At 46.1% G+C, this 132,667-nt stretch overlaps 4 protein-coding genes across 6 annotated transcripts in view; 2 read left to right on the top strand and 2 right to left on the bottom strand.

Annotated features, from left to right (window-relative positions):
- Nucleotides 1-11,060, bottom strand: part of LOC131186096 (collagen alpha-1(XXVII) chain-like) — a 238,539-nt gene extending 227,479 nt beyond the window's left edge. The window contains exons 1-2 of the mRNA XM_058159356.1: nucleotides 10,180-11,060; nucleotides 1,775-1,845 (exon numbers count right to left, since the gene is read on the bottom strand). Coding sequence (XP_058015339.1) covers nucleotides 1,775-1,845; nucleotides 10,180-10,235 — 127 coding nt within the window. The 5' untranslated portion in view covers nucleotides 10,236-11,060. The remainder of the gene's footprint in view (nucleotides 1-1,774; nucleotides 1,846-10,179) is intronic.
- A 47,078-nt stretch (nucleotides 11,061-58,138) lies between these two features.
- SLC25A25 (solute carrier family 25 member 25) lies at nucleotides 58,139-111,565 on the bottom strand. 2 transcript variants are annotated; one of them, XM_058159357.1, is made up of 10 exons: nucleotides 111,248-111,565; nucleotides 66,548-66,674; nucleotides 66,357-66,444; nucleotides 64,265-64,376; nucleotides 62,734-62,892; nucleotides 61,256-61,408; nucleotides 60,473-60,580; nucleotides 59,773-59,940; nucleotides 59,421-59,571; nucleotides 58,139-58,474 (listed from the first exon to the last, which is right to left on the bottom strand). In XM_058159357.1, the coding sequence occupies exons 1-10, from the start codon at nucleotides 111,515-111,517 to the stop codon at nucleotides 58,290-58,292; spliced, it is 1,521 nt and encodes a 506-aa protein (XP_058015340.1). In that variant the 5' UTR covers nucleotides 111,518-111,565; the 3' UTR covers nucleotides 58,139-58,289. The 2 variants fall into 2 exon arrangements, with proteins under 2 accessions (XP_058015340.1, XP_058015341.1); XM_058159358.1 differs by lacking the exon at nucleotides 111,248-111,565 and adding an exon at nucleotides 74,296-74,572.
- Nucleotides 111,566-112,108: 543 nt separating this feature from the next.
- Nucleotides 112,109-121,477, top strand: NAIF1 (nuclear apoptosis inducing factor 1). Of its 2 annotated transcripts, none has more exons than XM_058159362.1 (3): nucleotides 112,109-112,200; nucleotides 113,957-114,535; nucleotides 120,733-121,477. In XM_058159362.1, the coding sequence occupies exons 2-3, from the start codon at nucleotides 114,022-114,024 to the stop codon at nucleotides 121,203-121,205; spliced, it is 987 nt and encodes a 328-aa protein (XP_058015345.1). In that variant the 5' UTR covers nucleotides 112,109-112,200; nucleotides 113,957-114,021; the 3' UTR covers nucleotides 121,206-121,477. The 2 variants fall into 2 exon arrangements, with proteins under 2 accessions (XP_058015345.1, XP_058015344.1); XM_058159361.1 differs by lacking the exon at nucleotides 112,109-112,200 and adding an exon at nucleotides 112,365-113,468.
- Nucleotides 121,478-126,956: 5,479 nt separating this feature from the next.
- EEIG1 (estrogen-induced osteoclastogenesis regulator 1) overlaps nucleotides 126,957-132,667 on the top strand; it is a 69,441-nt gene continuing 63,730 nt past the window's right edge. Inside the window, exons 1-2 of the mRNA XM_058159360.1 lie at nucleotides 126,957-127,019; nucleotides 132,255-132,667. The exon at nucleotides 132,255-132,667 is cut by the window's right edge and continues 351 nt beyond it. The gene's annotated coding sequence lies outside the window, so the exon portion shown is untranslated. The remainder of the gene's footprint in view (nucleotides 127,020-132,254) is intronic.

Genomic DNA, 132,667 nt, shown 5'->3' on the forward strand with positions numbered 1-132,667 from the left:
AATTCCATGGACCACTAATATGATCTGCCTAATGCTGGGTGGGCGTGGCAAGATGGTCATGTGACTGGGTGGGCGTGGCCAACACTAACGTTGAGGGGTGCCTTGCCAGCCTCTACTCGCTGTTCCTCGCCTGCCCGCCCAGGCTCTTTAGGGCCCCAACGGGAAGCAGTTGCTGGAGCTAAGCAGCCACCATGAGAAAGAGTTGGCAGAACAGCTGGCTCAGTTCCAATTGGATCTGACTGAGAAGCAGGCTCAGCAGAAGCGCCTCACTGAGGACTAGGAGCATAGGCTTTCCAAGCAGAGGGAAGACCTGCGGGAGTGCAAGGCCAGGTACCGGCGCCTGGAGGCTCAGCAGGCTGAGATGGTCAGCCAGTTCCAAGCCATGATGCAGTCCCACTGGAACAAGGTCTTCCAGCTCTTCACCACCACCGGCGCTTCCCTCCAGCCTTTGCCCAAAGCCCCACACCAGGAGGCCGAAGCAGACCCCGAGTCGGAATTTCTGCCCCCCTCCAACCCACACAAAAAGTCCTCAAAGAGGGAGACCCTCTGCAGCAACAGAAACATTAATTGCATGTATCTGTCCCAGGGGCTGTAGTTTCAGGACCCCTAATTTACGTCAATATAAAAAATGCAAATAATTTTTCTGGGGACCACCAAAATTTTCTCACGGACCACCAGTGGTCCACGGACCACCAGTTGGTGACTGCTGCACTAAGAGATTAAGGTCTAGGATCCCAAAAGAGGATTTTGAAGGTTTTTCTTTATGTGCAGAAATATTAATACTGCTTGTGATTTCAAGGGCCTCTGGTGGCTCAGCAGACTGTCTGTTATTAACACAGCTGCTTGCAATTACTGCAAGTTCAAGTCCCACCAGGCCCAAGGTTGACTCAGCCTTCCATCCTTTATAAGGTAGGTAAAATGAGGACCCAGATTGTTGGGGGCAATAAGTTGACTTTGTATATAATATATAAATGAATGAAGACTATTGCTTAACAGTGTAAGCTGCCCTGAGTCTTCGGAGAAGGGCGGGATATAAATAATAATAAAAAAATCCACAGTGTTCTTTTGTCTTCATGGTCATGGCTTCTCTGAGTGTTTGGTCTACCCTTCCTTTTCCACTGATTTCTCTCCCATCTGTTTACCTAAATGGACTTCCATGGAGACCTTTCTCCATGATATTCACAACAAGAGAAAGACCCTCCAGGGACTTCCCAAGCTAAGGGTCAACCTGAAGTTGGGTCTCTCCAGTCCATCTGAACCAATATTGTCTCTACTTTATAAGGTAAAGGTAAAGGTTCCCCTCGCAGATACGTGCTGGTCGTTCCCGACTCTAGGTAGCGGTGCTCATCTCCGTTTCAAAGCCGAAGAGCCAGCACTGTCCGAAGATGTCTCCATGGTCATGTGGCTGGCATGACTCAACGCCAAAGATGCATGGAACACTGTTCCCTTCCCACCAAAGGTGGTCCCTATTTTTCTACTTACATTTTTTTTACGTGCTTTTGAACTGCTAGGTTGGCAGAAGCTTGGACAAGTCACGGGAGGTCACCCCCGTTACGCAGCACTAGGGATTCAAACCGCTGAAACTGCCGACCTTTTGATCAACAAGCTCATCGTCTTAGCCACCGAGCCACTGTGCCCCTTTATACCCAACTGCAATTCTTCATCCAACATTTTTTCTCAAGTCTCCAATTCTGGGATTTGGCAGCATGGAGGCCAACCAGACACCCTGGAGATGCGTGGAGATGAAGCCCTGCCAAAGAGGGTGAAAAATTACCTTCAGGATTTCCACGCGTGAATCCAAGCAAGCAAGTCAAACAGAAAACCGTCCAGAGAAAAGGAAACCCCCTAAAGGGAGGGGAAAAAAACCACAATTTCTTTAAAAAGGAGAAACATATCAATCATTATTATTTCTTTCTTTCTTATTCTTTCTTTTATTTCTGATTTCTTTTCCAACAGAATCAGGGGGACATAAACCGAGAACAACGAAGTCGGTTCGGACCGGTTCGCTGGAACTGCTAGCGGAAATGGCGAGTGGGCCACCCACCCACCCTGCCTCTATGCCATCCTATTGAGGCATGTTTTTGACACGGAAGGCGTGTGCACAAGCAAGGTGCATGTGCGGAAGGCCGGGCACATTCGTGGACGCTCGTGCACTCATATTTGCAAACCGGTAGGGAAAGTAAGTGGATACCACCTCTGGATGTGACAGCCGCAACATTGTGTTACGGCAGGAAATGGTGTGTGGATCAGTGGTGGGTTCTAACCGGTGTTACCACCGGTTCGCTTCGTGCAAGCGCTTTGTGTGCGATTGGCGCGCACGTGCTTGCTTCGCTCGCGCACACAGCAAACTTGCACTTTGTGCAAGCGCATTGACTAGCTGAACAGCTGAGGCATTGCAATCGGCTCTGCCGCGCCTTTCAGCTGGGCTAAAAATGGAGGAATAAAGGTAGGTGTAGCGTAGGGGCGGGCGGGAGAGCTCATATGACGGTTGGAGTGAACCGGTTCACTGTCACTGCAACATCTCCACTACCGGCTCTCCCGAACCGGGAAGAACCGGTAGCAACCCACCACTGGTGTGGATGGTTTCAACCACCCCGTTCGGCCTTTTTGAAGGATGTTTTATGGCAGCGGTTCTCAACCTGTGGGTCGCGACCCCATTGGGGGTCGAATGACGATTTGCCAGGGGTCGCCTTCCCATTGGAAATATGGGAAGTATACTTGCGAATTGACTCTACAAGCCAGCTGCAAGCTCTTCAAATCGCTAGCCGAATTCGGCTTCAGGCACGATGAATTAAAAAAGAGAGAAATCTTTGCTCTGCTGTCTCCCTCTCAAGCCAGCTGCAATCACTCCCAATCGCTAGCCTAATCTGGCTTCAGGCGCAATAAACTTAATAGGGGAGGAGTCTCTGCTTTAATGCCTCCGTCCTCAAGGCAATCGCAAGCAGTTCAGATCGCTAGCCAATACGGCTTCAGGCGCGATAAATTCAAAACGAAAATAATTTTATGGTTGGGGTCGCCACATTGTGGGGAATTGTATTAAAGGGGTCGCAGCACTATAAAGGTTGAGAACCACTGCTTTATGGGATCCCTTTTCTTCTACCACTTCCCACCCTCCCCCTCTCTCTCTCAAAAAAAATAAAAAAATCCGTGCCCAATTCGAACACAGAGGCTTCCATCAGCCACTCTGTAATCCTCACCGCCCTTTGAGAGACAACTTCGACACACTTTGAGGGGTGTTCCTCACCTCCTGTCTCAATCGCCAATAGTTGTTTATCTCACCTTGCTGTGAGTGTCCAATCGTGGCCACTTGATAAGATTTGTGGCGTTCAACTCCCAGAATTCCCTAGGTCAGTCACTCTGGCTGGGGAGTTCTGGGAGTTGAAGTCCATAAATCTTACCAAGTGGCCAAGGTTGGACACGTCTGTCTCCATACTTGAAGGCACCACCTTGGAGAGATACTTCTCACTTTTCCTTCACAGCTCCCAAAAAGAGCAGGGTTCACAGGGGTTCGGGAGAACCTCTAGCTAAGATTCTGTGCAGTTTGGAGAATCCCCAAATCCCACTCCTGGCTGGCCCCGCCCACCCTTCCCCGCCCCTCCCAGGAGTCCTAGCATGGCTCATTTTGGATGCAGGTAAGTGCAGGGTGCACGCGGAGGCTCGGGGAGGGCGAAAAACAGGCCTACTGGAAGTTCAGGAAGGTCCAGATGGCCTCCAGAGCCTGGGGAGGGCCATTTTCGCCCTCCTGGAGGCTCAAGGAAAGCCTCCACAGCTCGGCAAAAATGCACACACACGCACACACCCCCGTCATGGTGCAGGAGGCCGACTAGGCTATGCCCACCATGGCCACGCCCACCCAGCAACCGGGCAGAAAACCCCTTGCTAAAATTTTTGAAGCCCACCCCTTTCTTTCTCTCTCTCTCTCTCTCTCTCTCTCTCTCTCTCTCTCTCTCACTCCTCTCTCTCTCCTCTCTCTCATTCCCTCTCTCTCTTTATCTCTCTCTTTCTCTTTCTCTCTTCTCTCTCTCACTCTCTCTCTCTTTCTCTCTCCTGTCTTTCTTTTTCTCTCTCTCTCATTCCCTCCCTCACTCCCTCTCTCATTCACTTTCTCCTCTCTTTCACTCTCTCTCTCCTCTCTCTCATTCCCTCTCTCTCACTCTTTCTCTCTCTTTCACTCTCTCTCTCTTTCTCTCTCTCCTCTCTCTCATTCCCTCTCTCTCTCTCTCTTTACTCTCTCTCTTCCCTCTCTCCTCTCTCTCTTTCTCTTTCTCTCTCTCTCTTTCTCTCTCTCTCTCATTCCCTCCCTCCCTCTCTCTCTCTCTCTCTCTTCAAATGATTCGAATGTAAATCACTGGGTTGCAAACACAACACAGAGAAATGTGTAAGCTAAACAGCAATTAGAACAGAAGAGATGCCGGGATCCGACACCCCCCCCACCCCCTCCCTTTCCTGTTTTTGGCTTTGCAAAACTGGAAACACAAGGAGGACTGATTGCAACACACACACACACACACACTCACACACAAACATATTAATGCAGAGAGTTTAGAGGATAAATCCCATATGGGCACCTTTCCTATGAAACCAGGTGGAGCTTCTCATTCGGGGACGGTGAGGTGAAAATTGGGTGGAGGTTTACAAAGGAGAAGTTGGAAGTTGGAGGCCATCTGGTTTTACAGAGGCGCTGAAGAGGAGAGCGAGGGAGGGAGGGGAGGGAGGGGACGGTGAGGAGGGAGGAAGGGAGGATAGAAGAAAGGAAGGGGAGGAGGAAGGAAGGGGAGGGAGGGAGGGGAGTGGGAGAGGGAGGAAGGAAGGAAGGAAGGGAGGAGGGAGAGGAGGAGGAGGAAGGTGAGAGAAGGAAGGGAGGGAGGAGGAGGAAGGAAGGAAGGAAGGGAGGAGGAAGGAAGGGAGGGAGATGGAGGGAGGGAGGGTGGGGAGGAGGAGGAAGGAAGGAAGGAAGGAAGGAGGAGGAGGAAGGAAGGGAGGGAGATGGAGGGAGGGAGGGTGGGGAGGGAGGAGGAAGGAAGGAAGGAGGAGGAAGGAGGGGAGGGAGGAGGAGGGAGGAGGAGGGAGGAGGAGGAGGAAGGGAGGAGGAAGGAGGAAGGGAGGGAGGAGGGAGGAAGGAAGGGAGGAGGAAGGAAGGGGATGGGAGGGAGATGGAGGGAGGAGGGAGGAGGAGGGAGGGAGGAGGAGGGAGGAGGAAGGAAGGAGAGAAGGGAGGGAGGGAGGCAGGGGAAGCGGAGAGGGAGGGAGGAAGGAAGGAGAAAGGAAGGGGAGGAGGAAGGAAGGGAAGGGAGGAAGGAAGAAGACAGAAAGAGGGAGGGAGGGGAAATAGATGAATGGGTGGATGAATGGATGGATGGAAGGACGGAGGGGAAAGAGGAAGGAAGGAAGGAAGGAAGGAAGGAAGGAAGGAAGGAAGGAAGGAAGGAAGGAAGGAAGGAAGGAAGGAAGGAAGGAAGGAATCTCTCTGCCGCTGTCCCATATTGATTTAGGCCCAGTATTCAAACTTTTGACTTGTTCAGAAATATCAGGGAGAAAAGAGGACAGGGTTCAGCATCCCTTCTAATTTTGCAGAGATCCATTTATGGAAAAATGAAACAGACAGAAAGTCACCGATCAACAGAGAGAGAGAGAGAGAGAGAGAGAGAGAGAGAGAGAGAAGAGAGAGATGTCTGCAGAATAATCTACCTGCAGATAATAAGTGATGTTGGGTTTCCTGCCTAAGCAGGGGGTTGGACTAGAAGACCTCCAAGGTCCCTTCCAACTCTGTTACTCTATTCTAATTCAAAGGGAGATGGTGCCTGCACAGAACACACACCTGGGTTCCTGCTGCAGGTGAGATCAGATCCTTCCATCCATCCATCCATCCATCCATCTCTTCATCTCCAGGCTGCAAGGATGAGAGCTAGCAGGCCTTGCCTGAGTAATCCTTGCTGTCCGAGATCTCCTAGGCCAGTGATGGCGAACCTATGGCACACACCTATGGGCCGCGGTGTGGCTCAGGCTGTAAGAAGCCTGTTATTAAACACAGCTGCCTGCAATTACTGCAGGTTTGAGTCCCACCAGGCCCAAGGTTGACTCAGCCTTCCATCCTTTATAAGGTAGATAAAATGAGGACCCAGATTGTTGGGGGGGCAATAAGTTGACTTTGTATATAAATATACAAATAGGATGAAGACTATTGCCTTACACACTGTAAGCCGCCCTGAGTCTTCGGAGAAGGGCGGGATATAAATGTAAATAAAAAATAAAAAATAAAATAAAAATAAAAATAAATAAATAAAAAAAACACGTCCCAGAAGTGACACGCAGAGCCAACTCTCCAGGCACACGAACCGTTGCCCGTTGTTCTTCCAGGCTCCGGTGCGCTGCCCAGCTGGTCTTCACGCACAGCAGTGCCGGAAACTGAAAGAGCAGCTGCCCAGTGTGCGCATGCATGTGCCAGGAAGTTGATCATCAGGTTTCCAGTGCGCATGCGCGCCAGCCAACTAGTCTCTGTGCATGCACACGCACCAGAAACCAGAAAACCAAGTGGGTGGTGCACATGCATGCGCTGGAAACCAGAAGATCATTTTCCCGCGTGTGCACCAGGTGGCTGGTCTTCCGGTTCCCTGCACGCATGCGCCGTTTTGACATGCAGCACCAAAAAGATTCACCAACACTGTCCTAGGCTAAGGACCAACCGCAGTGGTAGATCTGGCCAGCGAGCCAAGGCCAAGGAGCCATCCACCCAGTGGTCAAATATAAAATTTGTTAACTACCAGTTCTGTGGGCGTGGCTTGGTGGGGAGGGAGGGGTTAATGTGACTGGGTGGGTGTGGCCCACTTTTTTTTTTTTACTTTTAAAAGCATATTTAAAAGGTTGTTAAAAAATGCTTTTAAAAGCCTCTGACGATCAGGCAACTCAGCTGGGATCGTCAGAGGAGCCTTTTAAAAGCATTTTTTTAAAAACCTCTTCGGCCGAAGAAGTTGTAGGAAAAAAACGCTTTTAAAAGCTTCTGACGATCCCAGCTGAGCCGCGCAATCATCAGAGGCTTTTTTTTTTTTACTTTTAAAAGCATTTTTTCAGCCGAAGAAAAAATGCTTGTAAAAATTTTTAAAAAATAAACCTCTGATGATCGCACAGCTCAGCTGGGCATGGGGGGGAGGGCAGGGATTTTTGCTACCGGTTCTCCGAATCACCTGCCACCATCGCTACCGGATCGGGTGATCCGGTCAGAACCGGGAGCATTTCACCCCTGCATCCATCCCATATAAAGCCCTTCCAGATCCATCACGCTCTTGATGCCAAGCAAATGTCTCCTCAGATGTGGCAACCGAACAGCTGTTTTTCGCTCCCCTTCTCCTCTATCTTTAGCAAGCAGGACTTCCCACGTCCATCTCTCTGTGAAACCCTGTCCAGGCTCAAATCAAAGTCTTGCAAAAGGAGGCAGGCTATGGAAGTTGGGGAGTGGCCAGGCCACCAAAGGGAGGTCCAAGGGAGGTCCCCAATGTTATGCTCTTCTTCTTCTTCTTCTTCTTCTTCTTCTTCTTCTTCTTCTTCTTCTTCTTCTTCTTCTTCTTCTTCTTCTTCTTCTTCTTCTTCTTCTTCAAGTCTTGGAGGATCATCATACTCCCTGGTCATCTTTCAGCCAGGAGGAGACAGGGGTGGGCTTCTTGCCAAGAGAGAGCTAGGTGGGCAGTTGGGAGGGTGGGCTTCCACCTCAACACACCCGAAGACCTTCCCCCTTTCCCATAGAGATGCTCACCCTTCTGGCTATCTTCGCAGGTCCACCCCATCCAACAAAATGCATGACTGGGGGTGTGGGTGGAAGGCCAGCAGCCTCCTCTTCCTCCTCTACTTTCTCCTCCTCCTTCTCTTCTTCTATCTTCTTTTCATCTATATTCTTCCCCTTCTTTCTCCTCATCCTCCTTATTTTCATCTATCTTCTTCTTCTCCTCTTTCTCCTCCTCCTCCTCTATCTACTTTTCATCTATCTTCTTTTTTTCTTCCTCCTCCTCCTTCTCCTCCTCTTCTTCTTCTTCACCTCTTTCTCCTCCTCCTCCTCCTCCTCCTCCTCTATCTTGTTTTCATCTTTCTTCTTCTTTACCTCCTCCTCCTCCTCTATCTTGTTTTCATCTTTCTTCTTCTTCACCTCCTCCTCCTCCTCTATCTTGTTTTTATCTATCTACTACTACTACTCCACTTTCTCCTCCTTCTCGCCTCCTCTTTCTCCTCCTCCACCTCCACCTCCTTTTCCTTTATCTTCCTTTCATCTATCCTCTTTTCACCTCCTCTTCTTTTCATCTATCTTCTTCTTCTCCTCTTTCTCCTCCTCTATGTTCTCATTTTTCTTCTTCACCACCTCCTCTTCCTCTATCTTCTCTTCCTCCTCCTCTCTTTTATCTATCTTTTCTCCTTCCTACTCTATCTTTTTTTTATCTATCTTCTCCTCCTCCTCCATTTTCTCCTCCTTCTCTCTCCTCCTTCTCTCCTTTCTCCTCCTCCACCTCCACCTCTTCCTCCTTTATCTTCCTTTCATCTATCTTCTTCTTCTTCTTCACCTCCTCCTCTTTTCAACTATCTTCTTCTCGTCCTCTATCTTTTCTCATCTTCTTCAACTCCTCCCCTCTATCTCCTCTTCTTCTTCCTCCTCCTCTATCTTTTATCTATCTTTTCTCCTTCCTCCTACTCTATCTTCTCTTCTTCCTCCTCCTCCTCCTCTTTTATCTATCTTCTTCTTCCTCCTCCTCTTCCTCTATCTTCTTTTCATCTTTCTTCTTCACCTCCTCTTCTTCACCTCTTTCTCCTCCTTCCTCCTCTTCTTCTCCTCCTCTATCTTCTCCTCCTTCTTCTTCTTCACCTCCTCCTCTCTTTATCTATCTTCTCCTCCTCCTCCTCTCTTTATCTATCTTCTTCCTCCTCCTCTATCTTTTATCTATCTTTCTCCTCCTCCTCCTCCATTTTCTCCTCCTCTTCTTCTTCTCCTCTTTCTCCTCCTCCACCTCCACCTCTTCCTCCTTTATCTTCCTTTCATCTATCTTCTTCTTCTTCTTCACCTCCTCCTCTTTTCAACTATCTTCTTCCCGTCCTCTATCTTTTTCTCATCTTCTTCAACTCCTCCCCCTCTATCTCCTCTTCTTCTTCCTCCTCCTCTATCTTTTATCTATCTTTTCTCCTTCCTCCTACTCTATCTTCTCTTCTTCCTCCTCCTCCTCTATCTTCTTTTCATCTTTCCTCTTCTTCTTCACCTCCTCCTCCTTCCCCCCCCCCCACCAGCCAGCATTCCACCAAGGGAGCATCTGCAAAGCGTGGCCGTCTCTGACAGCCGCTGGGCAGGCCAACTCTCTTAACCCCTTGGGCTCCGGTGGAGGAATGGGGGCAGAGCCAGAGGGAAAGAGAGGGAGAGAGAGGGAGGGAGGGAGGGAGGGCGCCCGTGTCTTTCCTCTCCTGTTGCTCCCGAAAACCTCGCCCTTCTTCCTCCTCTTCCTCCTCCTCCTCCTCTTCCTCCTCCGTACACACAGTTCTTCCACCTCCCAACAGGGGCCAGCAATGAATGAGCGAGAGCGCCAATGAATGAGCTTTTCCAGGGTTTGATGCTTTCCACGCATCGTGAGCTCCTCGGAGTCCCCTCGGGAAGATTGGGGGGGCGTGGGGGGGCGTGGACCTCGACTGTATGAATAAATCAGCTCTCCCAGGCGGGGGGGGGAGGCGCAGTGCCCCAGCTTCACCCCGCCCTCCCCTCCTTCCTCCCGGCTGCCTTGTTCTTCCCAGCCTTCCCAGCAAAGGTGAGACTTCTGCCCCCTGTAGCCGGACCCACCTTTTAAGGCATCTTCAGGACTGGGGGTGGGGGACGTGGGGAAGGGGGGAGGGGAGGAAAAACCCCTTTCTGTTTTGTTTTTACATTGTTTTTTTTAAAAAAAACTCACTTTCTTCCATCTCAAAACTTTCTCTTTCTCCTTCATCTCCTCCCCGCTTGCCTTCAATACATGCCTTCCCTTTTTCGTGGCTTGGATTCCCCCACCGGAGCTAGAGCTGGGCTCCTTCCAGGCCTGCTCCCAACATCTGGACGGTTCCTCTCCCGCCCCCCCCGCCCCCCCCCAACGACCCCTGCCACCCTGCTCTCCCTCCCTTCCTCCCCCTCCCGCCAGCTCCCGGACCCCGCCAGCTTGCGTCTCCCCCTTTGGCTTGCTCGCTCACCCCCTTAGCGCGGCGGCTTTGAGTCTGAAGGCAAGCGGCCTCAATACCGACGTCATCCCGGTCTCAGTGCATGGCTGTTCCGCGGCAAAGCCTCCGAAAGCTGGCTCGGGGGTGCATCTTCCGCTCCAGCCGCCCCCCGAGGGGTTCAGCGCCGCAGCCCGGCTCGGAGAGTCTCTTCTGGGCTCAGCCCCGCGCTGCGCTCTCGCCTCCGGTGGAATCCTCAGCTTGAAGTGCTGGCCGCAAAGTTTGCGCTTCCCATTTAAGTCGCCGCTCTCCGCGGGTGCCTTGGGGGGCAGCAGAAAGAGGGGGAGAGGAGGCTAGTTGGGCAGCCGGGGGGCTCCATGCTTGCTCGCCCACCGACCCAGCCCGCCCACCCCCGGCGCGACCACCGCCGCCGCCGCCGCCTTCTCTATCCTCCTCCCGCCCGGGGGAGCTGAGCCAAAGTCCAGCAGCGTGGCTCGCTCTCCTGCTGCAAAAAGTTCTTTTGGGAAAGGAAAGAAAGAGAGAGAGAGAGAGAGAAAGAGAAAGAGAAAGAAAGAAAGAAAGAAAGAAAGAAAGAAAGAAAGAAAGAAAGAAAGAAAGAAAGAAAGAAAGAAAGAAAGAAAGAAAGAAAGAAAGAAAGAAAGAAAGAAAGAAAGAAAGAAAGAAAACGAGTCTCGTTTCGGGAAGACTCAACCCGGCACCTCGGTTTTGCAAATTTAGCCCAGGTTTTTTTTGGGGGGGGGCGGGTGTCTCTGCAAGAGGAACCCAGAAAGGGATTTCCAGCGGCTCTTAAGAAGCGATGCGGCTCTTTCCGCCCCGTGGAAATCCGCGTCTGGGTTTTTGTGCGGGAAGAGGGAAGGAGGAGAGGAAAGGGAAAGAGGGGAGAGGAGGAAAAGAAACGGAGAAAAGGGAATTAAAAAAAAGAAAGGAGAAAGGAGAAGGTGGGGGGTGAACAGCGCTTTTCGCAGCGCCCCGCAGCCAGCCGGTCGATGCTGCCCTCCGGTGGGCTGGTTGGGAAGCTGGAAGCGACGGGTTTTTTTTCCCCTTTGGCAAGCTTGTGGGGGGGGGGGCGGTTTGTGAAGGATGGGGAAAAGGGGGGGGGGCAGGAAATTAAGTTAAACCCTTGGCAAAAATCCGAAACTGCCCTGCCGGCTTGAACCCAATCTGGCTTGCAAAAGATTAATTGTGCCTGCTTAGTTAAAGTGGGTTTTTTTTTTCCAGGATCCCAGAAAAAGAGTAGAGTAGTATAGAGTAGAGTAGAGTAGAGTAGAGTAGAATAGAATAGAATAGAATAGAATAGAATAGAATAGAATAGAATAGAAAATAATGTGGCTCAGGCTGCTAATGCAGTCTGTTATTAACAGAAGCTGCCTGCAATTACTGCAGGTTCTAGTCCCACCAGGCCCAAGGTTGACTCAGCCTTCCATCCTTTATAAGGTAGGTAAAATGAGGACCCAGATTGTTGGGGGCAATAAGTTGACTTTGTATATAAATATACAAATAGAATGAAAACTATTGCTAACATAGTGTTAGCCGCCCTGAGTCTCCGGAGAAGGGCGGGATATAAATGCAAAAAAAAATAAAAAATGAATAGACTGGAGTGGAATAGAATAGAGTAGAATGGAACGGAATGGAATAGAAAATGAAATAATGAATAGAGTGGAGTGGAATAGAATAGAATAGAATAGAATAGAATAGAATAGAATAGAATAGAATAGAATAGAATAGAATAGAATAGAATAGAATAGAATAGAATAGGAAATAATGAATAGAGTGGAGTGGAATAGAATAGAGTAGAATAGAATGGAATGGAATGGAATGGAATGGAATAGAATAGAGTAAAATAGAATATGAAATAATGAATAGAGTGGAATGGAATGGAATGGAATGGAATGGAATAGAAAATGAAATAATGAATAGAGTGGAGTGGAATGGAATGGAATGGAATGGAATAGAATTTATTGGCCAAGTGTGATTGGACACACAAGGAATTTGTCTTTGGTGCATATGCTCTCAGTGTACATAAAGAAAAAAAATAAAATATATTGTTCAAGAATCATAAGCGTGATAGTCATAGGATACTAATAAGCAATCAAATCATACTAGGAAACAAATAAAACAATATAAATTGTAAAGATACAAGCAACATGGTTATAGCCATAAGAGATAGGTACTAATAAGGGTGAGAAGAATAATAGTAATACAGTCTTAGTAAATAATTTGACAGCGTTGTGGGAATTAGTTGTTTCAATGTCTGGGAGAGATTCTCCATCCATCCTCCAGGATCAGGGTTGTCCCAAATGTGCTTTATTATTTTTTTTCCTTTCAAAAGGCAACTGTACTTCCTTTGTTTTTTCTACTTTAGAACTGAAGAAGCTCCTGGGATAAGAAGCGAAACGTCTTCAAGGGAAACCAATCGCCTTTTGGAGGGGGAAAAAACCCAGCACTTTTGGGACAATCAATCAATCAATTTGTAGGAGACAACATATGTTGCTTGTAGCCTTCACTTGGAGCTGAACCAAAACCTGTTGGAACCCAGCCAGATTTCTATTTCATTTCTAGGTCTTTATTTTATTTTATTTTGGCCTTGGTTGCTGTCTTTCTTCTGATCTTGGAAGTATCCGAAATAGGGTGGATAGTGTGGGAATCCCTCATTCCCAGTTAAGCTTCAGGGAAATGGGGAGCTTCAGAAGCTGAAGAACCGAAGAAGCTCCTTGGATGAGAAGCGAAACGTCTTCAGGGAAAAAACAAAGAAAGTCCAATTGCCTTTTTTTTTTTGAGGGGGGAGGAGAAATAAGCACCTTTGGGACATCGGGGTTTAACTGGCTGTGAGTCTTCGGAGTCACCCGACACTATCAACCCAATCTGGGGTTAAGTTAATAATAATAATAACAATAACAACAACAACAACAACAACAGAGTTGGAAGGGACCTTGGAGGCCTTCTAGTCCAACCCCCTGCCCAAGCAGGAAACCCTACACCATCTCAGACAGATGGTTATTTCATCAAAGTTGGCTTTGATGAAAGTTATTCATTGTCCTTTGAGTAGACAGACGAGCGGCGTATAAATTGAATAAAATAACTTGTCTTCATTCAGCCCAGTTGTGGCTGCATTGCTGCAACAGACTAACACAACTCTTTTTTTAAAAAAAAAATTGGACCAAGGTTCCAGTCCTTAATATTTCCCCAGAGGGTTAATCTCACGGGACGATCAGAAGCACTAATGGTTAAGGAATTGAGATGACGTTCATTGAAAAGTTATTCTCTGCTTAATTTACACTCCTAACTGAAAAAGAAAAGGTTTGGGTGCTTTTTTTTTTAAAGGAATTCTTAAATGTTGCCCAAATAGATGATCGATAATGCATTGGATGGGAAAGCTGCTAGTCCCTAGGACAATTTACAGCATAAATCCTAGGGAATGCTTAGACCAGTTTAATTCCAATATAAACACTCCGTTTCCCTCTTTCTACCATACCTGAATTTATTTATTTTTTTCCCTTCCCTCTGCCGGACTGGAAGTCGCTAAACGATCAAACAGAGTGCCAGGTTTCCTTTTTTTTAAAAAAAGCAGTTTTCTTCTCAAATTGCTGGCGAAAAGAATGGAGAAGGGTCGTATTCTCCCTACCGCACGAAACTTGGGAAGGAATTCTGCCCCTTTTCCCCCAGCTGTCGGAAATAAAAAGAGATCCGTAGATGACTTTGTTTGCTCGAATTCAATTTATAAGTAAAAAGAGGGGAGTTAAAAACACCGCCACGCAGATGGCTAGCCCTGCTAGATATTTTAAGCCTTGCGATGCCAATCTCCAAAGTAATTTACTCATTCAAACAGACGTGGATTCTACACTCCCACCCCATAATAGAATAGAATAGAATAGAATAGAATAGAATAGAATAGAATAGAATAGAATAGAATAGAATAGAATAGAATTTATTGGCCAAGTGTGATTGGACACACAAGGAATTTGTTTTGGTGCAGATGCTCTCAGCGTACATAAAAGAAAAAGAAAAAAATACCTTCATCAAAGGTACAACATTTACAACACAAATGATGGGCATAGGTTGCAATTTAACCCTTAATGATAGCAACAAAAAGTTACAGTCATACAGTCATAAGTGGAAAGAAATTGGTGATGAAAAATGACCCCTTCCTCCCCACATTCCTGGCCAAATAGCTACTAAAAATTAGCATTTGCCTATGGAAGGGACCACAGGCTCCAGATTTTTTAAAAGAAAAGCTAACCCCAGAATCAGAATGTCAAAAAGAGCAGAAATTCACTCGTATAATGAACATCATTCGCAGTTTGAGTTTAAAACATCACCCTAGCAAAAAGAAAGAAAGAAAGAAAGAAGGAAGGAAGGAAGGAAGGAAGGAAGGAAGGAAGGAAGGAAGGAAGGAAGGAAGGAAAGAAAAAGAAAGAAAGAAAGAAAGAAAGAAAGAATAAATCAGAATGGATTTGAAATAATTGGCCAACAAGATTTCTTTCCTATACTCAGCTTCTCTCTTAAGCCTTTAAGCATCGGTTTAAATTTAGATTTTAAATTTAAAGCCACACAGAAGGAGGGATTTTGGAGCGCGGATATACTTACGCTACATCCAGGTAAGGTGTAGACGGTCTCTCTCTCTCTCTCTCTCTCTCTTTCTGCAAACAGACTTTAAAACAAAGCAAAAAAGAAAAGGTAAAACAAAAAATATTACAGTTTTCTTCCAGGTTTTGTTTTTTTTCTTTTCAATTCCTGAGCTAAAAAGCCTTTGAGGATTGCAAAAAAAAAACCCCCGCCAAGGGTCACTGAGTGGGTCAGACAGCCCAGGCTGAGGTGCTGAGGCGCTGAGTCCACTGCTTGGGTGGGTGCAGGTCACCCATCGCCCCACGATCCAGAGATGCTGCGGGAGGCAAAAAAAATAAAAATAAAAATAAATTCAGAGGCAGAGAACGGATGAAGGGAGAGGATGGATCTGCAGCCGAGCACCAAAAAAAAATAATAATTGCAGTTCTCTGCTGCCTCCTGTTGCTTTTAAATAGCTGCAGGGACTTTTAAAAAAAAAACAAAAAAACCTTCAGGGGGAGGGGGGGAACCAGGTGTCTGGTTTCTGTGCGCTTTCCAAGCTAATGAATATCAAACTTACTCCAGGCCAGGGCTGAGGAAGTGCCAAATCCTTCTTCTCTTTGGCTCTCGGTTCACCTTTTTGGGAAGGTGCAGTTGATGCCCCACCGTGTAAAAGAAGGGAGGGGCGGAAGGGGGTAGGGGAAGGGGAGGAGAAGAAGGGGTAAGAAAGATCCTGGGAACTCTACCATCAGGCAGCCGGGCTATGATGGATTAGAGATAGAATAGAATAGAATAGAGTAGAGTAGAGTAGAGTAGAGTAGAGTAGAGTAGAGTAGAGTAGAGTAGAATAGAATAGAATAGAATAGAATAGAATAGAATAGAATAGAATAGAATAGAATAGAATAGAATAGAATAGGGGCCTCTGGTGGCTCAGCAGACTAAGTCTGTCTGTTATTAACACAGCTGCTTGCAATTACTGCAAGTTCAAGTCCCACCAGGCCCAAGGTTGACTCAGCCTTCCATCCTTTATAAGGCAGGTAAAATGAGGACCCAGATTGTTGGGAGCAATAAAAGTTTGACTTTGTATATAATATACAAATGGATGAAGACTATTGCTTAACACAATTTAAGCCGCCCTGAGTCTTCGGAGAAGGGCGGGATATAAATTCAAATAAAATAAAAAAAATAAAAAATAGAATAGAATAGAACAGAATTTTTTATTGGCCAAGTGTGATTGGACACACAAGGAATTTGTCTTTGGTGCATATGCTCTCAGTGTACATAAAAGAAAAGATACGTTCATCAAGGTTCAACATTTACAACACAAATGATGGTCATAGGGTACAATTTAACCCTTAATGATAGCAACAAAAAGTTACAGTCATAAGTGGAAAGAGATTGGTGATGGGAACGATGAGAAGATTAATAGTAGTGCAGATTCAGTAAATAGTCTGACAGTGTTGAGGGAATTATTTGTTTAGCAGAGTGATGGCCTTCGGGGGAAAAAACTGTTCTTGTGTCTAGTTGTTCTGTTGTGCAGTGCTCTATAGCGTCATTTTGAGGGCAGGAGTTGAAACAGTTTATGTCCAGGATGTGAGGGATCTGTAAATATTTTCACGGCCCTCTTCTTGATTTGTGCAGTATACAGGTCCTCAATGGATAATTGGAGATAATAAATGGAGATTGGATAAATTTAGACAATAAAAGGGTTTTTAACGATTGGAGGGCATGATCTACAGCAGTGATGGGTAACCTTTTTTGCCGTCGTGTGCCAAAAGCGGGGGGAGGGGAGCACAGGAAGGTGCGCGCGTTTTATAGGTGGCATTTAACACTGGCAAGATAGGCTAAAATGTATACAAATATGAAACGGAGTGCTGGAAGTGCAAGCACAAGGATGGAACGTTTTATCACATGTGGTGGCAATGGCCCAAAGCAAATAAATAAATAAATATTGGGGAGAGATCAGGAGATGGCTGCAAGAGATAACAGGAGAACAAATTGAATTCAAAGCTGAATGATTTAATAAAGGCTGGCTGGCATCAGAAAAGGGATGAAGAAGGGACTTCGGAGGACGGGACTCAACCCAGCTCGATGGAGGATGTCTATCTCGACCGGATGAGCCACCAAACTTCTGCAGTTCTCAAGGGAAAGGGGGAGAAGCCATTCTGCAGTGCTGTTGGAGTCTTTCCCTCTCTCCCTCCCTCCTTTCTCTTTCTTTCTTTCTTTCTCCCCCTCCTCCTTTCTTCCTCCCTATCTAACCTTCTCTCCTATTCTTATTTCCCCTCCCTTTCTTCCTCCCCTTTCTTCTCTTTCTCTCTCTTCTTCTCCCTTTCTTCCGTCTCTCTACTCCTTCTTTTCTCTCACTATTGCTGTATTCATTTTCAAGTCAATATTTTCCACTACAGTGTCCAGACAACCCCGATTTTTCCTCCATTTATTGAATGTATTTCTCAGAATTCCCCTCATATATTTTTGTTTATTAACAATGTTTATTAACAATAATTAGGTTTGGGTTCATTTTAGCCAGCCTTGCTGGGGCTAAGTGCCAACGATAGAACATTTAATACTGGTTTTCCTTATAGGCAACCGATTTTGTTAACAACCGCCTTTTTTTTATAAGCAGAAGGAACTCGATCCTTTTCTGCTTTCTTCCCTGGTGTAATGTATTTGACTTTTGGAGGGAACTTTTGGAGGGAAAATACATGTTGTTGATTGGCTGGTGCCTCAGCCAGAATAGTATATAAGGAGAGCTTCTCCTGGGGTTTATTTGCTGGGTTCACACCATACAATAAAAGAGCTGTTGTTACACACTCTCCTGCTTCCTCAATTGCCTGATCCAACACCTGGAAAGCCAGTTTGCGTTCCTGATCCTTTTAGAAGTTGACGTCAAACTTTCGTGCGCATTTGATCCCGGTGATGAATCCAGCTCTCCGACCGGATCGTCCCTTTTTAAGGAAAGAAAATGAAATTCTATAACCCTGAACTGACAAACAAAGATTTTTCTCTTGTGTGTTCATTTTTCTAACACAAACGCACAATCACATCTGAATTTTCTGGCCAAGCTGGCCTCTCCAGAATTTGCTAGAAAATCTCTCTCGTGAGTTCATAAACATACCTCAGGAATAGAGCCCACAAATTACAGGTCAACGCTAAAAACAGTCATCTAACATGACCGCGAAGGTACAGGACAGGTTCTTGAGAAACAGGTCCTGGAATGAAGGAAATTGTGGCGTGATTGACAAAAAAAAAAAAAGATGTTCAGATCCTAGAAAGCGCAACAAAGACGATAAAGGACCTGGAGGCTAAATCGTTTGAAGAACGGTTGAAGGAAATAGATATGTCTAGTCCAGGGGTCAGCAACCTGCGGCTCTGGAGCCGCATGTGGCCCTTTCACCCCTCTGCTGCGGCTCCTTGTCACTAAAAATATGCGTCACAAGCGCCAATGTGCGACACCTGCCTGGCACATGATTTATTGAGCTTTTCAACCCCTGGTAGGCCAACCATGGATAAATCCAAGGAAAGAAAAGTTTCAGAAGAAAACAGAACGTTTAATTCAACTACATATGCTAGTTTTTGTTGCCACTCAAGAAATAGGTTTTTTTTTATTTATTTATTTACATTTATATCCCGCCCTTCTCCGAAGACTCAGGGCGGCTTACAGGGTATAAGGCAATAGTCTCATTCTATTTGTATATTTACAAAGTCAACTTATTGCCCCCCCAACAATCTGGGTCCTCATTTTACCTACCTTATAAAGGATGGAAGGCTGAGTCAACCTTGGGCCGGGCTTGAACCTGCAGTAATTGCAGGCTGCTGTGTTCTAATAACAGGCTCCTTACAGCCTGAGCTATTACGGCCCCTTATAGTCAGGCACGGGAAGGGCTTTGTGGCTTCTGGTATTTTCTTTTCTGTGGGAAATGGGTCCAAATGGCTCTTTGAGTGTTTAAAGTTGCAGACTCCTGGTTTAGTTTAACAAAGAGAAGAACTAGGGGTGACGTGGTAGCAGTGTTCCAATATTTGAGAGCCTGTCACATAGAGGATGAGGTCAACCTATTCTCCAAAGCACCTGAGGGCAGGACAAGAAGCGATGGATGGAAACTAATCAAGGACAGAAGCAACCTAGAACTAAGGAGAAGTTTCCTGACAGTGAGAACAATTCATCAGAGGAACAATTGTTATGTTCTCCCATAGCTCGCTAAACTCCAGAGGTTGTGAATGTTCCAGGACTGGAAGTTTTCAAGAAGAGCTTGGACATTTGTCTGAAATGGTGTAGGGTTATGAGTAGGGAGTTAGAAGACCTCCAAGATCCCTTCCAACTCTGTCATTAATGCTTGTCAGTGTGAACAACGGTCATAAGTCAGCACTGTTGTAACTTCAAAGAGTCACTGCATGAACTGTTGTAAGTCAAGGACCTTCTGCATTCAAAATATCATATTATTATTATTTACTTTATTCATTGAACATGAAACTCAGTCAACTGGACATTCAAAAAGGCATCACAAATACCATTGACTGGTGCTGATGATTGATACGGGTTGCTGCCAGCGTCCTAGGTATCAGCCCAGTACCTTCTTAAGATGTACAGTGTTCCAAGTAGCGCAGTTTTTCGCAGTTCCGTTAGTGTTGTTGCAGGAAGCTGCAATTTGTTGATGTATCTTATAAAATTCTTGGACATGGTACCAAGTGCCCCGATGACAATGGGTATTACGGTTACATGTTTCATCCGTAGCCGTGTAGTTTCGATGGCCAGGTCGTGATATTTCATGATTTTTTCCCAGTTCTTTTTCTTCGACTCTGGCATCTCCTGATACCACGATGTCAATAAATTGTATGTTTTGGTTTTCAACAACTGTGATATCTGGCGTGTTGTGTTCCAAATGACGATCCGTCTGTATTCGAAAGTCCCACAAGATCGTCACCTTCTCATTTTCTATAGCTTTTTCCACTTTATGTTCCCATGAGTTTTTGGATACAGGCAAGTGGTATTTTTTACATGATGACCAGTTATGAAGCAACTCGGTCATGTCTAGCTTTGTTATTGTTGTTGTTATTATTATTATTATTTTATTATTTTTCCACGTAGCTCCCATGTAACACCACTCCTGCGCAAACTGCACTGGCTGCCTGTGGTCTTTCGGGTGCACTTTAAGGTTTTGGTTACTACCTTTAAAGCGCTCCATGGCATAGGGCCTGGGTACTTACGGTACCGCCTTCTGTTACCTCATGCCTCCCACCGACCCGTACGCTCACACAGAGAGGGACTTCTCAGGGTGCTGTCCGCCAGACAATGTCGGCTGGCGGCCCCCAGGGGAAGATCCTTCTCTGTGGGGGCTCCTACCCTCTGGAACGAACTTCCCCCTGGTTTACGCCAAATACCTGACCTTCGGACCTTTCGCCGCGAATTGAAAAAGTATTTATTTACTCGCGCGGGGCTGGCCTAAGTTTTTGTTATATTTTAAATTCTAAATTTTATATTTCTAAATTTTATATGAATTTTAATCAGGTTTTTAGATTTTTAAATGTTTTAAAGTTTTGGCCAACTGTATAAGTTTTTTAATTTTGTTCTTAATTGTATATTGTTTTTTATTTTGGCTGTACACCGCCCTGAGTCCTTCGGGAGAAGGGTGGTATAGAAATCTAATAAATAATAATAATAATAATAATTTACACAAAATGACAGTATACACAGCAAACGAGAGAACTATGCTGGATTTCGTATCACAGATCACTAGTCGAACACTTCCCAAGCGTTTAGGACTGCGTGATATATCGGCGAATTATGTGAGCAGATCCCAGTAAGGTGGCCTTCTGCAGCTGACCAAAGGTGATCTTGTCAGCGCCAATTGCTTTTAAGTGCTTGCCTAGGTCTTGAGGCACAGCTCCCAGTGTGCCGAGTACCAGTGGAACCACCTGCACTGGTTTATGCCAGAGCCTCTGCAATTCGATTCTCAAGTCCTGATATCTGGTGAGTTTTTCAAGTTTTCTCATCGATTTTGCTGTCACCAGGTATGACAACTTCAACGATCCACACTTTTTTCTTCTCCACAATTGTAATATCCAGGGTACTGTCTTCCAAAACTTTGTCAGTCTGTATTTGGAAGTCCCACAAATGCATGCTCATTTTCGGTCACTTTTTCAGGCTGATGGTCCCACCAGTTCTTTGCCGATGGTAGTTGTGACGCAAGTTCCAGTGGAACCCCAGTACACATAATTTGTACATCCTTTTTTGGTAGCCTTCTTTTTTCTGGTTCTGCTTTGTAGTAGCATTTCGTTACATTGCGGTTCTCTGACATGGTGTATTTCTGCCGCTTCTGAGGTTGTTCAGCTTCCAGTATCTCTGCAGGCCCATGCCTTGGTTGCTCAGCTATGGGACCCGTGGCCTGTAACCCACTTGTCGACGGATGCCCAGGTTTCCCAACACCCGACACGGTCCTTGTTAACCCGGGTGACAACCGAACCGGTATAGGCTTCGTTGTATTTCATCATGATTCATTACATGGGTTGTTGGGTGCACTTAGTTCTGCTCCTCAGCCTAGACTTCTCTGGCATGGTTGAACCTGTTGGTAGTTTGGACTACCGCCAGCACAGCTCTAAGCTTCATTGGAGCAGTTAAGCCCCCCGCCACGTCAAGGCGGCACCCCTTGGGGGGATTATTATTATTTACTTTATTCATTAAAAATGAAACTCAGTCAACTGAATATTCAAAAATGCATCACAAATACCACTGACTGATGCTAATGGTTGATACGGTTGCTGCCAGCGTCCTAGGTATCAACCAAGTACCTTCTTAAGATGTACAATGTTCCAAATAGCACAGTTTTTTGCAGTTCTGCCGGTGTTATAGCAGGAAGCTGAAATTTGTTGATGTATCTTATAAAATTCTTGGATATGGTACCAAGTGCCCCAATGACAATGGGTATCACTGTAACATGTTTCATCCATAGCCGTGTAGTTTCAACGGCCAGGTCGCAATATTTCATGATTTTTTTCCGGTTCTTTTTCTTCTACTCTGGCATCAAACGTAAATTGTACATCTCGGAAGGACGACTTCCGGTATCCAGCGGCAACGGACGTCTGGAAGGCTTCTCCTGCCTCCAGCGCCCGAATCCGGCCGCCGCCGAGGCCCCCAGGGGCCAGGTGTTCCGAAAAGGACACCTGCCGCACGGACGGCTCGCCAGGGGTCTCCCAGCCGACATACAGGACTGTGGGGACCGATGCTGGCGCGTCCTAGGCTCGGCGGGGTTCGGAGGCCACAGGCCGCGGCCATTATTTTGGTCGTCGCCTGGGCCGCTGTGCCCGGTGACACCGGGGCATTGGATTTATAACTGCAGCAGCCTGGTGGTGAACAGGGAACGGAGAAGAATTGAGGAGGAGAAGGGAAGGGAATATCGGTAAACGTGAGTGGACTGCTCCGGAGTGCGGGGGGGTTTTTTCTCCCCTGCGGTTGGAAGGAGCACGAGTTATTCTGGAGAGAGGAGAACTTAAAATAAGAAGATTACCGGTTTTGTGGAGCTCTGGAGAGAAGAGGTGATGGAGAAATTTAGGAGGGAAGGTTTGAGGCCCCCCCTCCTTCTGGGGAACAGTGGTGGCGTCCAGCTTCCGCCTTCACTATGAGAATTTTGATGACATCACTTCCCTTCGGCTTCCTGGTTGACTAACTGTACTCTGGACTCGTTGCTCCTTGAGTGCCCCCTGGTGGATCCGGAGGAAATTACAAGGATACTGTGCTTGCCTGAGGATTTTGATTCTTTTTTTTTTCAAATGGCAAAAGGTCAGAAACCAACTGCTGGAGAGATGGAGAGAATTCTGGAAAAGTTATCCAACATGGACAAGAAACTGGATGATTTGCAAAGAGGCCAAACGGAAATAAGAGCAGAAATTGTGACTATCCAAAAGGATTTAAAGGATACTCAACAAGTCTCAGCAGAAAACAAGCAGAAAGTGGAAGGTCTGGAGGGAGAGATGCGGGCAGTGCAGAAAAGAGAGGAGACGACAGGCAATGCTGTGCTTGGACTACAGATGGATAAAATGTCTTATTTCCTTAGGTTTCAAAATTTGGAAGAAGTGGACCAAGAAGACTTGAGAGATGTTGTGACTAAATTGTTGGGAGAATTTCTTGGGAGAGGTGTTGATTTCATGAATTGGGATGTGGATCGAGTTTATAGAGTTAATTCGCAATATGCACGCACGCATGCAGTTCCCAGAGAGGTTCATGTCAAATTTGTGAGAAGAGAGACGAGAGATGAAATTCTTAGAAAACATAGGAGTGGGGCACTGATTTATAGGGGCAGGGAGATAGCCATTCTGAGGCAGATTCCCAGACAGGTACGTGAAAAAAGAAAGAAATATTATTTTTTGTCAAGCAAATTGTACCAGAAGGGAGTGGGCTTCAGATGGCTGATGCCAGAGGATTGATGATTTTCCGGGAGGGCATTACGAAAAAATCAGTACAATTATGGAGGCTCCGGCCTATGTGGAGAAACACAAAGCCTTCCTGGAATCAGATGACCCAGGAATTGAAGAAGGGGAGGTTATAGATCATGGGGCTGAAGCGGCTGCCGCTGTTGCGGCCCTGGAGTTGGGTCAGGCTGAACCCAGAGTTCTGAGATCCAAAACTAGGAAGTGATAAAGATATTTGGGATTGTGTTGGTTTTCCTTATTCTCTTTTGTACGATATTCTGTTTATTCTTGACTCTTCTTTATTACGTATTTAAAATTTGCAAACTTTGCTACTTCGTGTCACCTGCTTGCCTTATGGCTGTTGTATGTGTTAAAAAATTTGAGTAAAATTCTTATTTTAGATAAGAAAAATGAAAATTTACCATACCTGATATGTATTTGTATAAACCTTTTTTGACTAATAAAAACTTTTTGAACAGTAAATTGTACATCTCGGTTTTCGACAACTATGTTGGGTTGCAAGTGATGATCTGACTGTATTCGAAAGTCCCACAAGTTCTTCACCTTCTCATTTTCTATAACTTTTTCCAGTTTATGTTCCCATGACTTTTTGGATACAGGCAAGTCATATTTTTTACATAATGACCAGTGGATTAATTTAGGAACTCGGTTGTGTCTAGCTTTTTAATCAGTTTGTGCGATTTTGCTGCATTCACATATGAAATGTGAAACAGTTTCGACTTTGTTGTTGCAAAGTCGACAGTTTGGATTGTCGGTGGATTTTTGTATCTTGGCTTTCAAGGCATTAGTTTGTAGTGCTTGTTCTTGAGCAGCGAGTATTAAACCTTTTTATTATTATAATATAGTATAATATTATAATATTAATATATTATTATTTTATATACGCAAAATGACAGTATACACAGCAAACGAGATAAGCGACTTGTTGCTCCCATATAACACCTGTCTTGCGCAGGCTGCCCTGGCTTCCGGTGGTCTTTCGGGTGCAATTCAAGGTGTTAGTTACCATCTTCAAAGCGCTCCATGGCATAGGACCGGGTTACTTACGGGACCGCCTGCTGCTACCGGCGACCTCCCATCGACCAGTGCACTCCTATAGGGAGGTTCTCCTCAGGGTGCCGTCGGCCAGTCAATGTCGGCTGGCGGTGCCCAGGGGGAGGGCCTTCTCTGTGGGGGCACCAACCCTCTGGAACAAGTTACCACCAGGTATCCGTCAACTCCCTGATCTTCGGACCTTTCGACGCGAGCTGAAAACATTTTTGTTTCACCGTGCAGGACTGGCCTAGTGGGGTTTTAATAAGGGGTTTTATTGGTTTTAAGTTCTTCAACCAACTCTAAATTTTCCTTTTAAACTGGTTTTAAAAATTGTACTAATTGTTTTTACTTTGGCTGTAAACCGCCCTGAATCCTTTGAGAGAAGGGCGGTATAGAAATTGAAACAATAAATAAATAAATAAATAAATAAATAAATAAATAAATAAATAAATAAATAAATAAATAAATAAATAAATAAATAAAAACTATGCTAGATTTCATATCACAGATCACTAGTCGAACACTTCCCAAGCGTTTAGGATTGCATGATGTATCAGCGAATTATGCGAGCAGTTGATGAAGATGATGATGATATAATATTTTCCTCCCTCTACAAATTCCAGCTTTGGGATGGGTTGTCCAATTGGCCATGGATTCCTTGTTCACGGAGGTGAAGAAATATCTCCGCTTCTCTGCCATGTTCAAACATGGAACCACTCCAAGGGCTCATGTCGTCCCATGTGATGATCTCCAGATTAGTGACGAGCAAGAAAGCCAAGGGACATCAAAGCGGAATTGCTTCGTTTCTGTCCATTCCCAGCCCTAGCGCTGCTGAAACATCTCAATGGGCTTTTGAGGAATTACACAGCTCGTCATAGGCTGTGCCAGTGGTGACATGTTCAAATCTCGGCCACTGTTTGATGTCAAATGCTTGGCATTTTTTCCCAACACACTCGGGGCCTTTGTTCCTTGGCCGCCAAAACAGCCAAGAGCCCCCACCCCACCCCATCCCTCAAGACAACGTTACTTTCGGGAGTCTTAAAAGATGCTTCTCTTTAGACAGTTGGGAGAGAGGGAAAGTCCACTTTGGTTTCAACAGATGAAAAAAATTGTGCACGGGTGAACTGCCGGAGGTGTTCCGTAGATGAATAGATTAGAGCCATAAAGATGTGCCCTAAACGGGGAAAAAAATCCAGAAGTAATGGGTGGAAAATCATCAAAGGGCGATCCAACCTGGAACGAAGGAGAAATTTCCTGACGGTGAGAACAATTAACCCGTGGAACAGAAGTTGCCTCCGGAAGTTGTGGGTGCTCCATCGCTGGAGGTTTTCAAGAAGAGGCTCTCACAAGTTCCAAAGGTAACCTTTGTTCCATGGGTTGATTGTTTTCACAGTCAGAAAGTTCCTCCTCATTTCCAGGTTGAATCTCTCCTTGGTCAGTTTCCATCCATTATTCCTTGTCTGGCCTTCAGGTGCTTTGGAAAACAGCTTGACCCCCTTCCTCCTCTCTGTGGCAGCCTCTCAAATATTGGAAGACTGCTATCCTGTCTCCCTTGGTCCTTCTCTTCACTAGACTAACCATGCCCAGTTCATGTAACCGTTCTTCATATATATATTTTTTTCTCCAATCCCCGTCATGCCGGCCACATGACACCGGAGACATCTTTGGACAGCGCTGGCTCTTCGGCTTTGAAACGGAGATGAGCACCGCCCCCTAGAGTCGGGAACGACTAGCACATATGTGTGAGGGGAACCTTTACCTTTATTTTATAAAGCCTTAGTAAGGCCACACCTGGAATATTGTGTCCAGTTTTGGTCACCACATTACAAAAAAAAAAAAAGATGTTGAGACTTTGGAAAAAGTTCAGAGAAGAGCAACTAAGATGATCAAAGGCCTGGGGACTAAAACATATGAAGAACGGTTGCAGGATTTGGGTTTAGCTAGTCTAGAGAGAAGAAGGGCCGGTTTAGCTCACGCTGGTAAAAGCCTGTTATTAAGAACACAGTAGCCTGCAATTACTGCAGGTTCGAGCCCGGCCCAAGGTTGACTCAGCCTTCCATCCTTTATAAGGTAGGTAAAATGAGGACCCAGATTGTTGGGGGGGCAATAAGTTGACTTTGTAAAAATATACAAATAGAATGAGACTATTGCCTTATACACTGTAAGCCACCCTGAGTCTTCGGAGAAGGGCGGGGTATAAATGTAAACAAAAACAAAAAAAAAAAAGGACTAGGGAGGGAGATGATAGCAGTCTTCCAATATTTGAGGAGCTGCCCCAAAGAAGAGGGAGTCAAGCTATTCTCCAAAGCACCTGAAGGCAGGACAAGAAACAATTTATTTATTTTAATTTATTTATTAGTCACAACAGTATATATAAACATAAGCATGAAATAACTATACGATACATAAGCATATATATATAAGCATAAGTATGTAATAACTATACGAAATTGCATACAATCAAGGGAACATTAGGACAGGAACGGTAGGCACGTTGGTGCTCTTATGCACACCCCTTATGGATGGAAACAATGGATGGAAACAATGGAATGGAATAGAATAGAATAGAATAGAATAGAATAGAATAGAATAGAATAGAATAGAATTTTTTATTGGCTAAGTGTGATTGGACACATAAGGAATTTGTCTTGGTGCATATGGATGGAAACAATGGATGGAAACTAATCAAGGAGAGAAGCAAGCTAGAAACAAGGAGACATTTCGTAACAGTGAGGACAATTAACCAGTGGACCTGCTTGCCACCAGAAGTTGTGGGTGCTCCATCACTGGAGGTTTTTAAGAAAAGACTGGACAGCCACTTGTCTGAAATGGTATAGGATCTCCTGCTTGAGCAGGGGGCTGGACTAGAAGACCTCCAAGGTCCCTTCCATCTTGATTCCATTCCATTCTAATTGTTATTCTATTCTATTCTATTCTATTCTATTCTATTCTATTCTATTCTGAAGTCTAAAGTCCCTTCCAGCACTATTCTGATTAATTAGGAATTCCCTTCCTAATTCTTGCGATCCAGCCGGTCAGGATATATTTGAGCAAGACCTGGATATAAGACATGAACTCATCCGATCAGAAGGGCAGCTGAGGATCCTCCCAAGTAAAAATGCAACAATTCTCAAACTTGAGAAACAAAGCTAGCTTTGGATGGGAATAAACGGGCGTAGGCTCTCCAGGTTTTTTATTTATTTATTTATTTTTTTAAAATCCAATAAAAATATCCTTCGAAATTTAAAGTCAAGCAGAGCTGGAAAGGAATAGCCACTTCTCTGTCCGCTATGATGTGCTGCGGCGAGCTTTCTCGGAGAAACTAGTAGTGGAGTTTAATAAGTAGCGTCTTGTTCTGCCTGATTTAACGTTGGGCTTTTTAAAACTGCCTTTTTACTTGGCTTCGTTATTTCTGGCAAAGCAAAGACTAAACTTTCCATGGGTGTTTGGTGTGTCCAGAACTATAATTATGTCTATCTGTGGCTCTTTTGCAAGCTCGGTGAGCTGTAATTGCTACCCAGCTGTCCTCCAAACACCCACTTGTTTTACTGAACGATTAAAACGTATATATAAAAAAAATATCGGTGTGTAAGAAGAAACGCCTTGAAAAACCCATCAATAAATTGTTAACGTTTCTTCGTGCGTTTCTGTTTTAATGATTCCCCGATCGTCAAAGTTCTGGGCTACCGAATATTTTTTTCTCCTCTGTCACGCCACAAATTTTTCATGACTAGTTGGACCAGTTGGTGGGATTTTTACTATCTAATCAAGAAACTAATCGAGGAGAGAAGCCACCTGGAACTAAGGAGAAACTTCCTAAGAGTGAGGACAATTCACCAGTGGAACAGCTTGCCACCAGAAGTTCTGGGTGCTCCACCACTGGAGGTTTTTAAGAAGAGACAGTCACTTGGTCTGAAATGGGATAGGAGAGTAAACCCAGAGGTGGCATTCAAGAGCCCTTTCTAGGGGCATGTGTGCCATCACCCCAGCCCAGCTCCATCATGTTTCTCCGCAGGGGGGAGACAGAGAGGAAGGGAGGGAGAGAGAGAGGGAAGGAAAGAGAGAGGGAGGGGAAGAGAGAGAGAGAAAGAGAGGGAGGGAGAGGAAGAGAGAGAGAAAGAAGGGGAGGGAGGGGAAGAGAGAGAGAGAAAGAGAGAGAGGAAGGAAAAGAGGGTGAGGGAGACAAAGAGAGAGAGAAAGAGAGAGGAAGGAAAGAGAGGGAGAAAGAGGAGAGGAAGGAGAGAGAGAGAGAGAGAAAGAGAAAGAGAGGAAGGAAAGAGAGAGAAAGAGGGAAAGAGAGAAAGAGAGAGAAGAGAGGGGAAGGAAAGACAGCGAGAAAGAGGGGAAGGAGGGAAAGAGAGAGAGAAGGAGAGGAAGGAAGAGAGAGAGAGAGAGAGGAGGGAAGAGAGAGAGAAAGAGAGGAAGGAAAGAGAGAGAAGAGAGAGAAGGAGAGGAAGGAGAGAGAGAAAGAGAGGAAGGAAAGACAGAGAAAGAGGGAAAAGGAGAGAGAGAGAGAAGAGAGAGAAGGAGAGGAAGAGAGAGAGAAAGAGGGAAAAGGAGAGAAAGAGAAAGAGGGGAGGGAAGGAAAGAGAGAGAGAAAGAGGGGGAGAGAGGGGGAAGGAAAGAGAGAGAGAAAGAGGGGGAAGGAGGGAAAGAGAGAGAGAGAAGGAGAGGGAAGGAAAGAGAGAGAGAAAGAGGGGGAGGGAGGGAAAGAGAGAATTGATATTGTTGCTATACGTAATATTTCAAAAGCCGTGTAAAAATGAAGGGGCATAAAAGTGCATTTATCATGTTTTTCTTAGAACAATGAGCTGAACTCTGCCTTGCTTATCGTTACTTTAGGTAGTAAAACCTCAGGATTCAGGTTAAATTGCCATGTTGGCACTTTGCGATAAATAAGTGGGGTTTGGGTTGCAGTTTGGGCACTCAGTCTCTAAGAGGTTCTCTATCGCTGGTGTAGGATCTCCTGCTTGATCACGGGGCTGGACTCAAAGACCTCCGAGCCAAGCTCTGCTCTGAGTCCGATTCATTAGACAAGCAGGAAGCAGCAAAAGGAAAAGGAAAGGAGTTGAGGATTTCCACAACTGCATCATCATTTCTTCTTCTTCTTCTTCTTCTTCTTCTTCTTCTTCTTCTTCTTCTTCTTCTTCTTCTTCTTCTTCTTCTTCTTCTTCTTCTTCTTCTTCTTCTTCTTCTTCTTCCTCCTCCTCTTCCTCCTCCTCCTCCTCCTCTTCTTTCTCCTCGTTTCCCTCCATCTTCTCCTTCTCCTTCTTCTTCCTCTTCTTCTTCCCTCTTTTTCTTCTTCCTCTTCTTCTCCTTCTCCTTCTCCTTCTTCTTCTTCCCCTCCTCCTCCTCCTCCTCCTCCTCCTCCTCCTCCTCCTCCTCCTCCTCCTCCTCCTCCTCCTTCTTCTTCTTCTTCTTCTTCTTCTTCTTCTTCTTCTTCTTCTTCTCTCATCCTCCTCCTCTTTCTCCTTCTCCTCTTTCTCCTTGTTTCAGACTTCAGAGGATAATTAGAACTGCAGAAAAAATAATTGCTACCAACCTGCCTTCCATTGAGGACCTGTATACTGCACGAATCAAGAAGAGGGCCGTGAAAATATTTACAGATCCCTCGCATCCTGGACATAAACTGTTTCAACTCCTACCCTCAAAACGACGCTATAGAGCACTGCACACCAGAACAACTAGACACAAGAACAGTTTTTTCCTGAACACTGTCAAACTAGTCACTAAATCCGCACTACTATTAATCTTCTCATCATTTCCATCACCAATCTCTTTCCACTTATGACTGTATGACTGTAACTTTTTGTTGCTATCATTAAGGGTTAAATTGTACCCTATGACCATCATTTGTGTTCTAAATGTTGAACCTTGATGAAGGTATTTTTTTCTTTTTCTTTTATGTACACAGAGAGCATATGCACCAAAACAAATTCCTTGTGTTTCCAATCACACTTGGCCAATAAATTCTATTCTATTCTATTCTATTCTATTTCCTCCATCTTCTCCTCCTCCTCCTTCTCCTTCTTCTTCTTCTCCTCTCTTTCTCCTCCTCCTCCTTCTCTTCTTCCTCCTTTTCTTCTCCTTTTCTTCTTCTTCTTCTTCTTCTTCTTCTTCTTCTTCTTCTTCTTCTTCTTCTTCTTCTTCTTCTTCTTCTTCTTCTTCTTCTTCTTCTTCTTCTTCTTCTTCTTCTTCTTCTTCTTCTTCTTCTTCTTCTTCTTCTTCTTCTCTCATCCTCCTCCTCTTTCTCCTTCTCCTCTTTCTCCTTGTTTCAGACTTCAGAGGATAATTAGAACTGCAGAAAAAATAATTGCTACCAACCTGCCTTCCATTGAGGACCTGTATACTGCACGAATCAAGAAGAGGGCCGTGAAAATATTTACAGACTCCTCGCATCCAGGACATAAACTGTTTCAACTCCTACCCTCAAAACGACGCTATAGAGCACTGCACACCAGAACAACTAGACACAAGAACAGTTTTTTCCTGAACACTGTCAAACTAGTCACTAAATCCGCACTACTATTAATCTTCTCATCATTTCCATCACCAATCTCTTTCCACTTATGACTGTATGACTGTAACTTTTTGTTGCTATCATTAAGGGTTAAATTGTACCCTATGACCATCATTTGTGTTGTAAATGTTGAACCTTGATGAAGGTATTTTTTTCTTTTTCTTTTATGTACACAGAGAGCATATGCACCAAAACAAATTCCTTGTGTTTCCAATCACACTTGGCCAATAAATTCTATTCTATTCTATTCTATTCTATTTCCCTCCATCTTCTTCTCCTCCTCCTCCTTCTCCTCCTTCTCCTTCTTCTCCCTCTCTTTCTCCTCCTCCTTCTCTTCTTCCTCCTTTTCTTCCTCTTCCTCTTCTTCTTCTTCTTCTTCTTCTTCTTCTTCTTCTTCTTCTTCTTCTTCTTCTTCTTCTTCTTCTTCTTCTTCTTCTTCTTCTTCTTCTTCTTCTCCTCCTCTTTCTCCTCCTCTTTCTCATTTCCCTCCATCTTCTCCTCCTCCTCCTCCTCCTTCTTCTTTTCCTCTTTCTCCTTCTCCGTCTCCTTCTGTTAAACAAAGACGAGGTACATCACACATCTTGGCTTCCGCATTTTCAGAACCGGCAGGAGACGTGGTGAGGTTGGCTCACCAAGTTGGCTTTCATTTCCATCTCCCAGGGAGCCCGAGAGGCTGCTATCAGCTTCATCTCTTCCACAACTGGAGCTGTGTTGTGGGTTGTTTGGCTTTCTTTTATTTTATTGGCTGCGGGGCCTTCTTCCTGAGCAGGAAAACCAACTACTTTTGTAGACAAACACGCTTTGTCAGGAGGAACGCAAAGCCAGGAATAGATTAATCACAGCAGGCTATTCCGAGGACAGAAGTCAATGCAACGGAGACTGCATTGTGCTGTGGAAAACAGTGGTTCTTGCTACCCAAGAACTCCAGATTAAGGGTTCTTCTCTTGGCAAAATTGAGATTTAACAGAGTTGGAAGGGACCTTGTAGATCATCTGGTCCAACCCCCCTCCCGCCCCGCCCAGGGATTATTAGACCAATGGAACAATTCAGCTAGAAGCAAAAGAAGCTAAAATGAGATAGATCTCTCTCTCTCTCTCTCTCTTTCTAGGCGCAATGCAATAACCACGAATCGGGATGATTTTGCTCCAGATGGCATGACCAAACTAAATTGATAAAACTCTACCCAGGAAAAAAAAAAAAGAGTGTAGCTAGCATGTCAGGAATCGTGTTAGGCAGAAACCGCTCATTTTGAAGTCCCAGAATTCTAGCTGACGGCAGTCAATCAGTTGTATTAGGTACTGAGGGATCCTCGGTGCTCTCTGAGCTTGGTTGTTTTCTGGCAGAAGTTTCATGACCCAAACTAGGTGGCATCATCCGTGCCAGGGACTACGGTAGCATCAGTGACTAATATTGATGATGTTACCTAGTTTGGGTCATGAAACGTCTGCAACAAAACAACCAAGCTTAGAGAGCACCAAAGACCCCATAGTTCTCCTCCTCCTCCTCCACCTCCTTTCCTCCTCCTCCTCCTCCTCCTCGTCCCTGCAAACTCCACTCCTTACTAGTACTGATGATATTACATAATTAGGTCATGAAACGTCTTCGAGAAAACGAACGAGCTCAGAGAGCGCCAAAGACCCCACAGTTCTCCTCCTTTCCTCCTCCTCCTCTTCCTCCTCCTTTCTGCAAACCCCACTCCTTACTGTGGGGTGATGATATTACCTAGTTGGGTGATGAAATTGGGGCAAGAAAACAACCGAGTTCAAAGAGCACCAAAGACCCTACAGTCATCGTACGGAGCCGTATGGGTCTGGATGGGGAGAAACAGACTCAAGCTCGATCCCTCCAAGACGGAGTGGCTGTGGATGCCGGCACCCCGGTACAGTCAGCTGTAGCCGCGGCTGACTGTGGGGGGCGTGTTATTGGCCCCAATGGAAAGGGTGCGCAACTTGGGCGTCCTCCTGGATGGGCGGCTGTCGTTTGACGATCATTTGGCGGCCGTCTCCAAGAGGGCCTTTTACCAAGTTCACTTGGTCCGCCAGTTGCGCCCCTTCCTTGACCGGGATGCCTTATGCACGGTCACTCGTGCCCTTGTCACTTCCCATTTGGATTATTGCAATGCTCTCTACATGGGGCTGCCCTTGAAGTGCACCCGGAGGCTGCAGCTAGTCCAGAATGCAGCTGCTGGTAGTAACGGAGCCACTGTTGCTCCCATGTAACACCACTCCTGCGCAGTTTGCACTGGCTTCCTGTGGTCTTCCGGGTGCGCTTCAAGATTTTGGTTATCACCTTTAAAGCGCTCCATGGCTTAGGACCCGGGTACTTACGGGACCGCCTGCTGTTACCTCATGCCTTCCACCGACCCATACGCTCACACAGAGAGGGCCTTCTCAGGGTGCCGTCCGCCAAACAATGTCGGCTGGCGGCCCCCAGGGGAAGGGCGTTCTCTGTTGGAGCCCCTACGCTTTGGAACGAACTTCCCCCTGGTTTACGTCAAGTGCCTGATCTTCGGACTTTTCGCCGTGAGCTGAAAACGCACCTATTTATTCAAGCGGGACTGGATTAAAATTTTATTGGGGTTATTTATATTTTAAGAGTTTTAAATTGTTTTAAATTTTTCGGCCACATCATAATATGTTTCCTTTTAAATTTCTTTTAATTTGTATACAGTGTATTTTTACTTGGCTGTACACCGCCCTGAGTCCTTCGGGAGAAGGGCGATATAAAAATCGAAATAAATAAATAAATAAATAAATAAATAAATAAATAAATAAATAAATAAATAAATCCTCCTCCTCCTCCCTGCAAACTCCACTCCTTACTAGAACTGATGATATTTCTTAGCTGGGTCATGAAATGTTTTCAAGAAAACAACCAAGTTCAAAGAGCACCAGAGACCCTACAGTCCTCCACCTCCTCCTCCTCCTCCTCCTCCTCCTCCTCCTCCTCCTCCTTTCTGCAAACCCCACTCCTTATTAGCATTGATGATATTACTTAATTGGGTCATGAAACTTCTGCAATAAAACAAGCCAGTTCAGAGAGCACCAAGGACCCCTCATTTCAACTCTGAGCTACAAATAGTCTTCTTTAATTGATATTAGGTATTCTGTTTTTCCCCCACCCCCAAGTGGTTTATTTTGGGTTCATGCGTGGGACGACTTCCCAAGATTGCCCTCCGCAACCTGGTTTCATTTTCGTCCCGCCTTGACCTGTGAGAATCCATCGGTTGCAAGACACCTTTGGAGGCTATGCCTTCTTTTAACCACCAGCTATGATTAGCCTCCTGACATCTGTAATCTCTCTTAAGCTTCTGCCTTGAAGACCACTTTCTAAAATAAGCCTTCAGTTGAGTGAGTTGATCCATCTGAATTGAATTTCTTCATTCAAGGGAGGGCCAAGGTTGGGTAGCTGGAGATGTGCTTGCCAGTGGTCCCAAGCAGACCTCTGCTTCTCCAAACCGCAGGATCTAAGGCAGCCTATAAATGGATCAACCCAAAACCTTATCTGGTTCAAGAATCTGGACAGGATATGCCGGATGATTTCTGGTTGCTATTTTCCAACAACTGTTTATACATGCAGAATCACAATGCTATATCATGACTACATTAAGTCCTGGGTATGATTTAAAAAAATGAATTTTGTAGCAACTACAGTTACGTGGCTGTTCCATCACTGGAGGTTTTTAAGAAGAGACTGGACAGTCACTTGTCTGTCATGGTATAGGATCTCCTGTTTGGGGGGCAGTGGGGGGCTGGACTAGAAAACTTCCAAGGTCCTTTCCATCTTGATTCCATTCCATTCCAATTGTTATTCTGTTCTATTCTATTCTATTCTATTCTATTCTATTCTATTCTATTCTATTCTATTCTATTCTATTCTATTCTATTCCATTCCATTCCATTCCATTCCAATTGTAATTCTATTCTGTTTTGTTCTATTCTATTCTATTCTATTCTAATTGTAATTCTATTCTATTCTATTCTATTCTATTCCATTCCATTCCATTCCATTCTATTCTATTCTATTCTATTCCATTCCATTCTAATTGTAATTCTGTTCTGTTCTGTTCTGTTCTATTCTATTCTATTCCATTCCATTCCATTCCATTCCATTCCATTCTAATTGTAATTCTATTCTGTTCTATTCTATTCTATTCTATTCTATTCTATTCTATTCTATTCCATTCCATTCCATTCCATTCTATTCCATTTTAATTGTAATTCTATTCTATTCTATTCTATTCTATTCTATTCTATTCTATTCTATTCCATTCTAATTGTAATTCTATTCTATTCCATTCCATTCCATTCCATTCCATTCCAATCCAATTCTATTCTATTCTATTCTATTCTATTCTATTCTATTCTATTCTATTCCATTCCATTCCATTCCAGTTTAATTCTATTCTATTCTATTCTATTCTATTCTATTCTATTCTATTCTATTCTATCCCATCCCATCCCATCCCATCCCATCCCATCCCATCCCATCCTTATGGATCAATTTCATTCTTATTCAGCCATCTTGTAAACGAAGAAGAATAGGACCTTGAAGGTCTTCTAATCCAACCCTCTGCCCACAGAGATCCTATGCCATTCCAGACAAATGGCTGTCCGATCTCTTCTTAAAAATCTCTAGTTCCACTGATTAATGGTTCTCATTGTAAGGAAATTTCTCCTTAATTCTAGGTGGCTTCTCTCTTTGATAATCGTCCACCTGTTGTCCTGCCCTCGGGTGCTTGTATACTGCACGAATCAAGAAGAGGGCCGTGAAAATATTTACAGATCCCTCACATCCAGGACATCAACTGTTTCAACTCCTACCCTCAAAACGACGCTATAGAGCACTGCACACCAGAACAACTAGACACAGGAACAGTTTTTTCCCGAAGGCCATCACTCTGCTAAACAAATAATTCCCTCAACACTGTCAAACAATTTATTAAATCTACACTACTATTAATCTTCTCATCGTTCCCATCACCCATCTCCTTCCAATTATGACTGTATGACTGTAACTTTGTTGCTGGTAATTCTTATGATTTATATTGATATTGATTGTTTCCTGATTGCTTATTTGTACCCTATGACTATCATTAAGTGTTGTATCATTAAGTATTAAATTGTACACTATTACCATCATTTGTGTTGTAAATGTTGTACCTTGACGAATGTATCTTCTCTTTTTATGTACACTGAGAGCAGATGCACCAAGACAAATTCCTTGTGTGTCCAATCACACTTGGCCAATAAAAATTCTATTCTATTCTATATTCCCTCCCCCTGCTCCCCCGAATATAATCGCAAAGCCTTCGGGTTACTTGGCGATATTTTGGGATTTCGTGTGGATGAAGGCATTAGCCAACAACGTTGGATCTGGCAACATGGCAAGGCCAACTCTGTGTGTTCCCTGTTGAGCCGAGATGGGGGCCTGACCTCAAATCGGGCCCGGCTTCCAAACTGTCGGTGCCAACCAGCTGCCACCCGAGACGCCCAGAAGAAAAGATGCTCTCACAGCAGACAAATCCAAGCTTCTGTCCTGCCAGCCGCCAGCCTTTGCTGCCTGTACTGAGCCGTGTTCTCTGCCTGGAAAGGAATCCACTCCGCCCTTTGCCGTGTAGATCGATCAGGAGAGAATCCAGGAATCTACCGTGCAATCTTTCTTCTCACCGGCTGGATCTTGCAACGTGAAAAATAAAAAAAAAAAAGGATTCCTTGCAATAAAACAGAATGACAACAGTTGGAAGGGACCCTGGAGGTCTTCTAGTCCAACCCCATGCTCAGGCAGGAAACCCTATAGCATTCCAGACAAAGGGTTGTCCCAAACGCTTCTTAAAAACCTCCAGCGCTGCTGGAGCATTCACAACTTCTGGGAACCTTCAGGAGAAACTTCCTAACAGTGAGGACAATTAACCAGTGGACCTGCTTGCCACCAGAAGTTGTGGGTGCTCCATCACTGGAGGTTTTTAAGAAGAGACTGGACAGCCATCTGTCTGAAATGCTACAGGTTCTCCTGCTTGAGCAGAGGGATGGATTAAAAGACCTCCAAAGCAGGGGGTGAAATGCTCCCGGTTCAGACCAGATCAGCCGATCCGGTAGCAATGGTGGCAGGTGGTTCGGAGAACCGGTAGCAAAAATCCCTGCCCCCCACCACCCCCACATGCCCAGCTGAGCAACGCGATCGTCAGAGCCTTTTTTTTGTTTTTTACTTTTAAAAGCATCTTAAAAAAGTAAAAAAGATGAAGCCTGCTAGGCAAAAAATGGGGGTGGGGGTTCGTTTGAGAGAGAGAGTGTGTGTGTGTGTGTGTTTGCCCTCCCCAGGCTCCGGAGGCTTTCCTCCAGCCTCCAGGAGGGCAAAAACGGCCTCCTCAGGCTCCAGAGGCCCCCTGGGAAGGGAGGCCTTCCCGAACTTCCGGTCGGCCGGTTTTTCACCCTCCCCGAGCATCTGTGCGTGCCCTGCACTTACCTGCATCCAAAATGGGCCCTGTGGGAGGGGAGGAGTGGGCAGAGGGGAGGGGTGGGCAGAGCCTGCCAGGAGTGGGATTTGGGGGTTCTCCGAACTGCACAGAATCTTAGCTAGAGGTTCTTCCGAACCCCTGCAAACCGCCAGCAGCCCAGCCCTGACTATTACCTGTGCATTTGCTCATTTTATATTTCTTTTTTTTTTTTTTGAATTTTGGAATTCGCCTTCCCCCCTCAAAGTCCAGCATCCTTTCCCCGCACTGCGTTCTCCTGTCTCACAAAGAATTATTACTTAGGAAAGCGAAAGGTCGGATTAAAGATTGAAGTTTCCCAAATTATACCTAGACGTCCAAATTACACGTACCGCCCGTGCAGCCAAGGCCCAAACCTTTGATCAAATTTAACTTCCTTTTCTGTCGGCACGGCTCTGGAGGCGATTCGAAGTCTCCAGCTAAATTATATTGTTGGCCCGAGAGCTTTTTTTTTTAATCTCATTAATATTAGAAAAAAATCGCTGCTTTTTCGCTGGGGTTCACAAGAGGTTTGCTTTTATTATTATTTAATGTGATACACAATCTGACAAACACACATATAACATATGAACTGCCTCTGGGGCTACGCCTTCTTCCTGACCTCCGGGCCTTTAAGCACGAGCTCCAGACTTTTTTGTTTCACCGAGCAGGGTTGGCCTAAGAGTAATTTTTAATTGAGTGATTTTATTACTTGTTATTTTAATATTCGGCCTTATGGTTTCAGATTTTTAAATTTCAAATATTGTGTTTTAATTTTTGTACATGTCTTTTTAAGTTGGCTGTAAACCGCCCTGAGTCTTTGGAGAAGGGCGGTATAGAAATGTAAATAATAAATAAATAAATAAATAAATATAAATATTTCCTATTTCTAAACAGCGTTTCTTAGTGGTCTTCTTTCGCTTTTATACCTTTCCCCCCATATCGCATTTGTTATTTTATATTCTTTCTTATCCCCCTTTCTTTATTTACATTAAATTATCTAATACTAATAGCTTTACTTTTCTAGATTCTTATATATTTATTATTTACATATTGTACGTTTCTAATACATTCTGTACATTCTAATTTCTCCCCTTTATTTTTTCTTAATCAACTCTCAGCCGAAGGTTTAATTTGAAAGGGCTCGAGGTGAATGATGTGAATTTATTCCTCAAAATTAAGTTTGTCCTTCCAGAGATATTTCAAGGCTGTTTGGCCAGAAGCTGGCAGTGCCAAGATGCTATTTTATTTTATTTTACATTTTGAAATTGGTAGGAAAGGGAAACTGAGCTCCATTTGAAATAAAATGGTTATTATTGCCCAGTATTTCATGTTGAAAAGGGTGGAAAGCTGGCTCAGAGGCTAAGATGCTGAGCTTGTCGATCGAAAGGTCGGCAGTTCAGCGGTTCGAATCCCTAGGGCCACATAACGGGGTGAGCTCCCGTGACTTGTCCCAGCTTCTGCCAACCTAGCAGTTCGAAAGCAGGTAAAAAATGCAAGTAGAAAAATAGGGACCACCTTTGGTGGGAAGGGAACAGCGTTCCGTGTGCCTTTGGCGTTGAGTCATGCCGGCCACATGACCATGGAGACTTCTTCGGACAGCTCTGGCTCTTTGGCTTTGAAATGGAGATGAGCACCGCCCCCTAGAGTCAGGAACGACTAGCATATATGTGCAAGGGGAATCTTTGCCTTTACCTTATTTCACATTGGGGGTGCAATATTCTTCTTAGCGTGCAAAACAATTGTTGCCTCATTTGTTTCCTTCTGGAAAGATTTTTATTTTTTTAAATCGCTTTTCATGCCAGAAAATCAGTAAAAACCACGGGGTTTAGGACTTCCGGACGCAGCTACAAAATGGGAGCTAAATTTGAGACTGCGAGCTTCTAAACAAGCAAGCCCTCCTTTTTTTTAACATTTTTTTTTTAAAAAAGGAAACATACCAGACACAAACTGTTAAGTTCAACCTTCATCCCGTTGTTTGTTGTCTTTCTATTTTGTATCTTTCTTCTTCTTTCTTTTTCTCTTCCCTCCATCCCAATACAGGTAGTTTTCGACTTACAAGAGTTCATTTAGTGACCAAAGTTACGACGGCCAGAGGTAGGTTTCACATGTTCTTATCACCGGTTCATTTTGTGCGTGCGCGCTCTCAATTTACATGAGTGCATGCATGCCTTCCGCACATATACCTGGCCTCAAAAACGTGGCTAAATAGGACGGTATTATGCTGGGGTGGTTGTGCAGGCTCACCCATGGTCATTGCTACCGGTTCTCCTGAACTGGTCCGAACCGGCTGAATACCAGCACTGACAACCTGTTGTGCCTCGTCCGCTTTCCCCGCAGCCGGGCCCGTCTTATCTGCTTCCGAACACGGAGGAATGTCCTAGCATGCCTCCCGGCCCCAGCCCTGGCTCCATGCCCAGACAGGCCGAGGAGGAAGAAATGCCTCCAGCCCCCAGCCCTGGCTCCATGCCCAGGCAAACGGAGCAACTAGACCCCTCCCCCACATCATGTGAGCCTGAGGAAGGTCAATTACCAACAGCTGCAGACTGGAGTGACTCTCGCTTCAGGAGAATTGATAGGCGGCGGCAACAGAAGGAAGGGAGGGGCAGGCCTGGATAAGTGCTGAGTCATGGAGCCACACCCCATGGCCTATATAAAGGATCTGCTTTCTGGCATTCTCTGAGTCAGGCAAAGTCTACCTTATCTTGCTGAAGTCACTTTCTGGTCTCCTGCCTGCCTTGAGAACTTTGCTAGGACTTTGGCAGAGCTGCAGAGGCACGCTTGATTCGGATTTCCCTGACCCGGCCGTCAGCGGAGGAGTGGGACACGACACAACCGCACTGAGAAAAGTGACTTATGACCGGGTCTTTTTCCACATTTAGGACTGCTGCAGCATTCCCATGATCACGTGATCAAATTCAGATGGTCGGGAACTGGCATGAATTTATGTCGGTTGCAGTGTCCTGGGGTCACGTGATCCCCTTTTGCGAACTTCTGCCAAGGAGAGTCAAGGGGGAAGCCAGATTCATCTTAACAACTGGGTTACTGACGTGACAACTGTAAAACTCACTCAACAACTATGGCGTGAAAGGTCATAAAATGGGGCAAAATTCACTTTACAACTGTCTTGCTTAGCAACATGCTGTATTTTTCAGACTATAAGATGCACCTAGCTTTTGGGGAGGAAAACAAGAAAAAAAAAATCTGCCTCTGCCTCCCAGTATCCATCGGGTATTCATCTGGCCTGTTCTGTGCAGTCCATTCGCCGCAGGCCATTCAGTGTGGCCCATTCGCCATGGCCCATTCACCACTGCAAGTTCGTCACGGACCGATTGGTGCAGCCCACTCGCCATAGCCCATTTGCCACTGCCAGTTCGTCGCAGACCATTTGGTGCAGCCCATTCGCCATGGGCCATTCGCCGCTGCCAGTTCGTCACGGACCGTTCGGTGCAGCCCACTCGCCATGGCCCATTTGCCACTGCCAGTTTGTCGCAGACCGTTTGGTGCGGCCCATTCGCCATGGCCCATTCGCCACTGCCAGTTCGTCACGGACCATTTGGTGCAGCCCACTCGCCATGGCCCATTTGCCACTGCCAGTTCGTCACGGACCGTTTGGTGCAGCCCACTTGCCATGGCCCATTTGCCATTGCCAGTTCGTCGCGGACCATTTGGTGCAGCCCATTCGCCATGGCCCATTCGCCACTGCCAGTTTGTCGCAGACCGTTTGGTGCGGCCCACTCGTCATGGCCCATTTGCCACTGCCAGTTCGTCACGGACCGTTTGGTGAAGCCCACTCGCCATGGCCCATTTGCCACTGCCAGTTCGTCGCAGACCATTTTGTGCAGCCCATTCGCCATGGCCCATTCACCACTGCCAGTTCGTCACGGACCGTTTGGTGCAGCCCACTCGCCATGGCCCATTCACCACTGCCAGTTCGTCACGGACCGATTGGTGCAGCCCACTCGCCATAGCCCATTTGCCACTGCCAGTTCGTCGCAGACCATTTGGTGCAGCCCATTCGCCATGGGCCATTCGCCGCTGCCAGTTCGTCACGGACCGTTCGGTGCAGCCCACTCGCCATGGCCCATTTGCCACTGCCAGTTCGTCGCAGACCGTTTGGTGCGGCCCATTCGCCATGGCCCATTCGCGACTGCCAGTTCGTCACGGACCATTTGGTGCAGCCCACTCGCCATGGCCCATTTGCCACTGCCAGTTCGTCACGGACCGTTTGGTGCAGCCCACTTGCCATGGCCCATTCGCCACTGCCAGTTTGTCGCGGACCATTTGGTGCAGCCCATTCGCCATGGCCCATTCGCCACTGCCAGTTCGTCACAGACCGTTTGGTGCGGCCCACTCGTCATGGCCCATTTGCCACTGCCAGTTCGTCACGGACCGTTTGGTGAAGCCCACTCGCCATGGCCCATTCTCCACTGCCAGTTCGTCACAGACCGTTTGGTGCGGCCCATTCGCCATGGCCCATTCGCCACTGCCAGTTCGTCACGGACCGTTTGGTGCAGCCCACTCGCCATGGCCCATTCACCACTGCCAGTTCGTCGTGGACTGTTCAGTGCAGCCCACTCGCCATGGCCCATTTGCCACTGCCAGTTCATCATGGACCATTCGGTGCGGCCCATTCACCATGGCCCAGTCGCTGCTGCCAGTTCGTCGCAGACCATTTGGTGCAGCCCATTCGCCATGGGCCATTCACCGCTGCCAGTTCGTCGCAGGCCATTCAGTGCAGCCCATTCGGTGGTGCCCATTCGCTGCCGCCCATTCACCATTGCCGCGGCATGTTCTAGAATAGCTGATTGGCACCGCACCAAGCCTCCTCCCCCTTCCGCAATATTCACTGTATAAGACACACTGACATTTCCACCCACTTTTTTTGGGGTGGGGTGGGGGAGAGTGCATCTTATACTCCAATAAATACGGTAAATTTTGGACACAATAGCTCTATGGTAGGTCTCTTCACTATTTTTCAAGAGGCATGGCTTCACTCCGTTAATTGGAGGAATGAGATTTCTCCCCCCCACCTTCTGTTAATTATAGCAAGTTAAAAACCACGGTGGGTACAGTACATCTACAGTCTACCTGGGTTGGCATTTCGGCCCAGGATGCCAAGGTGTGCCAAATTAACATATTAAACTGGGAGACCAGCCCATGGGAGAATAAAGACCCTTTAAACACCCTGTAAGAAGAATCAGCCAAGTAGGGTGATCCTAGTTGACCTTGGCGTCTTGCCACTGAGTTAGTGGGATTCTGAAAACTCCCCAAACAGAGATTGGTTTAGAAGGAGCTTTCCATCCATATGTACCCTTGATTGTGAAACTGCCATGTTCTCAAACGTGGCCTCCTCCTCCTGCCAACTATGGTGTTCCTTGAGACTCTGCCCTGCTCCAAGAAAAGAAGGATGAAAAGTAGATGTAGAACTGGATGATAAGTAGCATGTTTTTTTTTTTCCTTCTGTAAATGAGAAATTTCCTGAAAGTGAGAACAATTAATCGATGAAACGGCTTGCCCCCAGAAGTTGTGAATGCTCCAACACTGGAGGTTTTTAAGGAGAGATTGGGCAGCCATTTCTCTGAAATGGGATAGGCTTTCCTGCCTGAGCAGGGAGGGGGTTGGACTAGAGGACCTCCAAGGTCCTTGTAGAAGACCTTACCAAAGTATTTATAATGCCTTGGTAAGACCACATTTGGAATACTGCATCCAGATTTACAATCACTACAATGTAAAAAAGATGAGGAGATTCTAGAAATAGAGTGCAGAGAAGAGCAAGGAAGATGATTAGGGGACTGGAGGCTAAAACGTACGAAGAACGGTTGCAGGAACTGGGCAGGTCTAGTTTAATGAAAAGAAGGACTAGGGGAGACAGGATAGCAGTCTTCCAATATCTCAGGGGCTGCCCCAAAGAAGAGGGAGTCAAACTATTCTCCAAAGCACCTGAGGGCAGGACAAGAAGCAATGGGTGGAAACTAATCAAGGAGAGATGCAACTTAGAACTCAGGAGAAATTTCCTGACAGCGAGAACAATTAATCAGTGGAACAATTTGCTACCGGAAGTTGTAAATGCTCCAACACTCAGGGGTGAAATCCAGCAGGTTCTGACCGGTTCTGGAGAACCGGTAGCGGAAATTTTGAATAGTTTGGAGAACTGGCAAATACCACCTCTGTCTGGCCCCAGAGTGGGGTGGGAATGGAGATTTTGCAATATTCTTCCCCCAGGAGTGGGGAGGGAACGGAATTTTGCAGTATCCTTCTCCTGGAGTGGGGTGGGAATGGAGATTTTGCAGTATCCTTCCCCTGCCACGCCCATGCCCACAGAATCAGTAGCAAAAAAAATTTGGATTTCACCACTGCCAATATTGGAAGTTTTTAAAGAAGACATTGGACAACTGTTGGTCTGAAACAGTCTAGGGCTTCCTGCCCAAGCAGGGGGTTGGCCTAGAAGACCTCCAAGGTCCCTTCTGACTCTCTTATTCTGCCCCACTTCCGATTTATTTATTTATTTATTATTTATTTATTAATTAAACTTTTATACCGCCCTTCTCCCGAAGGACTCAGGGCGGTGTACAGCCAAGATAAAAAGCAATAAGTATACAAAGTTAAAAATCAATTTAAAATACCTATTCAATAGTGGCCGAATTAAAACCGTCAAATTGACCAACCTAAAATACCCCATATAAAATTACAGAAGATTTAAAAATTTAAAATTTAAAATTTAGAAATTTAAAAAATCTAAAAAATCAGTCCAGTCCCGCTTGAATGAATAAATGAGTTTTTAATTCCCGACGAAAGGTCCGAAGGTCAGATATTTAGGACAAACCGGGGGGAAGGTCGTTCCAGAGAGTAGGTGCTCCAACAGAGAAGGCCCTTCCCCTGGGGGCCGCCAGCCGGCATTGCTTGGCGGACGGCACTTGAGAAGACCCTCTTTGTGAGAGCGCACGGGTCGGTGGGAGGCATAAGGTAACAGCAGGCGGTCCCGTAAGTACCGGGCCCTAAGCCATGGGCGCTTTAAAGGTGGTAACCAGAACCTTGAAGCGCACCCGAAAGACCACAGGTAGCCAGTGCAGACTGCGCAGGAGTGGTGTTACCCGGGAGCAACGTGGTGCTCCCTCAATCACCCGCGCAGCTGCATTCTGGACTAGCTGAAGTCTCCGGGTGCACCTCAGGGGTAGCCCCATGTAGAGAGCATTGCAATAATCCAGGCGGGGAGGGGCGGGAGCATGAGTGACCGTGCATAAGGCACCCCGGTCCAGAAAGGGGCGCAACTGGCGAACCAGGCGGACCTGGTAAAAAGCTCTCCTGGAGACGGCCGCCACATGGTCTTCAAACGACAGCCGTCCATCCAGGAGAACGCCCAAGTTGCGCACCCTTTCCGTCGGGGCCAATGACTCACCCCCAACAGTCAGCTGCGGTTGCAGCTGACTGTACCGAGATGCCGGCATCCACAGCCACTCCGTCTTGGATGGATTGAGTCTGAGTCTGTTTCTCCCCATCCAGACCCGTCGGCCTCCAGACAACGGGACAGCACTTGCCAGCTTCACTGGGGTGGCCTGGGGTGGAAAAGTACAGCTGAGTATCATCAGCGTACAGATGATAGCTCACCCCAAAGCCACTGATGACCTCGCCCAACGGCTTCATATAGATGTTGAACAGGAGAGGCGAGAGAATCGACCCCTGCGGCACCCCACAAGTGAGGTGCCTCGCGGTCGATCTCTGCCCTCCTGTCAACACCGTCTGCGACCGGTCAGAGAGGGAGGGGGGGGACCACCGATAAACGGTGCCTCCCACTCCCAACCCCTCCAACCGGCGCAGCAAGATACCATGGTCGATGGTATCAAAAGCCGATGAGAGATCTAACAGGACCAAGGCAGAGGAGCAACCCCTGTCCCTGGCCCTCCAGAGGTCATCCACCAACGCGACCAAAGCTGTCTCCGTGCTATGCCCGGGCCGGAAGCCGGACTGGAACGGGTCTAGATAGACAGCTTCCTCCAGGTACTGAGGAAACTGCCACGCCACCACACTCTCTACAACCTTCGTGATAAAGCGAAGGTTGGAGACTGGACGGTAATTACCCAAAATAGCTGGGTCCAGGGAAGGCTTCTTGAGGAGGGGTCTCACCACCGCCTCTTTCAAGGCGGCGGGGAAGATCCCCTCCATCAAAGAAGCATTTATAATCCCCTGGAGCCAGCCTCGTGTCACCTCCTGAGTGGCCAGCACCAGCCAGTTATTCTGTTATTTGGTGGTCCATTTCAAAAAGTTTCTTCGTTCCAGCCCCCCACTCCTTTGGCCACCTCAGCCCCCCTGCCTCTCAAACCAGATGGAACGGGTGTTTAAAAATTTCATACCATTTCTTTGGATTTGGCCGATAAAACACCCGGTCCCAAAAGGCTCATATTCTCCCTCCCCTTCAAACCCTTTTCAATGGAGCCCTTTATAACACAGCGATGGGGAGGGGAGTTTGGGGGGAGAGTGGAAGGCCTCATTAATATTTCTACCTATACGCTTTTCTTTCTCTCTCTCCGCGGCTTCCTGTTCGGATTGGAACCGATCTCGGTACGGGGTGTGGGGCGTGTGTGGAATGGGTGGAAAATGCATTTATTTAATCGTGGCGGCACCACCACCCTAAAGAGCAAAGGGCTTGGCCGGTGTAGGTTGAAGGAGTTAGAGAGGGACTTTCTCCTCTGGCGTTTGTGGGGTGAAGGGCAGCGTTGTCCTCCTGGCTTTTAGCGGGATGAAGAAACTCTATTCATGCCTAGGAAAAGTTGGAGGAGGGCAGAGAAGTTGGAATGCAGAAGGAAAAGGCCCTGCCTGGTGAAAGCTCCTCCTGGTCGACGGAGGTCAGGCGCTGGAAATTTGGGAGGGTTACTAGTTGTGTTCTTGGAGCTATAAAACGGTGGTGGCAAACCTTTTCGGCACCGAGGGCCAAATGGGGAGTGCGCACGGGGGGGGGGCGCACAAAGTGCCGAAAATGGAGCTCTTCACGAGCGTGAGCGCTTGTCAGGGCCGCTGTTGTGACCCAGGCCCAAGTAGGTATTATTAAACGCAATCAGTTCGAAAACAAACAGACTTTATTAGAACAGCTGAGAATTAAACTCATTCTCGGCGGCATCCAAACTAAATCAAAGCAAATTCTTCATAACATAATTCTTCAGTCTTATCACCAACCTTGGTCTAATGAGGCAAACGGCCAAAGGCTTTTCTTGGCAAAAGTTCAGAAGCAGAAGACGCTGACAAGAAATAAATGCAGCAAGACAAGAAACAAGTCTATCAACGTTGTTTTCCTACAAAGAGCCCAAACGCCGTTGCTGGTCTTTTAAGCCTTATGGGAGGGGCCAATCATTTCCTGGCCCTACTCCCGAGTCGTCCTCTTTGCTTGAGCTGCTCTTGCCTTCTGACAGCTCCTCCTGTTCCTCTGCCTCTCTATTGTCAGCCTCTGGAGGCTCCGGAGTCCACGCATCACTCCCTGATGGCTCTGGCCCCACCTCTGCCTCCAACTCACTCATCCGGGCGTTCCCCAGCCTCCAGGACTGGCCCATGTCCTTCTTCACCCTCATTGCTGTCCGACTCCACTGCCAGCTCCACAGGCTGCAGGTGGACCACTACAGCCGTGACCAGGAAGAAGAGCTGTCCAGGGGGCATGCGTGTGCCGGAAAAGGTGCTTCCAGTTTCCGGCACATACATGCGCGCCGGCCAGCAAGTCTTCCAGTTACTGCCACTCACGCGCACGCGCCGATCAGCTGGCCGGCGTGCATGCTCACATCAGAAAACGGAAGACCAGCTGTTCCAGTTTCCAGCACTGCCACACACACAAAGGCCAGCCGATTGTCGCATGCACACGTCCGCCAGAGACCCAGAAGAGGAACGGGTGATGCCACATGTGCCAGGCAACATGGCTCCATGTGCCACTTCGGGCACGCGTGCCATAGGTTCGCCATCACGGCTATAGAAGGTTCTGCTGTTTGCCTAGGATTGTGGAGTGCCTCCAAGATCATTTAAACATGGCCTTGGTCAGAGTTGGGTTCTCATTGTTAAAGGATGATGGATAAGCGACTTTCCAGGAAGGAAAGAAGAGTTGCAAATGGCGGGGGGTGGGGGTGTCTTCCCACTAGGGGTCTTTCATTCCCTCCCCTCCCCTTTCAATGTGATGCAAATAATGGAGGAGCTGCCACAAAGAAGAAGGGGGTCAAATTATTCTCCAAAGCACCAGAGGGCAGGACAAGAAGCAATGGATGAAAACTAATCAAAGAGATAAGCAACCTGGAAGGAAGGAGAAACTTCCTAACAGTGAGGACAATTAACCAGTGGAACAACTTGCCACCAGAAGTCATGGGCGGTCCATCACTGGGGGGTTTTAAGAAGAGACTGACCAGACACTTGTCTGAGATGGTATGGGTTCTCCGGCTTGAGAAGGGGGTTAGACTAGAAGACCTCCAAGGTCCCTTCCAGCTCTATTCTATTCTATTCTATTCTATTCTATTCTATTCTATTCTATTCTATTCTATTCTATTCTATTCTATTCTATTCTATTCTACCATTTAGACTATATTTGTTCATTGGGAATTAAATATTTTTTGTGAGGCGAAGCTTGTCCAGAATTCATGGAACCAGGGATGGGCTGCTGGGGGTTCGCAGGGGTTCGGGAGAACCTCTAACTAAGATTCTGTGCAGTTCGGAGAACCTCCAAATCCCACTCCTGTCTAGCCCTTCCCTCCCTGCCCCTCCCTTCCCCTCCCAGGAGTCCCCACATGGCCCATTTTGGATGAAGGTAAGTGCAGGGCGCATGAGGAGGCTCAGGAAGAATGAAAAACAGGCCTACCGGAAGTTCGGGAAGGCCAGAAACAGTCCCGTTTCCGGCTTCCAGAGGGCCTCCAGAGCCTGGGGAGGCCGTTTTAACCTTCCTGGAGGTTTGAGGAAAGCCCCTGGAGCCCGGGGAGGGCAAAAACGCCCCTCTCTGCCATGGTGCAGGAGGCTGACTGGGCCACGCCCACCATGGCCATGCACGCCCCCCCAGCAACCGGCCAGAGAACCCCTTGCTAAATTTTTTGAAGCCCACCCCTGCGTGGAAATGCACTGTTTGATCTTATTATACAAGTGAGACCACTTCTAAGACCTTCTTAGAAGAAACGTCTACCTAAGGCCTCTTCTAAGAGTTCTCGCAGGCAAACGCGAACTCATCGCCTAGGGGGGTACGGAAAGGTCATTCTCCATAAAGCGTATACTTGTCAAAGCAAGTTTATTTGAACTAGAGGGGGGGATAAAACGTTCCCTTATTTTCAAGACACCAAAGAGAGACGCATCGCTGGAGGGAAAAGGACCCCATTCTAGCTGACAAAAACCGTCATGGGAGATGGAAAAAAAGTGTTTCCTTGACTCCCGAATTGAAATTTCTCACTCCCTTGTCGATTCTCTTTGATTGATTGATTGCTAGACCCCAGTTTATTTGTTAGCAATGGAAGGCCACCTTCTAGCCAGATCTAAACTCCCAAGAACCAAAAGAAAGTTGAAAAAACAACGTGTACTGTTTTTGAACATGGACGTGCCGGTTTCTAAGCGGAGGGCGGTGGACCGCGAAAGATCAAGCTTTCCTTGAAATACATCTCCAAGTACATTTCTGCCGTTTTCTTAGCAACCATACAACCATTTTACAATGTGTAGGACAGTGGTGGATAACCTTTTTGGTGTCGCGGGCTGAAAACGTGGGCCCGCACCCATAATGCAATGTGCGTGCAACCCCCCTCCCACGTGCCTCTCTCCCTGCACATGCGTGCATGACACCCGCCCATGCTCCCCAGTGCCCCATTTTGGGCCTAGTAGGCTTCCCTGAAGCCAATCACATGACCACCTAGCCACGCCCACCCAGCCCGTCATTAGGCAGATCATATTAGTGGTCCACAGGATTTAAAATTAATGAATTTAGTGGTCCCTGAGGTCCGAAAGGTTGGCGACCCCTGTTCTAAAATGTTTGCTTGAAGGACCGACCGATTTCTTACTACCCTTCCAGAGACACAACTCTTGGCTTGGAGCCCTCGTGCAGTCACCCTCCTAAAATCGTGTTCGGTGGAAACTTTCCTCCTTCAGCCAAAGTTGCCTGCTTTTCAACACAGTGGACCTCTTTCACAAGAAGTTCACCTGAGGGAAATCTACACGTTTCGGAGCCAAATATTTGCACACTGATTCCACTCTCTGCGCGCCCCCGCCCCCCACGCTCAGCAGACTAGAAACCACCAATGAAATAAGGTCATCTACTGTCCTTTCAATCCACATGGAATTCCACCACGTTTAGCCTGGGATTCAAAAGTGGACCTCAAGAGCGTTTGGCCTGTAAAGAACAAAGGCCCTTGGTCCTTGCAGTTAGGGAGTTGTCAATTCGATCAGCCTCAACTTTGCTGCCAGAGGTGACCTGAAATGAAGAATAGTTCCAGGAGTAATCCATCCTAATAACCCATCCTAATAATCCATCCTCTATAACTGTCTGGTTTGGTTCTGCAATCCAACAAGGCAGACACAGACTTCAGAGCAGGGGTGAAATGCTACCGGTTCATTCCAGTTCAGATGAACCAGTAGTGACAAAAACTATTGGTTCGGGCAAATTGGTAGTAAAAAAAAGCTACCGGTTTCGGTGAACCTGTAGTTAAACAAGCTACCAGTTCCTATGAACTAGTATTTCCAACAATCAGCTGTGCCGTGGGTTTAGTTTTGCTAGAAAGCAGGAAATCCTGCTTTCTAGCGAAGCTAAATCACGCGGCACAGCTGATCCCCCTCCCTCGCTGTTCTACTTACCTTCCCAAGTCTCCTTTTGGTGCGCACTGCGCCCACAGCATGCATTTGGTGTCCACTGCACAGCGTATTGCGCATACGTTTGATGCGCACTGTGCATGCGTGGCCAGTGAACCGGTACTAAACTGGTTCAGATTTCACCACTGTTTCAGAGGATAATTAGAACTGCAAGAAAAACAATGGCTACCAACCTGCCTTCCATTGAGGACCTGTATACTGCAGAATCAAGAAGAGGGCCGTGAAAATATTTACAGACCCCTTTCGCATCCAGGACATAAACTGTTTCAACTCCTACCCTCAAAACAACGCTATAGAGCACTGCACAACAGAACAACTAGACACAAGAACAGTTTTTTCCCAAAGGCCATCACTCTGCTAAACAAATAATTCCCTCAACACTGTCAGACTATTTACTGAATCTGCATTATTACTATTAATCTTCTCATCATTCCTATGACCCATCTCCTCCCACTTATGACTGTATGACTGTAACTTGTTGCTGTATCCTTGCGATTTATATTGATTATTTCCTAGTATGATTCGATTGCTTATTTGTACTTTATGACTATCATTAAGTGTTGTACCTTATGACTCTTGACGAATGTATCTTTTCTTTTTATGTACACTGAGAGCATATGCACCAAAGACAAATTCCTTGTGTGTCCAATTACACTTGGTCAATATAGAAATCTATCTATCTATCTATCTATCTATCTATCTATCTATCTATCTATCTATCTATCTATCTATCTATCTATCTATCTATCTATCTATCTATCTATCTAAAGACCTGGAACCTGGAGAAGATGGTGATTCTCCTGAATTACTTGGGACATCAGGCAAGAACTTGGAAGATCCCTCTAAAAGGTTGGGGAAGTCTAGCTTGCTGTAGGTTGAACCTAACCAAAACTATGCGCTACTCTTCGAAACATGGGTGGCAACACTTGGGTGGACTAACTCTTCACGGATGTGTGAGAAGAACCACAGTTAACACCAAACCATTAGAGTTGGTTGACATTCATTGGGAGTTTGTAGGTCTTGTTTTCCTTTTTGGATAAGGGATGATTTTGTAGACAATCGTACATGGCTTTTCATTTTGTCAGGAATTCTAGGAGTAGCAAAATTGGGGAGGGGTGTATGCAGTGGGCTCTCTCAAATTGGCCCCAAGACCTAAAACCGATGAGCTGAATCATCTGCAAGCTTGGAAGATTTCAGTCTACACAAGATACCAAACTATTGGCCAAAGTCTCCCCCTCCTGGACGAGCTACGTAGATGCCTTTGGAGTCAGCTTGTGCTATCGTATTAATTTTTCATTCCTGGGACTTGCGACAATGAACTGACTTCCATTCCTGGCATTCGGCACCAACAGCTGCTCCAGCCTCGTCCATCCATGCCATAGGAGGAGGAGGTCCTTTTGAGGTCTTTCTTTGCTTTTAGAAAGTTATGATGTGGAAAGAAGCAGACCGGAACGGTCACCCACTGTGGAGAACAACCAGCATTGCAAATCTGGAGATTCCTAAATTTAGAGTTTCTTTTAAAGATACCTTGAGCAGGGATGAATTTTTGGAGACTGTCCATCCAGCCAACCATATTCTGATATTCCAGAAAACATTTGCCCTTTTCTTAAGAGAGGGGTTGTGTTTGTTTGTTTGTTTTTCCAGTCTAGCCTAGAGCCTTGGAACTCTTGGTGTCTCCCAAACAAGTCCTAGAGACATCACCCTGCCAACAAAAGTGCGCATAGTCAAGGCTATAGTTTTCCCAGTTGCAATGGATGGCTGTGGAAGTTGGACCATAAGGAAGGCTCAACGCCAAAGAATGGAGGCCTTTGAAGAATGGTGACAGCCGTCGCCAGGGGGGCTTTTTATCAGGTTCGCCTGATACGCCAGTTGCACCCCTTTCTGGACCAGGCTTCCTTGTGCACGGTCACTCATGCCCTTGTTACATCCCGCCTGGACTACTGTAATGCTCTCTACATGGGGATCCCCTTGAAGGGTACCCGGAGGCTTCAACTGGTCCAGAATGCGGCTGCGCGGGTGATAGAGGGAGCACCTCGTGGCTCCCATGTGACATCTCTCCTGCACAGTCTGCACTGGCTCCCAGTGATCTTCTGGGTCCAATTCAAGGTGCTTGTTATCACCTTTAAAGCGCTCCATGGCTTAGGACTGGGGTATCTACAGGACCGCCTACTGCCACCGGTAGCCTCCAGTGTGCTCTCACAGAGAGGGCCTCCTTCGGATACCGTCAGCCAGACAATGTCGGCTGGCGACCTCCAATGGGAGGGCCTTCTCTGTGGGGGCTCCTGCCCTCTGGAATGAGCTGCCTCCGGGGCTCCATCAACTCCCTGACCTCCGGACCTTCCGCCGCGAGCTGAAGACGTTGTTGTTTCAACGTGCAGGACTAGCTTAAATGTAGTTTTAAATTGGGGTTTTAAATTGGGGCTTTTAAATGGGTTTTTTAATTGTATTTAAAAATTTTTAGGCCGTATATTGAATTAGTTTTTTATACTGTTTTTTAATCTGTATTATATGCATTGTGGTTTTATTGGCTGTGAACCGCCCTGAGTCCTTTGGGAGAAGGGCGGTATACAAATTTAATAAATAAATAAATAAACGATGGTGCTGGAGAAGACTCCTGCGAGTCCCTTGGACTGCAAGGCGATCCAACCGGTCAGTCCTAGAGGAGATCAACCCTGACTGCTCTTTAGAAGGCCAGATCCTGAAGAGGAAACTGAAATCCTTTGGCCACCTAATGAGAAGAAAGGACTCCCTGGAGAGGAGCCTAATGCTGGGAACGATGGAGGGCAAAAGAAAGAAGGGGACGGCAGAGAACGAGGTGGCTGGATGGAGTCACTGAAGCAGCCGGTTTGAGCTTAAAGAGACTTGAGGATGGTAGAGGACAGGAAGACCTGGAGGAACGTCATCCATGGGGTCACGATGGGTCGGACACGACTTCACAACTAACAACAAGTTTCCACAGTCAAAGATGTCTAGATGCTACCACCCAAGATTCCATTTTCTGAATCAATGCTTGTTTGGACTTTCCATGTTCATCAAACCTGTGCTAGCAGCTGTCCATACAATGAAGAGAGGACACTGGTTAAATGTAAGCATCTCTTCCAGAAATAAAGACATCCCAGTCCAAGCAGCAGCAGCTTGTTTTGCACCAAACAAAAGCTAATGATTCGAAGGGAAGGTTTTTGGCTTAATTGCTGGCCTGCATCATTTCTAGTTCAAATAAACTTGCTTTGACAGGTACATGGTTTTATGGGAGAAGGACGTTTCTGTGCTCTCCCAGATGAAGAGTTAGTGTTTGCATGAGAGAATTTTTATCTAAGGTGGTATTCTCACCTAGGCTTCCCCAGCAGCACGAAGCCGAGTCCTTGTCACGACAAAAAACCTGTTATTTAATGAACAGTGAATTCCTCTCCAGCAAAGTCTTTCAGGATAGTTCATAATTACCGACCTTTATCAGGCTTGGAGGGTGGCCAGGCCAATATCCTTCAGACACGCAATACTTGGCAAGAATGCAGGAATGAACTAATTGTCTCCTGCAAACTCCACTCCTGCTTCTCTTTTATTCCCTATGGGAGGGGCCATTCACCGTCCACCTGTGGCCTTACTCCCGAGTCGACCCTTGTTCTTTAGCTGTTCCCTTCATCTGGCAACTCTGTGCATGCACACACTGGGAACAGGCTCCAGCTATTCTTCTGCCTCACTGACTCCAAAGGCAGCTGATAACTGGCATACAGCCCTGGCCCCCTCTCTGCCTTCAACACAGAGCCCTCATCAGACTCCAGGACTGGCCCATGTTCCTTCCCGACCTTCTCACTGTCCGAATCTGCTGCCACTGGCAGGCCACAACAGGTGGTCTTAGAAAAGATCTCACTTATACCAACAGTGCAGTTCCATGTATTTTGAACAAGCTTCCCCCCCAAAAAAAATAATATTTAATTCCCAATGGACAAATTGGCCTAATGGTGCTTGAGCTTAGAAATGGTCATGGAAAAGACATGCTTTGAAGTTGAGTACAATTGTTGTGGTCCGCCAGCAGCTTGCGGAGCTGGCAGCAGTCAGACAGTGAGGAGGCAGGGGAAGACAATGATCAGTCCTGGAGTCAGGGGAAGGCCCGGACGACAGCTCTGCGTCAGAGGCAGAGATGGGGCCAGGGCCATCTGGGAACAATGTGCGGACTCTGGAACCTCCAGAGGTAGACAGCGGAGAGGCAGAGAAACAGGAGGAGCCTGTTCCTAGTGCACACATGAGAAGAGCTGCCAGAAGGCAAGAGCAGCTAAACCAAAAAGGACGACTCGGGAGTAAGGCCAGGAAATGACTGGCCCCTCCCATAAGGCTTAAAAGAGCAGCAACGGCTCTTGGGCTCTTAGTAGAAAAGCAACATTGCTACATTGGTTTCTAGTTGGCGTCTCTTGTTTCTGAACTTCATGGGGCTTTGCCAATAAAAGCCTTTGGCAGGATGCCAAAGACGACAAAGGTTTGTGATAAGGCCAAAGGACTTTTTCTGAAGGATTTGTTTTGGAATTAAGTAATTCTCAGCTGTTCTAATAAAATACGTTTGTTTAGGACTGATTGTTTTTTATAATAACTACTTGGGCCTAGGTCACAACAGCTAGGACTATTTGGACTATTCTCCAGTGGTTTGGAAAGCGAATGTAACTCCAGGTTGGAGTTAAATGAAGACAAGATTTAGGAAAGCTAAGCAAGACATGGAATAGTGGTGGAGCAAAACGGAGTTGATCCAAGCTGGCAGAAGACAGTTGGATGGAATGCACTACCGCTATTTTCAAATGCTTCCCCATAAATGAGAAAACCCCATAGGGGACAGATCAAAGGTGGGATCTCCATCTGCAGCCCAATTTATATACGTCTATGCCGTGTGTCTAATCTCTGCCTCGTGTTGGGCTTAAAACTGGCCACCTCACAATTTAGGACCTCTCTGAACCTCCACCATCCAAGGCAAATCTTCAAGAATGTGTGTCCAGGGCCATGTTGGGGGAATCATCTCCAGCAACTTTTAAGAAAATCCGAGAGGGTGCAGCAAACACGGTCTCATCGGCCAATTAATACCTGTACTCGAAACTCACCTGGAAGCAGCCACACGGGCTCAGAACAGAAACAGGATGAGGTCTGAATTTGCATCACCCCAAAGATTTAAAAATAAACCTCTGATTTGCATATTTCAATAATCTGTGTAGGTGTTGGACTCAACCTGGACTACTGCAACGCTCTCTACATGGGGCTCCCCTTGAAGAGCACCCGGAGGCTCCAACTGGTTCAGAATGCGGCCGTGCGGGTGATAGAGGGAGCGACTCGTGGCTCCCATATAACACCTCTCCTGCGCAGGCTGCACTGGCTTCCGGTGGTCTTCCGGGTGCAATTCAAGGTGTTGGTTACCACCTTTAAAGCGCTCCATGGCATAGGACCGGGTTATTTACGGGACCGCCTGCTGTTACCAGTGGCCTCCCATCGACCAGTGCGCTCCCATAGGGAGGGTCTCCTCAGGGTGCCGTCAGCCAGACAATGTCGGCTGGTGACCCCCAGGGGAAGGGCCTTCTCTGTGGGGGCTCCAACCCTCTGGAACGAGCTACCATCAGGGATCCGCCAACTCCCTGATCTCCAGACCTTTCGATGCGAGCTAAAAACGTTTCTGTTCCATCACGCAGGACTGGCCTAATGGTTTTTAAATGGGGTTTTTATTGGATTTTTATAGTTTCTAGCCAAATTTGAATTTTTGTCTTTTAAATTTGTTTTTAATTTTTGTATTTGTTGTTTTATTTTGGCTATAAACCACCCTGAGTCCTTCGGGAGAAGGGCGGTATAGAAATTAAAATAATAAATAAATAAATAAATAAATAAACAAACCACCGAAAGACCAAAAAACACCCAAACAGAAGCCGGGGAAATATTAGCATGATAAACCTTTATTAGCAAACTGTTCCCTACCATCAAAGACTTCTGGATTTTTTTTCTTAACGTCTGCTCTTCGTAAACCCGGGTTACAGCTCCCGAGGCGGTTACATTTTGCATTGATTTGCATGTTCCGAATACTATCTCCAGGCCACCAATGGTAAGGAAAGAAAGGGCTGCCTAGACAAACACGACAACTCATCTGAAGAACAAGTGGAAGGGGGAGGGGAGAAAGGACGGACGCCATCGTTATCACCGATCCGGAGAGAAACGCAAGAGGATGGTCCCAACAAAGAACAGAGAAACACTCGACGACGCCACAACCACCCATCAAATCCATCTTTCGGGACACAGAGCAGCCGAGAGCGGATGGGCGGAGGACATCTGAGGGTGAGCACCGCTGCTTCGGGAGATCGTAGCTTCTCCTCGTGAAGGTTTGGTGAATTTTGGAAGAGGCGCCTTTGGTTGGGGCACCCAATGGCCTCCTAGCAGCGGCTTCCCGCCGTCTTCCGTGCATTAACGAAACTGGCACCTCGTGGTGATGTGTTTGCTTGGTTTTTTGTTTTTTTTGGGTGGTCCCTGAGATTTCCCTCTAGAGTCCAACCAGCCCTTTGCATTATCGAAGAATAACATCAACAGAACCCAAACACGCGCGGTTAGGTCATCCACCAGCCCCAATCCCCGAGGAAGATTAAGGAGGAGGCAAATCCGAAACTCTCGTGCAAGTGAAAGCAAGATTCTGTAAGCCGTCACCATTCCTCTTCCTCCTCTTCCTCTTCTTAACTTCTTCCCTCCTGACTCAGTGGTTCAAACGTAAAACAGGCAGCGCTTGCTCCCCGAAAGGGGGAAACCGAGCTTTGTCGGCTACCTTCGGTGAGGCTGCCGCCTCCTCCTTTTCTTCCTCCGAGGGGGTGAGGGGGTGGGGGGGATTCCAAGTTCCAACGTGCAAAATAAACATTGTTTTGTTTTTAATTCAGAACATAAATACAGAGAACCTCTACAAAAATAACAGAAGACGAAGGGACACGAACAAACCAACTCTGTGGCAACGAAAATCTATAAAAAAATAGATGGGCAGGCGTTGGCTCGCCTTCCAAATAAATACAAAATAAATACATTTCTAAGCAGTAAAAACAAGAAATGAAATGAGAGAGGCTGGCCTCTAGAAAAAAAAATCAGAGAATTTCTCCCCCCACCCTGCCCTCCGACTTCCCCAGAAGGGGCTGACAGCCCCTTGGGAAAGTCATAAATACGGCTGCTACAATTTCCCCTTGGGATAAAAACCTCGCAGAAAAAGGGGATAAAACAAGGCAGCTCAACCTTTTTCCAATTCCCCACGAAGACAACTTGTTGCTCCATTATCCATTTTTTTGCTCCCTGTAGCAAAAAGCTACTTGTTACACACACCCCTGCCCGCCCCCCAAAAATACAAGGTTGTAACCCACTCTCCTACACCCTAAACCAAAGTGTTGGCATCCATCCCTGGAGGAACTAAAGAAAGACTGAACAAGCCACGTGGTTCAAGACTTTCCAAAAAACGATGCTCCTTGTGAACCAAAGAGGGGAGGGGGGGGGAGGAGGTTATACAACAGGAAGCAGAGATTTTGTATTCCCCCGTCCATCCCCCTCCCCGATAATCAGCAGCGAAGACACGCCTTGAAAGGGGGGCCTTCCAAAATTAAGTGCATCTCTATTTTTCCAGGCTGGCAAAAAAAAAATTACCGACCCCTCCGCTCCGCCTGACCATCTTTTGAGGGGAGGAAGAGGAATCGGGAGGAGATAAAAGTGACATTCTTCGTCCCTCAAACCTGGTTTTTGTTTTGTTTTGTTTTAAATAAAAAATAATTACATTGCAGTGTCAAGGATTGTAATGTCAATCGCTCTCTCGCCCAGCAGATTGTTAATGTAAACAGCAAAGATATTTGGGGATGGGGGCTATTTTTTTTTTTTTGGCTCTTAGCCATTTCTAACTAAGGCAGGTCTTATTTTTGGGAATCGAAGCCGTGGGAGGGAGAGGCGGACGGCCCCAACAGGAGAAACCCAAGAAGGGATGATGGATCCATCGTCCCGCTCCGAAGCGGCTTGGGAAAAAAGTGAGATGTAGTTGTTCCCAAGTCTTCTGCTCCCTTAGAAGCCCATCAAGAAGCTTGGGATGGTCTCCTGACCAAAGTGTAAAATGGGGGGGGGGTTTCCCTGGTTTGGTCCTTCACCCTGATGCTTCTGACAGCAACACAAAGATAAAAGCCCCCCCCCACCCCTGTTCCCCTCCCTCCCCCCCCCCAGTCCCCCCTTCTGGGTCTGGGAGTATCACAGCTTGGTTCACACAACTTATTAGTGTCTTCAACCCATTCACAGAATGAAACGGCCATTCAACCCAAGAGCTTGTCGCTCCAAGGTTCGATTAAAAGAGTCCAAGAGGCCACTTGGTGGTCATCGCGACTGCACCCCCAGGGTCATCTTCAAGTTCTCGTAGACCACGTAACTGATGCTGACGGCGGGGATCACCTTCATGAAATTGGGAGCCAGGCCCCTATAGAGCCCAAAGGCGCCTTCGGTCTTCAGGATGTGTTTGAAGAGGCCCCTCATGGTGACTTCCGGGGCTCCTTCGATTGAAGCTGAAAGAGAAGACACGAGAAGGGCGTTGAAGGGATGGGTGAGGGTCAACGGGTCCCAGAAAGAACCCCTCCTCGGTGATGGTAGCTTTCTCCAAGAGATCCCAGTGTTCTAACCTAGGCTTCCCAAGAGCATGAAGCAGACTCCTTGTCCTGACAAAAATCCCTTTTTATTAAGTTACTGTGACTTCCTCATATTCACATCCAGCAAAATCTTTCAAGGGAGAATTTACAGTCACAGACTTTACCTGGCTTGGGGAGCTGCCAGGTGGATATCTTCAAAACTTGGCAAGGAGTCACGGAGAGTTATGAACCAATTAAATGAACTAATTGTCTCCTGCAAACTCCCCTCCCCTTTCGCTCCTCTTTTATTCCCTCTGAGAGGGGCCATTCATCGTCCACCTGTGGCCTTACTCCTGAGTTGACCCTTGTTCCTTAGCTGTTCTCTTCATCTGACAACTGTGCGCATGCGCACACTGGGAACAGGCTCCAGCTGTTCATCTGCCTCACTGATGTCTGACTCCGAAGGCAGCTGATAACTGTCAGATGGCCCTGGACCCCTCTCTGCCTCTGATGCAGAGCCCTCGTCAGAGCCTTCCCCAAACTCCAGCACTGGCCCATGTTCCTTCCCAACCTCCTCACACATCTCCTCCCACTTATAACTGTATGACTGTACCTTTGTTGCTTGTATCTTACGATTTATATTGATATTGTTTCCTGATTGCTTATTTGTACCCTATGAGTATCATTAAGTGCTGTACCTTAGAATTCTTGATGAACGTATCTTTTCTTTTATGTACACTGAGAGCATATGCACCAAGACAAATTCCTTGTGTGTCCAATCACACTTGGCCAATAAAAAACTCAATTCAATTCCTATTCCTATTCCTATTCCTATTCTATTCACTGTCCGAATCTGGTGGGCCACAACACCTGGGTGTTATCTTACCTTGAGCTTGCATTCGTGTCCGTACCAAAGCAAGGGGGTAGCTGGCCAATTGCCCACAAGTGCTTGACATGGTACCACAGGCCAACAGGACAAAGACCCCAGGGTCTGCACTGTTCACGGCGTAATGCTGCAACCAGCTGTTTTTCAACGTCTAGAAGGAAACCATCAACAGACAAAGTGTCAACAGAGAGCCAACTTGGTTCAAGAGCCTTGGGCAAATTCATTTGGCACGGAGCTGCTAAGCTTCAGAGAAAAGCTGGAGCCCGAAGGCCACTAAACCTTCTGCTTGGGGCTTTTTTCTTTTTTTTAAGAACCTCCCTTTCTTGCCAGAGAGAGGAGCTACATCCCTTACCTCGTAAACAGCCAGGTCAATCCCAGCATACGGGATGATTCCCAGCATGTTGGGAATGTAGCCCTTGTAGAAAGCACCTAGTCCTTCTTTGGCAAGGATGTTCTTCGCACAGTCCAGCATCCCTGTGTACTGCCCGGTTTTACGCAGGGCCATTCGGGTTTTCAGAACCTATGCCGACAAGAGGAACAAGAAGGGTTGTCAGAAATCTAGGCAGGAGGGAGATGAGGAACAACACCTCTGGGTCGGATGCACAGAAGATTTCACTGCCAAGAAAAAGCAACAGAGCGGTAGAGGGGCACCAACGTCTCCAATGAAGACAGCTCTTAAGAACATCAAGGGGGAAGGTGAATGTCCTCAAACCATCTTTCCTAATCTCCCCCCGCTTTCCAGTCTTCTAGTCCCTGTTATTCTTCACACCATAATCAACAATGCTCTTGAAGACTAGTCCATCTAAGGCCAGGGGTCTCCAAACTTGGCAACTTCAAGACTTGTAGACTTCAACTCCCAGAATTCCTCACTCCCAGAATTCCTCAGCTGGCTGAGGAATTCTGGGAGTTGAAGTCCACAAGTCTGAAAAGTTGCCGAGTGTGGAGACCTCAGATCAAGAGGGCAGCAGATCGGGGTCAGCTTCTTGAGATCTTCAACCTCCAACCAAGTTTGAAACCGCGCCCAGAAGAGCAAAAAATAGAAGGCAACTCACCTCCATGGGGTAAATGCTGCTCTGTGCAATGACTCCAGCCAATGAGCCGGCCACCAGCCTCTCGTGAATCCTCAAGACCTCTTGGTCTGTGCCGATGAAACGTTTGATCTGCCGAGAAAAGTGTCCCATGCTTAGCCTGGAGAAGTCTACATGAGCCGTGGTAGCGCAGTGGTTAGAGTGCAGTACTGCAGGCTACTTCTGCTGACTGCCGGCTGCCTGCAATTTAGCAGTTCGACTCTCAACAGGCATAAGGTTGACTCAGCCTTCCATCCTTCCAAGGTGGGTAAAATGAGGGCCCAGATTGTTGGGGGCAAGAGGCTGACTCTGTAAATCGCTTAGAGAGGGCTGTGGAGCACTGTGAAGCAGTATATAAGTCTAAGGGCTATTGCCATCCACCTATCTATCTATCTATCTATCTATCTATCTATCTATCTATCTATCTATCTGTCTGTCTGTCTGTCTGTCTGTCTGTCTGTTGTGGTGGCACAGTGGTTAGAATGCAGTATCGCAGGCTAACTCTGCCGACTGCCAGCAGTTCGATCCTAACCGGCTCAAAATTGACTCAGTCTTCCATTCTTCCGAGGTGGGTAAAATGAGGACCCAGATTGTTGGGGGCAAGAGGCTGTCTCTGTAAACCGCTTAGAGAGGGCTGTAAAGCACTATGAAGCGGGATATAAGTCTAAGGACTATAGCTATCAATCACTTCCTTTTCCCTCCCTCAACAGCCTCAAAAATGGAAATGCACAAATCACCCCAGAATTTTAGGGGTCCTTGACGCTTTACCTGTTCATAAGCCATGAATTTGATAGCTGATTCCGGGGCGATCTTCAAGACGTTGATGCCGTTGCCACGCCAAAGGGACCTGGTGCCACCTTCTCGGATCATCTGGGAAAACCCTCCGACGATGCACATGTTGTTGCTGCGAGAAGCATGGACCTGAGAAAGACAAAATTCTGGGTTTGGACGGAGGCCCATCGATGCATTTCCATCTGTTTGTCACCAACACACCAAGCTACCAGTTCAATTTGTCTTAACTGGCCCAAGGAGCTAATTTCCATGCAGTTCAACCTATAAAAAGGTGTTGTGGCCCACCAGCATCCAGCGGATCTGGCAGCAGATTCGAACAGTTAAGAGGTTGGGGAGGAACATGGGCCAGTCCTGGAGTCTGGGGAAGGCTCCGATGAGCGCTCTGCATCAGACTCAGAGATGGGGCCAGGGCTGTCTGACAGTTGTCAGCTGCTTTCAGAGTCGGACATCAGTGGGGCAGAAGAACAGCTGGAGCCTGTTCCCAGTGTGCACATGCGCAGAGCTGCCAGGAGAAGGGAACAGCTAAAGAACAAGGGTCGACTCAGGAGTAAGGCCACAGGTGGACGGTGAATGGCCCCTCCCAGAGGGAATAAAGAGAAGCGAAAGGGGAGGGGAGTTTGCAGGAGACAATTAGTTCGATTCATTAAAGTGAAGATCTGTTCTTGACTTCTTGCCAAGTATTGTCTGCTACAGGGTGGCGTTGAGAAGATATCAGCCTGGCCGCTCTCCAAGCCTGTTAAAGGTCTGTCGTTGTGAAATCTCTTGAAAGACCGTTGGCTGGGATTTCGCTGGAGAGGAATTCATTTTAAACTAAATAAAAGGGGTTTTATCGAGACCAGAAGTCGGCTTCGTGCTTTTAGGAAGCCTAGGTCAGAACAAAAGGTAGAAGCTTTGGGGAAAACAAGAAGTCTAAAGAAAACATGGACTTTGGCACAGCAGCTAAATCCACACTGAATTTGATCTAAAAAAAAAAAAGAAGAGTGGATGGACAGACTTGAGCCGCTTCCGCGCAAAGTCCAAAATTCCTCGTTTTGACACGCAGCAGGAACTCTGCTGTCCTTTGATCGCCAACCGGGAAAAACAATGCCACCAAGTCACGAGTCATCTCGCATCCCACCAAGAGCTGTCCTGCCAAAGCCGGACCCATAATGACCGAAGGGTCATTCATCAACGCAGATGACATGGGGCTAAAAGCCTGCCAACTCTGTGGGGACGCGTCGTACTTTGGGAAGCGAAGCATGACAAGAATGATGTAAGAGTAATTTTTTTTTTTATGCAGAAGGCAAATGTCCAAGAACTTCTGGAGGGTGTCACAAGTTTGAACTTTCATATTGGCTTCCTCTGCTTTTGAAGTCGGCGGTGGCTGCCAATTTTTGGCCATTGACGGGGTGGCTTTGGGACCTCAAGCGTCTCAAGTACACCGAAGCTCCCATGCCTTGGTGGTCCTTTCCTACCTGCATGAGCACCTTCAGACGGTCCAAGGGAGCAGTACAGGTCCTGGATACAGCGCCGGCGCCTCCTCCAGCCACCAGGTGGCGCCACCACATCCCCGTCTGTCTCTCTTCTATAGTGAATTCATCCGGGACGGTGAGATTCTCCCCCACATCGAAAATCTGCAAGGCAACCCAGCCAAGACCCATCAGCCTCTGCCACCATCAGGGAACTCTCTGAAGATGCTGAAGAGGCCCTGCCCAACACGGCCAACATTTCAGCCGGGAAACGAACACAGCTGTTAGCCTCACAGGCACAACTTACAGGTAGTCCCTGACTTATGATGATTCATTTAGCGACCATTCGGAGTTACAACCGCATTGAAAAACATGACTCGTGAACGTTTTTCACACTTACAACCGTGGCAGCATAATATGATCAAAATTCAGATACTCGGAGACTGTCTCATATTTATGACGGTTGCAGCGTTCCTGGGTCACGTGATCCGCTTTTGCGACTGTTTTACAAACAAAAGTCAATGGGAGATGCCAGATTCATTTAACAACCGTGGGACTAACTTAATTGCAGTTGTAAAAGGAGGCAAAAATCACCTAAGAGATGTCTCACTCAGCAACAAAAATTTGGGGGCTGAAGTCGAGGAATATCTGTGCTGTTAGGTCCTCTGAATACAGCCAAATTCTGGTATGTTTTATGTGAAATTAGGCAATGAAGCCAAATTCTGGTATGTTTTATGTGAAATTAGGCAAACTTTAATCGCCGACTCTTAATCCACCACCAATCGCAATGCATTATTCAGTCTGCCTTTATTTTTGATTTTTTTATTACTACTACTACTATTTGCACAGTCAGACTGGGTTTCGCATTTTTGTCTACCTATCGAGTCCTTACTTGGGATAGGCAAATCTGGATATTTGATGGTGTTACAGAGATCGTCGCAGGATGGAAGCAGTTCCAAGTAAAACCGCCTTCTGCAATTGACAGATGGCAAATCTGTCAATGCCAATCATGGTCTTCAAGTGGTGCTCCGGTTGTTTTGGGACTGCACCCAAGGCGCCTATGACTACTGGTGCTACCCTTGCTTGCCTTTAACACAATCGTTCTACTTCTATTTGTAGGTCTTTCTTTTTTTTGTTATCTTCTCCAGTTCTTTCTCATCTATTCTGCTGTCTCCAGGCGCTGCCACATCCATTATTATTATCTCTTTTATTCATTAAACGTGAAACTCAGTCAACTGAACATTTAAAAATGTATCGTAAATACCACTGACTGGTACTAATGCAGGTTGCTGCCAGCCAACTTCTTAAAATATACGATGTTCCCAACAACGCAATATTTTTGCAGTTCCACTGGTGTTATTGCAGGAAGCTGCAATTTCTTGATGCATTTTGTAAAATTGTTTGGACATGGTGCCAAGTGCCCCGATGACAACAATACTGATGATGATGATGATTATTTCTAATGCTTTTATTTGCCAGTCTGTGACCGCAATAAAAATTGGTTCTGGCTCTACATGCACATGGGATCTTGTCTTACCGTGGAGTGTTTCCAGTACAGGATAATTTCTGGAATATTCTCCACCGGGTGCAAAAGGTGATAATCCCTCCACTCGTTCCAATCGATCGTCATCGTCCCGTTTCTATCCATGCTGCAGGAATCGGCCGGAAGAGAAAAGGGAAGAGGAAATTAAACCCGTGTTAATTAAAAACAAAACAAAACTGAACAGCTTCTTTTAATTAGACACTCTTTTAACAGAAGGTTCTGGCAATGAGGGAGAATAACTGATCTGGTTATATCCGGGTAGTTATTCTAGATTCCAGGGTTCCCCCCCGCCCCCGAAGGGTTAGAGTTTATGATTTTATGACTTTATGATTTTATGACTTAAAATGATTCATTGCATAAAATACAGTATAAAAGCTCTTTCCGCTGAAAAATTAAAGAGTTTTTTTTTGCCAGATGCTGTTTGGGAAAGCAATCACTAAACGCTGTCCCTGCTCCTTCGTTGCCAGACGTGCGAGAAACATGCAAACCGACTTCAAACTTCACCAAGGGGGAAGGGGGGGAATGTTAGGAGATACACAAGGACAAGGGGCCGGGCACAAGTAGACCTCATGGTACTTACTAAGTGACAGGACCCCAGATGTGCCCTGTCCTTATTCTGACAGACAGACAGGCAGTCAGGCAAGCAAAGGGGGAAGAGAGAGACGAGTAAGTGATGGTTAAAAATCGGGTGCCGCCAGTTCGCAAAAAGTATTTTGAGATCCTTATGCACATACAGACGAAAAACATAGGTGAAAAACAGAGTGCTGCCAACACAGAGATCGATAGATGATAGACAGATAAATGATAGATAAAATAGATAGATAGAGGACAGATAGATACCGTGTTTCCCCGAAAATAAGACCCTCTTCTATTTTTTGGAACCCTGAAATAAGCAATTGGGCTCATTTTCAGGGGACGTCTTATTTTGGGGGAGACAGGGTAGATAGATAAGATAGATAATAAATAGATGATAGACAGATAGATATAGATAAATGATAGATAATAAGATTGATTGATGACAGATTAATAGCTGATAATGATAGATATAGATGATAAATTAGATAGACAGATATAGATAGATGATAGATGATAAATAAGATTGATTGATTGATAGATGATAGTTTGATTGATAGATAGATCACTCGCATCCTGGACATAAACTGTTTCAACTCCTACCCTCAAAATGACGCTATAGAGCACTGCACACCAGAACAACTAGACACAAGAACAGTTTTTTCCCCGAAGACCATCACTCTGCTAAACAAATAATTCCATCAACACTGTCAGACTATTTACTGAATCTGCACTACTATTAATCTTCTCATTGTTCCCATCACCAATCTCTTTCCACTTATGAATGTATGACTATAACTTGTTGCCGGCAATCCTTATGATTTATATTGATATATTGACCATCAATTGTGTTGTAAATGTTGTACCTTGATGAAGGTATCTTTTCTTTTATGTACACTGAGAGCATATGCACCAAGACAAATTCCTTGTGTGTCCAATCACATTTGGCCAATAAAAGTCTATTCTATTCTAGATGATAGATGATAAAGATAGATAGATGATAAATTAGACAGATATAGATAGATAGATGATAGATAGATGATAAATAAGATAGATTGATTGATAGATGATAGATAGGTAGGTAGGTAGGTAGGTAGGTAGGTAGGTGATAGATGATATAGATGATAGATGATAAATTTGATTGATAGATGATAGATTGATAGATAGATAGATAGGATGAGATAGATAGATGATAGATAAATAAGATTGATTGATTGATAGATGATAGATTGATAGATAGATAGATAGGATGAGATAGATAGATGATAGATAAATAAGATTGATTGATTGATAGATGATAGATTGATAGATAGATAGATAGGATGAGATAGATAGATGATAGATAAATAAGATTGATTGATTGATAGATGATAGATAGATAGATAGATTAGATAATAGAAAAGTGGGCAGCTTGTTCGTTGTTATTACGACAAAAGGATTAAGAGGGGAAAATCAATGGCAAAGCGAAGTGTTTGTGCAGGAGGCCTCTTTTGAGATGGGGGGGGGCATTTACCTCTTGAGGATTTTTTCCGCCTGCTGTTCGGAGATCTTGACCCCCAGATCGCGGAGGGACTGCATGATCTCCTGAGCATCAATGCGACCTGCAACATCCAGACGAGAGAGAGAAAGAGAGAGAGAAGTGAACCTCAAAGCTTGTGATGCAGAAAGGGCCAGCCGAAAACCAACCAAGCCAAGTCTGCTCACCGTCATTCTTTTTGTCCAAGCTCTTGAAGACCAGCCTCAGTTTCTTCTCGTGGTCCTGGAGGTAATGAACGAATTCTTCAAAGTCCAGCTGGCCATCCAGATCCTTATCTCCAGCTTTTACGATTTTCTGGGGGGGGAAGGGAAGAAACAAGACATGTCAAAAAAATAATAAATAAAACTTGGTTGGCTTCATTGACTGCTATTGTTCAGGCTCAGGGAACCATAGAGCCCCTTTCCAACAGCTCTGGTTCCTATTTATAAGCAAAAGCAACAAAATGTTCAAATTGACAAATGCAAGTCGGGGGGGGGGGGGAGAGGGGGGAAGAAAAATTACTGTCTTGCGAGGAATGGAAAAAGAGGCGAAGGAATATGTGCCAGAATCGTATATCCCAAACTTCTCCAATGTGTTAAGATACGGATTTCGGAGAGGTTGACTCTTTAATCCTGGAGAAGAAGATTTGTTTTTTTTTTTAATTATCCAGAAAGATTGAGAATCTTCTCCCAAATCTGCGTTTTAAAGGTTTTTCATTGGAAAAAAACTCAAGCGTCTTTCATAATACGACCAGGATGTATAATGGATTTCAGGCTGGGTTTGGGAAATTCACTCCAGAAGCGTTTTTACTAGGGTTGTGGTTTTTTTTATTTTTTATTTAATTTTGTAAAAAATAGGATTTGGGACGCCGGATGCCACGAATTGCCTCACGAGGAAAAGTAAAAAGCCAGTTGTCCCCCAACTACAGGTGACCCTCGACTTACAACCGTTCATTTAGGGGCCGCTCAACAGTTACAACGGCACCAAAAACAGGAACTTGTAACCATTTTTCACACTTGTGACGGTGGTAGCATCCCCACGGATGCTGATCCCATGATCAAAATTCGGATGCCTGGCCACTGGTTCACATTTATGACAGTCGCGGGGTCCAGGTTGATCCCGTTTTGCGACCTTCCGAGAAGCCACGTCAAGGGAGAAAGCCAGGTTCGTTTAACGACGGTGTGCCTAATTTAACACCTGCGGTGATTCGCTTAACGAATGGGGGCAAGGAAAGTCGTCCAACGGGCCAAAGCTCACTTAACAAACGTCTCGCTTAGCAACCTAAATTCTGGGCACAATCGCGGTCGTTAAGACGAGGACTGCCTGTAACAAAAACAAAAACATTCGGCCACGTTGGCACACCTGGACATCCAAAGTGACTTGAACCGAGAAGAGTGCTGAAAAGGACCAAGGTCAACCAAACTCTCCTACCCTCCGCTGGAAAAGAAATATATTTTTTTGTTTTAATAAGGCCAACCAACAGGAAAACTAGCTATTTCTGGGGGAATCTAACTGCCGCTAGAAAACTTGCTGGGTAAGCTAAGAAACAACATTAGTAAGCGATCGTTAAAGGTACTATAAAACAAGCCCCGACTGGTTTGGACGCCCTGCAGATATATTCTTGTGCAAGAACCTGGGGCAAACGAGAATTCAGGAGCAAAGTGTATCTTTGCAAAAGAGATTAAGAGATGGCAAGGTCAGGTTGTTTCATAAATCTACTTCGCTGGGAACATTCCTGCCACCAGGAACAAATCCTTCCAGCCAAGTCACCAAGACGGGGCAGGAGGGCAAGAGGACGATAACAGAGTAAGTGACTTGGAAGGGACCTTGGAGGTCTTCTAGTCCAACCCTCTGCTCGGGCAGGAAGCCCTAAACTATTTCAGACAAATAAATGGCTGTCTAATCTCTTCTTGAAAACCTCAAATGATGGAACACCCACAACTTCTAGTTCCACTGGTTAATTGTTCCAAATGTCAGGAAATTTCTCCTTAGTTCTAGGTTGCTTCTCTCCTTGATGAGTTTCCACCCGTTGCTTCTTGTCCTGCCTTCAGGGGCTTTGGAGAATAGCTTGACTCCCTCTTCTTTTGGGGCATCCCCTGAGATATTGGAAGACTGCTATCATGTCTCCCCTGGTCCTTCTTTTCCTTAAACTAGACATACCCAATTCCAGCAACCGTTCTCCATATGTTTTATCCAGTGGTGAAATCCATTTTTTTTTTACTACTGGTTCTGTGGGCGTGGCTTGGTGGGTGTGGCAGGGGAAGGATACTACAAAATTCCCATTCCCTTCCCATTCCTGGGGGAAGGATACTGAAAAAACTCGACTCCCACCCCATTCCAAGGGAAGGATATTGAAAAATTTCCATTCCCTCCCCACTCCTGGGGGAAGGATATTGCAAAATCTCCATTCCCACCCCACTCTGGGGCCAGCCAGAGGTAGTGTTTGCCGGTTCTCCGAACTGCTCAAAATTTCCGCTACCGGTTCTTCAGAACCTGTCAGGACCTGCTGGATTTCACCTCTGGTTTTATCCTCCAGTCCCCTAATTGTCTTGGTTGCTCTTCTCTGCACTCTTTCTAGAGTCTCAACATCTTTTTTACATCGTGGCCACCAAAACTGAATGCAATATTCCAAGTATGCTCTTACCAAAATGCATTATAGAGTGGTATTAACACTTCACATGTTCTTGATTCTATCCCTCTGTTAATGCAGCCCGTCTTGGCTTGGCCAACACAGTTGCGCCACCTGCTTTGCATAGCCATCGGGAACTGGGTCTAGAGACAGACCTGGTTTTGAATACCGTCCAGGAAGGAAAGATTTCTTCCTGTGCTGAAAACTCTTGACTTCGAAGGCCTTAGGAATCACTCATCATACTCAAGCTTTGTCCAACCTCCGTTGACTAAATAAACTGCAACCAGACTGGCAGGTTAATAAAGCCGAAAACCAAACAAATGATGTGACTTCCATGGTGTAGCCGTGGTGTCAATTTTGTTGCTGCAATGAAATAACACGGCTCCACTCCTGGAAGGAACAGCCCTACGGTGTCTCATCTAGGCTAGTTACTCATCCCCACATGGTACGGTGACCTCAGTCATCCACTTTTTTCATAAGCACCTAGGGTATCATTAAACACTAAAGCAGCTGCCTATATAATTAAGGATGCAAAGACGATGTTTGCTGATGTTTTCGTATCGCGTAAACTTCAGGATTTGGGGAATCTGATTGTGAAACAGCATGAAACGATCCTTCCTTCCTCATCCCCTTAAGAAGCCATGGTTTCCTTCTTGGCTTCCAATTTTGGCTTGTTTGGGAGAAGTTAAGTCAAGAATCTGCGTTTGTACAGGACTCTGAATTGGAAGTGCTTGGCTTTTATGGCGAATCTCCCTGGAGCAGGGGTCAGCAACCTGCAGCTCTTGAGCCGCATGTGGCTCTTTCATCCCTCTGCTGCGGCTCCCTGTCGCCGGTCAGCTCCACAATGTATAGGGCTTTCAGTTAGGACAGGTAGAGGAAAAAGGATGCCGCTCTAGGAGGAGACTTTATGGTGGGGGAACTGGACTTCTGGTCAGCTCCAGAATTGGATCGGGGTCTTCCAGTTAGGACCTTTGTGGCTCTTTGAGGTTGTTTAAGGTTGCCAATCCCTGCTCTAGGGGAGAGGTGTCAAACTCAAGGCCCAGGGATCGGATCCAGGCCATGGGGTGCATAGATCTGGCCCACGGGGCCGCTCTGGAAACAGCAAAGGACCGGCCCACGGTGCCTCTGCCAGCAAAAACGAAGTTCGGGAGGGCCGCATGCTGCCCTCCCGGTCTCTGTTGTCCCTGGCAGAGGGTTGCAGGAGACTATCGCAGCTGGAAACGGAACTCGGGCGCCCGTTTTCGCTGGCAGAGCACTCGGGCCACCAAAGGTGCCCCTGATACGAGTGACCTTGAGTCGGCCACCCCGACAGCAAACACGACCCTGATGCGGCCCTCAATCGAGTTTGACACCCTAGCCCTAGAGGTTTTAGCTCCGTAATCTCTCCCCATTTCGTCGGCCAGATGGGGTTTGAGCCGGAGTTCAGCCACAGGGCCCATTTCTTAGCAGATCAAACCACGAAAAGCAGCCAAGCAGCTGGTGCACCATAAGCCGACATCCTGCCGAAATCAGAACCCTGGCACGGCGGGCTGCACAGCTGCAGCCGTTTTGAGAGAGAGAGAGAGAGAGAGAGAGAGAGAGAGAGAGAGAGAGAGAGAGGAAGAAGCTGACAAATAACTCTGCAATTATGATTTTTTTTTTCAGAGAGAGAATTATGACATTAAAATGTTTACTTGAGCGCGTTATGTCCCTTCTCACTCAACGGCTAAGGTTGGACTGTTATATAATGTAATCCCATTTTTGTGCTGGTCGGTAAGGACATCCAGCCACCCTCTGCAATGACCTTTGGTACGTCGAAGAAGCGGCCAAAACTCCAGACAATCATATGATGGTTGTAAAAAGGAAAGAGAGAGAGAAGGGATCATCGCTTGCAGGCTAAAGATAGAAAGAGGCGTGTCAGCAGAACAACAGCCAAGACAAACTTACTCAGCGTTTGTCCCTGGCAAAGGACCCCTTTTTGGGGACAAAGAAATGTCGGACGGGCCTTCATAAATCAACCTTGAAGCCGCCCTAAAATATTAATAAATTCTGCCCCCCAGAAAGGTTGCCCTGGGTCGCCAAAAGGGGGAAGAAGAAACTTGAGAGCAGCTGCCCAACTGGCATGAAGGCTCTTGTTGGCTCAGTTAGGGTGTTTCTAAAATTGCAACACGCAACTCCTGTCGCGCCCGCTGCCAAAATATTTCAAGTCTTCATATTAATCTTCTCGCAGCAAAGAAGCCACAGGGGAGAATCCTCCTCTTTCGCATACGTAGGCTCCAGACTGGAAAACCTAAGACCCTTTTTCTGAAATCCATGGAAGTTTTTCCTTGTATAGTAGTGGCCAAAATTGTGGAAAACCTTTTTGGGAAAAGGGTATTTCTGAGTTTGGTAGCTAATAACCCTATTTTTTTTAAAAAAAAATTGAGTTTCAAGATAATCCTATTCCACTGCTGGAATGGCCTGGGAATAGCCCAGACCTTCACCCAAATGGAGCCGACTAAAGAAACTTGTTAAGTCAGAAGCGACCCAGCGATAAAACCCAGTTAATAGAAGCCATCCTTCAATCTTGGTTGCACATGATAACAGCTGCAGAACTAAAAGACGGGGTTCACCCCATGGGAAGACCTTGTAAGGCCGCAATTCACGCTAAAGGTTACCCAGCTAAGTATTAACTGACATGGTGATCATTTTTGTACAATCTTGTTTTTTCTGTGTTTCACTCTTCTTCTGTGTACTGCTATTCTAACAGCAAATCCTTCATAAAATTTATTGCATGACATTCTTGATTACGTTATCTTTCCATTGATATATAATTTTATGGTACTATGCCAAAAATAAAATAAAAGTGGTGTTATTAGCTAGTTTTAAAAAATATACTTTTCCCAAAAGGTTTCCACAATTTTGGCCACTACTGTAACTAGGACACCGCAAGTGCCTTTGGTGGCTAAACTTCTGCACCTCTTTTGAGTTTGGAATAGGAGCTTTTAGCCTGTGGGTGTCATATCAAGAAATTTGGGGGATGAACCGCGGGGAAATAGGTGCTTAAGCCAGATTGGGCAATATGTCAGTGCAAGAGAACAGCATGTGTGATAAGTCCATGGCCAATTCTGAAATTACTACGTTGTCATGTGCTCCTGCTGGACGCAGAGTTGTCCCTGTAGGTCAATTAATGATTAATCAATGCCGTAATAAAAAAAGAGAGAGCACCTGTTATCTGGTACTAAGCATGAGGAACTGAACATCAAACCCTACAGAGATGCCTACACCCAATCAAAAATGTTGGTGGTGTCCTGAACATCAAACCCTACAGAGATGCCTACACACAGTCAAAAGTGTTGGTGGTGCCCTGAACATCAAACCCTACAGAGATGCCTACACCCAATCAAAAATGTTGGTGGTGCCCTTAACATCAAACCCTACAGAGATGCCTACACCCAATCAAAAATGTTGGTGGTGCCCTTAACATCAAACCCTACAGAGATGCCTACACACAGTCAAAAGTGTTGGTGGTGCCCTGAACATCAAACCCTACAGAGATGCCTACACACAGTCAAAAGTGTTGGTGGTGCCCTGATGAAACACAAAACGCTGACAACCCACAAAGTCCTTTTCAAGGGTGTGCCACAGCTCTGTGTTGGTGGGGCAATTATTAGCGACTGCTGCTATTAGCTATGCAAGTATGAAAGGAAATCCGAGTTGCTGAACATCTGCTTCCCATCTCCAATGTCCCAAGTCTGGAATTAGCCCTGGCTGAGACCTTCAGTTGAGGGTCTTCATCCATTCAACTCACAGTATCGGTGAGCTGCGCGGATCAAGACCTCAGCTGAAGACTCCTACATTATTATTTTTTGAACAAAAGCAAACTCACAAGCTCCGTCCTTACAATAACCCACCCCCCCAAGCCAAAAACGGGCTCTCTAGGAATGTGGTCCATGGATGTGGTTTTCAGGAACGAAACTCAAGCTACAGAATTCCCAAGATCCTTGCTCAACGGATACAGATGAATGCAGGCTGCTTCTTAGAACACATTTTGCCTAAGCCAGGTTTGAAAATTTTCTCTCAGGGCAGTTTTGTAGACCAGCCCATCAAGGTTGAAAGCTGAAGAGTTAGGAGGCATCTTCCTTCGTTTCAAAGATGCTACACCTTTCATCAACTATCTCCAAGTTATTTCCTCCTCCTCCTCCTCTTTCTCTTCTCCTCTTCCCCTTCTCCTCCTCCACCTCTTCGCCTTCTTCTCCTCCTCTTTCCCTTCTCCTCTTCCCCTCTTCCCCTTCTCTTTTTCCTCCTCTTCCCCTTCCCCTCCTCCTCTTCCCCTTCTCTTTTCCCTTCTCCCCTTCCCCTTCTCCTCCTTCCCCTTTCCCTTTCTCCTTTTCCTGCTCTTCCCCTTCCCCTCCTTTTCCTCTTCCTCCTCTTTCCCTTCTCTTTTTCCTCTTCCCCTTTCCCTTTCTCCTCTTCCCCTCCCCTTCTCCTTCCCCTCTTCTTTTTATCCTTTTCCTCCTTTTCCCCTCCCCCTTCTCCACCTCTTCTCCTTCTCCTCCTCCTCTTTCTTGATCACTCCAACGTGACTCCCCCCCCCTTTCTCTGCATCTTGTGCAGGTTTGGGGGGGGGGAACTATGGTAAAAGGAAGTTCCTCAGCTGGAAGACCCCCTCCCCAACCTAGCTGAGGGTGACGGGAGCTATAGTTCCCACATTTCTGGAAGGTGCCTGGCTCAGACCGGGAGAAAAGGCTTGGCTTCAAGAAAAGCCCACAAGTGTCTTTTTCAAAGGAAGTCGGAGAAATTCCATCTGCGTTACTCATTCCGCCGTCTCTGCGACACCAAGGCAGGAAGGAAACCTCCCCGGCGCACCAAAATTATGCACTCAAAGAAACTCAACCAGGGCGCGATCGGAAGTCACAAAAGCTTCGCTTTCGGGGAAGTAGGTCAGCTGGAAGAGAGGAAGGAACTCGGACTGAATGCGGGAAGTTCTTAAGGGAAGAAACAAACGCGGAGAAACCAAGAAAGCAGACCCTTCATGCCCGCTCTTTGAGATAGGAAAGTGGAAAGGTAAAACCAGATAAGTAGCAGCACACAAAGAGAGAACGGGGAAGTTGAGAAGGAAGCCCCAAATCAGAAGACAAATGCGGGGAAGCGGCTACGTTCAGAGGTCTCAACCAGCGGCCCGGCCAATTTCTCTTTGCGATGCTAACAGTTCTTGGGGAGAATTTGTCCTTTTCTCAATCCGAAAAATCTTTGGAGAAAGAGTTGTGGGGGGGGGGGAGGGGAGGCTTCTTTGCAATACTAAACCGAAGAAAACTGCCACTTTGGCTTCCCAGATGCCCTCCTTACCTGCTTCCACTGCCGATAGGTGGAGAATTCCTGGGAAGGGATCAAAAGGCTGAGCCTGAAGATGGATTTGAGCTGGGCGGGGAGGCCTCGCGACTCGAAGTACTCAAACTCAGCCTGGGAAGCGCCGAAGTTTGGCACATAGAGGCACAAGCAAAGCATCTCCCCCCCACCTCGCCTTAGCTGCGCAGCCGAGATAGATTCCCACCGCCGCTGCTGGATTTGCTCTGTCGGTCTGGTCTGGCTTTGCCGGGAAGGGAGGAAATGCCGAAATGCCGGCTAGTGGGCATGACGCCCGGCTATGAACGGGGCTGTCTCGGCTGCCATTGGCTGAGCCAGCCCTGCCCTCCCTGCTTAAAAAGGGAAGTCTCCGGCTAGGGGAATCTGGAGCTCAAGCCGTTCTCTGCCAAGGCATGTGATGCGAGGGTGTTGGCCTTTCGTAAAAGCTTCACAGAGACACGTCACTCACTTTCCCTGGCAGGGGAAAAATTAACTCTCTGCGAGCCAGCAGAGTTGAGAGAGAGAGAGAGAGAGAGAGAGAGAGAGAGAGAGAGAGGGAGGGAGGAAGCAGAAACCGTCTGCAGTTTGTGGGCACCGATTTTAGAGAGAAAGAAGAACCAGCTGGAGATCGAACCCAACACGCTCAGTAGGGTTTAGGAAAAGTGGAGGTGAATTTAGGGAAGAGAAGGACCAGGATCCCACGAAATGCTGTTTGCGCACTGTTTATCCTAAACAGTGTGCAGCAGCTGCCAAAAAAGCCAACCCAGTTCTAGGCTGCATCAACAGAGGGATAGAATCAAGATCACGTGAAATGTTAATACCACCTTATAAGGCTTTGGTGAGGCCACACTTGAAATCCTGCATCCAGTTTTGGTCGCCACGATGTAAAAAAGATGTGGAGACTCTAGAAAGAGTGCAGAGAAGAGCCACAAAGATGATTAGGGGACTGCAGGCTAAAACATATGAAGAACGGTTGCAGGAACTGGGTATGAAAATGAAGTTTAATGAAAAGAAGGACTAGGGGAGACATGATAGCAGACTTCCAATATCTCAGGGGCTGCCCCAAAGAGGAGGGAGTCAAGCTATTCTCCAAAGCACCTGAGGGCAGGACAAGAAGCAATGGGTGGAAACTAAGCAAGGAGAGAAGCAACCTAGAACTAAGGAGAAATTTCCTGACAGTGAGAAAAATCAATCAGTGGAACAACTTGCTTCCAGAAATTGTGAATGCTCCAAGACTGGACATTTTTAAGAAGAGGTTGGATAACCACTTGTCTAAAGTGGTATAGGGTTTCCTGCCTAAGCAGGGGGTTGGACTAGAAGACCTCTAAAGTCCCTTCCAACTCTGTTATTCTATTCTATTCCTATTGAGCGTTGGGTTCTGTTTCCAGCTGGTTGTTCTTTCTCAGTAAAATCAAAAATACTTGAGGGGCTGCCACAGAAAGAAGGGAGGGGGTCAAGCTATTTTCAAAAGCACCTGAAGGCCAGATAAGGAATAATGGATGGAAACTGATATTGGAGAGATTCAACCTAGAAACAAGAACATTTTCTGGCAGTGAGAAAAATGAACCCATGGAACAGAAGTTGCCTTCAGAAGTTGTGGGAGCTTCATCCCTGGAAGCTTTCAAGAAGAGACTGGACTGCCATCAGTCAGAAATGGCGTAGGGTCTCCTGCTTGGAGGGGGGTTGGACTAGATGACCTACAAGGTCCCTTCCAACTCTGTTAATGTGTTTAATTATTTTCCAGGTTCCGGGAAGTGGTGTGAAAAGGAGGAGGAGGAAGAAAGAAAGAGAAGCTCAGGCATCCTAATGAAACAAGCCTAGTTTTGATTTAAGCCTCACTTGGGGTTGAGTTGGTCAATGATTTTAAATTTAATTGGTTTTAACGGGTTTTATTATGTATTCTGATATTTTAATTAATTGGCTATTTAGAATAAGTTTTTTAATTTGATGTTTTATTGTGTATTTATATGTATTTTTATCTGCCTGTAAACCGCCCTGAGTCCCTAGGGAGATAGGGCGGTATAAAAATATGAAAAATAAAAATAAAATAAAATAAAATAAATAAATGTCTGTGGAGACAAGCCCGTCTTAAAGACGCAAGCCCAGCGCGTTTCCTAGGAAACGTTTTCGGCAGGAAAAAGTTCCAGGAGAAGTCAGTGGAAGCCACCTACTCCAACAGGTCCAAAGAAGGATATTCTACCAATTGTGCCGAACCCGGAGAAGATCCTCTGGAGCGTCTCTGCTCAGTTCTTTCTCTAAACCGGTCGGTTATTAAGGGAGGGAGGGAGGGAGTTTTAGCAATGCTTGCTGTCAGGAACCTCTCAAAAGGAATTAAGAATGTTAAAGAGTTTGAACGGTGAGATGGTGAACACCCATATTGCGGAAACCTGGCAAGTCCCTTGGGTTTGTGGGGAAGAAAGAAATTCGGAAGAGTTTGCAAGAAGCTAGTAAGCAGTTGAAAAGCGGTGGACTTGCTTAACTCCAGCCTTCAAGCTGCCTGGCTTCCAAAGCTGACACAGGTGACTGAAGGCGGACAGATTTGGGAGACAGAAGGAGCCAACTTTAAGCCCGGGGCGGCTCCAATTCAAGGTCATCCCGTATGACTTGTCAGGGATTACACTCCGCAACCTTTTCAGAGCTGCTGCAGGATAGAAGAGTTAGGTAACGAGATGGAGAGCTGGAAATGGAAGACGCTGAGGCTTCGACTCCCAGAATTCCCCGACTGGCATGCTGGGAATTAAAACCCACATATCTTAAAAGCTGCAACGGTTAGGGATGGGGGAGGGAGGGAAGGAAGTGATTCTGAGAGTGAATGAGAAGGAGGAGAGAAGGGAAGGGAAGGGAAGGAAGGAAAGGAGAGGAGAGAGAGGAGGAAGGAAGGAAGTGATTCTGAGTGAATGAGAAGGAGGAGAGAAGGAAGGAAGGAAGGAAAGGAGAGGAGAGGAGGAGAGAGGAGGAAGGAAGTGATTCTGAGTGAATGAGAAGGAGGAGAGAAGGAAGGAAGAAGGAAGGAAGGAGAGGAGAGGGAGCAAGGAAGGAAGTGATTCTGAGAGTGAATGAGAAGGAGGAGAAGGAAGGAAGGAAGGACGGAAAGGAGAGAGAGGGAGCAAGGGAAGGAAGTGATTCTGAGAGTGAATGAGAAGGAGGAGAGAAGGGAAGGGAAGGGAAGGAAGGAAAGGAGAGGAGAGGAGAGAGAGGGAGCAAGGGAAGGAAGTGATTCTGAGAGTGAATGAGAAGGAGGAGAGAAGGGAAGGGAAGGGAAGGAAGGAAAGGAGAGGAGGAGGGAGCAAGGAAGGAAGTGATTCTGAGAGTGAATGAGAAGGAGGAGGAAGGAAGGAAGGAAGGAGGAAGGAGGAGGAGAGAGGAGGAGGAAGGGAGGAGGGAGCAAGGAAGGAAGTGATTCTGAGAATGAATGACAGGAGGAAGGAAGGAAGGAAGGAAGGAAGGAAGGAAGGAAGGAAGGAAGGAAGGAAGGAAGGAAGGAAGGAAGGAAGGGGAGGAAGGGAGGGAGGGAGCAAGGAAAGTGATTCTGAGAATGATGAGAGAGGAAGGAGAAGGAGGAAGGGAAGAGGGAGGGAGGGAGGGAGGGAAGGAAGAAAGGATAGCGGAAGGGAAGAGGGAAGGAGGAAGGGAGGAAGGAAAGAAAGAAGGAATGAGGAAGGGAAGACAGAAGAAAGGAAGGAAGGAAGGGGAGGGAGGGAGGGAGGGAGCAAAGGAAGGAAGTGATTCTGAGATTGATGAGAGAAGGAAGGAAGGAAGGAAGGAAGGAAGGAAGGAATTATCCCAAAGAACTCCCTGCAGACAGGCCAAGCAATGCTGCAAGCTGTCTCACCGAGCTGCTTTCTGCTTCCAATATCTCACTAACTTCAATCCTCTCCTTCCTCCAAACTGCTTTTAAATTCAACCTCACTTTGGGGGGGGGGGGAGAAAAAAATCCAGCAATGAGAGCCAGCGCTTTATAAAAAGTCCCTGTTCTCTAGCGATACTGAAAAGGGACCAATTTTGGTCCCCGTTTTCCTGTCCTGCCCCTTGGTGCTTGACACGCTAAGATAACTGTGTGATTTACGGGGCCACTTGCCCTCAAAGTTCAGTCTGAATTACACATTCTTGGCCTGTTCTCACCGACCTGGCTCCGTCATGCCCACAGCGTGCCCTTTCAGGAAGCCAGGATGGCTCACAGCCAGGAACACTCCTCCATTTAAAACCGTAGAAATGGTGGTAGACTTTAAGAGAAACCCTCCCATACTTCCACCACTCACAATACTAGACAGCACAGTATCAACAGTAGACATCTTCAAGTTTCTAGGTTCTACCATATCGCAAGATCTAAAATGGACATATAACATCAAAAACGTCATCAAAAAAGCATCACAAAGAATGTTCTTTCTGCGCCAACTCAGGAAGCTCAAACTGCCCAAGGAGCTGTTGATTCAGTTCTAAAGAGGAATTATTGAGTCTGTCATCTGCACCTCCATAACTGTCTGGTTTGGTTCTGCAACCAAGCAAGACAAACACAGACTTCAGAGGATAAATAGAACTGCAGAAAAAACAATGGCCACCAACCTGCCTTCCATGGAGGACCTGTATACTGCACGAGTCAAAAAGAGGGCTGGGAAAATATTTACAGATCCCTCGCATCCTGGACATAAACTGTTTCAACTCCTACCCTCAAAACGACGCTATAGAGCACTGCACACCAAAACAACTAGACACAAGGACAGTTTTTTCCTGAATTCAACCTTCCGCCATTTAAAACAAAGCTAACTCGGCACCAAGATTCTAGTCCTCAAGACCGAAAGCCCTGGCCAGCAGCCAGAATCGTCAACGTAAGAAGTTTCTTTTGACCAAAAAGAGGAGGAGGAGGAGGAGGAGGAGGAGGAGGAGGAGAAAGAAGAGCAGGAGGAGGAGGAGAGGGAGAAAAGGAGGAGGAGGAGGAGAGGGAGAAGAAGAGGAGGAGGAGAGGGAGAACAAGGAGGAGGAGGGGGGAGGAGGAAGAGGAGGATTGAGGGGTCCTTGTTACTGAGCTTGGTTGTTTATTTGCATATGTTTCATTATCCCACCAAGTAACATCATCAGTGCTAGAAGGAAATGGGATTTGTGAAGATGAGGAGGAGGAGGAGGAGAATGGGAGGGGAGAGGAGGAGGAGGAGGAGGAGGAGGAGGAGGAGGAGGAGGAGGAGGAGGAGGAGGAGGAGGAGGAGGAGGAGGAGGAGGAGGAGGAGGAGGAGAAGAAGAAGAAGAAGAAGAAGAAGAAGAAAAAGAAGAAGAAGAAGAAGAAGAAGAAGAGAAGAAGAAGAAGAAGAAGAGGAGGAGGAGGAGGAGGAGAAGAAGAGGAGGAGGAGAAGAAGAAGAGGAGGAGGAGAGGGAGAACAAGGAGGAGGAGGGGGGAGGAGGAAGAGGAGGATTGAGGGGTCCTTGTTACTGAGCTTGGTTGTTTATTTGCATATGTTTCATTATCCCACCAAGTAACATCATCAGTGCTAGAAGGAAATGGGATTTGTGAAGATGAGGAGGAGGAGGAGGAGAATGGGAGGGGAGAGGAGGAGGAGGAGGAGGAGGAGGAGGAGGAAGAAGAAGAAGAAAAGTTTAGGCAGGAAATGCCATGAAGAGAAGTTCTTTAGGGAACTCCAAAGAAGGCCCCTGGCTCATTCATTCGGCAAAATTACCTGGCAAGCATAATTGTGCCAGATGCACAGTGGAAAAAAATTTAAAAAAATGAAAACGAAAGGCCAGCTGTAATAAATCCTGACAAATTAAAGTTTAATCAGGCCTCCGTTGCTGGTATACTCGACCTGGCAACAAGCTTTAATTACAGACCAAACAGAGAGGAAGCGGCTTGCAGGCACCTGCTCTTCAACTAAAACCCATCAAGGGCTCAATATTTTTTGGGGGGGGATTAATAGGTTCCTAGCACTGCACCCCACTGATAAAATTTCTCCCAGTTTGGCGCCTCTTCAATCGGAGAGACGCTCCCAGTCAGGAGCTGGGCAGGATGGTTGGAGACACGGATAAATTCTCAACTTTGGGGACCCAGAAGACCAGATCCTGATTTCAGACGAACACCGAGCGTGCCTTTTGGGGGTTACCTTTCATTAGTTCCCCTTTAAATCAGATCCCCTCAGCCGCCCCCTCCACAATATTTCTCTTTTTTGCTGGAAGCCTCTAAGGAACGTGGGACAGAAGTCTGTCCTTGGCACGGAGGTGTGTTTCATTCTCCACCTGTCTTTGCTACTGTATTGGGAAATACTCAGCTGGTGGTGGAGTGCTTAAGAAGAGATTAAAAAGAAAAGAGAGAGTAACGCTGCTTCATCGTACTAAAAAATTTTACTTTCACTTTTAGACGCCATTTTAAAAGTCAATTAATCAAAGACAAAGAAAGGTTTCAAATTTCAAAAAGGGAGTCGGTACTTGCCGTGCTGATTCTACATCAAAGTTCGAACGCTTGTGAAATTCCCGTCTGCTTGGAATATCAATCAATTTAATAAGTTCTCTAGAGCAGAAGCAACATTCCTCTCCTTTTCCCTGATAAAAACAGGGGCGTGCTGAAGTTGGAAGGAGTGGAATTCGGTGGGGTCATAAATCCAGGAAAATTCGCTCTTAAGAGCAAACCCCCTGTCAGACCTGCCACTCTTCCACAATTCTGATAATCTCTTTCACCCAGAGATTATGCTAAGCTCAGTGAACAGTGATTTATTTTCTGTTTCACTGACTTTTACAATCTTCTAACACGGAGTGCTCTGTTTGAGCACCCAGCAGGAGGGTGACGTCACTGGAGCCAATATGAGTACAAAGTTAGAGCTTTTGCAGATGATGTAGTGGTTACGTTAATGAATCCTATAAATTCAAGTAGATTTTTGTTGGAAGTAATTGATAAATATGGAAAGGTATCAGGATTTAAAATAAATCAGAAAAAAACAAAAGTGATAATTAAAAATATGTCTATACAACAGAAACAAAAACTAGAGGAAATGACAGGATTTGAGGTAGTAAAAAAGGTTAAATATTTAGGGGTCTATATTAGCTCATCGAACAAGAAACTTTATAAGAATAATTATGACTTGCTATGGCAAAAAGTTCAGAATGATATGAATGGCTGGAAGAAATTGCAGTTATCCCTATTGGGAAGGATTGCGGCTATTAAAATGAATGTGTTACCTAGATTTTTGTTTCTGTTCCAGATGATACCTATAATTAAAAAGGATAAAAATTTGGAAGATTGGCAGAGTGGGATTAATAAATTTATATGGCAGGGTAGAAAGGCGAGTGTTAAAATGAAAATAATACAGGATTCACGGGAAAGAGGTGGTTTAAGAATGCCTAATTTTAAACTATATTATGAAGCAGTAACCCTCTCAGTAATAAGTGACTGGTTTAACTTAACAGAGGAAAGAATTTTGAATATAGAAGGTTATGACTTGTTATATGGATGGCATGCGTACTTATTTTATGGAAAAAAGTGGATAGGGCTTTTAAGAATCATGTGTTGAGAAGTGCTCTTTTGGTCTGGAATAAATATTCCTATAAATTAGATTATAAGATTCCTATATGGGCGAGCCCTAGACATGCAATAGAGAATATAAATATAGAACAGAAACAGGAAATGATTACATATAAAGAACTTTTGTATGCTGAAGGAGGTAGATTGCAATTAAAATCATTACAGGTATTAAATGAAGAAGGGAGGAATTATACTTGGTTTCAATATGGGCAAATAAGTGCTAGATGGAAAGAAGATCAAAAATTGGTATAATGCAAAGGAGGAAAATTTAATAAAGCAAATTAGAAATCAGACCCAGGAGCATATAAAGAGATTGTATAATGTGTTGCTTGAAATAGATTCGGAAAAGGATTTGGTAAAGGATTGTATGATAAAATGGGCACAGAATATTCAGGAACCAATAATGTTGGAAACATGGGAGAAAATTTGGGTTAGAAATGTTAAGTTTACACAAGCACAGAATTTAAGGGAAAATTTTTATAAGATGTTTTATAGATGGCATTTAGATCCCAAAAATTATCATGTATGTATCCTAATATCCAAGCGAAATGTTGGAGGTGTGATTGTGATGATGCTACATATTTTCATATTTGGTGGACTTGCAAGAAAATTAAGGTCTTTTGGATAAGAATTTGGTGGATTATTCAAAATGTACTGAAGAAGAAGATAAAGTTCCTGCCACAATTTTTCCTTTTGGGAATTATAATGGATTGTACAGGGATTGAGACTAAACTGATTTTGAACTTAATAACAGCAGCAAGACTGTTGATTGGACAATACTGGAAGAAGAAGAGATACCTACAATAGAAGAATGGATATTGAAAGTTATTAACTTGGCTGAGATGGCTAAAATCTCAGCGTTTTAAAAGACAATACGCAGGAAAGATATTTAATTGAATGGAAAAATGGATTGATTATCTACAAAACAGATATCAGATTAAGAAATATCAGATTGCCTTTGAATAATTAGAAAGTTATTTTATGTAATGGGAGGGGTTGGGAGACGAAAAGCTTTGGATGTGGTTATTTGGATTGGACTTTACCTTGTGATTGACCCGGGAAGCCGGGGTGGGGAGGAGGGGATGTTTTGTTTTTTTTTTTTTGGGAGGAGGGGAAAAAGGGGAAAATGTTTTGTTTTTAAAACTCTTTCAATAAAAAAAAAAAAAAAAGAAAAGAGAGAGAGAGAGAGAGAGATTGAGGAAAGGAGAGAGAGAGAGGGGGGGAGAGAGAGAGGGAGAAAGAGAGGGAAGGAGAGGAGAGAGAGGAGAGGAGGAGGAGAGAGAGGAGGGAGAGAGGGAGGAGAGAGGAAGGAGAGAGAGGAGGGAGAGAGGAGAGAGAGGGAGGAAGGAGAGAGGAGCGAGAGAGAGGTGGGAGAGAGGAGGAAGGAGGGAGAGGAGGGAGGAGGGAGAGAGAGAGGAGAGAGGGAGAGAGAGGGAGAGGGAGGGAGAGAGAGAGAGGGAGGGATGTGCATGCCCATGCAATCCCCTGCTCCCAAGCCCCCGCCCACATGCGTGCCACACACACACACACACACACACACACACACAGAGTTTTTGGTCTAGTAGACCTCCCTGCAGCCTCCTGGGACCAAAAACAGACTGCAGGTAGGGGTGTATCACACAAACCCCGCGACCCCCGACCCCCGTACACGCGACCTCTCGCTCATGCGCACGTCTCCCGCATGCGCCCTGCCCCCCCCACATCCTAAAAATCAGCTGGCCAGCGGGAGGCACACACACATATGCAGTGGAGCTGAGCTGGGCAATGGCTCGCGTGCCAGCTGTGGCATACGTGTGCCATAGGTTCGCCATGACGGGTGTAGGAGTACATAGCTTTTGTCTTCCCAGCCCATCGGCTGTGCCCTTTTGGCTGTCCATTACCTAGACCAGGGGTGTCAAACACAAGGCCTGCGGGCCGAAACCAGCCTGCGATGTGGTCGAATCCGACCTGTGGGGCCGTCCTGGAAAATGTAAGGTGGCCCGGCCCACGTCGCTTCGGCCCAGCCTACCCAATGCAAAGAGGAAATATGCCAGCAGTTTGGGGAGTGGCGTCAAGCTGGCCACGCCCACCCAATTGGCCACACCCACCCAGTTCAGCCACACCACGCCCCCCGAAGTCAACCACAATCCTGATGTGGCCCTCAATGAAATTGAATTTGAGACCCCTGATCAAGACCAGGGGTCCCCAAACTGCCACATGAGCGGCCGGTCGGCATGTGTGCATCCACGTATGTGCACGGCCCCAGGTTGCGCAAGCCTCGTTGCTGGCGTTTGCGGCCCCACTCGCGCAAGCATCGCTGGGCGTGTCACCGGCGCTCGTGCACGCACGCACACAAGCGCCTGCCCCTCCCACAAAATCAACCCCCTCTTTTCCTCTTTTCCTGCCTCCCCCCCAATCCGCATTTTCCCCAAAGATCAATGGCAGAATGCTAATTGGTTGGGAGGAAACATGGAAAAAAAACAAAAAAACCTCCGCTCCAGCATTGCTTCGGAGAGTTAAAGTGCCCAGTGTACTGGAGACATTATTTCTTTCAGTCTAGGTTGTCTCAGAATCCCCAAACCGCCAGGTTCCTAACCCAAGTTCTCTACCTCTGCTCGGCATCTAACAGAGAGGGACTGGAGGCTTCAAAGGCCTGGAGAGAGGCTGCTTCTGAGTAGCCTAAAGCCAGAATATATATAACGCAATGCAGCATAGTTTTCAGGCAGTGGCTTGGCTGCGGCAGGAAGATAGCGGCCTGATCTCAAGGAAAATGCAGCCGCAGGAGCAGCAAGGCAATCTGAGGCAGGAAGAGAAGGGAGGAAGGAGGGTAGAAGAGGGTCCCCAAATTCAGGCTTGGCTGAAAGTATCTCTGAAAAAGCTAAAAACAAAAAAAAATCGAATGAACTGATGGCCCTGATACTGAGTAAGGAACAGAACAGAATAACAGAACTGAATAACAAGAGTTGGAAGGGACCTTGGAGGTCTTCTAGTCCAACCCCACCCCCCCTGCTCAAGCAGGAGACTCGATGTCATTTCAGTCAAAAGGTTGTCCAATCTCTTCTTTAAAACCTCCAGTGTAGGAGCACCCACAACTTCTGGATGCAAGTCGTTCCACTGGTTTGGAAAGGAAGTAAGGGAGGGAGGGATGAAGGAAAGAAGGAAGGAAGGAGAGGGAGGGAGGGAGGGAAGGAAGGAAAGAAGGAAGGAAGGAAGGAAGGAAGGGGAGAGGAGAGAGGGGAAGGAGGGAGCAAGGGAAGGAAGGAAATGATTCTGAGAATGAATGAGAAGAAGGGAAAAAGGAAGAAGTGAAGGAGGGAGGGAGGGAGGGAGGAGAGGAGAGGAGCGAGCAAGGGAAGGAAGTGGTTCGGAGTAAATGAGAGGGAGGAAGGAAGGAAGAAGGGAAGGAGGGAGGGAGGGAGGGAGGAGAGGAGAGGAGCGAGCAAGGGAAGGAAGTGGTTCGGAGTAAATGAGAGGGAGGAAGGAGAGGAGAGGAGCAAGCAAGGGAAGGAAGTGATTCTGAGAGTGAATGAGAGGGAGGGAGGAAGGAAGAAGGGAAGGAGGAAGGGGAGAGACAGGGGAGGGAGGGAGCAAGGGAAGGAAGGAAGTGATTCTGAGAATGAATGAGAAGGAGGGGAAAAGGAAGAAGTGAAGGAGGAAGGGGAGAGGGAGGGAGGAGAGGAGAGGAGCGAGCAAGGGAAGGAAGTGGTTCGGAGTAAATGAGACGGAGGGAGGAAGGAAGGAAGAAGAGAAGGGGAAAGGAGAGAGAGGAGGGGAGGGAGGGAGGAAGGGAAAAAAGGAAGTGATTCTGAGAATGAATGAGAGGGAGGGAGGAAGAAGGGAAGGAGGAAGGAAGGAAGGAAGGAAGGAAGGAAGGAAGGAAGGAAGGAAGGAAGGGAGTCAATCACTGGTCAACTAAGTTAAAAGGTTACGAAGTGGTTGTGAAACGGACCTACAGATGGCTAGGAAACAGAAACCTTACGAAGGGAAGGGCGCTCAGCCAAGGAGAAAAGCTTCTTGCAGTCAAGAAACGAAATCTTGCAGGGAACCAAAAGCAAAAACAAAAAACCCTTCTTGAAAAAGTTGCTTTTGTGGAGTGTTAAATTACAATTCTACAGACTCTCCGTTCTCCACCGATCGGCACTTATCAACAGTGCTACTTTTGTCCGCGGTTTATACGTCTCTTGTGAAAAGAAAACAACTTCATTGTTTCGCCCAAGGCCGCCTCGACATTGGCTGAATTCAACGTCCACGTCCAACGCACCGAAGTTCGGATGGCTTGTCTAACCGGGGTGTCACCTAGGAAGCTTGGACTACACGATATGGGGATACAGCGAGTTGTACTTTGTAAACCGTGGTTTGTGACTCGTCCGGTCTAGACAACAAGATCAGAGTTCGTCTGCTAGACTCAAAACGGCCCTCATTTCTGTTGAAGTGCGCTGATATTTAACTACTCCAGCTTGAAGAACTGAAGAAGCTTCTTGGACGAGGAGCGAAACGTCTTCAAGGAAAAACAAAGCCCAGTTGCCTTCTGAAGAACTGAAGAAGCTTCTTGGATGAGAAGCGAAACCTCTTCAAGGAAAAACAAAGTCCAGTTGCCTTCTGAAGAACTGAAGAAGCTTCTTGGATGAGAAGCGAAAGGTCTTCAAGGAAAAACAAAGTCCAGTTGCCTTCTGAAGAACTGAAGAAGCGTCTTGGATGAGAAGCGAAACCTCTTCAAAGAAAAACAAAATCCAGTTGCCTTCTGAAGAACCGAAGAAGCTTCTTGGATGAGAAGCGAAACGTCTTCAAGGAAAAACAAAGTCCAGTTGCCTTCTGAAGAACTGAAGAAGCGTCTTGGATGAGAAGCGAAACCTCTTCAAAGAAAAACAAAATCCAGTTGCCTTCTGAAGAACCGAAGAAGCTTCTTGGATGAGAAGCGAAACGTCTTCAAGGAAAAACAAAGTCCAGTTGCCTTCTGAAGAACTGAAGAAACGTCTTGGATGAGAAGCGAAACCTCTTCAAAGAAAAACAAAATCCAGTTGCCTTCTGAAGAACTGAAGAAGCTTCTTGGATGAGAAGCGAAAGGTCTTCAAGGAAAAACAAAGTCCAGTTGCCTTTTGGAGAAAAAAAAACACACCTTTGGAACACTGGACCTCATGTTTTGCTGTGACATCTGAACCCGGTTCATGACTTCGGAATGAGTTTACCGACACTTGGGAACATGCATGTGCCCATTGATACTGGAACACATCTCCTGTGGAGGGTGGGTGGGTGGGTGGAAACCCCACCCCCACCCCAAGATGACCTATTTCTATTGAAAGGATACAGGCTCTCCCGCAGAAGCCACCATTCCTATCTGCTGAAAAGTGACTCACGATTAATTTCCCAGATGAATTTTCCCATGGAGACAAAGGACTGTTACAGAGAGCGGACGCCCCTGGGGGAAGCGATGGAGGGACAGATGTTCCAAGGATCCTATTTATTATTCCTCTCCCGGTTAAACAAACAGTGTCTTCAAATCAAGGATCGGAATCCGAATCGAGCTGGAAGGGATCTTGGGAGGTCTTCTAGTCCAACCCCCTGCTCAAGCAGGAGACCGTATAGCGTTTTAGACAAATGACTCTCCAGTGTCTCCTTAAAAACCTCCAGGGATGGAGCGCCTCACAACTTCTGGTGGCAAGCAGTTCCACTGGTTAATTGGTCTCACTATTGGGAAGTTTCTCCTTAGTTGTTAGTTACTTCTCTCCTTGATTAGTTTCCATCCGTTGTTTCATGTCCTGCCTTCTGTTGCTTTGGAGAATAATTTGACCCCCTTCTCCTTTGTGGCAGCCCCTCAAATACTGGGATATTGCTATCATGTCAACCCCTTGTCCTTCTTTTCTCTAGACAAGCCAAACCCAAATCCTGCAGCCGTTCTTCATATGTTTTAGTCTCCAGGCCTTTAATCACCTGAGAGAATAGAATAGAATAGAATAGAATAGAATAGAATAGAATAGAATAGAATAGAATAGAATAGAATAGAATAGAATTCTTTATTGGCCAAGTGTGATTCGACACACAAGGAATTTGTCTTGGTGCATATGCTCTCAGTGTACATAAAAGAAAAGATACGTTCATCAAGAATCACAAGGTACAATACTTAATGATAGTCATAGGGTACAAATAAGCAATCAGGAAACAATATCAATATCAATATAAATCGTAAGGATACAAGCAACAAAGTTAGTCATGCAGTCATAAGTGGAAAGAGATGGGTGATGGGAACGATGAGAAGATTAATAGTAGTGCAGACTTAGTAAATAGTTTGACAGAGTTGAGGGAATTATTTGTTTAGCAGTGATGGCGTTTGGGAAAAAACTGTCCTTGTGTCTAGTTGTTCTGGTGTGCAGTGCTCTGTAGCGTCGTTTTGAGGGTAGGAGCTGAAACAGTTTATGTCCAGGATGTGAGGGGTCTGTAAATATTTTCACAGCCCTCTTTTTGACTCGTGCAGTAGACAGGTCCTCAATGGAAGGCAGGTTGGTAGCACTTGTTTTTTCTGAAGTCGCTCTTCTTTGCACTTTTTCCAAAGTCTCAACATTTTTTTTGTAATGTGGTGACCTAAACTAGATGCGGTATTCCAGGCGTGGCCTTACTAAGGCTTTATAAAGTGGTACTGATACTTCACGTGATTTTGATTCCATTCCCCTGTTTATACAACCAAGGATGGTGTTAGCTTTTTTTGGCTGCTGCCGCAGACGGCTGGCTCATCTTTAAGTGATCGTCCACTAGGCCTCCGAGAAGTCAGGTTTCACCTAATCTGTATTTGTACCTTTGGTTTTTTTGAGCCGTGGTGGCGCAGTGGTTAGAGTGCGGTACTGCAGGCTACTTCTGCTGACTGCCGGCTGCCTGCAATTTGGCAGTTCGAATCCCACCAGGTTCAAGCAAGTTGACTCATCCTTCCATCCTTCCAAGGTGGGTAAAATGAGGACCCAGATTGTTGGGGGCAGGAGGCTGACTCTGTAAACTGCTTAGAGAGAGCTGTGAAAGAACTGTGAAGCGGCATATAAGTCTAAGGGCTATTGCTATTTGTCTGTCTGTCTGTCTGTCTGTCTGTCTGTCTGTCTGTCTGTCTGTCTATCTATCTATCTATCTATCTATCATCTATCTATCTATCTATCTATCTATCTATCTATCTATCTATCTATCTATCTATCTATCTATCTATCTATCTATCTATCTATCTATCTATCTGCCATGGTGGCACAGTGGTATATAAGTCTAAGTGCTATTGCTATTCCTTATCTTTCTTTCTTCCTATTTTTCTTGCCTAGGTGTAAAACCTAGCAGGACAGAACAGTAAGGAGAAAAATAAAATAAAACCCAATCTCACTCTTTAAAACTGAGATGCTCTGAATAGGATAGCTGCACCGATCCAACACACGCCCATTAATATTTCACCAAGTTAGAAAGGGGGGGGGGAAGAGGGGGGGAAGCAAATCTTGTTATATATAGAAGTGAGTCGCCCCAGTTGGCTCAGGGGGGAGAGAGAGTCAACAAAATCACCTCCAACTGGACTATGGAACTCTTCTGAATGCACGAGATTAATTGTGTTTGTTCCGGAGGCTGTGAAGCATCTCCACATCGGATCCAGTAATCCTGGCAGGGTCCAGGGTATGGGGGGGGGGGGAAGGGGAGGGGGGGTTGCAGCATAAGGGAGAGCAAACAAGAGGCTCTTGAAATCAACAGATGCTGCAGTGCAGGCAAAAAAAATAGGAATTGGACACTCAACAAACATCACCTCTGCTCCAAAAAAGGTGAAGCAATTTTACGGCACTTGAATTGAACTGGGATTATCCCGTTCCCGATGATGACCGCAGCATAAACAAAAGAGATGGGGCTGAGGGGGTGGGGTGGGGTGGAGGGGTTGTCTTTTTTTGGAAACTTTAAAATAGGGGTCTCCAACCTTGGCAACTTTAAGCCTGGCGGACTTCAACTCCCAGAATTCCCTAGCCAGTAAAGCAAAGCAAATGAAATTTCAAATACAGCGTAAAGAGCAGCAAGTGAAGTAGTAAAAAAACCCCAAAACCGACACTCAAATCATGATGCAATTGTGAGGTTTTTAAGATCTGGGGAATTAAAATATATATATATATTTAACCAGGTGCCAGGAATGTGTTCGAGAACTGCTGAAAAGGTTTTTTTCTCCTTGCAGAGTTTGGGATTTTAGATCGAGACAAAACATTTACGGGAAGAAATACCCCAAGGGATGCCTTCCTGTTAGCTTCTCCTTTCAGACTAGGGGTATCTAAACCTTGGCCACTTTTAAGACCTGGGGACTTTCAACTCCCAGAATTCCACAGCCAGCCTGAGGAATTGTGGGAGTCGAAGTCCACGGGTCTGAAAAATTTCCAAGGTTGGGCATCTTTTGGTCTAGACCAGAGGTCACCAACTGGTGGTCCACGAGAAAATATTGGTGGTCTATAGAAAAATTATTTGCATATTTTATATTGCACTAAATCAGAGGTCCTCGAATTACGGCCCCTGGGCCAGATACGTGCATTGAACATTTGTGTTGCTGCAGAGAGTCTCCCCCTTTGGGGTCTTCTTGTGTGGGTCAGAGGGGGGCAGAAATTCCAACTTGGGGTCTGATTCAGCCTCCTCGTGTGGGGCTTTGGGCGAAAGCTGGAGGGAAGTGTCGCTGGTGGTGAAGAGTCGGAGGGCCTTGTTGCAGTGGGACTGCATCATGGCTTGGAACTGGCTGACCATCTCAGCCCACTGAGCCTCCAGGTGCTGGTACCTGGCCTTGCACTCCTGCAGGTCTTCCCTCTGCTTGGAAAGCCTATGCTCCTAGTCCTCAGTGAGGTGCTTCTGCTGAGCCTCCTTGTCGGTCAGATCCAATTTGAATTGAGCTGTTTTGCCAACCCTTTCTCGTGATGGCTGCTAGCTCCGACAACTGCTTCCTGTTGGGGCCCTAAGAAGCCCGGTCGGGCAGGCAAGGAGTAGCGAATAGAGGCTGGCAAAGTGCCCCTTGACGTGAGTAACATTGAGTTGGCCACGCCTATTCAGTCACATGACCACCTAGCCACGCCCACCCAGCCGGTCATTAGGCAGATCGCATTAGTGGGCCGCGGGATTTAAAATTATGAATTTAGTAGTCCCTGAGGTCCGAAAGGTTGGTGACCCCTAGTCTAGACCAACCTTCCTGCCCACAAAACCAAGGTTGGAGACAAAGTTGATGGGAAAGTTGTCCGGCAACATACGAAGCAACGACACCCCGTTCGTTTGTGCCATTTTAGGGTGTTTTTCGAATTCAGAGCAAGCGCACCCTGTATCCAAGGAACCAGAAGCAACAGGGCAGAAATGCTTCAGTCTTAAAAAGCGGCATTCAGCAGGCCTTTGAATCAAGGGAGGAACGCAGGAATTCCCTGGGTGTGTCATCTTTTGCACAAAGGCCCCTCCAACACGTTGGGAGATTTGCGTCCTTCCCAACGCACCGTGAGATGGATTTCAGGTTCTCCTGCACCAAGTCAGGCCACGTAGATAAAGAGAATTGGAGGGGGGGGGTGTGCGCGCGCACGCTAAAATTGAAGATGTCTGGAGGACGATATTAGAAGCAAGGCCATTTCTGGAGGGCTCTTTTGCCAACAACTTCCGATACCCCAAAGTTTCAAGAACAACCCGTCTTCATTGTAACAGCGCCGCAAACATTATCCCCGGCTTTTTTGGTTATGATCATTCCTGACTTAACCCCTACCTACTTGAGGCCTCCTTTAAAAACCTCCCGTTTTTCAGACTTTGTCTACTTGGATTGTATAAAGATAAGGAAGGCCCAGAGGTGGAGAATTTTTAAGCCCGGTTCACAAGGGAGTATCGCAATCTCAAAAACTATTAACCGTGCCAAGCTTCTGTCTTTTGCTACGTCCTAAGCCGCCGGCTTAAGATACTCCGGCTTTTCAGCATGTTCCGTGTAACTGATCTAAGAGATTGTGTGATCATTAATTCCTTTCTTTCTTCCTGGCCCGACCTTCCGCCTTAAAAAAGAGATTTCAAAAGAATGATTCAAGCTTTTTCTACAACCTTGACAAAACATTCAGGTGACTTGAAAACCATTCTTTTGACTTTTTCCATCTTGTTGTTGTTGCTATTATTATCCTCGTTGCTTTTTCATTTGTCATTCTGAAGATCCTTATCGAGCCAAACCAACGTCTGAAAACCAGTTCGCCTCCATTCTTTAAATTCAGGTAGCCTTGTTATTATACAAAGCTGGAAATTTTGGGGAGGGAAAAGCCAGCTTTTTTCAGACCGCATCCTTTGCCTGCATTGATTTCAATGGAACTCCTAAAATACGAAGGCTATTATTTGCCCTAGATGCGGCACAAGTGAAACAAGTTGTGCCCCTAGGATTAAAAGAAGCGATCCAGAGGCACAACCCCGATTTATTATTCTCTTTCTTGTATATTTGTATATACATCAAAACAATGCTACAGAGCACTGCACACCAGAACAACTAGACACAAGGACAGTTTTTTCCCGAAGGCCATCACTCTGCTAAACAAATAATTCCATCAACACTGTCAAATTATTTACTGAATCTGCACTACTATTAATCTTCTCATCATTCCTATCACCCATCTCCTCCCACTTATGACTGTATGACTGTAATTATGTCACTTGTATCCTTATGATTTATATTGATATTGATATTGTTTCCTGATTGCTTATTTGTACTTTATGACTATCATTAAGTGTTGTACTTTATGATTATTGATGAACGTATCTTTTCTTTTATGTACACTGAGAGCATATGCACCAAAGACAAATTCCTTGTGTGTCCAATCACACTTGGCCAATAAAAAATTCTATTCTATTCTATTCTATTCTATTCTATTCTATTCTATTCTATTCTATTCTATTCTATTCTATTCTATTCATTCTTCTCTTTTCTTCATTCTTCTCTTCTAAATTCTTCATTCTTCTATTTATTCCATTCCATTCTAAATTATTCTATTGTATTCTAAATTGTCCCATTTACATTAAGCACACACCACCTCTCTCTCCCCCCTCCCCCACAGTTCTTGCCTATCTCTCCATCCTCTCCTCCATCTTTCCTATAAGGTATGAGAAGTTTCAGCACATCAATTCTCTCTTCTCATTTTTTCTCCTGCCTACCTCCTACTTAAAAGTTCTACATATCCTAAGGTTCACTCTCTCCATGATCAATCTCCTGTCTGGCGTATTAAAATTCTAACCCAGAAAAAAAAAATTTTTTTTTGCATACTTTGATGCACACGTTCAACTGTTCGCATGTCCCGAGTGGCCTGATCTGGCTTCCAAATTGGAAACCAAGACGAACTTTTGAGTTTGCTAAGTAGACGGAAAAGCCCCTTTTCGTTTTTATGTCTCTAATGGGAGAGCTAAGTTGATGGGTTTTTTTTTTAAAAAAAATTCTAAGTGGTTGTCTTGCACAAATGAACCAAGGCGGCTTTTCCGAGGCTCCCCACCCTCCTTGCAGGCATCAACTGTATATACTGTCCGCAGCACAAAACCGAGCCGTGAGGCTGCAATCTCGCCTAATCGGTCTCAGCTCTCCTTGTGATCGATGCAAACTGGAGAAGTACGAGAGATCAATGCGCTCCGACGGAATCTCACGCACACAATGCCACAAGATCCCTAAGTTAGGACAAAATCCTTGCCGAGAGCCATTATTGAGGGAAAAAAACCCCTCCACTTATGTTATCAGCCTGGAAGTACTATCAGTCTTATTGGCCTTCGGTAGATAAGTCGAGCTATTCAAGAATTGCAGAGGGAGAGAGAATATCAGAGGCAGAGTTGCATCACGCCCGACTGAAACTTCTTGGGGCGTGTTTTTTTTTCCTTTCTCAGCGATATTATCACCAAGGCTCCCATTCCCCAAGCGGCTTCTCCAAAGGGCCCACCCCCCAGGCCTCTTGCTTCCCCCTCTTGTAACCCTCCCTGCCTCCCCCGTCGCGCGCGTGGAGAAGAAGTCTGCCTTGGAAACGTTACCTCTGTGAAATGCTCGGCAGGCCCAACCACCAGGAGAATGGTTGGCCTCCTTTGGGAGGGATCGGCCTCTTTGTTGTTGTTGTTGTTGTGCAACTTTTTGGGCATCTTGGGCGCTTGGTCCCCGGGGTTGGGAAGTGGGGGTTCTTCCTTGGCCGCATCCTCCTTGGCGCCGGCGGGGTCTTCGCACCCAGCCCTTTGAAAGAGGGAAGAGAAGAGACGCCAAAACGACTGCAGCATCCCTTAATCCCTTGGCGAAGGGAGAGGCTCGCTCGCTCGGCCGGATGGAAAGGATGCTCGCAGCGGGGAGGTGGAGGGGGTGTTGGATGATCCGGTCAAGCTGGAGGAAGAAGAGGAATTGGTCCTGCGACGACGGGAAGCTTCACACCCGGCCTTGCCAGAGGCTCATGTTGCGGTTGCAGTGCCTGCCTGCCTGCCTCCTTTTGAAAACGCTGGCAGCTTGTTGCCGTGCCTGGACTCACAAGCAGTTCATTCAAGGAGCGAGAGAAAGAGGGAGGAAGGATGCTGGCTGCCACGGGAAGCCTGCGCAGTAGCCTCTCTCTCTCCTGTGGCCAGAAGGATGGAGTTCCGCGCTCTCTGGCAGCTGCAGGATTAGCCGGGGAAGCATCCGTCGTCCGTTCCCCCCCCACCACTTCCCCAACCACTCATACAATGCACGTCAAAAGGAGCCCAAGCAGCAGCCCCGATGATCCAGCCTGCATTCTCACTGCAGCAGGGCCCGGCCAATCGAAGCTCCCAACACTAACAGGTTCATTATTCAAACCAGACGCCTCGGGCCAATCAGAACAGCCTGTGACTGGACACTTTTCTGGCTTGCAGAGGGGAAGGGGTGCAAGAAGGGCGACCTCCGTCTAGGAGGCTGCAAGGGCCCGGGGAGGGTCAGCAGAGAGAGGCGGGCATTCAATAGAAGAAGACACTCGTCCCAAAAAATGAACAGGGGATCCTCCTGTTATTTGGGGATCCTTGCAACATTTTCAAGTCTTGTTCTAGCTTTCCCCCCCCCCCCACCTTACCAAATAATTTTTTTTAAAAAAGTCGCCAGACCTGGATGATCTTCCGTAGAAACATCTGCAAGCGAGACACCGAGGAACTCTCGAATTCAACCCTGAGCTACAAATATTCTCATTTATTGGTTAAAAAAATGTGCCACTTTCTCAAGGGGAGGGGGGAAATCGCACGTTGGACCCGACGGAGAATACAACTCAAGCCGCAGAATTCAAAAGGCAGTCTGGGCATGCGAAGGGAAAGATTAGATAGGCCTCCCCTCTGGTATGTTTCTGCTTTTGACGTGATAAAGCCCATGGAGCTGCCCCTCTCTCGGTCCGGTGTGGCGTCAGCAAAAGCAAGAATTCCATCTTCTGTTGCCGTTTATTGTGAGTTCAACCTGGTTAGGCCCGTCTAAGTCGAAACGGACTCTCCTGTTCAGGATCGTCAAAGGAAGGCGCTGGCTTCTCTCCCCAGTTTCGGCCCTTCAGTTTCCAGAATTAATAACACACGCACCCGCACCCCTAGAAAGTAACAGAATAACAGAGTGGAAAGGGACCTTGGAGGTCTTCTAGTCCGACCCCCTGCTCAAGCAGGAGACCCTGTACTATTTCAGACAAATGGTTATAATGATCTCTTCTTAAAAACCTCCAGGAATGGAGTATCCACAATTTCTTAATTCATTGTTCCACTGATTAATTGTTTCAACTGTCAAGAAATTTCTCCTGAGTTCCAAGTTGCTTCTCTCCTTGATTAGTTTCCATCCATTGCTTCTTGTCCTGCCCTCAGGTGCTTTGGAGAATAGATTGACACACACACCCTCTTCTTTGGGGCAGCCCCTCAAATATTGGAAGACTTCTATCATGTCACCCCTGGTCCTTCTTTTCATTAAACTAGACATAACCAACTCTTGCAATCGTTCTTTTTAAGTTTTAGCTTCCAGTCCCCTGATCATCTTGGTTGCTCTTCTCTGCACTCTTTCCAGAGTCTCAACTTCCTTTTTATATCATTTATATAATTAGATAGATAGATAGATAGATAGATAGAGATATTCACTCCCTAATTTTTACTAAGGATGACATGACGAGCTGGCGCTAAGATCAAAGCAAACTAGTTCCACAAGAGTTCTCTGTTTCCGCCCTAATTCAGAACGTTTTCCTTTCATGACACATCCATCTTCAAAGGAAGGCTAGCCAGTTAGATTTCTTTTACTCCCTCCTGCATAAGACCACATCTGGAATACTGCATCCGGTTTTGGTCGCCACGCTATAAAAAGACGCTGGGACACTAGAAAAAGTGCAGAGAAGAGCAACCAGGATGATTAGGGAACCGGAGGCTACAACATACAATGAGCAGTTTCAGAAACTGGGCCTGGCTAGCCTAGTGAAGAGAAGGACCAGGGGAGACAGGATAGCAGTCTTCCAATATTTGAAGGGCTGCCAGAGAGAGGAGGGAGTCAAGCTGTTTTCCAAAGCACCCAAAGGCCAGACAAGGAATAATAATGGATGGAAACTGAACAAGGAGAGATTCAACCTAGAAATAAGGAGAAATTTCCTGACAGTGAGAACAATGGAACAGAAGTTGCCTTTAGAAGTTGTGGGAGCTTCATCCCTGGAGGCTTTCAAGAAGAGATTGGACTGCCATCTTTCAGAAATGGTGTAGGGTCTCCTGCTTGGGCAGGGGGTTGGACTAGATGACCTACAAGGTCCCTTCCAACCCTGTTAATCTGTTAAAAGCATACAGATGGGTCTCTCCACTCCATTAGGCAACTGAGAGAGGTAAAAAAAAAATAAGGCAGTATGGAGAAACTTTAAAAAAAAACACACGACAATTTCAGCAGATCTGAAGAATCTGAAGAAACTCTGCTGAGTTCAGAGGAAATGGCCTTCAGGTTCTTTAATGTAATTCGGGAAATTTCAAACAAGGGATTTCTGCGTTTTCGCACATTGGTCAACTTGGATGGGGAAGCAAGGTGGCTATGGGGCAAGCAGGAGAAGAAAATTTCCTCTTCCTTCAGGAAGGATGAGCTGAATTTTTTTAAAAAATCAGCAGGAAGTTCCTCTTGGGCACTGCTGCCTTTCAACGTTTGGTTGATTTTGTGAATTCCAGCGTTACGCAAATGGGCAGCCGTCATGGCTATACTTGACCGTACGGTTCAAATCCGTCTTTTGATTGCATTTGTGAAGCGTTAACCGGATATGGGACTTCCTTGGATTGTGGGGGGGAAAAAAAGAGAGAGAACATTGTAGAGCTGAGGCTGTTTTTCAACTCAAGATGGAAATTCCAGCCCTGTTTCACCATGGAAGAAGAGGAAGAGGGTGGAATGACCCATTCACACAGACATGGGGGAGACGAAGAAGAAGAAAGTGTGCGGCAGCTGCCAAAAAAAGCCAACACAGTCCTAGGCTGCATTAACAGAGGGACAGAATCAAGATCACATGAAGTGTTAATACCACTTTATAAGGCCTTGGTAAGGTCATACTTGAGAGTACTGCATTCAGTTTTGGTGAAAAAGGTTATAGAAAGAGTTCAGAGAAGAGCAAGGAAGATGATTAGGGGACTGGAGGCTAAAACGTATGAAGAACGGTTGCAGGAACTGGGCAGGTCTAGTTTAATGAAAAGAAGGACTAGGGGAGACAGGATAGCAGTCTTCCAATATCTCAGGGGCTGCCCCAAAGAAGAGGGAGTCAAGCTATTCTCCAAAGCACCTGAGGGCAGGACAAGAAGCAATGGGTGGAAACTAATCAAGGAGAGAAGCAACTTAGAACTAAGGAGAAATTTCCTGAAAGTGAGAACAAGTGGAACAACTTGCCTCCAGAAGTTGTGAATGCTCCAACACTTGAAGTTTTTAAAAAGAGATTGGATAACCATTTGTCTGAAATGGTATAGCAGGAGGTTGGACTAGAAGACCTCCAAGGTCCCTTCCAACTCTTCTGTTCTGTTCTGTTCTGTTCTGTTCTGTTCTGTTCTGTTCTACTCTACTCTACTCTACTCTATTCTATTTTACTCTATTCTATTCCCTAGGTTTTTATGAGTTCTTGCACGACAGGATAGGAAGCTCAAAGGACAATCTTAAAAAAAGGCGGGGGGGGGGGTGGGTTTCCCAATAGAAGATAGGCTGTGTGAATGTGGACAAGGACAATCCATCTCATCATTTATGCTATGGTGCAGAGGTCTCCAACCTTGGCAACTTTAATTCTGGAGGACTTCAACTCCCAGAATTCCCCAGCCAGCAAAGCTGGAGACCCCTGCTATGGTGCATATGATGTCCTTCATCATGTATGGAGGAAGAGCTCAGACTGGGGAGAGAAAACGCTGTTGATATGGCTCAATACTGAATGAAAGTCACTTAGTTTTAATCCTATTTATTGCACATACTTTTTACCTGAGCTACAGTGCAACGACCTATTTTATACCTGTTTTAATTGCTCTGGGTTGAAGGTTTATAATTTGTGGGTGTTTCTGACACAAATAAAGGCAAGAGGAGCTTCTGCAGAACCAACGTTAGACCAAGCAAATGTAATACAAAATGGATGTGGCGCCTCTGTAATATATTTGATTTCGGTTAGCTTTCTAAAATGGCAACACCACACAATCCTTCCATTGTGTTAACTTGCCTTCAAAGCATCACAACCTTCTCTCGGCTCTGTATTCTTTACTATGTAGCTTTATTCACAAACAAAACGCAAAAGTCTTCACTTTCCAATCAAACAAACACCAGAAATGATTCAAAAGTATCGCACGGCCATATAGAAACATAAAGAGAACAACAGGAAATAATTCTGATGACTAAAATCAGAATGGGAAAAAAATAGCAGCTTTCATGTGATCATGGTCCCAATTTTCATGGAGATCACTACACAAAGTGATCAACAGATCCAGAAAATCCATTGTTGCTCTGGTGGGCACCAACAGGAACCTAGAATAGTCCTTCGTACAGTTAGTCCTTGACTTACGACCACAATGGAGCCCCAAGTTTATGTTAAGTGAAACCTTTTGTGAGTTTTGCCCCATTTTACGACCATTCTTGCCTCCGTTGTTAAGTGAAGCACTGCGGTTCATAAATTACTAACCCGGCTGTTAAGGGAAACATTTGCTAAGTGAGTTTTGCCCCGTTTTACGGCCTTTCTTGCCTCCGCTGTTAAGTGAATCACTGTGGCTGATAAGTTATTAACCAGTTTTAAGTAAGAAATTTGTTGAGTAAGTTTTGCCCTGTTTTATGACCTTCCTGGCCACAGCTGTTAAGTGAACCGCTGCAGTCGTTAAATTAGTCACCCCGTTGTTAAGTGAATCTGGCTCCCCCGTGGACTTTGCTTGTCAGCAGGTCACAAAAAGGGGACCACATTGACCCCTGGGACACTGCGACCGTCGTAAATGTGAATTGGTAGCCGAGCATCTGGATTTTGATCGCATCGGCATGGGGATGCTGCAAAGGTCGTAACTCTGAAAAAGGATCATAAATCCCTTCTTTCAGTGCCGTTGTAACCTTGAACGGTCACTAAATGAACTAAACGTATAATGGGTGGAACCTGCAACTGAAGCAGAATGTAGCAGCCCTGACAGGAGATTTCTTTCCACGCAATTCACTGGGTATGTGAGAGTCACAGTATGAACCCTAGAAGCCCCTCTCTGGTGTATCTAGAACAGGGGTCCCCAATCTTTCGGACCTCAGGGACCACTAAATTCATAAGTTTAAATCCCGCGGACCATTAATATGATCTGCCTAATGACCGGCTGGGTGGGCGTGGCAAGGTGGTCATGTGACTGGGTGGGTGTGGCCAACTCGATGCCACTCACATCGAGGGACGCCTCGCCGGCCTCTACTCGCCCCTCCCCTCCGAACCACTCCTTGCCTCCCTGCCCGGGCTTCTTAGGGCCTCAACAGGAAGCAGTTGTTGGAGCTAAGCAGCCACCAAGAGAAAGAGTTGGCAAAACAGCTCAGTTCAAATTGGATCTGATTGAGGAGGCTCAGCAGAAGCACCTCACTGAGGACTAGGAGCATAGGCTTTCCAAGCAGAGGAAAGACCTGCAGGAGTGCAAGGCCAGGTACCGGCACCTGGAGGCTCAGCGGGCTTAGATGGTCAGCCAGTTCCAGGCCATGATGCAGTCCCACTGGAACAAGGCCCTCCGGCTCTTCGCCACCAGTGGCGCTTCCCTCCAGCCTTCGCCCAAAGCCCCACACCAGGAGGCTGAAGCAGACGCCAGGTTAGAATTTCTGCCCTCCTCCGACCCACACAAAAAGACCCCAAAGGGGGAGACTCTCTGCAGCAACACAAACGTTCATTGCACGTATCCGTCCCAGGGGCCGAAGTTTGAGGACCCCTGATTTAGTGCAATATAAAAAATGCAAATAATTTTTCTGCGGACCACCAAGGGCCGTAATAGCTCAGGCTGGTAAAGCCTGTTATTAGAACACAGGAGCCTGCAATTACTGCAGGTTCAAGCCCGGCCCGAGGTTGACTCAGCCTTCCATCCTTTATAAGGTAGGTAAAATGAGGACCCAGATTGTTGGGGGGGCAATAAGTTGACTTTGTAAAATATACAAATAGAATGAGACTATTGCCTTACACACTGTAAGCCGCCCTGAGTCTTCGGAGAAGGGCGGGATATAAATGTAAAAAAAAAAAAAAAATTTCTCACGGACCATCAGTGGTCCACGGACCACCAGTTGGTGACCGCTGGTCTAGACAATTCTGGAAATAACGCAACTGCCAGCAGAAGCTGCCAAGAAAAATGAACGCCCTTGCTCTTGTTTTAAGGTCCAAAGGTCGGCGCTGAGGACCAGGAATAAAACTCGGCTCTCGTGACCAGCGCAGATTTGCACGACTATTGACATCATTGTGAAATATTTATAGACATTTCACTCAAAGGGCCTGTAATATTCCAAAGTGCCCGATGTGACACTAAAAGATGAAATACCAGATTCAAAGTCCCCATCGGGGATGCTTCCCTATCTCACTTACTGCAGGTAAATCCTCCATTTACAACTGCTCATTCAGTGACCTGTTCGAAGTTTACGACAGCACTGAAAAAAAGGAGACCGAGGACCGTTTTCGACGCTTATGACCTTCGCGTCAGCACTCATGATCACAATCGACAACGGGTTCGTACTTACGACGGTTGCTGCGTTCCCCCAAGGTCACGTGATTTCCCTCCTTTTGTGACCTTCTCGCAAGCAAAAGTCGGCGGGGGTGAGCCAGGCTTGATTTAAACAACCGGGTTACTGATTTACGAACCGCAGTGATTCACTGGGACAAGTCGTGGCACGAAACTCGCTCAACAACAGAAACCCTGGGCTCAAATTTGTGGCCATAAGTCGAGGACTTCCCGGTAAGGTTGCTCGAACATTCTGCTTTGCACGCAAAATGGAAATAATTCTGCCAAAATTTCTGGCCAGTCCAAGACGGGATTCCTTGAAACACGCCAGTTCGTCGCAGCCGCGGCGAGACCTCACTCTGTTGGTGTCAGGATTCCAAGTAATACAGTTGGACAGATGAGAAGTAGTAGAAGAATTCGGAGGCTGGACTCTAGTCCCGAGAAGGGAGGGAAGAGGTTTCGCCAGCTCTATGAGAGAAAAGATGAAAAGCCAGAGGAAGTTGTCAGACAAGGAAAGATGAAAGCATGACAGGCTAAGGAAGGGGAACAAAAATGCCCATTGATATGACAGGCACTCTTGAAAAGACAAATTTAGCGACACCAAGAGGTTCACGGCAGACATGAAGGCTATAAATACAGTGTTTTTTTAATGTACCGGGCTAACTTTGATCTCTTTAAACCAGAGTAAAAAGAAATTTAGTCATGTCAAGGATGCGTTCCCCAGGCAGCCGAAATAACGTTCACATGACAAGCAAGCCGAAGCGCAGCGTTTTGTGTGTTTTAACAAAGCTTACGGAAATAAGCGCTGCCCGTACGTGTAGCTAACACAAACGTTCGCTGGCAGAATGTAATTGCAAGCATGTTGGGCTGTCAAAGCAACACAGATTATTTCGGGTTACGGTTTTAACCGCAGCGCTGCAAATGAATCGCACCGTTTTCTATTTCTCCTCCTCACCCAGCTCAAAAGTAGGAAAACTGAGGCCTTCAAATCTTGCTGAAGGAGTCCCAAAGGTGTTTTTTTTTCCAAGAGGCAACGGGACTTTTCTGGTTTTTCTTGGAAGACGTTTCGCTTTTCGTCCAAGAAGCTTCTTCGGCTCTTCTTCAGAGCTGAAGAAGCTTCTTGGATGAGAAACGAAACGTCTTCCAAGAAAAAGCAGAAAAGTCCCGGTGCCTCTTGAAAAGAAAGGCACCTTTGGGACAACTATGACCAAGATAATTGAGAATCTCCATAGACTTAGATGAGGGAATATTAAGCTGGCAGGAGTAGCCAACACCCTAGAAGATAGGCTCAAGAAGATCCAGATGGATCTTGACAGACTTGAACCCTGGGCCCTATCTAACAAAATGAAATTCAATGTAGAGAAAAGTAAAGTCCTACACTTAGGTAAGAAAACCCAAAAGGACACATACAGACTAGGTGAAACCAGGCTTAATAGCAGTAACTGCGAGAGGGATCTTGGAGTCTTAGCGGGCAACCAGCTAAATATGAGCCAAAAGTGTGCAGCGGCAGTCAAAAAAGCCAACGCAATCCTAAATTGCATTAGCAGAGGGATACAATCGAGATCAAGTGAGGTACTAATACCACGCTATAAAGCCCTAATAAGACCACATCTAGAGTACTGCATCCTGTTTTGGTCACCACACTATAAAAAAGAGGTTGAGACTCTGGAAAGAGTGCAGAAGAGAGCAACCAGGATGATTCGGGGACTGGAGGCTAAAACATATAATGAATATTTATAAATTTATGAATAATAGTTTTAGAGAGTGATAGGAGATGTGAACATATGAAGAACAGTTGCAGGAACCGGGCCTGGCTAGTCTAGTGAAGAGAAGGACCAGGAGAGACAGGATAGCAGTCTTCCAATATTTGAAGGGCTGCCAGAGAGAGGACGGGGTCAAGCTGTTTTCCAAAGCACCCGAAGGCCAGACAAGGAACAATGGATGGAAACTGATCAAGGAGAAATTTAACCTAGAAATAAGGAGACATTTTTTGACCGTGAGAACAACCAACCCATGGAACAGAAGTTGCCTTCAGACGTTGTAGGTGCTCCATCCCTGGAAGCTTTCAAGAAGAGACTGGACTGCCATCTGTCAGAACCAGTGTAGGGGCTCCTGCTTCAGCAGGGGGTTGGACTAGATGACCTATAAGGTCCCTTCCAACTCTGTTAAGCTATAAACATCTTGCTGAAGTAGAACTCCTAATAGCTAAATCTGTCTGACCAACGGAAAGGAATGGCAGGGCCTTAAGGTCAGCAACTCCTTAGGCCTGCTACAAATTGAGATATTTCCCTGAGAGTCTATGGAGATCCTCAGTCATGCAGGTCATGGTTGTCCCATAGGTGCTTTTTCAAGAGGCAACTGGAGTTTCTGTTTTTTCCTCTGAAGGCGTTTTGCTTCTCATCCAAGAAGCTTCTTCAGCTCTTAGGCACAACTAACACAACTCAGAACTGAAGAAGCTTCTTGGATGAGAAGCGAAATGTCTTCAAAGACAAAACAGAAAGTCCAGTTGCCTCTTGAAAAAAAAAAAGCACCGTTGGGTTTCCCTGAGAGTATTTACCCTCCAAAAATTATATGAAAATCAACCCATGGATGCTTTTGGGAAAGAAATCACTCTTTGAGTGTGGACAAAGTCGGGCAGATCAGATTTCAAATCTCCAAATCGTATTTGAAGCCAGGAAAGACATGTCACCGTGGGCTAACAAATGATTAAATATTCTTGGCAGCAAGAATTACATTATTTGCACTTGTATGCCCGCCACGATGGTTGTTTAAAGCTGCTCTTTGCAGCCGCTCCAAGCGTTAGCAGAAGAGGAAGCAAGAGCTGTCAGTCAGGAATGAAAATTAAATACTCGTGACAAAGAAGTGGCTTGGCATAGAATCAGAGAGGGCAGTCTAGCCTAAATATAAATTTTCCCCGAGACTTGCTTTTGTTTAGCTGATTTTTTATTTCTGTGCTGTTTTTAATCGCTTTCTATCTTTTTATAAACCAGCCAAGAGCGCAAAAAAAAAAAAAAAAAGCAATAAGTCGAGATTGAGTTCAGGAGAGAAGAAAAAAAATCAGAAAACTTATGACTCGCCAACATACCGGAATATATTATATCAGGGATGGTGAACCTTTTTTTCCTTGGGTGCCGAAAGCGTGTGCATGCATGCGACAACACACACACACACACACGTGCCGACACCCATAATGCAATGCCCCCTGCAGGCCTCGCACCCATGCATGCATGCGCAACACACACACCCCTCCGCATACGTGCGCGACACCCATTTTGGTGCTAACAGGCCTCCCTGAAGCCTCTTGGAACCAAAACAGGGTGTGGGGGGGCGCTGCACCCCCATCACCTGACGCACATGCGCGCACAACCCAGCACCCCCACGCATGCGCGCGTGTCTCCCAGCAAAGACCCCAAAACCAGCTGACTGGTGGGAGGCATGCGGTGGAGTTGACCTGGGTGTCGGCTCACGTGCCTGCAGAGATGGCTCCAAGGGCCACCTGTGGCACACGTGCCATTGGTTGCCCATCACGGTATATTATAGAATAGAATAGAATAGAATAGAATAGAATAGAATAGAATTTTTATTGGCCAAGTGTGATTGGACACACAAGGAATTTGTCTTGGTGCATATGCTCTCAGTGTACATAAAAGAAAATATACCTTCATCAAGGTACAACATTTACAACACAATTGATGGTCAATATATCAATATAAATCATAAGGATTGCCAGCAACAAGTTATAGTCATACAGTCATAAATGAAAAGAGATTGGTGATGGGAACTATGAGAAGATTAATAGTAGTGCAGATTCAATAAATAGTTTGACAGTGTTGATGGAATTATTTGTTTAGCAGAGTGATGGCCTTCGGGAAAAAACTGTTCTTGTGTCTAGTTGTTCTGGTGTGCAGTGCTCTATAGCGTCGTTTTGAGGGTAGGAGTTGAAACAGTTTATATCCAGGATGCGAGGGGTCTGTAAATATTTTCACGGCCCTCTTCTTGATTCGTGCAGTATACAGGTCCTCAATGGAAGGCAGGTTGGTAGCAATTATTTTTTCTGCAGTTCTAATTATCCTCTGAAGTCCGTGTTTTTCTTGTTGGGTTGCAGAACCGAACCAGACAGTTATAGAGGTGCAAATCACAGACTCAATAATTCCTCTATAGAACTGAATCAGCAGCTGATATATGCTCAGATGGAGCATTTTCCATACTTCAATCTAATCCGTCACCAGTGCAAATTTTCAAGTAAAACATGTTTTTTTTTTCCAATACAGGGTAGAGCCGAAGAAAAATCTAACATCACAAATGAAGATTCTTGGCTTCAATGCAACCCGCAGTCGAACTCTAGCTTCTCCGTGGAGCCACTACAGGTAATCCTCGAGTTACAATGTTTCATTTAGTGACCGTTCAAAGTTACAACGGCGCTGGAAAAAGGGACTTAGGAGCGTTTTTCACACTTACGACCGTGGCAACGGGCCCATGGTCACGTGATCAAAATTCAAACGCTTGGCAACGGATTCCGTTTTATGACGGCCGCAGCGTTCCGGGGTCACGTGATCCCCTTTGGCAACCTTCCAACAAGCAAAGTCGGCAGGGGCAGCTGGGTTCGCTTAACAATGATGTCACTGGCTTTACAACTGCAACGATCCAGCTAACAGCGGTGGCGAGAAATTCACTTGAGAGGAGGGAGGACGAGGCACAACACTTGCCAAGCGTCTTGCTGAACGACAGAAATTTCAGGCTCAATTGTGGTTGTGAGTCAAAGACTAAGTGTAACGGGGCAGCAGGGGTTTCTCTTTGCTATTGCCAAAGAACTGTTAAAATTTATGATAAGGCAAATACTGCATACTGAATTACATAAGCAGAATATACATGCTAATACGAAAAGCTGTAAAATTATATCATATTGTTGTGTTGTTTTTTACTTGCTTATATATTTTTTTCTTTTTTCTATTTTCTTTTGTACTTGTGTATTTTAAAGTTGGAAAATGTTTAATAAAAACTATTTTTTTTTAAAAAAAAGGTTGATACTAGATGGTACAGAAGCTAGTTCTTCTTCGGGTGCCCCCCAAAAAACTGCGGAAATGACAGTACTGCGGACCCTGGTCAAGCACCCCAGACTTCACCTAGCGCTGCCATATCTGATAGGTCAACGTGAAGGTTAACAGCAGGGCAAATTGCCCAAAACCAACAAGGGTGCACAAATTCAGCCTGTTTAACAAGGGCCGAGACTTGTGGCAAAGACTATCAGATGCCAAAGCAATCATATCAAACCCGCAGCAAACAAAAAGAATGACTGAAGAGGGCATTTATTTACACACAGGGCTAGATACGTGCTAACCTACCAGTACAGATAGTCCTCGACTTACAACAGTTCACTTAATGACCCTTCGAACTGTAGCAAGAAAGGTGGCAAAACAGGGCAAAACTCACTGAACAACGGTCTCACTCAGCAACAGAAATGTTGGCCTCAATTGTGATCTTAAGTCAAGGACTGCAATGTATTTCCCCGCACAAATCTGTCGCAGGGCCCACTCCGGCCATACGTGCGCCAGACCCTATTCCTGCCCCTCCCTCCTCCCCAAATAAAAGCCCTTTTGAAGTCTTACAGATTATTCCGTCTCTCTGATCCCTTCTTTCCTGGCTGGTTTGTACCATCAATAAATCCAATTTGGCCATACCATTCTGTTTTTTTCCACCAGCTTTGTTCTTTTACCTCCAGCTACAATCCAGGCAATCCAATTCATCACAACTTCTAGAGCAGTGATGGCTAACCTTTTCCAGACCAAGTGCCCAAAGCCCCCAAATGCAATGTGCGTGTAGGCCCCCCGCATGCGCCCTGTCTCCCCATGCACGTGCCCATGTGTGCCTGCCCCCCACATGCCCCCGCACATGTAAACGCCCGATGCATGCCCCCCGCCCCATGCGTGCACCCCCCTGCATGCGCGGCACAGGCCCGAAGACCAGCTGCCAAGTGGGAGGCGCACGCGCATGCGCAGCACAGCTGAACTGGGGCAATGGCTCAACTGCCACCAGAGAGGGCGCTGCGTGCCACTTCTGGCATTCATGCCATAGGTTCGCCATCATGGTTCTAAGATGTCACCCAGAGACCCCAAAAAAGCAGCTTCTGTTATAGGATGTTCCCTTGGAAATGATAATTCTCGTGAGAATATTCTATTATTCAGGTTATGTTGAATAATCTGCAAGACCCTTGAAGGCTTTTAGGTCGGGGGGAGATGATGAGCAGGAAAAGGCTTCAGTGAACGCATAGCGAGTGGTCCGATGGGACATATTTATGCAAGGAACCCGCCCCTCCCCCTTTCTACAGCTGGGGTTTGTTAATCTCAGAAATGGCCAATCATTTATCTGGTCCGCTTTTGCAAAAGTCAGCGCAGGGCACGAAGCACAAACCTAGTTCCCAATGACAGTTAACTTGGCGAGGAACAGTTGCTAGTCTATTCGGACAAGTTTCTGATTTTTCTTATTTCAGGCTTACGCAGTTGGGGAGCAGGCAACGCCAACGTTCACGCGGCAAAGGCTTCCCTATCAGCTTTTCTTTGCATTAGCCTAAACGTAACTGATTATGAATCATATCATGAGGAAGGAGGCAGAGAGCCAGCTGGGCACATCGTTTACTTAACACTAGTGATGTACGTGCATTTTATAGAGTAATCAATGGATTAAGATACACGCCTTCATGGACTTTACGATCGACACGTTGTCATACTGAATTTTATTTACGATGTAAAATTAAAAAAAAGAAAAAGAAAATTGGAAATTAAGGGAAGGAAAAGGAAGGGGGAATAGAATAGAATAGAATAGAATAGAATAGAATAGAATAGAATAGAATAGAATAGAATAGAATAGAATAGAATAGAATAGAATAGAATTTTATTGGCCAAGTGTGATTGGACACACTTGGTGCATATGCTCTCAGTGTACATAAAAGAAAAGATACGTTCATCAAGGTACAACATTTACAACACAATTGATGGACAATATATCAATATAAATCATAAGGATTGCCAGCAACAAATTATAGTCATACAGTCATAAGTGGAAAAAGATGGGTGATAGGAACTATGAAATGATTAATAGTAGTGCAGATTTGGTAAATAGTCTGACAGTGTTGAGGGAATTATTTGTTTAGCAGAGTGATGGCCTTCGGGGAAAAACTGTTCTTGTGTCTAGTTGTTCTCGTGTGCAGTGCTCTATAGCGTCGTTTTGAGGGTAGGAGTTGAAACAGTTTATGTCCAGGATGCGAGTGATCTGCAAATATTTTCACGGCCCTCTTCTTGATTCGTGCAGTATACAGGTCCTCAATGGAAGGCAGGTTGGTAGCAATTATTTTTTCTGCAGTTCTAATTATCCTCTGAAGTCTGTGTTTTTCTTGTTGGGTTGCAGAACCGAACCAGACAGTTATAGAGGTGCAAATGACAGACTCAATAATTCCTCTGTAGAATTGGATCAGCAGCTCCTTGGGCAGTTTGAACTTACTGAGTTGGCGCAGAAAGAACATTCTTTGTTGTCCTTTTTTAATGATGTTTTTGATGTTAGCTGTCCATTTGAGATCTTGCGATATGATAGAACCTAGAAATTTGAAGGTTTCTACTGTTGATACTGTGTTGTCAAGTATTGTGAGAGGTGGAAGTATGGAAGGGTTTCTCCTAAAGTCTACCACCATTTCTACGGTTTTGAGTGTGTTCAGTTCCAAATTGTTTTGGTTGCACCACAAGGCTAGTCGTTCGACCTCTCGCCTATATGCCTATATGCGGATTCGTCATTGTCAAAGGGGGTGTGAGATACAAGGGGGAAAGAAAAAAACAAACAAGAGGAGCTAAGACGAGTCGGAAGTCAATGAAGATGGCTGGGAAATCGATCATGTGATACCAGGACGCTGCTATGAGACATGCACATTATCAACTGTCTAAATTTGGATCACGTGATCGTGGGGATGCTGCAAGGACTGGTTGTAATTTTTCCAGCGGTATTGTATCTTCCGTTGCTGAACGAACAGTTACGTCGAGGACTTTTTAATATTTCTGTTATGGTCCGCCAGCAGCCTGTGGAGCTGGCAACGGAGTTTGACAGTGATGAGGCTGAGGAAGAGCGTCGGCTAGTCTTGGAGGCTGGGGAAGGCCTGGATGAGGGCTCTGCGTCGGAGGCAGAGGTGGGGCCAGGGCCATTGGGGAGTGAGGTGCGGAATTCAGAGCCTCCAGAGACTGACAGTAGTGAGGCAGAGGAACAGGAGGAGCCTGTTCCTAATGCAAGCATGAGAAGAGCTGCCAGAAGGCAAGAGCAGCTCAAGCAAAGAGGACGACTCAAGAATAGGGCCAAGAGATGATTGGCCCTCCCATAAGTCTTAAAAGACCAGCAACGGCGTTTGGGCTCTTCACCGGAAAACAACGCTGATAACTTCGTCTTGTTGCATTTATTTTGTATCGGTGTCTTCTGAATTTTTGCCAAGAAAGGCCTTTGACAGTTTGCCTGATTGGACCAAGGTTGGTGAAAGGGCTGAAGAATTTGTGTTGGGAGGAATTTGCTTTAATTTAGTTGGACTAGAATAGAATAGAATAGAATAGAATAGAATAGAATAGAATAGAATAGAATAGAATTTTTATTGGCCAAGTGTGATTGGACACACAAGGAATTTGTCTTGGTGCATATGCTCTCAGTGTACATAAAAGAAAAGATACGTTCATCAAGGTACAACATTTACAACACAATTGATCAATATATCAATATAAATCATAAGGATTGCCAGCAACAAGTTATAGTCATACAGTCATAAGTGGAAAGAGATTGGTGATGGGAACTATGAAACGATTAATAGTAGTGCAGATTCAAGTAAATAGTCTGACAGTGTTGAGGGAATTATTTGTTTAGCAGAGTGATGGCCTTCGGGGAAAAACTGTTCTTGTGTCTAGTTGTTCTGGTGTGCAGTGCTCTATAGCGTCGTTTTGAGGGTAGGAGTTGAAACAGTTTATGTCCAGAATGCGAGGGATCTGCAAATATTTTCACTATGCTGAAAATGAAGTAATTCTCAGCTGTTCGAATAAAGTTTGTTTGTTTTTTCACTGACTGAGTTTCCTACTACCTACTGGTGCCTGGGTCACAACAATTTCTGATCTTTTAGTACATTTCCATCCAGTTCTTTTTGATGGAGGTGCTCACACTTGAGTGACAAAAACCCTCCACAAAAACCATCCCATCAACTTTCGAGTTAGAATACCTTTGTTACCTTAAATGTACACTAACTGACAATATTAAAATGAAGTTTTGTTGCATACAGCTTTCAAAGGGTTACCATCTCCAAGATACACTCCATAAAACAAGACAAAATAAATAAATACAAAATTGTGCATATACCCACATATGTGACACAGAGAAACAACATAATCTAGTTCGGATGTATACATGGACGTAGCGAGAAAATCGAATCTTGAGAGCTTACCAGACGGATGGCCCAGGGAACAAAGCTGTTCCAGAATCTGATAATCCTGCTAGAAATACTTTGAAATCTCCTCCCAGAGGGGAGCAACAGAAACAGACCATGAAGTGGGTTTGTAGGGTCTCTCACAATGCTTTGAGCTCTAAGCACAAAGCGCTTATAAGCAGCAACCTGAATAAAGGGAAGCAAGCTTCCTATAATCTTCTCCACTGTCCTCACCACTCTCTGTAGGGACTTTCTATCTGAGGCAGTACTGTCACCAAACCAAACAGGGACGTCCTTACAAACAAAGCCATTATAGAATCGGGAAGTTCTGCTAGAAATAAACACAGTAAAATACAGGCAGGCCTCGACTTACGACCACAACCAAGCCCCCAAGTTTATGATGCTAATGTGAGACATCCGTTCAGTGAGTTTTGTCCCGTTTTACGACCTTTCTCGCCACACTTGTTAAAACGAATCGCTGCAGTTTGTCGAATTAGTCACATGGTTGTTAAGCGAGTCTGGCTTCCCCATTGGCAGTGCTCGTCAGAAGGTCGCAAAAGGGGATCAGGTGACACCGCCCAGGACGCTGTGACCGTCATAACTGTGAGTCAGTTGTCAAAACATTCCGAATGTATAAATCACATGATCGGTGTGAATAACAGCCGCCGGTCCCCGTTTTTTTGCCGCGCCGTCCCTAACTTTGGACGGTCGCTAAAGCGAACGGTTGTAAGTCGAGGACTGCCCCCCCCCACAGGAAAACCTATAAAGCAGTTTAATTCAAAGGAAAAAAACGACACATATACAAAAAAAAAAAAGGCTACGAGAGAGAGGAAGGAATCCATCCCTTTAACAGCTCTCAAACCCGGATCGAGACGTGTTAAGACGCTGACACGCGTGTTCGAGCGCCACGTGTGGATCCACCCGGGGTGGTGGTGGTGGTGGTGGTGGGAGGGGAGCAAACTCACCCAAAGGTCCCGCTCGGAGCGGTGGAGGCCGAGCCGCTCCAGCCCGACGGCCAGATCGTGGACGCAGAGCGCGCCGTCCCGGTTAACGTCCAGCTGGACGAAGAGGCTGTACAGGCGACACTCGTGCTCGGCCAGGAAGCGGGAAGCGGCCTCGCTGCGGCCTGAGGAGAAGGAAGCGGGGCAAGGGGACGGGGAGACCCCGCCGCACTGGCACAAGACGCCGTTAACGACCGCCGGGGAAGCCAGCGAACGCCGCGCGCCGGCCGGCATAACCGCCACACACACCTCAAAACAAGCCGCCGCCTCTCAGCGGAAGTGGCCAACTTTGGCCCACCGGAAGCGGCTTTTCTGACGCGACGCCCCGCCTCCCTGACGGCGCGCGCCGCCCTCCGATTGCTGGACGGCGCCGCTTTTCCTCCAGGCTGCCCAATCCGGAGCACGGGAGGGCGGGGCGGAAGGAAGTCTCGCGAGAAGGAAAGAAGGGAGGGGAGGGCGGGCGGAAGGAAGGAAGGAAGGAAAAACGTGTCTTTGCTTTTGCTCCTCCTCCTCCTTTACGTCAGCGGTGCGCAAGGGCCCCCTGTTGGCCGGCGGAAGAACGCCAAATCTGAATCCGAGGAAGAACGGGGCGGTGTTATATAGGAAAAAAGGCCGTATGATTGAAACACTCTCACTTTGACGGACGACGCTGGGAGCCAATGGAATCCTGCCTCTTCGGCCAATTGGCTTCAAGTTCCCCTCCACGGATGACGGACCCGCCCGCCGCGGCGCTCCGAGCCAATCGCCGCCCCTTCGCGCCAGGCTGGGGCGACGGGGAGGGCGGGCTCTGACCCCTAATGGGCAAAGAGCTGCGCCAATGAGAAGAAAGGGGCACGAGGGGGCCGATTCTGGAAGCCATTACGCCACTGCCGCAAAGTAGAGGCTCTCTGCGGGGCGGGCGTCGCCGGGTAGTTGGGGTACGCAAATTGCGTACCTTTCTTCGCCTGCTGGGAAAGGGGACGGCGGGAAGAGCGGAGGGGGCCTCGAAATGGCGGGCTGGGCGGCGGGGGGGGGCACTGGGGGGGGGTGGCCAGTCCAGGCTGAGGGGTTCTCCAACTAGGCCCGACGCCTGAAGCCCCGTGCCTGAGCCCCCCAAAATCCCCCCGATCCCCTCCTTTCTTCCACTTATTTTTTTTTTGGGGTGGTGGTGAAAAAAAAATGTAATTTATAAATTAGAACTAACTTTTCAATTCTGACAGAATTCAAATGATATCAACTCCCATCCCTTCCCCCCCACACTCCTCAAATTCACCCCTGAAATGGAAGCCATCAATGCTCCCTCGTGTCTATTTTTCCCTCCCCCGTCAAAAAAAAATATTAATATTTATAATAAGGATTTTTTTTCCTTTCTGAGAAGTTAAGCTGAAAAGGAAGTCATGAAGTGGAAATTATTATGAATTCCCTTCTCTTCTCCCACCCCCACCCCCCATTTATCCTTGTAATTGAAACCCTCAAAACAATTTTCCTCATCCCCAAAATTAAAATTATTGAGATTTCTTTGGGCTGCCTCCCTCGGGAATTAAATTAGAAATGAATTTATATTCGTTACGTGGCTATTCAGTCCTTGAAAGGGGCCATTTTCCAACTCCTGCCCCCCCCCCAAATTTGAGTTTACAGAATAGAATAGAATAGAATAGAATAGATTTTTTTTTAAATAGAATAGAATAGAGAATGTGGAATGGAATGGAATAGAATAGAATAGGAGAATAGAATAGAATAGAATAGAGAATATGGAATGGAATGGAATAGAATAGAATAGAATAGAATAGAATAGAATAGAATAGAATAGAATAGAATAGAATAGAATAGAATAGAATAGAATAGAATAGAATAGAATAGAATAGAACAGCTGTATACTAAAGAATCCATTCCTTTTTTCATGCTTCAGAAATGACAGAATAGCCTTATCGCTATTTATTTTTTTAAATTCCCTTTTATTCCCCCTTCCCAAAGTCTACCTAAGGGTCGTTACAGTTTCCACGTAAGCCCCCCTATTTCAGAGACCCCCAAATATCCCACTGGGGAGAACCCTTATTTTCCCATCTGCTTTAGAGATGGCCCAATTCCAAAATGCCCTCCTTAAACCTCGACTTTCCTTCTCTGACTCACTTTTGAAACCACCCCTAACTCTTGATTTCTGGACTTCCAGAAAGTCCAGAAATTACAAAATGAGATGCTCTCCTAGGTAAGTTTGTACAAAAGGACCACCTGAATAGGCTCGGAGTCCGTTACACACGCTCCTTGTATTTGACGTTGCGTCGGCCCTCTTGACTCCTTTTTTCATTTGACTTAATTACTTTCCTAAAATGCCATCCACCCACCTTCCCCATGGTTCTCTGTAATTTTGGAAAGCTTTTCTTAAAAACGTAGCACACTAACCTTGAGAGCTAACTGCTAACGCTCAGCGTTAACCCAAATATAGTCTCTGCCGTCCTATGTTTCCCCATTTACCTTCAGTCCTGCATTAGAAATACTAATACTATAAAATGTGTAAATCCTTCACTACAGAGCTGGCTCTGTTTATCAGCCCTTTGGTTGAATTTTGCATCCACCCATCCTTTGGGGAGATACTCTTGCATAACGAAGCCTCTCTTCTTCCTTCCAAAATAGGGTGACTTGATCCAAATTGAATCTGTTTTTTTTTTTTTCAACACGATCCCCTTCTTTTTGCAGGCTCAGTCCCCGGCCTTCATCTCAAGATCCCCTGACCTGGCTTGTCTTCATCCTCGGACCCTCTTATGACCATGTCGTCCCCTCCGGCCCCACCAGCTAAAAAGCGGAAGATGAACTTCTCGGAGCGGGAGGTGGAGATCATCGTAGAAGAACTCGAGCGGAGCAAGCACCTGCTCATCAACCACTTCAACGCCGGCGTGCCGCTGACCGTCAAGGCCGCCGCTTGGCACAACATCCTGCGGCGGGTCAACGCGGTGGCGACCTGCCGCCGGGAGCTGCCGGAAGTGAAGAAGAAGTGGTCGGACCTCAAGACGGAGGTACGGCGCAAAGTCGCCCAAGTCAGAGCCGCCGTAGAAGATGGTGGCAATGACCAGGAAGGCGGCGGGGAAATCCAGGAGGCTGAAGAAGATGCAACAGGGACCTCTGCTGCCCCAGTGATTCTCACCCCCATGCAGCAGCGCATCTGTAACCTCCTGGGAGAAGCCACCATCATCAGCTTGCCCGCGGGAAGCTGCACTGGCTCCCATACGTCAGAAATACCCATTACAGCTGCCACAACCACCGTCACCCTTACACAGAGTAAGTAGCTTCTTCCTTCCTTCCTTCCTTCCTTCCTTCCCGCACAGCCATTGTTAGTCAGAGCCATTCAGATTAGCGAATGACTTAGTAAATTTAAGATGGGTGGACTTCAAGTCCCAGTATTCTGGCTGGGATTGTATGAACTTCAACTCACAGAATTCTGGCTGGGATTGTATGAACTTCAACTCCCAGAATTCTGGCTGGGATTGTATGAACTTCAATTCCCAGAATTCTGGCTGGGGATGTATGAACTTCAACTCCCAGAATTCTGGCTGGGATTGTATGAACTTCAACTCCCAGAATTCTGGCTGGGATTGTATGAACTTCATCTCCCAGAATTCTGGCTGAGGGTGTATGAACTTCAACTCCCAGAATTCTGGCTGGGATTGTATGAACTTCAACTCCCAGAATTCTGGCTGGGGATGTATGAACTTCATCTCCCAGAATTCTGGCTGGGGATGTATGAACTTCATCTCCCAGAATTCTGGCTGGGGATGTATGAACTTCATATCCCAGAATTCTGGCTGGGGATGTATGAACTTCAACTCCCAGAATTCTGGCTGGGATTGTATGAACTTCAACTCCCAGAATTCTGGCTGGGGATGTATGAACTTCATCTCCCAGAATTCTGACTGAGGATGTATGAACTTCAACTCCCAGAATTCTGGCTGGGGATGTATGAACTTCAACTCCCAGAATTCTGGCTGGGGATGTATGAACTTCATCTCCCAGAATTCTGGCTGGGGATGTATGAACTTCATCTCCCAGAATTCTGGCTGGGATTGTATGAACTTCAACTCCCAGAATTCTGGCTGGGGATGTATGAACTTCATCTCCCAGAATTCTGACTGAGGATGTATGAACTTCAACTCCCAGAATTCTGGCTGGGGATGTATGAACTTCAACTCCCAGAATTCTGGCTGGGGATGTATGAACTTCATCTCCCAGAATTCTGGCTGGGGATGTATGAACTTCATCTCCCAGAATTCTGGCTGAGGGTGTATGAACTTCAACTCCCAGAATTCTGGCTGGGATTGTATGAACTTCAACTCCCAGAATTCTGGCTGGGGATGTATGAACTTCATCTCCCAGAATTCTGACTGAGGATGTATGAACTTCAACTCCCAGAATTCTGGCTGGGGATGTATGAACTTCAACTCCCAGAATTCTGGCTGGGGATGTATGAACTTCAACTCCCAGAATTCTTGGCTGGGGATGTATGAACTTCAACTCCCAGAATTCTGGCTGGGGATGTGTAGACTTCAACAAGATTGGTATGGTGGCCTAGTGGTGGCACTCTCACCTCAAAATTGGGAGCCTGTGAGTTTGATCCTAGGTCAAATATTTCTCTGGGCACTCTGAGAATATATCTGCTGAACAAAACTCCACATTGGCGACAGAAAGGGCATCCGGCCATTAAAACACTCTGCTAGCTCCATTCAGTTGCCCAGACTCCATCCCGCAAGGGATTATGGGGTCATTAAGATAATGATGATATATGGACTTCAACTCCCAGAATTCTGGCTGGCCTGGGGAATCTGGGAATTGAAATCATCCCTCTTCAAATTGTTGAGGTTGAGAAACACTGATTTGGGGTTGTTGTTGTTTTTTTGTTTTGTTTTGCCATCCTGGTCTGAACCAGTTGCACATCCAGCCCCTGATCTAGAATTTGGGGAACGAAAGCTTGCCTGGGAATCTGCCCAGCAGGTCACCTGCACCTTTAAGGTCACACCTAACTGCCTCTGATCGATTCTGCAACCCTGCTGCTTGCAGCCTGTTCAGAACACCGCGATCTCATTTTGTCCTTGCCTGCCGGAGGAGAAAAATGTAGGCAAGGCATGCAAAAACAGGGTGGGGTTGAATGTAAAAAAACAAACAAACACAAAAAAACCCCAAGCTCTCCTGGCTCACCTCCGCTGACTGCTTCTATTAACCTTGCCAGGTGACTTAGCTGTGGATGGTTGTTTTCTCCGGTAGCCCCGGAGATATTGGATAAAAACATTCTGCAGCTGTTGTGTTCTTGACCCACTCCCTTCCTCGGAATGGATTCTTCGCCGTCCTTATTTGGAGACAAAAAAATAATTGCTCTGCTAAACACAATAGCCCTAATTTCTCCACAAACATCCTTTCCCTGTTAAGGCCATGAAATGCATCATATCGTTTATCAGTCAATAGGTTCCATGTGATAATCAGTAGATAAGTTTCACCACCCTGGGCAGTTTTATCAGGTGTGAGACTGTAACACCACCCTGTATTTATGGAGCACTGATAATACTAGATCCGTAATGTGACTCTTTTCAAAGTCCAAAGGGGAAAATCTCAGAGGCTTCCGCATCCTTACATCATGAGATCTAGGAATCCTATGTTCCAACGCGGCCACCCAAGCGGTTGCTTTGCTCGAGGGTTGGCTTCTTAGAGCCAGCTTCTTCTTCTCTTCTTTCATATCTGGTCTTCTCCATTGTCATCCAACTTCTCTTCCTTCCCGGCATAGCAAAAAAAAAAAACTGTATACAGGTATGTTCTGACCTAGGCTTTCCCAGCAGTATGAAGCCGAGTCCTTGTCCCGATAAACCCCTTTTATTTAATTTACAGTGAATTCCTCTCCAGCAAAGTCTTTCCTCTCCCACAGCCTTTCAAGATAGTTCACAATTACCGACCTTTATTTATTTATTTATTTTATTTTATTTATTATTTAGATTTTTATACCGCCCTTCTCCCAAAGGACTCAGGGCGGTGTACAGCCAGAATAAAAACAGTACAATATACAAATTAAGACAAAAGTTAAAATAACATATTCTATAAATGGCCGAAAATTTAAAACCGTCAAATTTGACCCATAAAATTCATAAGAATACCCCTATTAAAATTCAGAAAATTTAAAAATTAAGCCAGTCCCGCTTGGATAGACAAGTGCGTTTTCAATTCACGGTGAAAGGTCCGAAGGTCAGGTAATTGATGCAAACCAGGGGGAAGTTCATTCCAGAGGGTAGGTGCTCCAATAGAGAAGGCCCTTCCCCTGGGGGCCGCCAGCCGACATTGCTTGGCGGACGGCACCCTGAGAAGACCCTCTGTGTGAGCGTACGGGTCGGTGGGAGGCATAAGGTAACAGCAGGTGGTCCCGTAAGTACCCGGGCCCTAAGCCATGGAGCGCTTTAAAGGTGGTAACCAACACCTTGAAGTGCACCCGAAAGACCACAGGTAGCCAGTGCAGACTGCACAGGAGCGGTGTTACACGGAAGCAACGTGTGGCTCCCTCAATCATGCCGCGATGCTTGGCAAGAATGCAGGAATGAAGTAATTGTCTCCTGCAAAGTCCCCTCCCCTTTCGCTCCTCTTTTATTCCCTCTGGGAGGGGCCATTCATCATCCACCTGTGGCTTTACTCCCGAGTCGACCCTTGTTCTTTAGCTGTTCCCTTCGTCTGGCAACTCTGTGCATGTGCACACTGGGAACAGGCTCCAGCTGTTCCTCTGCTTCACTGATGTCTGACTCCAAAGGCAGCTGACAACTGTCAGACGGCCCTGACCCCCTCTCTGCCTCCGACGCAGAGTCCTCTTCAGAGCCTTCCCGAGACTCCATGTTCCTCCCCAACCTCCTCATTGTCTGAATCTGCTGCCAGATCTGCTGGCGGGCCACAACAAGGTAGTCCTCGACTTGCAATCATAATTTAGCGTCAAAACTCTGCTGGTAACTGAGACGTTAGTTAAGTGAATTTTGCCCCCGTTTTACGACCTTTCTTGCCTCAGTTGTTAAGTGGATCACTGGAGTTGATAAGTGAGTAGCCGGTTGCTAAATGAATCTGGCTTCCCCGTTGACTTTGCTTGCTAGCAGGTCGCAAAAAGTGATCACGCGATCTTGCGGCACAGCAACGGTCGTAAGCATGAACCAGTTGCCAAGCGTCTGAATTTCGTTCGCGTGGTTATGGGGATGCCGTAAAGGTCGTAACTATGAAAAACGGTCCCAAGTCACTTTTTTCAGTGCCGTCGTAACTTTGAGCGGTCACTAAACAAACTGTTGTAAGTCGAGGACTACCTGTAATCGGTGGAAGAGCTTGCCTCCAGAAGTTGTGGCTGCTCCAACACCACAGGCTTTTAAGAAGAGATTGGATAACCATTTGTCTGAAATGATGCAGGGTTTTCCTGCCTGAGCAGCGGGTCAGACTAGAAGACCTCCAAGGTCCCTTCCAACGCCGACATTCTGATTCTTCAGCTGCCAAATGGGAAGCATTGGCAGATTCATTGCTGGGTGCAGGGTTACCAGTGGCAACTGATCAGACTGGATTTCGAAGCACCCAGGAAACATATTTTTCCCCTCCTCCCACGTCATTTGCTGTGTGTAATAACCTCAAGCTGTCTCCCCTGCCCTGTTCCTTTCTTTCCTTCACACCAGCTGTGAACGTGTGCAGAGAGCATAAAAGAGGGGGAAGAAATCACCACTGACTTAGCCACAATTGATTAGATTCACACAATGTATGTCATGCGCAAGGGATTACCCACAATCTAATCACTGATCATTCATCACTTACTCTGACATGTCACAGAAGCTGATAAATATTCAGCTATAAATAGCATTATTACCAAACACAGCTATTGTAGCAGGCTGATAAAAAGAAACCACCTCATTTTTATGACCACACACTGCACCGGTCTGACGTTTGGTTATAATAATAATAATAACAACAGAGTTGGAAGGGACCTTGGAGGCCTTCTAGTCCAACCCCCTGCCCAGGCAGGAAACCCTACATCATCTCAGACAGATGGTTATCCAACATTTTCTTAAAAATTTCCAGTGTTGGAGCATTCACTTCTGCAGGCAAGTCGTTCCACTTATTAATTGTTCTCACTGTCAGGAAATTTCTCCTTAGTTCTAAGTTGCTTCTTTCCTTGATCAGTTTCCACCCATTGCTTCTTGTCCTGCCTTCAGGTGCTTTGGAGAATAGCCCAACACCCACTTCTCTGTGGCAGCCCCTGAGATATTGGAAGACTGCTATCATGTCTCCCCTAGTCCTTCTTTTCATTAAACTAGACATACCCAGTTCCTGCAACCGTTCTTCATATGTTTTAGCCTCCAGTCCCCTAATCATCTTTGTTGCTCTTCTCTGCACTCTTTCTAGAGTCTCAGCATCTTTTTTACATCGTGGCGACCAAAACTGAATGCAGTATTCCAAGTGTGGCCTTACCAAGGCATTATAAAGTGGCACTAACACTTGATTCTATCCCTCTGTTTATGCAGCCCAGAACTGTGTTGGCTTTTTTAGCAGCAGCTGCACACTGCTGGCACATATCTAAATGGTTGTCCACTAGGACTCCAAGATCCCTCTCACAGGTACTACTATTGAGCAAGGTACCACATATACGGTACCTGTGCATTTTGGTTTTTTTGCCTAAATGTAGAACCTTACTTTTTTCACTGTTGAATTTCATTTTGTTAGATAGCGCCCAATGTTCAAGTCTGTCAAGATCTTTCTGTAATTTGAGCCTATCTTCTGGAGTGTTGGCTATTCCTGCCAGCTTGGTGTCATCTGCAAATTTGATGAGTTCCCCATCTATCCCTCGTCCAAGTCGTTGATGAAGATGTTGAAGAGTACTGGGCCTAAAACAGAGCCTTGGGGTTGTTTAAGTTTACTTTGCTAGCCAGGTTTCAAAATAACAACAATTACACTATTACAAGGTGGGAGACATAGCTGCCCCATGTTTTTTATGGACCCAGCTAGTCAATAGCGTTTTCAAACCTTTATTTATTAAGATTATAGCTGAAACTCGATTTTTAGGATGTTTTAATTCCCAGATTTAATTCTAAACTTGATTCTTCAGATGCTTTATTCTAAACTCAATTTTTAGGATGTTTTAATTCCCAAATTTAATTTTAATCTCGATTTCTAGGATACTTTAATTCCCAGATTTATTTCTAAACTCAATTTTTATGAAGTTTTAATTCTCAAATTTAATTTTAATCTCGATTTTTAGGATACTTTAATTCCCAGATTTATTTCTAAACTCAATTTTTAGGATGTTTTAATTCCCAAATTTAATTTTAATCTCGATTTTTAGGATACTTTAATTCCTGGATTTAATTCTAATCTCGATTTTTTGGATGCTTCAATTCCCATATTTAATTTTGCCAATTCTGGGGACCCTTGGTTGAAAGGCTACCTGCAAACATCCCAGTTCTCAAATAAAGCTCTCCTCTTCTTCTCAGTTCCGGCAGAGATGACGTACCACAGTCTGGAAGACGGGGTGGTCGAGTACTGCACCACCGAAGCCCCCGCCACCGTCACCGCCGAAGCCCCCTTAGAGATGATAACCCAGCAAGCAGAAGTCTCCGCCAAACCCCAGGAACTGAAAACCAGGATCGCGCTGAACTCCGCCAAGCTCCTGCAGGAACAGCGGGTGACCAACCTACACGTCAAAGAGATCGCCCAGCACCTCGAGCAGCAAAACGACCTGCTGCAGAAAATCCGCCACTCTCAGGAGGTGCAGGCCTGCGCGCAGGAACGCCAGGCCCAAGCCATGGAAGGAATGCAGGCCGCGCTCAACGCCCTCATCCAGATCATGCACCCCGTGATTAAGGACTTCCGGCGTTTTTTACAGAGCAACACTCCCGTCGCCCCTTCGGGGACCACCGATCCGAGCCAAGCGACCCAGAACGGACAGGACAGCCTCCTTCAATGAAATTTTTTGGGGTGGTGATGGTGGTGAGGGGAGAAATCCTCTAAACCCAAGCTCGTCCCAGGAAGAGGCGACAGGCGTCCTATTTTGTGCCAGCCGACGGGTTTAGAAGCTAAAACCCCGCTCTGGATTACTTACTTACCCGGCTCAACTCATGTCCTTTTTTTAAAAAATCGTTTACGCAGTTCCTTGACTCTGCTAGGAATAAACCATAACTTTAAATGTTCGATTTTAAAGGAAAAGATTGGCAAAATAGATTTTTATACAAAAACAAAGCAGCCTTTCTCTCTCTCTTTTTTTTTTAAAAAAAATTGCTCAAAGAGTTGCTGTTTTCAGGATTTCAGGCTAGGAGAAAGAGAGGTGATGGTTTCCACCATCGCAGTTAAAGGATTCTTGGAACTGAAATCCCAGCTGAGAGAAAGGAGACGAGGTTGACAAAGGCTGGACCACAGGTGGCCAAGTAAGTGCGAATAATTATAGACGCTGTACAAACATCTTGGATTTTATGGCTGGGATGTGTTGATCTCAGAATGGGTATCTAAACACACACACACACACCACTCCGATGATGCTGTGGGGCCAGTACTAACACACCTGATCTGTTTTCAGGACAGCCTCCTGACAATGGTAACACGCTGGTATTGCAAGCAACGATGCAACGAACATTAGTTTATTGAACAAGTCACGGTATCTGAAGTTCACACGACACAAAAGCCACAAGAAAATCATATTCTTGGCTTAATGCAACGCACCCAGCCATAACTTTGCATTTGTGGATGGATGCTCAGTGCATTTGGCTCTCCGTATAACAAGTCTATAACAAAAAGCTTACAGAACGCTGTTAAATGTTTTACATGCAGAGATTTCCCAGTATCTGAAGCTTAAAAAAATTAGATCAATAGGGAAAGACCGTTTTCCAATAACTTGGATTTGCGAGATAAAACAGTGCAGAGGTCATGTATATATTTCCGGGTGTTTCTGTTAACCTGCAGGGGGCATAATACCCTCACATTTCTACCTTTAAAAACTTGGATGAAGTCTAAAAGGCCATTAATTGACAACTTTATTCAACCATCAGCCACTTAAGCTATGACAAATGAACACTGCAGTGTCAGAACGATGGATAAGCAAATAGCTGCAATTCGTACTTCTGGTTCTTTTTATTCTCACGTAGGCCGAACAAGGGAAAGAAGGAACCGAAAGATAAGATTTATTTATTGAACATTTTTTGGTGGATTGGCAAACTTCTGTCCTGAAATAATTAGTTGAAACAATGCCATGAAAAGCAGGTTCTGTGCCTTGCCTGAACATTTATGAGAGCCCAGTTCTCTTCTATGTCCTATATAAGAATATGAAATCTGCAGTGTCAGAATCTGGCCGTTCACAAAGCCTAGCCTTTCTCTTCTAGCTTTGCGGCAGAGTCTACCATTTTACAAGGGTAGAGTACAATTAGATTATAAGAAGTATATAACATTACAGAGTTGGGAAAAACAAACTTTTAGGTGCTACTCTACGGTCCATTGTTGGCGAACCTTTTCGGCACCGAGTGCCGTGCACACCTGTGCCAGGTTTCCAGCATACGCACTAGCCACATGGTCTTCCGGTTTCTGGTACACATGTACGTGTGAAGACCAGCTGCCTGGTGCGCATTCATGCGCCGGAAATTGGAAGAGCAGCCACCTGGTGCGCATCCTTGCGCCGGAAAAATGATCTTCCGACCAGCTGGTCTTCGCGCGTGAAACGGGAACATAATCTGTGCTTGTAGCAATTCACCGCTTACCGCTCTACCTAATCTCCCTTCAGAGAGCCAAGTTCCTTATGGGGGGGGAAAAAAAGGCAATCTAAAAGAGTATTTCCCAACCTCAGCAACTTGAAGCTGTGTGGGCTCCAACTCCCAGAATCCCCCAGCCACTAATGGAAATGTTGCCCTTTCCCCCTACCCCACCCCCCAAGGTGTTCAGGTGGGCATCTTCCTGGCTCAGCCAGTTTTTATTCTCACAGGTTTTAAGCTTACGCACGAAATGCTAACCACAGTATAATTAGCGTGGCGTCTGAAATTCCAGCCTTTATATGGTTTGCAAACCACAGTTTTTGACCTAAGTGTTACAATTCAGGATGTGTGAGGACGCTGACCTATCCTCCCCATTCTTAGTTGGACACCTGAACCAACACTGCTACGCAATGGAAACTGAACAAACCAGTTTGAGCTTATGTAAACCAGCTGAAAGTGCGATCATCACCTCTCCTGCTTTGTGGTATTTTCCTCAAGACAACGTAAGGTTTTCTTTCAACAAAAGAAATTCTGGTTTTTCTGCATAACTGGGAAGAATTCTCTAAGAGAACTGGCCTCTTTTAACCCATTGTTCAAAATGCAGAAATAGACGGTCAACCTCTCCCAAGTTCTCCGTATGCTCAAAATACAATTTATTTTCATCTGTTCACGATTTTAAAGTCCAAACGGAAGAGCAGAGAGAATACCATAACCGGCATGGCAGGGAGAGTTACTCAGAATCAACAGAACTGCCCAGAATAACAAACTGGAATCAAAGTTAGCATCAGTCTTGGTTTAACAGTGGCTGATTAAATAAATCGAAATTGGCTAGGTTTGACTTAGAAATACGCTATCTAGGGCACCGCCTACGTCACCGGAATTAATTACCTTTTTAAATCTCAACCTGAGCAATAGTTTGCATAACAAAATATTAACCTGTACTGTTAATGTAATTCTTAGAAAACTGCTCCTTTTTTTTCTATCATATGCTTTTCATTTACCTCTGTGGGGTATTATAAGGCACATTTTTCCCCCCAGCTTTCTCAGCCATCTGGGAATGAAAGCTTTCTGGCGTCCCAGAAAACAGCAGCAATGCTTCTAATGCAAGAAAGCAAAAATTAAAAAAAAAAAAAAACCCCACACATTCCTGTAATACGTAATCTTTCCAGCACTTTCTCCACTCTTCCTGCTACAGGGACATTTTTACTGGTAAGATTACAAAAGCCAGGAAACAATAGGGGTCACGAAGGCCAATTAAGTGCTATTACATTTCTTGGCCATCAGCCAAGCCTACCTCGGTTAATGGCCCCAAATGTCCAGTTGGCCTCTTACCAGCTAAAAGCTCCTTGGGACAAAACGGTTTTCCTGGCAGGCAGAGATTCTGACTCAGATCAACGTCCACGAGCCAAGCTTGGAGAAAGCATCGCCGGTACCGTCAAAGCATCTGGGATTTTAACCATCATGCTTGAGAAGACAAAACGGGGGGGGTGGGGTGTACAACAAGCCAGCTGTTGAGCAGTCATGATGGGCAGCTGACTTCCTCCGGATTCAAACGGTCAAATTTTCCCGTTGTGAGAAGCTGGCAGATGATTAACCATGGCACGACCATGAACCCCAACAAAGGATTGGTAAACTGAGGAAGCCAAGCCATGACAAGGGTCTTTGAGGAATCCTGTCAAAACACCGTTGAATTGACAAATTGGGATCAGAAGAGGGGGCACCATCCGTCTGGCTTGTCCATTGTCCACGACTAAGTTCACACACTTCATACATTCTTTAACCAAGACAGTCACCTAAATTATTAAAAACATTGTGATCAAGATTATTGCGCAGTCATGATGTCACTCGCTTGTTGATCAGGATCTCGGCCAAACTCTGGTATCTTTATTGGTGATTCACCCACGAGGGTTGATCCTGGCAAACACGGCTCATAAACGAAGCCATTGTGTTGAACGAACCCGACTAAGGATTTTAATCCGCTATGAATCAGTATTAAGACTATTGTTTGTGACTTAGCATAATGTGTAAGCTTCCCAATCATGGCTAAGCAAACCATGCCTTAATGCAAGGGTGTCAAACTGGATTTCTTCAAGGGGGTGGTGGTGGAGAGACTGGATGGATACCTCCTCCTCATCAGGCCCCCACAGGGCCTGTTTTTAGCCTCCTGCAGCACTCTGTCGGCTGAAAATAGGCCACAGGCCACTCCTGTGGGCCAGATTTAAGCAACCCGCGGGCCAGTTCCGGCCCAGGGGCCTTGAGTTTGACACCCCTGCCTTAACCCGTCGGAGCTCAGTAATGGTCCCTTTTCCACATTAATCTTGGACTCCAAATAAAAACTAGGCTTTATCGCCCAACTAGGCTTATTATAGCAAACACTGCTTATAAAAACGCGCTAATTTAGCCTGCGCCCAGGTGCATTTGAGATGTCAGCTCCTGAGAACTTCAGACATTTGATGTGTATCCTGGGGATCCGTGGGTTCTTCGGGCCTTTTTTACAAATCTGTTGGATTCATAACATCGGTTTCGTAGTCCGATTAATTATAAGGTGAAGCCTCGGAAGAAACGAAAGCTTTCCGATCAAAGCCGTTGAATCAATATGCATGGGAATAGCCGGATTTACAGACCCACTTAACTTTGAAACACGTATAATCCATTGGTATAATCACACAGCAAGTCCAAAGGGGAAGTTTAGAAGACTGAATCACAAAAGAGATTTTCCATCCTAGCGTTATAATTAGCTAGGAAAATGTGGGGGTTCCCCCCCCCCTCTTTTAATAGAAGAGATCTTTATTTATTTATATTTATTACTAATAAAGTGGTTTTATTAGATCCTTCATAGGTCCTCTGACCTACCGCCATTCGCTTAACAGGCGTGGCGAGAAAAGTCCTTAAACGGGAGGTGGGGGCAAAACAACAGGCGTGGCGAGAAAAGTCCTTAAACGGGAGGTGGGGGCAAAACAAATGTCTCACTTAGCAACGTAAACCTCAGGGGCTCTGTTGTGGTCGTAAGTCGAGGACTGCCTGCCTTCGATCAACAGTGACTCAACAGTGACACGACCATCGGGTGGTAGAGGATGATGGGAATGCATCCTGCCATCCTATTTCCGATCTGATAGGGAGAGGAAGCAGCTGGGTGGGCTTCTATAGAACATCTGCTTAGCCACTGTGGAAAAACAGGATACAGGATAATTTATTTTATTTGGAATATATATATATATATATATATATATATTTAATCTTGCTCCAAATTTACCATGCGGTCGATTCCTTGATGGCCGGCTGGCCTGCCCCCTGTAATTCGCCTTCTTCCTTCCTTACAAAAACCTGCTGCCTGGCAGATGGGCTTCATCCTAAAGCCCATCATCCCCTGACTAGGTGCCTCAGCGGCTAAGACACTGAGCTTGTCGATCAGAAAACCCCTAGCGCAGGTCCCCTGCGTGAGCAGGGGGTTGGACTCGATGACCTCCAAGGTCCCTTCCATCTCTGTTACTGTTATCCCCCAAAGCCAGCTACCCTCTCGATTCGTCGGGACTACAATTCCCATCGCCCCAAGCACCTAAAGCCCCACTCAGCCTTTCAACCTTTGAATCCCCATCCCCTACGCCCTAAAGATATGCTAACTAATCCCACGATGGCCGGGGATGATTGGCGTGGGAGTCCCTCTGCCTTCCAGAGGGCGCCCGGTTGCAGAAGCAGGCACAAGCATCCCCGATCCTTTAAATTCAATGCAGAGGGCGGGCCTTATTTTTTTTCCTCCCCTTTCGCATGACTGACGTCACGCATCCTCCAATAGCCGGTCTCCCTTCCGCCGTCGTGGTCACGCGGAGCCAATGGAGACGCGGATGCCTTGCCACCCCCCCTTTTTTTTTTTTTCGGCCCTTCAATTCGTGGCTTATCCAATCGGCTTCCAGCATCTGCGGCTTTGGAACCGCCGCGGGCTTTCTCCCCGCCCCTTTCTTCCCAATTACGCCAGCGGCGTAGCGGGCGCAGTTGGCGTAGAGCGCTGGCAAGCCCAGCTAGCAGAGAAGTCTGGAACGAGCGCGGAGGTAGGAGAGACCCTTCCCCAAGGTTGATTGCTACCCCACCCGCCCCCACTCACCATCATGGGGTGCATTGGGAAAGGATGAGGTGGTTATGGGGGAGCAATGCACCTCTCCCCTTGGGGGATGGATTTGGGGAGGGGGTGCAAGCAAGGCAGCTGAGCTCTAAAAATGGGTCTGGGGGAGCCCTTGCAAGCTGCAAGGGGGCAGTCCAAAGAAGGGCTTGGAGAGACTTCTTTGCAAACCTGGGAACCTGGGGAGGGGTCGCTTGCACCCTATAACTGGGGATGCGAAGCATGCAAAATGCCCACGTGCCTGCAGGCGTGCAAAAGGCGTCCCTAAGGGGGACGGCCGAGCTGGGGGAAAAAAAATTCGGGTCGGTGCGTCGGTCTTGCGCCCCCCAACTGATGCTGCATGCACACCTGTGGGGGGGAGATTTTTTCCGAGCACGAGAGCCGTTTTCCCCAGCGCAAGTCTTGCCGGAAAGGGCTCGTGCAAGACACGTAGGTGCGTCTTAACTCACGTGTATCCCTTGCCCGTTCTGCCTTTTGCTGCGATGAGTCATCGGCCTCAACAAACCACAGTTAAAACCAGCCACGATTTAGCCTCCAACCGGGATCCCGCAAGCTCCTCTGTCTCATAACCAGGTACACCTGCATACAGGTGTCTGTACCAAGCCAGAAGTTATCCTAGCTACCCAATGATGGCTTGCTCTGAGCCCGGACCTTGGCCCATATTCAACAAACCCTAGTTAAAACAAGCCACAATTCGACCTCCCACCTGGGTCCTACAAATGTATCTTTCTCCTCTGTCTTGTAGCTACAAATGTATCTTTCTCCTCTGTCTTGTAGCTAAATTTACCTGCATGCAGGTGTCTCTAAATTTAAAAAAACTTTTCCTGTCTCTTTGCCCAAAAGTTGCTTCGTCTACAGCCGGTTTCAGGGTGTTTGGCTTCGGATTGTTAAGAATTTGTTGTTGTGTAAATGTCACATTACACAATTTAATTGTTCCCCTAAGTCAAAACGTGCTTCTTGTAGGGATGGGGTGAACCCCCAAATGATGGTTTATCTAGTTCAGGAGACCAGGATGTAAACACAATGCGGGAACGCACGTCTCTTTTTTTAAAATTAGCGGTGTTAAACACAATTTCACATTTAAGGTGTTCCTTAGTTCTGGTGTTTGTGGTTACAGGGGAATTGTGCAACCCCTCGAAGGTTCGATCCCAGGCTTACATCTTAGCAACATTTAAGATTACAGTGTAAGACTTGCAATACCCCACCCGTTAATCCAGGAATAAGCCGCGGATTTATTCCCCAGTGAACGGGCTACGGATTGCAACGCAACCCATATTTGCTCTCTGTTGATACCTGTCTTAATCGTTGTATTTCGGCCTGTAGTAAAAATAATGGAGCACAGCGCAGCTGCACGTAGACGGACCTGCTTATAAATTAGTTGTTGTTTCTGAACGTTCGGGGTTTTATATCCTCTTGCGCAGGATCCGCAAACAAAAAGGCATGAAGGGTGAGCTGTCTTGAGACTTATATGACCGGTTTGTTTTCCCTTGGAAAAAAAAAAAGCAACCCACCTTAATCCAACCAATTTAAGAAAAGCAAGAATGAATAACTAGGATGCCTTTCAGGGTTTAAGTCATGCCTGACCTGATTCTCTCTCTAGATTGTCTGAATTGAGAGATAGAATAGAATAGAATAAAAACAGAATTCTTTTATTGGCCAAGTGTGATTGGACACACAAGGAATTTGTCTTTGGTGCATATGCTCTCAGTGTACATAAAAGGAAAGATACCTTCATCAAGGTACAACATTTACAACACAAATGATGGTCAATATATCAATATAAATCATAAGGATTGCCAGCAACAAAGATTCCCATTATTTGTATAAACACCACCATAGAAGACCCTCTGGTGCCATGATGGCGAACCTATGGCACGCGAGCCAGGGGTTCTCTGATGGCACATGAGCCTTCACCCCAGTTCAACTCCGCTGCGCATGCGTGCATCCCGCAGGCCAGCTGGTCTTTGGGTCTCTGCTGTGCATGTGCAGGGAGGGCACACATTACATTTTGGGGGGTTGGGGGCATGTGCATATTCGCGCATGTGCGCACACGCTTTGGCCCCATGCTTGGTCCGGAAAAAGTTACTGCTCTAGTAGAAGGAGAACTTTATTCCTCTACCATTTGCTGGGCTTCATGCTCTTCTCTTCAGACTAGCGGTGTTGAATTTAACACCGCTAATTTTAAAAAATAGACGTGCGTTCCCGCATTGTGTTTACATCCTGGTCTCCTGAACTAGATAAACCATCATTCGGGGGTTCACCCCATCCCTACAAGAAGCACGTTTTGACTTAGGGGAACAAACCAGGATAGTGCCTGTAACGGTTTGCAAATGTGGCTAGAGTCTCAAGTGTTTTTCAGCCTTGCCCAAGTTTCCGATGGACTTCAACTCCCAGAAGTCCCCTGAGATCTTTCTTGAGAAGGTTCGAGGTTGAGAAAAAGACTGCCGTAAGACTTGTAACCTGTTGAATAGAATAGAATAGAATAGAATAGAATAGAATAGAATAGAATAGAATAGAATAGAATTCTTTATTGGCCAAGTGTGATTGGACACACAAGGAATTTGTCTTGGTGCATATGCTCTCAGTGTACATAAAAGAAAAGATACCTTCATCAAGGTACAAAATTTACAACACAAATGATGGTCAATATATCAATATAAATCATAAGGATTACCAGCAACAAAGTTACAGTCACACAGTCATAAGTGGAAGGTGATGGGTGATGGGAACGATGAGAAGATTAATAGTAGTGCAGATTTAGTAAATAGTTTGACAGTGTTGAGGGAATTATTTGTTTAGCAGAGTGATGGCCTTCGGGAAAAAACTGTCCTTGTGTCTAGTTGTTCCGGTGTGCAGTGCAGTCACATTCGGGTCAATATTTAGCATTGTAGATGTAGCATAAGCACCATTGTGTGTGTCCCTCCTTTGAGAATTGACCCCGGATGAGACTCGTCAAGCAGACGTAACAGAAGATGGGGTAGGTGGCCCTTGAAACCTAGAAGAATCGCCCAACTTTTTTGTTTGGGGATGCTGAGATGGATGAGAACTTGGCGCGTTGGAGAGTTGAGGGGCAAGCTAAGAATGAGTTTGTTTGGTTGGGTGAGTGGTTGAGGAACCTCAACGTCTGAGAACGGTGAAGAATAACCGCAGGAGGAGGCTCTTGTTTTCTAGGGGAAACCAGTGCCGGTGGGAGGCCTCTACGACAGGTTGTCTCAGGTCTGAGCAGCAGCGTTAGAGAGCCAAGCATTCTCCCGAAGATCACCTTGAACTTCTAACGCTTGGACTTTAGACCGTTCCTCCAGGGAGAAAGTGCGGGCAGGCAGAAAAACAGCATTCCCCCGAGTTTGCAGAATAGGGTAAAGTTCTTCAGATCAATAATGTCTCATCACAATGTGTTTTTTTGCAGTGAACTGAGCATACACAATCTGTCACTAACTCTCCTCCTGCTCTACACAATGAACTGGGTGATTCAGACCCTTAAGCTTAGATCCCTGACATAAGGCCCTGCAAAGCTGGGAATACGGTTTTATCTTTTGTAAACGCCTGGAGGCCTTAACCCATGTGCATTTGTCTTCCCTAGGGGAAAAAGTGAGTTTCGAAGGTACAGCAGCTGTTTAAAAAGTAGAGAGGGAAAATATAGGGGGAAAGAATACAGTGTTAAAGTAGAAATACATTTATTTACAGACACACACACAGATGGGTTTTTTGTGTGTGTTATAAACCTATAGACATTTTTGTGAGTATATCTCAAGTTTTGAGGTAGATGGATGGACAGATAGATGAATAGACAGGTGAGTGGCACCTTTACATAGGTGAAGGAGAGAGATGAGAGAGAGAAAGATGGATGGATTGATGGGCAGATGGACAAATAGATGGATAAATAGATATAAGATTAGAAGATAGATGGATAGGATGAGATAGATAGATAGATAGATAGATAGATAGATAGATAGATAGATAGATAGATAGATAGATAGATAGATAGAAGACAGTCAGATACTGGTAGGTAGGTTGGTAGATTGATGGATGATACATTGATTGAGAGATGGAAGAAAGAAAGAAAGAAAGAAAGAAAGAAAGAAAGAAAGAAAGAAAGAAAGAAAGAAAGAAAGAAAGAAAGAAAGAAAGAAAGAAAGAAAGAAAGAAAGAAAGAAAGAAAGAAAGAAAGAAAGAAAGGAAAAGAAAAGAAAAAGAAGACAGGCATATATTGGTAGGTAGGTAGATTGGTAGATTGATGGATGATACATTGATTGAGATATGGATAATAGATAGATAGATAGATAGATAGATAGATAGATAGATAGATAGATAGATAGATAGATAGATAGATGTAAGGTAGGTAGGTAGATACCGGTAGGTATGTTGGTAGATTGATGGATGATTGATTGAGAGATGGATGATTGATAGATTGATTGATAGATTGATAGAAGACAGGCAGATACTGGTAGGTAAGTTGGTAGATTGATGTATGATACATTGAGAGATAGATAATAGATGGATGGATGGATAGATAAAGGTTAGGTAGGTAGATACCGGTAGGTAAGTAGGTTGGTAGATTGATAGATGATAGATTGATTGAGAGATGGATGCCGGAAAGATGATAGATTGATTGATTGAGAGAGAGAGAGAGATATGGTAGGTAGATCGATGGAGGTAGATCCAGAGACAGACTGACAGACAGATACCGGCAGGTAGGTAGTTTGGTAGATTGATTGGTTGATTGATGGATGATTGATTGAGAGATGGATGAGAGAGAGAGAGAGGAGAGAGGGAGAGAGACAGATTACTACTGATAAATATGAGTTAGTGTAAAAAAAATAAGAGAAAAGATTGTGTGTGTGTATGTGTACAATAAATTCCATGCTTTGGTGGAGTTGTTTACAAAACCGTGCCTTTAAGCTCCCCATACGTGGCACACCCGGAAGAAAAGAAGCAGGTCGAGAGAGAGAGAGCGAGAGAGAGAGAGAGAGAGCAGTTGCTTTTTTAAAGGCACCGCAAAAAAAAATTAAGAAAAGACAGACCCCCTCCTTCCTTCCTTCCTTCCTTCCGAGGGGAAGAAAGTTGGGCAGGGGGCTGCATACCGAGATGGGCAATCCGGGCAGGGGGGTGGGTGAAAACCGGAGGGAGGAGGAACTGAGACTCACTACCTCCTCATTCCTTTCCTTAGGCTGAAATAAAATAAAAGAGGAGGAGACATTAACATCGAAGAGGCTGGCACTTGGTGCTGAGAAGGAAACCAGCCATGCCTCCCAGTGAGGTCTCTGGAGGAACTGGTTTTGGTCACCTCTGAACACCCTAGTTCCCGCAGGTCCGGGAATTCCGAGTTTGTCTCCCCCCCCTCCCCTCCTCTTTCTACTTTATTATTATTATTTTTTTGCGTTTCCCCCTTTCCCTTGGAGATGAACCAAAGACTCGCCTGGCTAATTTTTCCCTACCTGGAATCGTCTCTCTTCCTCCTCCTTCCCGGCGGCGCTCCGCGATCCCTGACCCGACAGCCCCGATCAGACCACCAAAGCAAGACGAGAAACCGTCGCTTTTTCCGTTTCATCTGAGATAAAAAAAAGTCTTTTTTTTTTTTTT

This window comes from Ahaetulla prasina, chromosome 16, assembly GCF_028640845.1.
Source record: "Ahaetulla prasina isolate Xishuangbanna chromosome 16, ASM2864084v1, whole genome shotgun sequence".
NCBI lineage: Eukaryota > Metazoa > Chordata > Lepidosauria > Squamata > Colubridae > Ahaetulla > Ahaetulla prasina.

What these genes read in the sequence shown, in the direction of transcription:
- SLC25A25 (XM_058159357.1), bottom strand. Translation starts at nt 111,517, where the DNA reads ATGCCGGCCGGCGCGCGGCGTTCGCTGGCTTCCCCGGCGGTCGTTAAC. An exon ending in TGTACTGGAAACACTCCACG is followed by an intron (nt 62,893 to 64,264) that starts GTAAGACAAGAT and finishes GTTGCCTTGCAG; the next exon opens with ATTTTCGATGTGGGGGAGAA. An exon ending in GTCTGAAGGTGCTCATGCAG is followed by an intron (nt 61,409 to 62,733) that starts GTAGGAAAGGAC and finishes TGTCTTTCTCAG; the next exon opens with GTCCATGCTTCTCGCAGCAA.
- NAIF1 (XM_058159362.1), top strand. Translation starts at nt 114,022, where the DNA reads ATGACCATGTCGTCCCCTCCGGCCCCACCAGCTAAAAAGCGGAAGATG. An exon ending in CACCGTCACCCTTACACAGA is followed by an intron (nt 114,536 to 120,732) that starts GTAAGTAGCTTC and finishes TCTTCTTCTCAG; the next exon opens with TTCCGGCAGAGATGACGTAC.